Source organism: Ictalurus punctatus, chromosome 14 (assembly GCF_001660625.3).
Source record: "Ictalurus punctatus breed USDA103 chromosome 14, Coco_2.0, whole genome shotgun sequence".
NCBI classification, from domain to species: domain Eukaryota; kingdom Metazoa; phylum Chordata; class Actinopteri; order Siluriformes; family Ictaluridae; genus Ictalurus; species Ictalurus punctatus.
The window spans coordinates 26,796,286-26,940,464 of NC_030429.2; the positions used below are offsets into that span (position 1 = coordinate 26,796,286).

Consider the following 144,179-nt stretch of genomic DNA (forward strand, 5'->3'; position numbering starts at 1 on the left):
AATCCCAATCAATAATCAATGTATATAAGATATAAGAGAGTTTTCATGTATATTAATCAAAGAAACCAGGACACGCTGGTGTAACTCCAGCTTGTGAGGAACCACTGAGTACACATTCCTCATTTCTTCCCAGCTCGTTAAGCTGTTATCTGTCGTGTATCAGCGTGTATCCACTATTATTGCCAAGATTTATGAGTGGGAAGTTAGAAAAATTCAGGATATGCACGTACTGATAAGGCCAACTGTATTAGAGAGGATACACCAATGATTCAGGGATATGTGTGGGAGTTACTTTGCAAAAAGTCCTCCTTCATACTCTTATCAAAACAGATGGATGGGTTGTAGAGAGTCTTTGATTTGGAGGGGTATAACACAGTGTGTTAAGATGGACTCGGGAGTGGCTTTGCAGGCCGGCTCAGCTCTTGTTACTATTGTGATAAAAGTCTAATGTGTTTTTGACATCAAAAACCTCAAGTCTCAGAAGTTTTTATTTTTGCTGAAGGAGATTCCACGACATCCGCATCATCATGGATGAAAAAAAATTGTTTTTACTTTGACCTGGGACTCACTCAAGCTGAAACGGCACTGTCTGTGAGTGACTGACGACTAGTGTCTGACACTCAAGAAGCTGTCAGGTCTATAGTATTTACAGTAATTACTGCATTTATGACGGCGATGATGAAGATGCCAATGTGCGTGCAACACCAGTCCCATTCGCAAGGTGCGAGATTTTCTCGTGATAAAATTGCGTCATGAGAAAACAGCTTTTTGTTATTTCAAGATCATGAGAAACAATTTATTATAACGCATGTCTTCTTAGGGCTTCCATACATGTCTACAGACGATGGTTGTTAAAGTTTACTAGCTCATCTGTACACACTTTAGAGACTATCAACTTGTACATTTTTAAATTTATTCTGATGGTCCAGTTTATATCTAATAATCATTAGATAATATACTGATTATTAACTCGTACTTCATCAAATTCACTTCATTTGGACTCTGTTAATACATTTTATACCACAGTGCTTTTAAATCATGGATTGCAATTGGTCAGGAGGTGTTGATTAATTTTACAACACAGTTTTCTGACATCTTCAGTACATGTAACACGACAGGCTGTGATTTCTTTTGGTGTTTATAGCTGCTATAGCGCACACTATAACGTACCCCAAATGTATGTGGACGCCTGACCATCATACCCATACAGTATGTGGTTCTTCTCCAAATTGTTACCGCAAAGTCTGAAGCACACAATTGTGTAGAATATCTCTGTACACTCAAGCATTATAATGTCTGGTCACTGGAATTAAGAGGCCCAAACCTGTTCCAACAAGACAATGCTCCTGTGCACAACGCGAGCTCCATGAGGTCTATGATGTGTGAAGGCTGGAAGAAGGTAGAAGAACTCGAGTGTCCTGTACAGAGCCCTGACCGCAACCCCTCTGAACACCTTTGGGATGAACTGGAACTGAAGCTTCCTCGATATCCCATCATCAGCACCCGACTTCAACCTCACTAACGCTCTTGTAGCTGAATGAACACAAATCCCAAAAGCCACACCCCAAAATCTAGTGGAAAGCCTTCCCAGAAGAGTGGAGGAGGTTATTATAAAGGCAAAGGGGGAATAATTCTGGAATGGGATGTTCAACAAGAACGTGTGTTTGTGATGGTCAGGTGTCCACAAACCTTTGGCCATATAGTGTAAAAGCAAGAGACACAACATAACAAAGCCATGAGATACTAAATTGAGGTCAAGAAATAGTGTGCACAAGATGCAATTGTATCATAATTTTTGAGTTGTCAGATGTTTTATTTAACTCAGTGCACACTTTTGTAAAGAAAACATACCCATAGTTTGAATGATAAGCTGACTGAACACTCATCTAATATGCTTACAGCTTACTTCTAATGATATTGTTAATTTTACCCATAAAAATGGGTCCATGAAATAAATGTCACTAATTAAGATGCATTAAGATTCATGTTGGGCCTGCATCAATGATTTTGATTATTTTTCTATAACAGCATGCCATGTAATGCTTACGAAATGTAGTTATGAGATAGATAAGTATTATTTCAAATGTTGTAGAGAACGAGTTGATCAGCTGCTTCATAAGAGTGTACAGATAGTTTGTACAGTTTTTAAAATGGATTATACACTTATACAAGTGGTAGCTGGAAATTTTATTACAAATATTATACAGTCCTAGAGCATCACAGAGATAGCATTGTCACGCCACAGCTCCAGGTTCAGTACTGACCTCAGCTTACTGTCTGTATGGTGTTTCTCACGTGTTTCCCCGTGTCTATATAGGTTCCTACCGGGTTCTCCAGTTTCCTCAGTTTCCTTCCAGTGTGTAAAACCATGCCAGTAAGTAGACCGGCTCTGGGAAATAACTGCACGTGTGAAACAGTGTGTGTAAATGTGTGTATGCATGGTGTCCTGTGATGGACTGGTCTCCACGGTCTATTCCTGCCTCATATTCAGTACTCTCAGGATAGACTCCTTCACTTCCTTCACAAGATGTATGTAAGAATGAACCCATATATATGTTATATATAAGTATATATATGTATATATAAGTGTATATATATGTTTTATATATATAAACGAGAAAAATAAATTAATTATTTAAATATTAATACATGTGAAGTGTCTGAAATGCAGTATATATAAATATAAATTTTTTATACAGTGAGTATTTCATACGTGAAGCTCATGTGACGTTCACCCACCTCCACCAGTGGGCGCTCTAACACACACTGTGCCGATCCATTGGCTGAGTCGGTTCAATTTAAATTTAACCCGCGTTTTTTTCCCTACCGCATCTCGTTAATAGCCGCTGGTCAAACAGTGCGTACTATCGTCCTCGTCAGTTTAATCTCCAGAAAGTACTTTTTAACACTTTAACTAACGGCTCAAAGGCACGGATGGGGAAATGAAGCCTCATAAAGCACTGAGCCCCCCCCCCGACAGCGCCATCTGGTGGTTAGTGAAAAAATAAAACAGCAAAAACCAAGCCCGTGGAAGAAGCTCCGTCAGATGAAGCAGCCACCAGACACTCCAGAGATAGTTTCCATGTCATGTGCACAAATAAAAGCCTTGTGTGTGTGTGTGTGTGTGTGTGTGTGTGTGTGTGTGTGTGTGTGTTGAATTTCTCCCTCTGATAAATGAATAATAATAATAATAATTCCTTACATTCATATAGCGCTTCTATTTCTAGAAACTGAACATTTTACTTTTTTTGGGGGGGGGGGGGGGGGGGGATCTCATCAACCACCACTAGTGTATAGCATCCACCTGAATGATGCGACGGCAGCTATAGTGCTCCAGAACGCCCACCACACACCAGCTATTCTTGTATCCATTAAAGTGTGGTAATAAATGACAGTATGATCTAATATAATTCACTATGATGTAATAGAAGAATAATGTACACATAACATGCAACAGAGTTGCATATGGCAAGTATTTTGCCTGAAATTATTTGTATTCTTCATATTACTTGTATGACTGGATATTTAAAAATGTAAATTGTTCTAGGAGACCTGGATCTCCGGAATTTGTAGTCTCAACCCTGCCGTTATTTCTTGCTTAATGTAAATACAAGCTGATATAATATGCTAAATTCATATATTATAATTGCCGTGAAATATGTTTTATGATTAAACTATGTAAAGAACCCCAACCTTGATAGCCTGGGGAAATACAATTGCGTCAGGATAAAAAGAGGTCCAAGAAGTAAAAAGGGAACAAGCCTGCCCCAGGGTATCCAGCGATATGGAGAAAAACGGACTAGAAAATCTTCAGCTAGGAAGGTTGATCCTGACGTCCTCCAACGGGACCTGCGAGGTTTACAGCTTGACATGCTTGATGTGAAGAGAACTGAGGAACTAATATTGGAAAGTAATCGATTAATGAAGAAATGTGATAGTATAAGGAGTGTCTTGAATAAAAAGGGGGCTGAAGCTACAATGTTAAAAGACCGAGCTAAATTTAGATGTGCAGAGAGCATTAGGCGGCTAAATCAGAGATATGGACAAAAATACACTGAGAAAATGAAACAAGAAGCACATGTCTGTCTTGAGAGGCCTAGACCCTCTACTTTTACCACACGGGTGGATACATTGGAAAGATTGATCAAAAGCACTGATATAAAATTGAAGCATGTCAGTGAACCATAAAAGAACATGCATTCTGTTTCTCAAACCACACAGCTTCCTGTTTTTCTCTTAAGAAAACAAGTTAGCATTCTTTACCAATATGTTGAACTTTATGCTGTACGGTTTTCTGAGAAATACCTGCTATATACTTGTTTTTCTCTTAAGAAAGCGCCATACGCTTTCTTAAGAGAAAAACAAAATAGAATATTTGTGAATTCTATTTTATCTCTAAGCAAGCAAGTTAGCACTCTGTTGACCTTTATGTTTTCTGCTGACAACGCTGTTACATTCTATTTCATTTCTAAGAAACCGAGCCAGTGCATCAAACCTCATCTTGTTTTTCTCTTAAGAAAGCGAGCTAGCGTCGTATACTTTTCTTAGAAATAACTGCTACACTTTTGTTTTTCTCTTAAAAAAGCGAGCTGGCGCACCAAGACCGCATGATATTTTGAGCATCAAGCTTAAACCCTAGCGCCTGAAACCACAATAGATGAAGGTATAAATACTTGGAGTAAGCCAGCATTAATTTGCCACTCCTCAGGTGAAGGTCTTGTCGTTTTAATTTCTTGAAAAAGGAAACCACTATTCAGATCCTGCGTGGTCTTAGGATTTTCTTTATTTTATTTTTCTTTATATTTTGAGTTAAAAGTAATTGTAATCCTTTTGTTCTTTACTTTAATAAACCGAAGCCTATACCAAGGACGATTCGTATATTTCACTGTAAAGAGTACGACTCCTTTTGTTATCATACGTCTTCAGAGAAGAAAAAGGACTTCAAAGGGTTCTCGAACCCAGAGGCAAAGGTAAGAGAAAATAATTCTACAGACTCTATCAGTTTTATGATAAGAGTAGCGGGCAGAACACAGAACACTGGGATAAGGAATTCCAGGGAAAATATTACAAAATGAATGAAAATCATTAATTTTGACATGGACAAAACGATCCATTCTTGTAAAGTGTGGGACTAAAATGTGAATAATCCAAAATCATGAATAAACTTGTTAGGGAAGAAACAGTCCTACTACCTTGCATGCGTGTAGGATTGTTCTTGGGCTGTGCATTCTCATGAAAAGCTCTGAAATGCCTCAGCATCAACGAAGTATTGTTTCCATACACACGCTCCTTGTCACACACCAAGCATCTCACCTTCTGAATAAAGTTATATGAAATTAAGATATTAAATATAATGATAAAACAAATGAATGAAAGCAAAGACATGGCAAAAATTGTGATACGTTAAAAAAAAAATCTTTGAAAACACCATACCATACCAACCATTGGAAGTTGTAAACTGAAAATGTTCCCAAGCAGAATGATGCCATTGTTATGCACTGTAAGTAAATAGTGAATGCTAAGTTTTTGTGAAAGTGTAACATTCACGTCTTCACCAAACACCAGCACAAACCCATTCACGCTCATACCAAGACAAAAGAAAAAGGAAAGGAGATGCCAGCGCAGAGCAGCAGGAAAAGCAAGGATGCAAAAAGCCCAGAAGACACTGGAAAACAGGACGGGACAAGAGTCCGCACCGGTGAAGAGATCCTTGGACTTCACCTGCACAGCATTCAAATGTGGATGATGAAGAGAGGAAAACTTCAGAGAGAGACTGATTAGGTAACTGATCAAATTAAAAAAGCATGGAGGGGAAGTGAAGCTATCATTGGGATCAACTTCTTTATGTAAATGGTAAATGGCGCACTTATATAACGCTTTTATCCAGAGCACTTTACACTGTGTCTCATTCACCCATTCACACACACACCAGTGGTAGCAGAGCTACCATGCAAGGTGCTAACTTGCCATCAGGAGCAACTTGGGGTTCAGTGTCTTGCCCAAGGACACTTCGGCATGTGGAGTCACGTGGGCCGGAAATCAAACCTCCAACCCTACGATAGTGGACAACCCGCTCTACCACCTGAACCAAAGCCACCTTCTTTATGTAATACTAATGAAGGGAGAAAATTTTTGTTTATTGAAGAACATAATTTAAAATGAAGAATTAGAGAGAACATGAAAAACAAGAACTACGTTGACATTTACAGCTCGAACAAGAAATGGGAAGTCTCAGTTCCCGAGACCGTTGTAGAGCAAAGCATGGCTGATTTTCGAAAGTTAACTGCAAGGTGAATGCACACATGCCAAGTGAGCATAAACTTATTATTGTTCTGCAAATGTACCGTCTAACCACAAAAATTCCCCTTGGGCCTCATATAGCAAAACGGCCAAAACGCGAAGGTTCTAGCTGTGTTCAACAATATATATATATATATACATGTGTTGCCAAACCTTGGGTGAAGATCATTCACCTAGACGGGACAGCCAGGCTCGGTACCTATATTGTTAAGTGCAAGCAAAAAATTAAAGCTAGTTATTTTTAAATAGAGAATTGATCTCTGTTTAATTCAGAATATTTTTTTTACTGTAGCAACTTTTATTCTTTAATAAAAGGAATACTTGAGAGAGGAGATTCGAGAAAAGACAAATTGTTGTTTACAGAGTGGGCATTATCAATGCCCTCTTAGGTCCCAATGGGACCTGTTTATCTTCTCGTGTGAAAGGTCTTCGTTATGGAACCTTATACAGTTTTGGGTCTTTTTATTTATTTATTTATTTTACGAACTCTTCAAGTGCGGTTAATTATTTATCATGCTGTACGTGCAAATAGACAACTGCTTAAATCCGTGGGCTGCGTCCCAAACCGCGTACCTACTGTCTATATAGTAGCCGAGATACATGTATTTCTCTTACTACAGGCCTATAGTAGGCAAGTATGTGGTTTGGGACTGTTGTTCCAATTTTTATCAGTTAATCAAACACTATCAGAACTTTTCATAGAATTAGGTATTTACATCAAATAGCCCAATGAAGAAGAAAGAAATACACAAAGAACCAGTGAGTGAGGAAAAGCAAAAGGGTCCAAGTTTATTGTTCCACCACACGAGATCCACACAGTTGAGAGGTGAGGTCACCACGTTGGCCTCTAGCAGGAGCTCTGCCGGTGAGACCTCCTCGTGGGTCTCAAGCTGGAGCTCTGAGGTCGCCGCATTGACCTCGGGCTGGAGCTCTGCAGGTGCTTTCTTATGTAGCCATCTGTGTTTACACCAGCTGCTCTTGAAGCATCAAGATCAGAGATCAGAAAAATGATTCCGGGATACCTAGTTTCATGCATGTAGGACACTGCAGCAGAGCCTCTTTCCATCAGCCCTCAGCCGTACAGGTCAGTGCCACCTCCACCACGTTGGCCGGAACCTGAAGCGAAGCTGCGGATTCTGCCACATCCATCCACTTGTAATAGAGGAGAAATGACGGGTCAGCCTGGGTCATCCCATTGACGTTCCACCCTAGTAAATCCAGGCCGTGTAACTGCCCTGGCTGCATAAACTCCTCCAGAAAAAGTTCCGCAAGCTGAGTGACATCATTGAGAATGGTGGAACCAGTCACAAGCCAGGCCGCAAAACACTCAGAACCCAAGCCACTGTTTCTTGTCAGGCTTGGGATACGCCAGGCTACAGAAGTAGACTCGGCAGTGGCACAGGAACATCATCGGGTAGCTCTCTAACCCATACGTCTCAGGTGAGAGTTTGGCAGCAGACCTCTGGGGAAACTGCACGGATAAGAATCATGGCCAGTAATCTGTATATTGACTGCCATGATGCTCTCCTCGTTCTCCTGCTGCTTCCATGTTTCAGCGGAGTATTCTGTCATGTCGCGAGACGTAAGATAGTAGAGTACGGAAGCAGGTGCAGGTAAACAGGTATTTATTTAAGGGCAGGCAGACAAATCCAAATCGTAATCAAAAAAACGTTGTCAAGACAAGCAAAAGGTCGGGCATAAATGGGGCATAAATGGGGCAAAGCAGGAATCAAAGTCGCGGTCACAGAAAACAGGGTCAAAACACAAAACAAGAAACATGAACTAATACTATGGACTGGGAGCGGAAAAACCAGCATGGACTAAATTAACTAATCTATAGTTTAAGCTAACTAAATCTATCAAGGACCATAACAATAACAACGTATCTAACTATACTATATCTACTATAATACTCCATGAGGTGTACAGGGACGCGAGATATATATATATATATATATTCCGAACATAATCAGCGCTAAGCACTGGCAGCTGAAAACAATAAAGCCACACCCCCGAACAACAACCAGTGACAAACCAGGGAGGACACAGAACAGAAACAAAACAAACGCACGTGTCCACAGTAAACAATGTCACAGTTGTCAACATCCGAAGAGCATGTGTTTGTGCACGTAGCTCGTGCATGCGTGTTCCCCCTCATCTCTCCAAGCACGCTGCCAGAAGGGGAGATCGTGACATAACCCCCCTACCCCAAGGGCGCTCCTCCCGGAGCACCACAAAACACTCCTCTCCATTGGCGTTCCTGGCCCCCTGGGCAAAATGTCCCCAACTGAACCAGGAGACTGCGCAGTGTCCTCAGTGGAACAGAAAAGCAGAGCAACGTCCTCAGCAGAACAGAAAAGCAGAGTGACATCCTCAGAGGAACAGGAAAGCAGAGCGATGTCCTCAGCAGAACAGAAAAGCAAACCAACATCATCAACAGACCAGAATTGCAAAGCAACGTCCTCAGCAGAACAGAAAAGCAGAGCGACATTCTCAGCGCAACAGGAAAGCAGAGCGATGTCCTCAGCGGAACAGGAAAGCAGAGCAATGTCCTCAGCGGAACAGGAAAGCAGAGCGACGTCCTCAGCGAAACAGGTAAGCAGAGCAACGTTCTCAGTGGACTCTGCAGGCTGAACTTGGTTGGCTGTGTCAACAGAATCGGGCCTGAGCAGGACTTGGTTGGTCGTATCTACAAAACAAAACAAACGCACGAGTCCACAGTAAACAATGTCATAGTTGTCAACATCCGAAGAGCATGCGCTCGCTGAGCACTCGTGCACGTAGCTCATGCATGCGCGCACCCCCTCATCTCTTCGAGCGCGCTGCCAGAAGGGGAGATCATGACAATCTTGTCCTTTTTTGGAAGTGTTTTCTCATATTTTACTCCTGTGTGTGTGTGTGTGTGTGTGTGTGTGTGTGTGTGTGTGTGTGTGTGTGTGTAATATAACTCCTAGCGTGGCTTCTGCTCTTTTCCTGTGTGAGTGAGTGTAACCTGACTCAGTGCATTGCATGCCTCAATGACAATATGTATGTGTTTGAGTGTTTTTAGTTAATATGAGCTCAATTTGAGGAACCAGATGAGAGGAACCAGACTCAAAAAGGGAACCCGTCCTCATCTGGGTGACACCGTATAGTGTAATTATAATTAATTCCCTTCTATAACTGTGTGCTACAAAATAAAACAAAAAGTGCAACTGTGTAATCAGAAAATTCACTACAGTCTGAACATGAAGTCTATTCTGCTGAAATCATGAACTGTCCACTGATGGAAACCCAAATGTCTGTTTGTGCAACTGTAGTCCAAAACCATCACCACAACCACAGTCCCAAGACACCACACCAGAACTGCCCGTATCAATTGCAGTCCAATGCCATCTCCACAGTTTCCAGGTGTCCCCAGCCTGTCCATGTTGGACCATCCTCAGAAGCCTCTCCAGTCTTCGCAGGTGTTGGTGTCATCTGGAATCTGAGCTGGAGTTGGCACATTCACTGATTACCAGGAACAGGAAACAGAAGCAGAAGGATTAGCGTAGCTGCTGTTGATTGCACTTCAGGCAGAGATGACCGTGTGCATTTGTTATCGTTTTATCAGACATGGCTGGAGTATGAAAGCATGGACTAGTTTTCCTGCATCAGAAACAGATAGCATGTTACTGCAGAATATTTTGCTCCTTCAACCTACATTGACCCTGCTAGCTCATGAATTCAAACTATAACATCAATTAAGCTATCTGACTTGCAATTAAAATAAATAAAACAGCCGAACTCACGAAGACTGGATTCAGATGAGGTAGGTTTATTTAGCAGTCAATCAAGACAGCAAAACAAACCACTGTACCGTGAACAGTGGGGGCCTAACACCGATCCTTGCAGGACACCATACTTTACTGCCGTCATGTTAGAAAGTTCATAATTTAAACAAACAAAATGGTAGTAGTCAGACAGGTAGGATCTAAACCATTTTAATGCCTGTCCCTGAATACACATGTAGTTTTGAAATCTATCTATGAGTATGTCATGTCAAGATCAAGTAGAACCAGCAGTTACACGCACCTTGGTCAGATAGAAGTAAGTTATTTGTAATTTTGACAAGTGCAGTCTCTGTGCCGTGACGGGGCCTGAAACCTGATTAAAATTTTTAGATACCATTAGTCTGCAAAAAGGAGCATAATTGAACAGACACAACTTTTTCTAATACTTTAGAAATAAATGGAAGGTTTGAGATTGGTCTGTAATTTGCTAGTTTACTAGGATCTAGGTGTGGTTTATTAATAAGAAGCTTAATAACCGCCAGCTTGAATGTTCATGGGATGTAACCTAGAGATAATAATATTGTTAATAAGAGTTAATAATATTAAAAAGAGGCTCTCCTACTCTAGGAAGCAGTTGGTACATCACGTACGAAGACGTGAGAGGGGTAGCATGTTTTTGATTTCCATTAAATTGAGAGTAGATGTTAACTTCATGATGATTTTAGGCTGGCGAACTTGGCTCTCGCCAAGATAAGCACCAACTATGACATAGCTTCACAGTAAATTAATGTGATCCATATGTGTCTCCATCCATTATTTCCATATAATGATATCCTTCTGTCTGGTGTTGATGGCTGAAGTGTAATGCTGGCTCCAGGGATCAGCTTACTTTTGCAAGATAAGAGAAACTAAGAGAGAAAGACACATTCCTGTGATCTGGGTTGTCGAGGAGACAAGAAAAAGGTCACAGTGTTCCTGAGAGAGAGAGAGAGAGAGAGAGAGAGAGAGAGAGAGAGAGAGAGAGAGAGAGGGAGAGAGAGAGAACTCACATAAACTCACAAGATAAAGTAAGAGAGCGTGCCCTATTAGCATTTATTACATATGATTATGTTGTGACAATATACAGAATATTTTAATCAAAGTATAATCCAATCATGTAAAATCAATGTATAAGTTATAAGAGGGTATTCATGTATACTAATCAAAGGAACCAGGACAAGTCCAGATTGTGAGTAACCACTGAGTACACATTCCTCATTCGTAGTTTGTATCTTTTTCTTCCTAGCTCGTTGACTTTTTACCTGTTATTCCTTAGCGTGTATCCATTATAATTTCCAAGCTTTATGAGTGGGAAGGATATGCACATACTGGATAAGGCCACCTGTGCTAGGGAGGATGCATCAATGATTGAAGGGTATGTGTGGGAGTTATGTTGCAAAAAGACCTCCTTTGTATCAAAACAGATGTTACTATTGTAATAAAGGTCTAATTTCTTTTTGCCATAAAAAACCTCGAGACTCAGAAGTTTTTATTTTTGCTGAGGAAGATTCCACAACAAACCCTACTGAATCTAGACTGGACACAACCGCTGCTGTGAACCTGATGGAGTATGCAATAATCATTCTCAAAATCAAACTCTGATCAAGAAAAATACACTATACCACCAATAGATGGCAACAAATCACCAGTAGAGACCAACAGGGACCATTACAGTTTCCATTAAAATCAGTACAATTCCCATTATAACCATTAAAACCAGTACAAATTCTGTGAGGGTTTCTGTTGTTGTTTTTTTCTCTCAGCAGGGTATGCTATTGTTAAACGGAGAGATGATTCTATTGTTTTTGAATGCTCGGTAGTTTTATAAAGTTACCTTCAAAACAAAACAGCCATGAAATATAAGTAATGTGGTTTAGTCAGAACTGTGCAAAGCGGGTTAACACTCCTGTGATCCTCCAAAATGATAATAATAACGGTTTTGTCTGTATTCAACTGAAAATATGCAGATTTATTTTTCCTGAGCGCATTCTGATTGGTTGTGACGTCGCGTGGTGGATGGGGATAAAGCAACGAGAGTGTGAGAGAGCGCGCGAGAGAGAGCGAGAGAGAGCGAGTTGGATTACACTGTTACCTAGACTGCAGGATAAAGCAGAGTTTGTAAGTAAGTCACACTTTATTTCATTTATTTATTTGTTTGTTTATTAATTAATTAATTGGTTTATGTATTCATTTATTTAAACGCGACTGCGCGAGCCCCGCGTGCTGCACGGTACTGTGCAGATGTGCAGATGTGGATGTGGAAGCGCACAGATATGCAGGTTGACTGAACACCGCGGCCGCTGGTGAAAGTACTGTATGACGCACTCGACTTCAGCACTGAAACGTCTCTCACCTGCAGAGTGTTTAGTGCGTGTGCGCGCGCGCACGCTCACACACACTCAGAATGAGCATTCTGATTACTTTCACACTGCAGAGATGCTTCACGCGCGAAATAACACACACCGGGACATTATTATTATTATTACTATTATTACTATTATTATTATTATTATTATTATTATTACTATTATTATTAATGGTTTAAATCAGCATTTAACCACATTAAGTGCATGCTCATGTAGAAAACGTTTGACTCAATAATTGCATTAATTATTAACTCATATGTAACCAAAGTGTAAGATTATGTCACAGTAATGTTCACAGTATATTAAAAGCATTTCTACTCCATCATTGAACATCAAACTGGTAATATATAAATATCAACTAATATCAACTTTTTTTTATATAGTAACAATAACTGGGTATGAAATATACTACTCTACATATATATTTTTGTAAAGTTTGATCTTTTGACATCTAAACTCAGCAAAAAAAATGAAACGTCCCTTTTTCAGGAGACTGTATTTTAAAGATCATTCTGTCAAATCCAAATAAGCGTTACAGATCTTTATTGGAAAGCGTTTAAACAGTGTTTTTCAATGTTCATGAATCATAAACAATTCTTGCACATGCACCTGTGGAACAGTCCTAAAGACACGAACAGTTTATAGGCGGGAGGTGATTACAGTCACAGCTACAATAAGTTAGGACACTAAAGAGATCTTTCTAGTGACTGTGGAAAACACCAGAAGAAAGATGTCTAGGGTTCCTGCTCTCCTGCGTGAACATGCAATAGACCTGCTGCAGGGAGGCATGAGGACTGCAGATGTGTTCAGAGCAATAAACTGTAATGTTTATAATGTAAGAGGCCTGAGACGGTGCTACAGGAAGACAGGAAGGACAGCTGATTGTCCTCGCAGACGTGATGGAGAACTTGCAAATGCCTTGATGGAAGAGTGGAGGAACATCTCACAGCAAGAACTGAGCAATCTGGAGCAGTCGATTAGATGCACTGTAGTAATTAAAGCAGCTGGAGAACACCAGATACTGACTGTTCCTTCTGATATCGACCCCCACTTTATTCAGGGACTCATTATTCCATTTCTGTTCCTCAAATGTCTGTGAATCTTCTTCAGTTTATGCCTGAGCTGTTAAATCTTTTTATATTAATACAGTTATACGCTAAGAAACGCTAATACAGAATACGCTAAGAAATTTGCTGGAAATAAAAGCAGTTCAATGTGAGAGGACATTTCTTTTTTTGCTGAGTTTATAATCCCTCGTCTCTGGAAGTTTTTGACTTGGAGAGATTTTCTACAACACGTCATGCTTTATGGTTACATGTAATGTTCTGGAACATCTGTGAAACAAGTTAGTTCATGTTTTCCTGTTCTCATGTTCGTGTTATAGCAGCTACAAACAGTCGTTCCCTCACCAGTCTCTTTTTTTCTCTGTCTTGAAGTTAATAAAACGCAGCATGTCATGTTACCGAGAAACCGCAAAGAAGCATAATCCTGACATGTTTGTATTACCAATTTTATCATGGTTTATCGTGAAACCGGTAACCATTTCATGGTACAGCCGGAACTACTATCTCAGCCAGACCGTTAGACAAAAATAATGCACACCTTTTGACCAACCAGATTAGAGAATTCAACTGCACCACTGTGTTAACATGGAACTTTCGGGTGTGTTCACTACTGTTACTTTACCTTTTTTAAGTAAACTGTCAGTGTTTGAGGTTTTATAGACATTTCTCAGAAGTCTGTGTGTGATGTGCAATTTCCTCTGTGGTGATGCAGCTGTGTATGGTAAGAGGAAGAGAGACCTGCTCACCCTCATGTTTTCTGTCTTGCTTCAAATGAACTCGAAATCAGTGACATTTAATGTTTTATTTTGCGGTCTGTTTTTGGTATCTTATAAACTCTTTGGTTTATATTTGTGATGAGTGGGCTTGAGAACAGTTTTCCACACAGAGCTAAATTGACTGCATATATTTCATTATATTAAAAATTCTTTGATGAAAGCTTAAGGTTGATATTTGTTTCTACGACAAGTTAACACCCATATATATTTATTTCTCAATCAAAATATAATTTTAATAAGTAGTTTTTACCTAAAAAACAAATTTTTTCCCAACATGTTTAGAAGTCAGGTGAAGCAGTGAGTTGCTTCTGTTTATTTGGGAAGTTTAAATCGTAGTCATGGAAACTTGGCAGTAATGAAAAACACAACAACAACAAACAGTACAATGACAAACTCGCTTACTGGTGACTGTCATCTTGTCAGTCAGCTCGCCTCACTTTCACAGAACTAAAAGTACACAGACTTACGCAGGACTATATGAAGTGCACATGTGCAAACAGCGCAAGACAGTATAATAATTACTAAAACAAAACAATAGGCACAGTAAAAGACAGTGCAACACCAACCAGCACACAGTTCTAGTCTGGAATAAAGATATTACAATATAAAAATAAATGTTGTAGATGTAAATATAAAATACAACATTAGCAGCAAAAATGCTGGTGGTCAGTGCAGTATTTTGTTCACGGTGCTGTGGCAGCAATTTAAGAAAGAAATGTGCAAAAATTGGAGACATAGCAGAATGGTGTTCAGATGACTATGAGTGTGTGTGTGTGTGTGTGTGTGTGTGTGTGATTGTGTGAGTCTAAGTTGGTGTCAGTCCAGTCTAGTGGGTCCAGTGGGTATTGTGGATTCTGTTACACAGGCTGGCTGTGAGGGCCCAAATACTTCAATACCTTTTGCCAGATGGCAGGAGGGTAAAGAATGTGTGTGAGGGGTGTGTGTGGTCATCCACAATGCTGGTGGCTTAGTGGATGCAGCGTGTGGTGTAAATGTCTGTGATTGAGGGAAGAGTGACCCCAATGATCTTCTCAGCTGTTCTCACTATCTGCTTCAGGGTCTTGCGATCAAAAATGGTTCAATTTCCAAATCAGACAGTGATGCAGCTGCTCAGGATGCTCTCGAAACATCCGTCTGTAGAATGTGGTGAGGATGTTGTGCATTGTGCATGTTTCTAAAGGAATTCTGGCCACTCCCACCTGCTCAAACATTTTTGGACCATATTCAGAGTAGAGTTGAGGATGCTAAGTGAGCATTTAATACCAAAATTACTATTCAGACCTCAGACCTAACTACAGATGTAAGTGAGTGTTGGATACTTTTTAACTATTTAAAAGTGTTACAAGTTTGCAATCTAATTATCTTGTCTGGGGTGCTTTTAGGTAGAAAGGAATCAAATAACTTCAGACAGTCTTGAATCCTTTTAATAACAAAAGATTTTGGGCTCAAGTACAATCAGCAACAAAGTACAGAATGGCAAGAGCACTCTTACCTCTCTGTCTCCTGCTCTTATAGTCTCAGCCCACTCCCCTGTGCATGAGTAACTCTAATGCTTCTTTGTGTGTCGCAAATTTTAGTTATCCCCCCAGGTCCCCAGCCTGTCTGGATGTTCACAGTTATTATTCTATGGAGTTATTTTAAACTGAATGTCTCTGGCATGGGGAAGTGGAAAGTGGAAGTACAGGAATAGATACAAGAGTTCTCTTCACGTTCTCTCTGGTCTATTACCTGCTTCTGTTTTCTGGGTTTTAAAGGTCTGGGGCATTCGTTTCCAGTCTGCTCTTTTCATACCCAAATAGTTTTGTGGGTGTTCAGGCTAATGCATTGTCTAATCACGGTCATGTAGACAGGGTAGCAAGAGGCACTGTGAGTATCCATCAACACATTCACTCTCTAATCCCATGTCAGATCGACCGTGGATTTTGGACCGTGCTGTCAAATTTGCACTAATAAATGCTAGGTCTCTGTCCAAGAAAACTTTTATTTTAAATGACTTTTTTACTACTCATGCTCTGGATTTTTTATTTGTGGTGTAGACCTGGCTCAGCCCTGGTGGTTTTACAGCTCTAAAGGAACTTACTCCTCCAGACTGCCTGTTTCGTAATTCTCCAAGGACTGTAGGTCATGGTGGTGGAATAGCAACAATTTTCAAGAACTGTTTTAAGTGTATACACGTGCCTGTTTATATCGTTCCAAGCTTTGAGGTGCAGCTCTTCAAGGTTGATCTCACTACCTCCTTGCTTTGCGCCCTGGTTTACAGACCACATAACTTCAATAAGGATTTCATTTGAGAATTTTCTGACTTTTTGGCCTCCCTGATGTCACACTATGATAAACTTCTGTGTCATATCACAGCAAACCGGCAACTCCATTTAACAGGAGGCACCACAAACTACAAACACACGCTTGCCCTCTCCAGAGGTCTAAATACACACACCTGCACCCAATCTCACACACATCACAAACGCAGCATATAAGAGACTTTGTGAACATTTAGACTTTGCGAAGTAAACGTTCAGCTGACCACTCTCTGTTGTTGTCCAAGCCTTGTTTTCATGGTATGCCATTCTGAGTTTTGACTTCTGTTTACTCCATTGACTTCGATTCTCTGCCCTGCCTAGTTTTGCATGTTTGCCTGATTGCCTGACCTCTGCCTGTTTTTTGACTACAGATTTCTGCCTTACCCTTAGACTTGTTGTTATTAAATCTGCCTAACCTGCACTTGCTTCCATCGCAGCCTCCATTTCGTGACAGATTACTTCACCTCCTCATGGAAGCAGCAGGTAAGCCGGAGTGGCATCAAGCCGTTGACGCCCACGGAAGGCTGATGAGTGAACACCACCAGCAGCTAGCATACTTGACTGAGCAGGTCACTCACCTTTCTCAGCCCATGCCGGTAGTCATGCAAACTCATGCTCAGTTTCATCCGATACCGGCACTGGAGATGTATCCCAGGGATCCAGCACGATGTAAAGGTTTCCTCCTACAATGCTCCTTGTTCTTTGCTAGCTATCCAGACATGCCGGAGACACTTAAGATAACTCATTTTCTGGAGCTCTTAACCGGGAAGGCTCTCCTCCCATACAGCTGTATGGGAGCAGAGCGGCGATTCCATCTTTCCTTTGGAACAGTTTATGGGGTGTTTCAGGCACATCTTTGATTACTCTTCCGATGGCAGGGAGACAGGAGAGGAGCTTATAACCATGAATCAAGTTTCACGTTGTGCTGCTAAATATGCACTCGAATTCCGGACCACAAGGAGTGAGTGGAACGAACCAGCTCTAAAGACTGTGTTTCACCAGGGACTTAACCTGGAAGTAGTGATGGAGCTGGCCTGTTGCGATGAGCAACTCACCCTCGACTCTCTCATTGACCTTGCTAAACGACTGGATCAACTTCTGCAGAGCCGCCGTCCAGTGAGTAGCGAGAGAAATGTTGCAATGCAAAGTGCCACCGCAGAGCCCATGCAGCTGGGGCGTGCGCGGGCTCAGCGAGGAGGAGAGAGAGAGGCGTTTTCAAGAGTTTTGCTGTTTTTACTGTGGAGAGGAGAAGCATCTCTTCCGACAGTGCCCTCTCAAGTCTCGTCATTACATCGGGGATAGCGAGGATGCTAAAGCCCACCACCAAAGGGTGAGTTCATCCCAGTTACCACAGATAATCTCTCAGCCTGCATTCATGCTACCTGTCATAGATACTCAGGGATGTCTTGTGATCTAGAAGCATTGATTGACTCCGGAGCGGCGGGGAATTTCATCGATCAGGACACTGTTCACCAGTACAACATCCCCGTTTGTCCATTACTACAGCCATGAAAGATCCAAGCCATTGATGGAGCCCCAATTGGGAAGGGGTACATATCACATTGCACAGAACCACTCATCCTTCAAACCAACGCTCTTCACAAAGAAACCATTATTTTCTACCTCACAGTATCTGCCAGACATCCCATCATCCTAGGTCTCCCCTGGTTAGAACAGCATAATCCACACATTTCATGGACTACAAACAAATCACACACTGCTCTACCCACTGCCTTGTACACTATCCACCGACACCAGTAGTTCTGCTGGCGGCCACATCCCTCGAAAGCTCTGATCAACCCACTCCAGTTCAGATTCCACCTGAATATCAGACCCTCTTGGAAGTTTTCAGCAAGGAGAAGGGCAGCAGACTACCCCCACATTGACCATACGACTGTGCTATTGAGCTGCTCCCCGGAGCTACTCCACCTCGAGGGTGGATGTATCCCTTATCACAGACAAATCAACAAGCTATGGAGGAATACATTCAAGAGACACTCCAGCAGGACTACATCAGACCCTATACATCCCCTGCGTCAGCAGGTTTCTTCTTTGTGGAGAAAAAGGGAGGTGGTCTCAGGTCATGTATCGATTACCGGGGCCTCAATCAATGTTCTGTTAAGTATTGCTACCCTCTACCGCTGGTCCCAGTAGCCCTAGAACAACTCCGATCAGCTACCATCTTCACCAAACTGGTCCTTTGCAGTGCACACAACCTGGTTCATATCTGAGAAGGAGATGAGTGGAAGACGGGTTTCAGTACCACCTCAGGCCACTATGAGTACTTGGTGCCCCCTCAGCATTCCAGTGCTTGATTAATGGCATCCTAAGGGACATGCTGGGTCGCAACGTAATCATCTACAGTGAGGGAAAAATTATTTGATCCCCTGCTGATTTTGTACGTTTGCCCACTGACAAAGAAATGATCAGTTTATAATTTTAATGGTAGATTTATTTGAACAGTGAGAGACAGAATAACAACAAGAAAATCCAGAAAAACATATGTCAAAAATGTTATAAATTGATTTGCATTTTAATGAGGGAAATAAGTATTTGACCCCCTCTCAATCAGAAAGATTTCTGGCTCCCAGGTGTCTTTTATACAGGTAATGAGCTGAGATTAGGAGCACACTCTTAAAGGGAGTTCTCCTAATCTCAGCTTGTTACCTGTATAAAAGTCACCTGTCCATAGAAGCAATCAATCAGTCAGATTCCAAACTCTCCACCATGGCCAAGACCAAAGAGCTCTCCAAGTATGTCAGGGACAAGATTGTAGACCTACACAAGTCTGGAATGGGCTTGGACCATTGCCAAGCAACTTGGTGAGAAGGTGACAACAGTTGGTGCGATTATTCGCAAATGGAAGAAACACAAAAGAACTGTCAATCTCCCTCGGCCTGGGGCTCCATGCAAGATCTCACCTCGTAGAGTTGCAACGATCATGAGAACAGTGAGGAATCAGCCCAGAACTACACGGGAAGATCTTGTCAATGATCTCAAGACAGCTGGAACCATAGTCACCAAGAAAACAATTGGTAACACACTACGCCGTGAAGGACTGAAATCCTGCAGCGCCCGCAAGGTCCCCCTGCTCAAGAAAACACATATACATGCCCGTCTGAAGTTTGCCAATGAACATCTGAATGATTCAGAGGACAACTGGGTGAAAGTGTTGTGGTCAGATGAAACCAAAATGGAGCTCTTTGGCATCAACTCAACTCGCCGTGTTTGGAGGAGGAGGAATGCTGCCTATGACCCCAAGAGCACCATCCCCAGCATCAAACATGGAGGTGGAAACATTATGCTTTGGGGGTGTTTTTCTGCTAAGGGGACAGGACAACTTCACCGCATCAAAGGGACGATGGACGGGGCCATGTACCGTCAAATCTTGGGTGAGAACGTCCTTCCCTCAGCCAGGGCATTGAAAATGGGTCGTGGATGGGTATTCCAACATGACAATGACCCAAAACACACGGCCAAGGCAACAAAGGAGTGGCTCAAGAAGAAGCACATTAAGGTCCTGGAGTGGCCTAGCCAGTCTCCAGACCTTAATGCCATAGAAAATCTGTGGAGGGAGCTGAAGGTTCGAGTTGCCAAACGTCAGCCTCGAAACCTTAATGACTTGGAGAAGATCTGCAAAGAGGAGTGGGACAAAATCCCTCCTGAGATGTGTGCAAACCTGGTGGCCAACTACAAGAAACGTCTGACCTCTGTGATTGCCAACAAGGGTTTTGCCATCAAGTACTAAGTCATGTTTTGCAGAGGGGTCAAATACTTATTTCCCTCATTAAAATGCAAATCAATTTATAACATTTTTGACGTGTGTTTTTATGGATTTTCTTGTTGTTATTCTGTCTCTCACTGTTCAAATAAATCTACCATTAAAATTATAGAATGATAATTTCTTTGTCAGTGGGCAAATGTACAAAATCAGCAGGGGCTCAAATACTTTTTTCCCTCACTGTACATCAACAACATTTTGATATATTCAAGTTCCCCTGGAGAACATGTCTGCCATGTCTAAGTCCTGCAAAGACTCCTTAAGCACTCCTTAAGTAAAAATTCCACCGGCACAATATCTTATTCCTGGGCTACATCATCATCCCTGAGGGGGTCACCATGGACCAATGTAAGGTACAGGCAGTTGTGGAGTGGTCCACTCCATGAACAGTAAATGAGTTAAAACGATTTCTAGGCTTTACCAACTTCTACCAATGTTTTATCAGGGGTTTCAGCTCTATCTCACACCATTTAAAGTCCCTGCTGATGGGCAAGCCAAAAAAAAATTGTCCTGGAATACAAGCGCCCAAACAGCACTAATCAACTCAAGGAAGCCTTCACCACAGCCCCAATCACTAAGCACCCAGACCCATCCAAGCCCTTCATTGTAGAGGTTGATTCATCTGAGACAGGTGTAGGAGCTATCCTCTCTCTGCAGCTTGGAGATAAGCCCAAGCTTCACCCTGTGGCCTTTCCCAGACGTTGTCACCGGCAGAATGTAACTATGATGTGGGAAACAGAGAACTCATGGCAGTGAAATTTGCCCTGGAGGAATGACGGAATTCTCTGGAGAGAGCAACACACCCCTTCATTATATTCACTGACCACAAGAACCTTGAGTATGTATGTACTGCGAAGCGTCGGTCACCTCGTCAAGCACGCTGGTCATTATTCTTCTCACGTTTTCAGTTCACCTTGTCTTACAGGCCAGGTTAAAAGAATACTAAGGCCAATGCTGTCTCCTGTCTAGACAGCACTGAGGTTCAAGAAAGCCACAAGGAATTCATTCTCCCGCCTTCCTGTATAGTAAGCTCCCTGGAGTGGGAGTTGGACCAAACCTTAGCATGCATACCAAGATCACAAATTCCAGCAGCATGCCCCCCAGGAAAACAGTTTGTGCCAGAACAGCACAGACAAGAGCTCATTTCCTGGGCCCATACGGCGGTCGCCACAGGTCACCTAGGTGCACACCGCACTTACCATCTGTTGCGGGAGAAGTACTGGTGGCCTAATCTGTTAAGGGATGTGCACCGCATAGTGTCTTCCTGCTTGATGTGTGCCCAATGTAAGGTTCCACGAACACTACCGGCCAGCAAGCTCAATCCCCTATCTATACCTGAATGTCCCTGGTCCCACCTTTCCATTGATTTCATCACTGACCTACCAGAATCCCAAGGAAACACAATTATCTTAGTGACTGTGGACCGGTTTCATTCAGGTACTTCGGAATCACAGAAGATATCGTCAGTGATAGGGGACCACAGTTTATGTCATTGGCCTGGTCCAGTTTCATGGAGAAGATGGGGACCACCATCACTCTCACCTCAGGCTACCACCCACAAGTGAATGGTCAAGTGGAATGAGCTAACCAGGAGATTGGACATTTTCTCCAGACATTCTGTGCGTCAAACCCCGAGGACTGGTGCAGATTCTCCTCAGGGCTGAATACGCCCAGAATTCTCTACGTCACTCAGCCACAGGTCTCACCCCATTCCAGTGTGTTTTAGGCTACCAGCCTCCTCTGTTTCCATGGAATGCCAACTCCACTGAATCCCCAGCCAATGGTTCCAGAGGAGCGAACAAGTACAAACCAGCGACTTGTGAAAACCTCACACACCTACAAGTGAAAGGCTTATCGTCGTTGCAGTGAGCACCCCCAGTACCAGCCAGATGACAGAGTCTGGCTTTCCACAAAGGACCTCAAACAACCACATGCTTGCAGATAGCTCACTGCAAGATACATCAAGCAAATCAATGAAGTCACCTACAAATTGGAGTTACCTTGTCAGAGCCGCATAGTGCCATTGTTCCACGTTTCACAACTCAAGCCTGTTATCCCTGGACCACTATCCATGGCTGTGCCCCTCGATGCCCTTCCTGTCCCACTGGAGATCGAAAGCCAACCTGCATACCTCATAAAGGACATACTAAACTCATGGCGCAGGTAAGCTTGAATACTTAATCAAATGGGAGGGATATGGGCCAGAGGAATGATGCTGGGTTCCCACTCAAGACATCTTGGACCCACAGCTATGTAGAGACTTTCATGCACTACACCCAGAATGTCCAGGACCCCAACCCTGAAGCAGACCCAGAAAGGACTCTGCTCCTGAAGTGAGCCATTCGGGGGGGCTCTGTCATATCACAGCAAACCATGAACTCCATTTCCAATCTCTAACACGTGTGTGTGTAGAGGAAGGGACAAAGGACAAGGGGCCTGCTGACAGTGCACTGATAGGAAAGTAATGGAGCACATTATAAGATGCCTTATAAGATAATAATATGCACACACAGGCAAAATGAACACACAGAAACTAGTTTACAGTAAGATTTGTGCATTGACAAGAAGACGTACAAAAGAACATTACTTTTTTATAGGGGATTTTTTTTTAACCTTCCAGGGGATCTGGATGGCCTGAATACATTTAGATGCAGAATGGTACATGGCAGTCTGTGTAACCCTAGATACTTTAAAGCATGTTTGAGTAGATGCATCAGTTCTTTCCTTCTTTATGGGAGGCCCATTCAGGGGATGCCCAGAGTTCCTCTTGGAAGGACCAAGACTGATGATCTTTGATCGTATATCTAGCCATAGAAAAACACATGAAACATGAAAACTGTTAAGAGCATGAGTCTGAATCAGGAAAACAACAAGCAAATAACCCAGAAAAACAAGAGGCAAAATGTAGGTACAAAGGTTAAAAAACTTGGAATGTTCACTCACCCATGACAGGAGATAAGTCTATTGCTCATCCATGGTGAAGGTGGCTTTGAAGTAGATAATGAGGTGAAAACTCAGGAAAATATAAACCTTTCAGTATAAATCATGCAAATAATGACATGAAAAACAAACCAAGGAAAAGATAATATGCACATTTAGAGCTGTGCTAAATGGGTAAACCTAAGGTCTATTGGAGATAATGGGAAATTACGCAACTGGGATACGTGTGGAAGATTGTGTTTGTATGTGTAAAAAGGGGAAAGGTGTGATTGGTTAAAGTTGGATAAGGTGCCATGCATGAAATGTATATAGGGACATTGTAACCAACGGAACGTCAGTTCAAGTTTCATGTTCATGATTCTTGTGCTCCTGGTACCAGTTGCTTTGTTTGCTGTGAGTTCGGCTGTTTTATTTATCTTAAGTGCAAGTCAGATTGTTTAATTGATTTTATAGTTTGAAGTTGTGAGCTAGCAGGGTCAGTGTAGGTTGGAGAAGCAAAATATCCTGCACAAACTGAAAATTACACCATTAGGAATGCAGGACTGAAGGTTCAGAAAAGCTAAGCTTCCTGCAAAACTATCATCATAGCATTGTCAAGATGGCTGTGGCTACTTTAATGCCATTTAGCTTTTTCAGGAAGATGTTTAAGTCTCATACCCCCAGTACCAGGACTTTGAGACAGCAAACAAGGAAAACAATAAAATGCATGACTTACATTGCATCCAACAAGCCAACTCCGTTTGCCATAACAAGTACAGGAGAAACCCGGGTGTAAGCTCATCCGCTATCACTTGACTGCTGATGAATTTGTAAATTGAGTCAATCTGGTCCAAGCTCCTTTATACTTTTGTCTTCATTTGTACACCTTGTGAGAGGGTTTTATGTAAAGATAAAACCAAATTTTCTTTCATCTGCAAGAAATGTTGAACCTACTTCTACATTATTATCTGGGAAAGAGAGTCGTTGTCATTTCACAGCAAACCAGTGACTCCATTTCCCAGAATGCACCGCAAACTACAAACATGTCTGACCACGACTACAACTCCCAAACAAACAGACAGACACATTCAACTTCTCTGGAAAACTAATTAGACACACCTGTTCCAAATCAAAGTCACAGCACATTTTAAAAGAGACTGCTGATGCAATACACATTTGCGAAGTAAATGCTCAGTTGCTTTAGTCTCTGTTGTTACCAAGGTGTTCTATTGTGTTGATTATACTGGTTTTGATTATGCTTTGCCCTTAACTCTGAAAGTGTGAGTTCCATCAGCACACCATCTCGTTCCTGGGTTACATCATCAGTTCTGAGGGAGTCACGATGGACCAAAACAAGGTGAGAGCAGTGGTGGAATGACATACTCCTCGAACCATGAAGGATTGGCAACGATTTCTGGGCTTTGCCAACTTCTACAGGCGCTTTATAAGAGGTTTCAGCTTCATAGCACATCCCTTAATGTTCCTGCTGAGAGGAAAGCTTAAGCGTCTGACCTGGAACCCAGTTGCTGAAAGGGTGCTAACTCAACTCAAAGAAGCATTCACCACAGCTCCCATCCTCAAGCACCCTGATCCTTCCAAGCCTTTTATCATAGAGGTAGACAGGAGTGGGAGCCACTCCTCTCACAGAGGTTCAGAGATATTCTAAGGCTTCATCCCGTTGCCTTTTTTTTATCAAAGAAATTGTCTCCAGCAGAACAAAACTATGATGTGGGCAACAGGGAACTCTTTGAACTCTCATTGGCTGAAAGGAGCAACAACGATTAGAGCTCATCTCCTGGACCCACACTGTGATAGCCCCGGGCCACCCTGGTACCCAACGCACCTACCATCTGTTGCAGGAAAAGTACTGGTGGCCCAACCTACTTAGAGGCGTGCTCAACGTGTGCCCAGTCAAAGCTTCTTTGGACACTACCAGCCAGCAAACTGAAACCTCTACCCATACTGGAACGCCCCTGGTCACAGATCTCCATCAACTTCATCACAGACCTACCAGAATCCCAAGGGAATATGTCCCTCGTAGTGGTCAGTGACCAATTCTCCAAATCACTACATCTGATTCCATTACACCCCATCATCCCTCACAACAGCCGAGCTGCTCTTCTAACATGTCTTCAGATACCTCTGGAGTCCCAGAGGAGATTGTCAGTTCTATTGTGTTGATTTATACTGGTTTTGACTCTGCTTTGCACTTGACTCCAATGAGCCTTACCTGCTCTAGTCGGTTTGCCTGAACGTTTGACCTGTGCCTGTCTTCGTTTTTGATTTTTGCCTTGCCTTTTGGACTTTAATCTCTCAGTAAAGGGTCAGGAAACCAACCTCTTTCAGCTCAAGTCTACCTCTCAATGTTTTTGAAAAATTCAGCTAGAATGGGCATGGATGGCTGTGCGAAGAAGAGAGGGGGAGGGGAGTGGATGTGGCAGGGTGAGTGGGTGTGGCAGGGTGAGTGGGTGTGGCAGGGGAGGGGGTGTGGCAGAGGGAGGGAGTGTGGGCATGGCATGGAAAGGCAGGAGAGAAAGAGGGGGAGGTGAGCCTTCAGAACACTCACAAAAAAGATGGATAGTGACAAAAAGTTTGCAGATGATGGAGAGGACTTGTCTCCTCCTGAATCCACAGGGCTAAATGGAGACACAGTAGATAGCAGTGCAGGTCCTCTGCCCTATCTGTTTAAACCATTAGCCCCTGGCGTGACTATGGAGGGAAACATAAAATAAAACTGGAGGCAACGCCTGCTCGTAGGCAGTGTCTGAATGGTAATTGGCTAATAGGCTCAAGCTTTTCACAAATAAAAAGGTGAAGGTTCTTCCCTTCAACACGGACTCTCATTGCATAGTTTTGCATGCAACGGCCTGCGGAGCTTTAAGTGGTTTAATTAGCTCAAAAGGCAAGTAAAACTGTCGGTTAAAAATTAGACACATACCTCATTTGAAGGGATAGCAAAGTCCTCAGGACTGAGTACCGCATTATTGTGTAGACGCAAACTGCTTTCATGCACAAGTCCAAAGCCCACCTTTCTCCAATTCTTATAACTCTCCAGAATAAACACACTCGAACTCTTACACCACTGAAACAAATACCTGCGACCCATTTGAACGCCTCTCTCATCTACATCTGTAGGAATGCACCATGTGCTGTCATGTATAATTAAGAGACAGCATCTTCTCATAGGATAAGAACACGCAGGCTCATAAATAATTATGAGACACCGACATGTCATCGAATTACCATAGTGCATTGCCAGGTAACTGCCTGTGACGTGTGACAGGACGTGATTTTAAACCTGGAAGACGAAAATAGCGGAAAGAAGCTCAAAATTAACCAGTTTTCTCCTACAATTAAAATTAACGGATGCTAAGATTGTCTTTTATGATGTGCGATACGAACACCTCTGTTAAAAATCTCAGAAAATGTAGTTTAGTGTTTCATGACTCTTTAAAGCAGCAATACTTGTATTTGCTTCCATCTCCGGTTCCATTACATGACAGTCGTTGAGTACTCTCCAAACACATGAGGTAAATAAAACATAAAAACAATACTGATTCGCTAATAACAAAAGTAGGAGTGTCTGGGGTGCAATGAGATGCATCCTGAGGACAATCTAAAACAAGCCAATTAGAGAGCAGCCTCAAGTCAAAGAGAGTCTGAATCTGAACAGTTGAATCTGTGGGACTGACAGTGATAACTATGAACTCTGTGTGGCTAAAAAGAAGTATCGGATGTTTCAGTCTGGCAGTGTTAACTATTTACAATATGTGCTATGTGTGGGACAGTTTAAAAAATTTGTGTGGGCTTGTACAACCTTTCATGATATGAGAATTAAGTTAGTGCCATCTTCGGCCGTGATCAGTTTTTAATAACCAATAAAAAAGTATTCAGTAGGCTACAAAGATGGCCAAAGAAGGAAGGTTCAGTGATAAAATTTTACGTGATACTGGCCTGAGAATTAAATTCCTGGACCCACGCTGCTGTTACCCTCTCAGTACCGAGCTCGGGTAGAAGTCACACAGACACAGAGTTCAGTGAAAGCTTCTTAGTTTAATGCTGCCATAGGCAGAATATATCTACAGAAAAAGAGGATGGGTGGGGTCTGAGAGTTAGAACATTGCTTGACCTAACTAGAAACAGAAAGCTTATCATGTCAGAATAAGTACAGGGACAGAAACTTCTGTGTAATCAGATAAGAAGATGTAGTGCTTGGGGATGGCAGAGGTGATAAAAGCACTCATGCATAAGGTGCCTATAGGAGAGGAAAACAACCATATACAGTGGGGGAAATAAGTATTGAATGTGATAATACTTGTGGATAACAGCCCAAATGGTGCTTACTGGAAGATTCAGAAGTTTTGAAATACGTCTGTATACGATTCCATCAATATGTTTTGCAACAATAAGATTGTGAAGGTCTTGGGAGAGCTCTTTGCTTTTACCAATCATGAGATTTTTCTTGTGTGACACCTTGGTAACAAAAAGCCTTTTTATAGACCATCAATTTACTAACCCAGCTGATATCAATTTATAAATATTTTAGAATTACTTACAGATTTCAGCTCATTCCTTGCCTTACCTTGCCTTGGAGAACTGCTTTTTCTTAACGTGTTCAATACTTTTCTCAACATGTCATTCCACTTTATTACACATAACTTTATTTATAGCCTTTATGTTGTGAATTCTTTATATTTCCGGATTTCTTGAGTTAATACTGATGTCTGGTGAAAATTTCATCCCTTCTCCTGCACAGGCTATCATGGGGAAGAAAGAGAGAGAGAGAGAAGAAAACATGTCTAAGTTATATGGAACTTATTCAGGAAAAGGTAAACATTTCTTTCCTCAGGCATCAGTTAATACTGACAATATGGCCCATGAGGCTTGTCATTTGAAATGTTACTTTTATTACTGGTAATAAAAGGTAAGGGTTATTGGTATAATCATTATTGGCAGGCATATAAAACTGGCATTCATTTTACGACTAAAAAAATGGCATTCATTTAATTTATTTCATGGGTTTCTTTAAAAAAAAAGTGGATAAATAAAATGCCAAATATAATAAGTAAATTGCTTGAATTATTTGCTTGGTATATAAGTAATAAAAGTGTTTATTATTATGTATTTTGTGAATATGTTCTATTTGCTCACTATATTTATTTCTTTTTCTTTCAGATTAGTCAGTACCTACCTCATCATCAGAGGAGCAGAAAAGAATAAGATCATCTGTTAAAATGCAAACGAGCACATGGACTCCACCTGTCAGACAGAACAGTCTGCCTAGTCCACACGAGACACTCTCTAGCATGCAGTTTGGCCCAACACTGCAGATGGGATATTACGGGTTGCAGCAAGACAGCTTTGATCAGCAATCTCTCAGATTAAGCAATCCCCATGCTTTCACCCAGCCTGTATCAAGTTCAGCTAATTTGCAATCAAATCAGACTCAACAGATGTGGAGCAGTGGATCCCAGAGTCAGTTCCCTTACATATATCCAGCTTCTGGCAGACATCCTGCACCAATTATTGTACACCATGCATCTTTGCAATCTAAACAAGTAGGAACCCTTGTTGTAAACTTCAACCATGATCCTCAGGTCATAAATACCACTATTCAGAGGAATTATAAGGATCCGCACTCCATGCAAAATATCAATTGTACTGCTACTGCTCCTCACTTCTCCGTTCTGTCTGTTCCTAGCAATGCAAATGGTGTACTTGATAATAGTTATTGTAGGAATGGTTCAATTCCACCTTGGCAACACCCTTTATATAGACAACACCATGGAGTAGAGACTACATGCAAACCTGAAGCTCAGTCACAGCAGGCAGCTTTAACTGCTTGGATTAGTCATGCAGCACAAACAATTAACATGAATCAAGGACAAATGAGTGTAGTAGGTCAACACAGTGAGACACCTAGCTCTGTTGCACACTTTCCTGCTACATCTCATATACCAGTGGATTCATTGCTGCCTTCACAGATTAGAACTTCCAGCAGTCCCATGAGTCAGAACCAGGTTCAAAATGCATTATGCCGACCTTCATCACGTGGAAAATATGTCGGTTATATCGAGTTAAATCATAGTTCTAGCCAAAATCCACCCCCCCAGTATAGAGCCAGGGTGAATTCTGCCAATCAGAACCAGTCTAACCGAAGGCTAAACCAAGTTTCCCCCAGTTTAACTCAAGACAAAATCCAGTCCCAGACCACACCTATTTCTGGCCATCACAGACAGACAAACTTTGCAACATTTTCTGCTATTCAGCGCAGTACACAGCCACAAGTCCTACAATCAAACAACACAGCGAGTGGGCTGACTACAACCTCCCAGGACCTAACCTCTTTTAGCACTTCAACCAGTCAAACGTCATCTCCCACTACAGGATCAAGATCTACTAACTACTCTCATAGTCTTCTATTCCATCTGTTACAACAAGAGGACAACAAGAAGTTAACTGGTCTGACTTCATTCAGTAACTCTTTTGGGTCGCAGTTTGCTAAGAGCAAAAGTGGATCCCAGCAGTTTACACATGACAATACAGCTTGTTACATGATCACCGGGGAAAACTACACTCAAGGCAGGGTAAGGCAAGGCAAGGAGTTCCAGGAACCTGGTAAAGAAATAGGTATTTCAAGGGGGAATGAAATTGGAACTGGTAGTCATCTGGCAGAACCACAAAAGTTAAGTGAGAATGAGACGGCTAATTGGAAAAAGAGAAATGAAGAGGTGCAGTCCTCTATAGATCCAATTGATTCCATAAAGCTGGTAATATCACAGCCCAGAATGGTTCGACAAGTCAACAAGGCAGTAGCTGTGGTTCCACCTATTTCTCATCAGGCTTCCAGTCATGTACAGCAGAATGTTACCACAAGCACTTGTGACAGCCTCCCCTTGAACACCAATACTGTCAAGAATCTTTTTGAGGAGTGTGAAAACATGGAGAAGGAGACAAATGTACGAAATGTGACCTTTAAGCTCAATGAGGATCTGCCTCATGTACCTTGTTCACCAAGTTCTTCACCAAGACTGGGATCAGCAATTGACACCTCAGTTGACGTCTCTGAAACGCCTACATCTGTAAACGATCCAACATCTGGCTCACAAAGCTGTGATATATCTCGGTGTAAAAATGGCTCTGTAGCTACAACCCAAATGTCAAACAAATGTCAAGATGCTGTCCAAGTTGTTGACTCGACATCAGAAAGTTCAGTAGAACAAAATGATGTAGAAGACCCATTTGATTTGTCCACAGTTCCTGTGGTTAATTATACTTTGAAGGAATTGAAGGATTTAGTGAACTCTTTAGACATCATTCCAGCATTGAGAGCCAAATCGCCAACAGATGTTTTGAAGTGCATTCTAGATCTCTATTATGATGGGAAGAAGCAAAACCAGAAAAAAATAGAATCATTAAAAGGGCTTTTCAAAACGTCATCTGAATTGTGCATAAAAGAAATGCATGCTGTGGTTCTTCAGTACCTGTTACCTAAACACTTAAAAATGCTGGAAAATTGTTCCCAAATCCTGATAAATGAAACCACCTTACCACCTGAGGACTTTAGATCTTCCTGGTTGAATGTGGATGGACATCCAGCTGATGTGGAAAAAGTTCTTGCAGAACCCATTTCAGAATATAACCTCACATGGTGCAAGAAAGTTTCACAGTCAGTATCTGAAAATGTTGTGAATATTGTAGATAGTCTAGCCCAGATCAATACAGATAACCCTGAAGATCTGGGTGTGCATGCTCATAAAAGCATACCCAAGACCACAACAGATAACATTCCTGAATACATCGGTCACTCAGATCCTGAACATTCTGCAGCGATATTTGCAACAAATGATTTCAAGACAGACATGATGATCCTTGAGAAAGGTCTTATAAGTAGAACCCCCAATAAACTCTCTTGGATGCAACTATATGATGAAGTAGATATGGTAAAAGAGAACAAGCGAGTATTCACTGCACCATCACTTACAAGCAGTTCTGATAAATGTGTAACAAATAATATTGATCCATTTGAGGAGACATATGCTTCTGATGATTCAGATTCCACCAATGACTTGCCTGAAATTATACTTCTCTCATCTGAGGATGCTAGAAAAATCTTCAGTGAGTGTTTTGAGTCTCATCGGACAAGCCAGGAGGAAGGGAAGGATTTGGTCACACTTTGTGTCAAAAACCACTCAGACTCGAGTAAAGTGAAGTCACTCAATGATTTCAAATTCACTTGTCCTCATGTGACTAGCTTAGTCTGTGGCAGTGACTTCTTCTGCCCCAGTTGCTGGAATGAGACACCATTACTTGATATTGACCAAGATGAGACTCTGCTTACCCTGGAGGAGGGGGAACTTAATACAGACTACCAGAGACAAAGGCATAGACCACACTCTGGAACCCAAATTGACTACCCAAGTGCACCCGTACACCTAGAGAGTAGCAGCAAAATCAAGTCTGTCATATCCACCGAAATATATGATGGATTTGATGTGACGAGAGATCCTAATCCTGTTTCTCAGAGAAAAAGTTCTAGTCCACCACCTGCTCAAGAACCAAAACCTGGAATAGCAGGCACCAAGAACAGCAGTATCACCAACCCAGTTTCAGAGGATCTCAAAAAAATTATATCTTCAGCTAGGACAAAGCCAGAACACATGAAAAATGAAGATGCAGTCTCTCCATCAGGGACCAAAATATTAACAGGAATGGTTTCTCCATCAAGGAATTTGTCTCGGAAAAATGTAAAATCCCCCAAGACTGATGCAGTTCCTGATACAGATGACATCCTATTCAGACCTGATTTTGTAATAAAAAATTCTAGCACCCATAAAAAACATCAAAGTGAACACAGGTCTACATCTAGGGATGATGGCCAGTCCAGGTGTGAAAGCAAAGAAAGTGGTAACTTTCCTATCAAGAAGAAGCTTTCCCCCAAAACTAAACTAGGTACTCCTTCTCAACTGCCAAACTTCAGTGGGACATCCAAATGCAAGAAGGCAGTACCGCATAAGCAAAAGAGACCAATCATCAAGGGAAAAGGACATGATGGACAAAGCAAACAAACAAAGAAACTGAGATTAGAATTGTATGGGTCCAACAGAAGCAACTCAGTCTGCCACGATGAAGGAAAGTCACCCTCAATTCCTGCTTACCTCTCAATTTCTCCCAGTCCAAATACTGGAAAGAGCTACACAGATGAGCCTTCAGCTAAACAAAAGGTCTACAGCCAGTGGAGTACCACATTCATACATCCACAAAATAACTCCTCTTCATATAAGAAAAGCCAAAAGCACATGGAGGATCTGCTAAAGTCAAAAACACAGGTACTGAAAATAACTCTGGAAGAAAGAATCATGGCTACTTGATGTAAGCAATCAATTAAATGGTCCTAAAGCACAAAGAAGCTGAAGAAGATGATGGCTGTGATGCCACTGAAGAGAGCAAAAAGTTGAAGCACACCACTGCTGCTGATAATTTGAGTGGAAGAATAAACTGAATGTTAAGTGGATTCATTGGACTTCATTTATCAATCTTTTAGTAAAGTTGTTTGTAAATGTTTCTGTAAACTAAACTGAACAAAAAATTCTGCTGGATTTTCTTTGTTCTTGTGTGTGTGTTTGGTGATGAATGCCAATCACCTGTAAATTATTGAAAATTATTTTGACTGACTGCTATCCCAATAAAAATATTTAATAATATATAATAGTCCGTTATTTATGGGCCACCATTTTGAAATTTCGCTGTAAATGAATGAGTCGTTTTATTTGTCTTAATTTATTGGTTTGAGTTGGCTCGCTTTCTTTATTATTTATATTCTTTATTTCATGCCAATAATATGAAGCAACTAGTTTTCACAACATTTTCTTGATATTACTCTTAGTCCCTGATCTAGTGAACTAGCTTGAGGATGTGTTTTTGATAGAGACTCCAAGCGCTTCTATAAGTCGTTCTGGATAAGAACATCTGCTAAATGCTATTAAATGTAATTAAACAGTTCAAGCTTCCCAATGTATTCCAGATATAAACGTGCAGTAGTTCATGAAAGTCAGTCAAGGTGAGTTTTACATAAGTTAGTCTTCTTATGTGTAAATTTACCCACACTCAGGAGCAAGAGTAGGCTGGCGTTTTTCCAAATGTACAGGATTTTCATGAATACCAAATTTCTAATGGAAGCACTTGCACTGAGGATTTACACATAAATCTGTGTGTATCCAGCTTGATAAATGAGGCCCACTGTTTGTATACCAGGCAATAATCTTGCTACTACAACGCAAAGCTAAATCGAATGAACCAATTTAAACACATCTTGTGTTTGTTTTAGACTCTAGCGTTGGACCAATTCTAAACGGAGTCGGTGAGATGGATGGAACATGTTTTTGTGGTCGTTCTGGGTTTAGAACCTCTTGAATGATAATCAAATATAACTAAGCAACAGTTTGTGGTAGAAGATTGCTGACAGGAAACCACAGCCTTGCAGGAAGTGTACATGTGCAAAAGGTACACAAATGCAGAACAGACATTTGTTGGTAACATGAAATGATATATTAACCAGAAGGATAGGAAGCATTTGGTAATTTGTTAGGCTGAGAATACATTGATGCTGAACACTAGAAAAAAAGCAGACCTTTAACTAACTGAAGATAAATATAATTTAGTATTACGTTTAGTATTTTTAATAAATAACTAACCAAACACTAGACACAGTGGTAATAGTAATGGTGTAGATGACTTGAAGCAAACTGTAGAAGCATTCCTCTACGGTACCTCCCTCGGTTGATTTGTATTTTTTCTTTTTTATATAGGCTACAGTGATGCTTGAAAGTTTTGGAACCCTTTAGAATTTTCTCTGTTTCTGCATAAATATCACCTAAAACAGCAGAAAGGCCTAATGTAGATAAAGAGACCCAATTAAACAAATGAGACAAAAATATTATACTTGGTCATTTAAGATAAGATAATACTTTATTAATGTCCAGACAGAGAAATTTGGGTGTTACAGCAGCAGCAAGACAGGTGAAGAAAATACAGATAGTCAGGAGAAAAATATAGGGATATCTAAAGAAAACAGTGGATACATATAGAAATATATATATAAACATAAGAGCAAACTATATATATATATATACAGTGAGGGAAAAAAGTATTTGATACCCCTGCTGATTTTGTACGTTTGCCCACTGACAAAGAAATGATCAGTCTATAATTTTAATGGTAGTTGTATTTGAACAGTGAGAGACAGAATAACAACAAAAAAATCCAGAAAAACGCATGTCAAAAATTTTATAAATTAATTTGCATTTTAATGAGGGAAAAAAGTATTTGACCCCCTCTCAATCAGAAAGATTAAACTCTCTTAAAGGGAGTGCTCCTAATATCAGTTTGTTACCTGTATAAAAGACACCTGTCCACAGAAGCAATCAATCAATCAGATTCCAAACTCTCCACCATGGCCAAGACCAAAGAGCTCTCCAAGGATGTCAGGGACAAGACTGTAGACCTACACAAGTCTGGAATGGGCTACAAGACCATTGCCAAGCAGCTTGGTGAGAAGGGGACAACAGTTGGTGCGATTATTCGCAAATGGAAGAAGCACAAAAGAACTGTCAATCTCCCTCGGCCTGGGGCTCCGTGCAAGATCTCACCTCGTGGAGTTGCATTGATCATGAGAACAGTGAGGAATCAGCCCAGAACTACACGGGAGGATCTTGTCAATGATCTCAAGGCAGCTGGGACCATAGTCACCAAGAAAACAATTGGTAACACATTACGCCGTGAAGGACTGAAATCCTTCAGCGCGCGCAAGGTCCGCTGCTCAAGAAAGCACATATACATGCCCGTCTGAAGTTTGCCAGTGAACATCTGAATGATTCAGAGGACAACTGGGTGAAAGTGTTGAGGTCAGATGAGACCAAAATGGAGCTCTTTGGCATCAACTCAACTCGCCGTGTTTGGAGGAGGAGGAATGCTGCCTATGACCCCTGGAACACCATCCCCACCGTCAAACATGGAGGTGGAAACATTATGCTTTGGAGTTTTTTTTCTGCTAAGGGGACAGTACAACTTCACCGCATCAAAGGGACGATGGACGGGGCCATGTACCGTCAAATCTTGGGTGAAAACCTCCTTCCCTCAGACAGGGCATTGAAAATGGGTCGTGGATGGATATTCCAGCATGACAATGACCCAAAACACATGGCCAAGGCAATAAAGGAGTGGCTCAAGAAGAAGCACATTAAGGTCCTGGAGTGACCTAGGCAGTCTCCAGACCTAAATCCCATAGAAAATCTGTGGAGAGAGCTGAAGGTTCGAGTTGCCAAACGTCAGCCTCGAAACCTTAATGACTTGGAGAAGATCTGCAAAGAGGAGTGGGACAAAATCCCTCCTGAGATGTGTGCAAACCTGGTGGCCAACTACAAGAAACGTCTGACCTCTGTGATTGCCAACAAGGGTTTTTAAACCAAGTACTAAGTCATGTTTTGCAGAGGGGTCAAATACTTATTTCCCTCATTAAAATGCAAATCAATTTATAACATTTTTGACGTGCGTTTTTCTGGATTTTTTTGTTGTTATTCTGTCTCTCACTGTTCAAATAAATCTACCATTAAAATTATAGACGGATCATTTCTTTGTCAGTGGGCAAACGTACAAAATCAGCAGGGGATCAAATACTTTTTTCCCTCACTGTATATATATATATGAACAATATAAACAACAACAACAATGTACAGTCACAATATACATATAGCCCATAAAAATCTAGCATATGTACAGTATGCACAATACAATATACTTATAGTAGCTATACAGTGTAACCAGTACTCATATAACAGTACCTTTGAATAGTGATATGTAAACAATATAAATAGTATAATACGGTACCCATATTACAACCCCAATTCCAAAAAAAGTTGGGACGCTGTGTAAAATGTAAATGTCAAATTTGGATTCGGCTGATAGCAGAATAGATTTTCACTTTGGCTCAGTCCATTTTATATGAGCTTTGGCCCAGAGACGACAGTAATGTTTCTGGATCATATTCATGTATGATAGAGCTTCAACCAGCATTTGTGGACAGCATGGCGAACTGTGTTCACAGACAGTGAGTTCTGGAGGTGTTTCTGAGCCCATGCAGTGATTTCCATTACAGAATCATGCCTGATTTTAATGCAGTGCCACTTAAGAGCCCAAAGATCACGGCCATGAAGTATTGATTTTCACCCTTGTCCCTTGCGCATAGAGATTTCTCCAGATTCTCAGAATCTTTTGATGATATTATGTACTGTAGATAATGAGATATTAATAGTCTTTTATGTTGAGGAACATTATTCTGAAATTGTTCCACAAATTGTAGATGCAGTTTTTCACAGATTGGTGATCCTCTGCCCATCTTTGCTTCTGAAAGACTTTTCCAGCCTTTGGTTGCCCCATCCCAATTTTTTTGAGACGTGCCGCAGCCATCAAATTCAAAATTTGCTTCTTTTTTTTCTTAAAATGGTATATTTACTCAGTTTAAACATTTGATATATTTTCTATGTTCTATTATGAATAACATATGGGTTTATGAGATTTGCAAATCATTGCATTCTGTTTTTATTTACATTTATTTATTGGAATTGGGGTTGTACAACAATATATTACAGCATATGTGTAGTGTAGTAAAGTCAAGGATTAGGTGTTGTACAGTCTGATGGCTGTTGGCACAAAGGAACATCTGAAGCATTCCGTCTTGCACCTGGAGGGATGAGCCTGTGGATGAAGGTGCTCTCCATCTGCCACAGCTTAACCTACAGTGGGTGAGAGGGGTTTCCCCAGAGTGGATCTGATTTTCTCTCGTTCTCTTCTCCACCACTGTCTCCAGAGTGTCCAGTTTTTGACCAACACCAGAACTGGCCTTCTTCACCAGTTTATTGAGTCTGTCAGCCTCCCCAGCATTAATTCCACCTCCCCAGCATGTCACAGCAAAGAACAGGGTGCTGGCTACCACAGAACATCTGCAGTAGCTTGCTGCTCACATCAAAGGACCTGAGCCTCCTTAGAAAAAACAGTCTGCTCTGTCCCTTCCAATAGAGAGCTTCACTGTTTATCGACCAGTCCAGTTTGTTGTTAATGTGCACTCCCAGGAACTTGTACGAGTCCACCATCTCTGTTTTCTCCCCCAAATAGGTGTTGGGGGCTTTCTCTTCCAGTGGAAGTCCACTACCAGCTCTTTCATCTTGCTGATGTTGAGCTGAAGGTAGTTATCCTCAGACCATCTGACGAAGCTCCACCACACCTCTGTACTCCTCCTCCTTATCCTCACTGATGCAGCCGACAATGGAGGAGTCATCAGAGAACTTCTGGAAGTGGCATGTTCCAGAGTTGAAGCTAAAGACAGAGGTGTAGATGGTGAAGAGAAAAGGTGAAAATACAGCTCCTTGAGGTGTACCAGTGTTGCACATCACCACATCTGATAGACTGCCCTGCAGTTGGACGTACTATGGTCTGCTGGTGAGACAGTCAGTGATCCAGGCTACCATGTCATGGTCTATCTGCATGGCGGAGAGCTTTGCTGCAAGCTAGGGGGATTGGATGGTGTTAAATGCACTGGAAAAGTTGAAAAACATGACCCTCACTGTGCTTCCCAGCCTCTCCAGGTGTGAGTAGGCCCTATGCAGCAGGTAGATGATGGCATCATCCACACTGATTTTGGCCTGGTACGCTAACTGCAGCAGATCACGGGAGTCACTCACAATCAGCTTCATGTGCTGCAGGATCAGTCTCTCAAAGGTCTTCATGACATGTGAGGTCAGCACCACAGGTCTGTAGTCATCTAAGGTACTAGGACAACCCTTCTGGGGCACTGGAACAATGCAGGAGGTCTTCCACAGTTGGGGCACCTTTTCAGTCTTGGGGAAAGATTTAAAAGGTGTTGAAACACAACTGCAAGCTGTGTAGCACATGCTTTGAGCAGCCTGGGGTTAATGTTACATTTACATTTACATTTATTCACTTAGCAGACACTTTTATCCAAAGCGACTTACAAATGAGAAAGATGTCTAATGTTGTCTGGGCCCATAGATCTGTTGATTCAGAGCTTGGATAGCTTCCATCTCACCTGACTAGATGTTATGAATGAGGTGGTGGAGGGAGAGGAGGAGAGGTTAGTTGAGGTGCCTGTAGCTGCGATGTTTCCTGTATTGACCTCAGTATCAGGAGTGTAAGATTGTCCTTTTGAGCTCTCAGTGGTGGGGGCTGTTGAAAAACCTGGATTAGCTCATTTGTACATTCCAGGCCCCCCTTCACGGCTGGACTAGATTTTTTAAGATCAGTTCATCCACTCTCATACCTCTTTGGCACGATTTCTTTCCAGTTTGCTCTCTAGCCTCTCCTGGTAGCTGTTTTTGGCTTTCCTCCATTCCCTCCTCAGCTCCTTTTGGACCTACCTGAACTCCTCATTGTCTCCTGCAATGAATGTTCTCTTTTTTCTGTTTAGGGGGACTTTAATGTCTTTGTTGATCCATGGCTTGTTATTTGAAAAACAGCTGACCTTCTTTGTGGGTACAACGCTGTCCTCACAGAAACATATGTAATCCGTAATACAATGGGAGAGTCCCTCAATGTCCTCTAGGAAAAGGTCCCAGTCTGTGGTCTGGAAACAGTCCTGCAGGGCCTTTTCGGCCTCACTGGACCACACGTTTACAGACTTGGTGTTGACCGGCTGCTGGCTGACTACAGGCTTGTACACAGGTACAAGGTAGATCAGGTTGTGGTCTGATCTGCCCAGACAGGGGAGGGCAGTGGAGTTGTATTCCCCCTTCACATTGGCATACAGCAGGTCCAAGATTTTATGCTCTCTTGTTTTGAATTTTAACTACTGTGTTAGCGTTTTAGAGAGGAAGACATGGTTGAAGTTCCTGTTGATTATCATAAGTGTGCTGGAGTGTTGTCGCTAAAGTTTCGCAGAGGTGGTGTGGATGATGTCACAAGTGCATGCCGCCACTGCGGATGGTGGAATGTACACAGTCATAACAATGGCATGAGAGAACTTCCTGGGCAAAGAGTATGGTCTCAGCCCAACAGCCAGTAGCTCTAGATCTGGAGTACAGATGCTCTCTTTCAGCGTTATGTGTCCAGTATTACACAATTTTGAGTTAACAAAAACGGCTATACCTGCTCCCTTCTTATTACTGCTCTGTTTTCTGCTCGCACTAGTGTGAAGCCAGCTATCTCAACCAAAGAAACAGGAATGTTCCATGTTAGCCATTTTTCCGTGAAACACAACAAATTGACCTCCCCGTACTCATCCTGGCTGTTCACATCCAACTTGTTGGTCAGCGATCTTCCATCCCCCATAACAAATGATGGAAGGCAAGGCTTGAGTTTCCTGTTTCTCTCCTGCTTCTCCCTAACCTTCACACCTGCTCTCCTCCCTCGCCTGTGCCTCCATAGCGCCACTTATATGTCCACTGGCAAAACCGTTGCTCTAGTCTGGTACATCAGGAGCTGCTCCCTTGCATAGATGAGCACTGGACGAATAATCATGGTGGGTCCAAAAAGATACGACAAAAATACGATAAAAATGAAAAAAATTCAGCCACACATATGGACAAAAAAAGTGAAATAAAAGTCTAGTGTAAAACCAGAATGATAGAAAGTCAAAAAGAGGTGAAAAAAGTTAAAAGAGTTAAAAGCTGCAAGAGTTGCTGTGACCAGCTGCCGTTTGCATCGGCACATTTTTGTAAATATTTGATTATATCTTTTAATGTGACAGCACTGAAGAAATGACACTTTGCTACAGTGTAAAGTAGTGAGTGTACAGCTTGTGTAACAGTGTAAATTTGCTGTCCCCTCAAAATAACTCAACACACAGCCATTAATGTCTAAACCACTGGCAACAAAAGTTAGTACACCCCTAAGTGAAAATGTCCAAATTGGACATTTTCATGATACTACCTCCACCATGTTTTACAGATGAGATAAGGTTCTTATGCTGGAATGCAGTGTTTTCCTTTCTCCAAACATAACGCTTCTCATTGAAACCAAAAAGTTCTATTTTGGTTTAATCCTTACACAAAACATTTTTCCAATAGCCTTCTGGTTTGTCCACATGATCTTTAGCAAACTGCAGATGGGCAGCAATGATATTTTGGAGAGCAGTGTCTTTCTCCTTGTAACCCTGCCATGCACACCACTGTTGTTCCATGTTCTCCTGATGGTGGACTTATGAACTTTAACATTATCATATGTGAGAGAGGACTTTAGTTGCTTAGAAGTTACCCTCGGATCCTTTGTGACCTCACAGACTATTACACATCTTGTAATCTTGGAGTGATCTTTGTTGGTCTCCACTCATGTGGAAGGGAACAACGGTCTTGAATTTCCTCCATTTGTACACAATCTTGCTGACTGTGGATTGGTGGAGTCCAAACTCTTTAGAGATGGTTTTGTAAACTTTTCCAGCCTGATGAGCTTCAACAACTCTTTTTCTGAGGTCGTCAAAAATCTCCTTTGCCATGATGTACTTCCACAAATGTGTTGTGAAGATCAGACTCTGATAGATCCCTGTTCTTTAAAATAAAACAGAGTGCTCACTCACACCTGATCGTCATCCCACTGATTGAAATCACCTGACTCTAATTTCACCTTCTAATTAACTGCTAATCCTAGAGGTTCACATACTTTTGCCACTCACAGATATATAATATTGGATCATTTTCCTCAATAAATAAATGACCAAGTATAATATTTTTGCTTCATTTGTTTAACTGGGTTCTCTTTATCTACTCTTAGAGCTTGTGTGAAAAATTCTAAAAGGTTCACAAATTTTCAAGCACTACTGTATATGAAGAGAAGAATAGTCAGAGAAGAAAAATGAATTAAAAAAGAGAAACATCTACACCTTAGAGTTTTTCCATGATTACTGCATATTCTGTTTTGACTTAAATATACATCATTCACAGTACATGGTGAGATCTGGAATTAAATAAAGACTCAAATATCAAAATGTGTATACAAATATTTTAAACAAAGGGTTATGAAATACTCATTACATTTACAAAATTACCTTTTGGCTTTTTTTTTTTTTTTTGGCATATTTGGAAAATTCAGTGAAAATTCACTCCATTCACTTGTTCATCTGTTTTTTTTGTTTTTTTTCATGAGCCAGAATTACAACTTTCTTCTTCCTCTCATGATGCATTGAATGCCAGAGTGGAGAATGAGCTTTCACATGATTTCATGGGAAAATGTCATAATATTCAAGATTTTTGGAAACTCGTTACCATGGTACCCTACAGAGTTGAATAGGATTTCTGAAAAATATATCCCACTGGCCTTACGTATACTGTATACGCACGTGTGTGTGTGTGTGTGTGTGTGTGTGTGTGTGTGTGTGTGTGTGTGTGTGTGTGTGTTTGTGTGTGTGTTCTACAATAAGTCCTAACTGCTACAGAACATGGAAGTGAAAATCTCACTCAATTAACAAACCTTATATGATCATACACAGCGTTAATGCACGTTTATAATATGTACACATACAGTATCTCACAAAAGTGAGTATAGCCCTCACATTTTTGTAAATATTTGATGATATCTTTTCATGTGACAACACTGAAGAAATGACACTTTGCTACAATGTAAAGTAGTGAGTGTACAGCTTGTGTAACAGTGTAAATTTGCCGTCCCCTCAAAATAACTCACTACTATGTACTACTATGCACTATGTACACTCACTACTTTACATTGTAGCAAAGTGTCATTTCTTCAGTGTTGTCACATGAAAAGATATCATCAAATATTTACAAAAATATGAGGGGTGTACTCACTTTTGTGAGATACTGTATCTGCAAGTTATATTTACTAAAAAATGAACACCCACAGGCAGGGAGAGTCCCAAAGGGCATAGACAGGGGCAGGGTGGCCATTTTAAAAGTGAGAAGGGGAAACCACACCCCAAATCCACACACTAATTCACACAAGGATCACATTCAACAAAGTACCATGCTTAAGAATCCAACACACTTTAAAGAAACATGGAGAACGTTTCCTTCCCCTGAATGTATGAATTTAGCTCATAACGACTAGCCTGGCCTGTAAAAATACACAAGAACATCATCACTTATTAAGCGTAGCTATGTTTGTATGATATAAGAATACGAGTCTGTAAATGCACATCGAATTAAATTTGTTTATACTTTCTTCATTTATTTCTACTCGTCTTGAATATATTTCACCTATTGTAAAGTTTTACACTTGGACCAGGTGCTAGCATGGAGAGGTCTGCTTAGTAGTTTGTTTGTAAGAAATATGTAAACATCCTTTGCTTTTTCCTGAGGTACATGGCTGGTATTTATTGACAGAAAAGTAATGAGAATATATAAGTACATTTGTAGTTTAATATTATCATTTATTAACTCTAGCTAATAAAGGAGCTGCCTTACAGTACGGTGTTAAGCTAGTAGCAATCAGTGTATTGATGTGTGATATGCACCAAACATATCGTGTGGTGGAAAGTCTCCTCAGACAAGGGTAAAAAACAAGAACCTCTCAAAGTCAAGGGGTCTCAGATGCCAAAAAATCAGACTTTAGGGATAAAGCAAGAAAAAAGCAGAGACGCTCTGCAGATCTTCTGACAACACAATCATGGTTCAGGTTTTCATACAATCCCAATACAATGATCTCATTAGGTGGGGTTTTTCCATTTTTCTTTTAATCACGCCCCTGACGTCTGGCCACAGTTATTTCACCATCCCTTTGCAAGCACAGAGAGTTTAAAAAAAAACCAAACAAACATGTTTTTATACTGATTAACATTATATTTTCATTCGTGAACTTTTAACAATACACTTTAAGAAATCACAAACATCAAACTCTTAAAAAGACACAGAACACAGACTCAGTGTTCCCTGACAGGAACGGAGGGTGAGTCCTCGCTGAGAACTGGCAGAGTGCGCTTGGAAGAAAAAGATAGTTTATAAGTGAGGAATGTGTGTTCAGTGATTTTCCACACATCAGAGTCACACCAGCTTGTCTTAGTGTCTTTGATTATATTACTCGATTATACATGATTGGATCACACTTTAATACTTTAATACTATAATCCCAAGGTAGTCGCACTTTTATACCTGAACACCTGAATCAAATTTGACATGTTCATACCATCTTGTTAAGTCCAGTCTGCAAACTAATTTAACCCTTTAACATCCTCACTAAGAAAAAAAAGGCTATGGAAAATTGTTGAAAATGGAAATTTCTTTTGGGCAATAACAACAACAACAACCAAAGTTTATTTTTTTTAACAGACCCCATAGATTTTTTTAAAATATAGGTCATAACTCATGTATAAATACATTTACTATATACGAAAAACTTTTAGAAAAAGTCCAATAAAATATAGAGATAGATGTTTGGAGTGACTTTCTTGTTCCTGTATGGAGGCAAACTGGCACACAGCAACATTTAGTGAATGTTTTTAACATACCATACCTAAACCCAGTGGTAGAGATGGCTCAGTCAGGCTGAGGTAAGTTCAACACATTTTTCAATAAGACGTCGTGACATAAAAAAATACGTTCTACCAAACGGTTGAGAAGAAGGGTTAAGTAAGTTCACTCCCGTAAAACTCTGACTTCATGTCATGTATTCGTTCTGATTCGGTCTCAGGTCCGCCGATCAGTCAGTCCAAAACAAATGCATGTTGTTGTTTTTTTGTGATTGTCAGTCACAGACTAAGTTGCATGTGCAACATGAAAAATATGTGCGGTGAACTTTCCTGTGAATGAGATCAGCTTCTTTACTTGCTCCCCTGTTTGTTGGGAGGAGGAGGGGTTATCTTGTGTCTTCTGCAGATGTTGATATTTAGCTAGGTCTATCACACAATGTCAGGGTCAAAGCTTACTATCCATAATAAAAAATATAATGGATATGTTGTGTGTGGTTTCTTTCTGCTGAAGTTAACCTAAGAATTTGCCACAGAGGGCGGTTAACAGCTACAGTATGTAAACATGTGTAAAGGAATCTCTAAAATGGACTCAGGGACAGTTTTTTATTTTATTCATTGTATTTGAACAGCGGCTTGTGTATGAAATGTGTTGTATAAATAACACACGCCAACACACAACAACAATTTCCGCAAAGTGGAAGTCACTCAAATTAATGAATCAATTAATACCTGTTTGTAGCTGGGACATGCTGCGTAGCGAGATAAACATGATGTGGATATGGAATAGACAAATCCTAATCAGTGTCATAGGAAGTAGACCACCTGGAGTTTTGATCATTCCCACCCTGCATGAGCTAGACCATCCTGAATCCAGAAAAAGCACAACCAATCAAATATTATTGTAAAATCAGCGATGGTTGTGATAAACAATATGTCACATCCTGTGTAGGTGATGAATATAAAAGTGTCGCAGTTGTCTTAATGAGGGCGTTGAAAGTTCAGAAACAATTTACTTCCTGTTCTCACTGACATTACAGCAGCTCTAAACAGTCAGTCCCTCACCAACCTTTATTTATTCTTTCTCTTAAAGTTAAAATTCAACAGTGCTATGGTATAAAACTGGATAGTTTGCAGATAAAAGATATGAAATAGGAAATGAAATGTAATGGTATTTATTTACACTTTGTATAGGCCTTTTCCACACAACGTAGCTGATGAGGACATTACCGATCATGTGACTAGTCTCTGCTGCCAAAGCTCTAATTTTGGGGCTCCAAAGTGGAACAACTGGAGGTTTCATCTAGTCTCTGGGATACATTTGGATGATGTGGCCAAGCAGATGAGGAAAGACGAGGTTGGAAAGGAACATGATGTTCTTTTGATCACATTACTGAGCTGGAATGCCTTTTAACCCAGGCCATGCATGATAAAGGCTTATCTCAAAACAACTTGCACGAGTTAAAACTCCCTCCTGATGCTGCAGTCATAGCAAGCTTGTCTTTTCAAGGCCAAGGAGAGCCTCGTATCTCTTCAGTGTTATACAGCGTTAGACTGCTGTGTAAGAAAATGTCTGCTGTCTAACCTTCACATTCCTCATGAAAACGTTTGTATTGTATTAACTCTCAAAAAGAACTTACAGGCATTTTAAACAAACACTCCTTTTTTTGCTCTTTCAAATTTGTTGTAACTACTGTACTTTTTTTTTTTTTTACGATTAAGTAATTATTCATCAATTCATTCAAGCAATTTTTCTGAACATTTCATATAAAATGACTTTTAAAAAATAAAGATCCCAGCAGCCAGGTTGGAGAAGAGACCATGCTTTTGTTCACGAGACAATTCAGAGAATTGAAGTTTTATACGCATCAGTTAGTGTTCGACAACTTCATCAATTCTACTGCTGTGTTTAGATGGAAAACATATTGCAAAGGCGGTGTGTATGCATGTAAATATTGTCGTAGTGCTAGCATCATACATTGCATATATAACACATAGATAACACACATAACACATGTTGGCTAGAAGCAGAAAAAGTGCTCCATGTATCATCTATTTAAATTAGCTAGTGACCTTGAATATTTTTTTCGGATTTATTGAGTACATTTAACAGTTAAACTAGATAGCTAGTTTCCATTTTCTTTTTACAATTTTTTTTAGGTTAACTGGTGTTTCCTAAAACAATAAATGTCCAGTTCATTCCACTGTTACAGGTAAGAAAACGGAACTTTTGATGAAATATTCCACCAAGATTGTGCAAGGTTCTAAGGGTACACATAGTACTAGATTACACTCCTGTTTCAATGGGGAAAGTGCTTCCTGAAATACGATATGGTGCGATTAAATACGAGCAGAGGATGCTCATTTAGAGAGTCTCAGTGCTCTAGGTTAAGATGATGATGCTCTGTCTTAATGAAGTACTGTCATTGATAAATCACTAGATTTGTAATATACTTCACAATGAGTGTCTGAAGCATTTATTTATTTATTAATCAATACAATCCCTAAAGTATTTAATCTATGTATATGTGCGTAATTTATTAGGGAAAACGCAGGATAGCTCGTGTCTGATCATTATTAAACTTCAAATGCGTACTCTAGGCATAGTGTCGGTCATGATGGTCAGCAATAAACAATGGCTGAGCACTAGAGCAGTTAAGGAAAAGTTGCAAGGTTGTTATAGTGCTTGGACCTCTTGCTGCTTTTAGCTTTATTTTGTAATCACAATTGGCAATTTCGGTTTAAGGCAATTCTATTTTTTGTCTGTTTTTTTATTTCCAAATTGTCATTTAAAAAATTTAATATTTCACAAAGTTTTCTCACTTGTTGGAAGGTCACGTCACCGGGTTCGTTTGATCATTCCCAAATTTCAAAGCAGACTTTCGAGGTTTTAATGCATAATATTGAAATAAATATGGTTAAAATAAATAGGGGGCACTAATGCCAAAAAAAGAAAAGTATTTATTTATTCTAGTAACGTAGTGCTTGTGATCTCTGCATTCAGCTGCATTTTCATAAAGATCATTCTCTGCATGATCTTTAGTTTTACATGATTTTTTTTTTTTAAATTGACGAGCTATATTTTCTAGCACCAAGTCCTTGGTATTTTTATATTTTGTAGAATCAGATTGTCTCCTGCGGGAACTTCTGATTGTTCCAAGACTAAAAGACATACGCAATACAGTGTTTATAAGGAATACGGGACATTTACAGCATTTCACACGATTTGCAGTAGTGCTTTAACCCTTACCCATTATTTTGCAGGTACATTTCCAGGTGTACTGTACAATCCTGCATTTTCTTTATAACTCCTGACAAGCTATATTTGATATATTTTGATTGATTATATTTTCAGCATCACCAGATTTCCACTAAAGTAATCTTTCTCCTCGTTTTACTTACATAAAATAAATGATTAATAAATTGGCAAAATACACAATTTGTTTGTTTATTTATTTATTTTTTTCCCCAAAACTGAGTATACACAACGCCCTTATAGAAGTACAAATACTTGCGGAAGCACAAGTCCAAATACAAGCAGAGACTTTCAGATGAAAGCAGATTTCTTATGCATATAACAGTGGAATCAAACATGCATTTCTCAGACATAAATATAGATCCCATAATGCACTGCAACCACCATAATGCAGTCAAACGTGCCACCTGTGCAGTAAAGAGTGGATTAAAGCATTTAGGTAGCACCATTTCAGATAAAGCATGCTGTTCAGGATGATCGAAGCCACGTTTCACACCCGACCCAATCAAACCCAATCAACAGAGCTTAGACTGCTCCTTTCTAAACAATGCGTTTAAACACAACACAGCAAAGTCATCGTTTTGTTGAGTAGGAAACTTGAAATGAGCTACACAAACGGCTTTTAAAACTGTTTTACAATGGATTTCGAAAGAAAGGGGGGAAAAAAAAGCTGGTTTTACTTATGCTTTGCTTTTAAAGTTCCAGTTGAGAAGTTCAACTTGAAATCAACATATGAAACATTATTCACGTTAACATGGATGGCAATGGAGTGCAAATGAGACATGATCACTGTCTTAAAGGAATATTCTGCTCAAATACACCAAATACAGTCACACACCAAGGCGTGTTTAGTGTCTGAGGCTGGCTCCTTTCGTTTATTACAGGAGTAACAAGGATAATGTAGCTAGTCAAGCGTTGAGGCTAGTCACACATCAACCTCAAAAGATGCCATTCGTCGTAATACTTTAAACATAAGCGGTTTAGTATAAAAATAATAATTCATATTTGGAGTGCATTATTAGCATCCAAATTTTAATGCATTTAAACTGTAGGTCACACCCCGTACCTGAACCTGAACCTGACCTCAAACAAAATAAACCAATGTTCCTTTCTCAGGCTTACTGGTGTGTTTATGTAGATTGAGCATACGGAGAAGGGGTTAAAGCTCGAGTGTCTACGCAGTCGGCTGGAGTAACTTGTGCAGGTCATGGAGGGCACTCTCAATCATCACGGCTAGTTTCTCAGCGTTGGTCTCATCGCAGCAGTTGAAGGCGGTGATGGAGAAGTGAACATGATCCGGCTGGGGGTTGTAACACACGGCATAACCGTCCGGAACCAGGGGCCCGAAACTCATCACGCTGTCCGTGTTCGTCGGAACCTGGGAATATGCGAGTACATATTCACTTTAGTATAATAATAACAACTTCTGTTGTCATTTTAGTTATTATAATAAACTGCATTTTATGCTTTTGACACTAGGAAGAAAGGAAACACACCTGTGCCTCTGAGTATCAGCTCAAATCTTAGCACTTGTGTGCAAAAGCTACCAAAGGCGTACAAATCTACGATATTATGTAGATTATGTTATATATTTCTATGAATTCTGGCTATCATCAGTTAAATCTGTTCCACTATTAATAAAGAGACGGAACCACTGTTTTTCGGAAACGCATCGGATATAGATCGGATCCAGGTTATTCCTATTCTGCCTGGATTTTCCTCTACTCTAGATTTTTTTGTAATCGGGCCAAGACCACCTCGTTCAGGTGTTATGGTGTGAATCTGCAGTTCGATGTGTGTGTGTGTGTGTGTGTGTGTGTGTGTGTGTGTGTGTGTGTGTGTGCGCGCGTGTGTGCGCGTGTGTGTGTGAGAGAGAGAGAGAGACCTGTCCGGTGCGGAGTTTCCAGTGCGTGGCGAGTCCATAAGCTGTGTCCATGAACATTCTGGGCACACTCAGTCCCTCCTCGATGGCCTGCAGCTTCAGACCCAGCAGGTGGCGATCGATAGCCTGGCCTTTCAGTGCCTGATGCACAGACACACACACACACACACACACACACACACACACACACACACACACACAGAGAAAAAATAGTGTTGATATTCATTAAATATCAGTAAAGGTACATTGCTTTCTTTTAATATTATATTCTGCAGTCTAGTCGAAATGTGGGCGGAGTCACACCTGATCTGTCAGCTGACTGTAAGCCTCCACAGCTTCCCGCAACAGCTCGACCTTCACTTCCCCCTGAAACACACACACAGTGAATGTTATCTCTACGTTAATGTTCTCTCTTCTCGTCTCTCATTGGTTCGTGTGACTCACAGAGAGGGCGGGGTCATCAAAGGCCTGGACAAATCTCAGCGTCTGATTGGTCGGGGAGCGGATGTAGTCTGTGCGTCCTCCCCGGAACATTCGGAGTGATGCAATATCGCAGGCGGGACACACTTCCCCATGCACTCTGAACACACAATTTACAATTTAATTTAGCTGCTATTTATAGTTTGTGCACAATTTAAAATTTTTATGCTAATATTATTTATCTTAATCCACTATTAATTTTTTTTTACACTAATTACACTCATCAGCTATTGACATGTTTTATGCTACTTGCATTTCTATAGTAATTGACATTGTTAATACTAATTACAGATTTTATACTAATTACATGTAATACTTACATTTAGCCACTAATGACATTTTTACAGTAATTATAGGGTATATTAAAAAGCATAGTCAAATACTATAGAATATATTCTAATTATCCTAGATTGTAAATGCGTACTGATTTAGAAAATTCTGAGTGTGGTATTCTGTGTCTCTCTGTGCTTCTCTGCACAGCACTTAAATAAATCAGCATATGGACATGTGAGTAAGGAGAGAGAACAGGGGCTGGAGGATTTGAGGATTTTTGGGGCCTCAGGGTAATGAAGGAGATTTCTGGGGCCTCAGGGTAATGGAGAGAGAAACCATTAAGGCCATAGGAGTGAACTTTGTAACCTTTTTTTTTTTTATTTTTTTATTTTTTTATTTTTAAAGAGTGAGCTGTGGGGTTTTCTGGATAAAAAGCACAATAACGTTTACATTTCTCAAACGATCTCAGTGCTTTATATTCTCCCTCAGCTTCTCTCTTATTTCACTGTCTGTATTTATTTACCTTAATTAACTGTTTATTTTGTTTATTTACTTTTTTTAAGTACATTTTTCAATCATCCTTTTGGTTTCTCTCTTTTAGTCTCAACATCTTTCTCTTTTCTGCTCTCTTTCTCCTCCTTGTACACTTCTTACTCTTTCTACAGTAGTTCTTTTTCTTTACTGCTCTCTTTCTCTCTCTCTCTATTTTTTCCACCCAGTCTCTTGGTTTCTCTGACTTTTGTTTGTTTGTTGTTTCTTTCTCCCTCGTCCTTAGCTCCATGTCAGCACAGTATATTATTATTGATATTATATATTACATAGGCTCTGACGCGTGTAAAGCATCAGCAGATGCTCAGGTGATGGAACGAGAGGGCTGGGGTGTGTTTGGAGAGCGCAGGAGGATGAAATTTAAAATGTTGATTTACACCGCACCCTGCTGGTCACTTCACCGTACTACAGCACCAGAGGATTGTAATGATCGAAGATTTATATCGGTCATACACAATTATATACAGTATATAACTTGGTTCGAAATTTTTTAAAAATGATGATCAGTAAGATATTAAAAACACGTTTCCATCTCAACGTTGGAAATTCACCTCCAACTTCAGTTTAATGAATAAGATTATAATAAAGAAAATGAAACAAAACTAGTTGTTTTTTGTCCATTTTTGTCTGCCCGAATGTCCCGAGTAGACTCTCTGATTCTAACAGACTGTTAGATCTCTTTTTCCATGTCTTACACATTGCTTAATGAAGGAATTATTTGGCATAGAGGCGTCCATTTAATCCTGGTGAAGAGATCCCTGACTTGAACAAAAACCATAAAAACAAAAAAAAATTACTAAATCCCTTCACAATTTAGCAACAAGGAATGTATTTTCCATCATTTGGTTTGATTATAAATCAGCCCTGCGCAATAGTTTTATATTTTGATTTGTGTTCAATTCGTAAAATGTATTATTTATTTTAATAATGATTTTTTGGGGGGGTATTTTTATTGACAGGAATTTATACATTTGTTACATTTCCATTTTGTAAGAAAAGGTTTGTGACCGTGTTGGAGTTACCAGGGTTTGTGCACTGATTACTGATATAATGTGATCTGATCTTTATCTGAGTCAGAATTATAGACAAACACAGTTTGATTAAACTAATAACACACATGTAGTAGTAGTTTTCAGGAGTTTATCGAGCATACTGAGTAATAATTCACAGTGCAGGCTGGAAAAAGTAAGTGAACCCCTGCACTAACAACTTCTCCAAAAGCTAACCGGAGTCAGGTGTTTAAATTGAGGAGATGAGATTGGAGGTGTGGGGTGTACAGGTGCTTTACCCTTTAAATAAAGACACAAATTCCAGTTACTGACAAATCTGTTCTTATTGAGAACAGCTGGTTAGTGTGAACCATGTCTCCATCCCATCAACGTTCACAGCACTGTAAAAGACACATTATAGAGACGCAAAGCTGGAAAAGGCTGAAAAGCATTTCTAAACACCTGGGTGGTCATCAATCCACAATAAGACAAAATGTCAAGTATAAATGGAGGAAATTCAGGACTGTTGCGACTCTCCCTATGAACTGGCATCCCGCAAAAATCACACCAAGAGCACCCTGGGCAATCCTAATGGAGATTAAAAAGAATCCAAGGGTAACAACAAAAGACCTGCAGAAAATTCAGAACTTTGAAAGTTCATGTGTCCACTATCAGGAAAACACTGAACAATAATGGTGTTAATGGAAGGAAACCACAAAGGAAACCACTGCTGTCCAAAAATAACATTGCGGCACGTCTTAATTTAGCCAAAAACCACCTGGACGTTCCACAACGCTTTTGTTCTGTGGATAGGCGACTATGTTTGGAGGTAAAAAGGCACTGCACAGTAACACCAAAACCTCACCCCATCTGTGAAGCATCTTGTGGGGTGCATCGTGGTTTGGAGCTGCTCTGCTGCCTGGACGGCGTGCGGTCACTGAGGGAACAATGTTTTCAAAACTGTATCGAGACATTTTACAGAAGAATGTCAGAGCATGACCTCAAGCTTCACACAGGCTGGGCGATGGAACAAAACAATGACCTAAATCAACTACAGACTGGCTGAAAAAGAGTGAAAATTATGCTTTGGTCCTGCACTTAACTCAACTGAAACAGTTTTGTACGGAAACGGACCAAAACTCCTCCTCGTCGTTGTGCCAGTCTTATAAGCAGCTACAGGAAGCAATCTGTGGAGGTTGTTGCTGCTAAAAGAGGATCTACAAGTTACTCAATCCAAGGGTTCGCTTACTTTTTCTCCAGCCGGCACTGTGACTGATAACTCACTGAAGACTTGAGAAGTTCTTGAAAACCTACTGTTTGTTTGTTATTAGTTTAATCAGATCGTGTTTGTCTATAATTGTGACACAGATGAAGATCAGATCAGGGTTTATAAATAAGCGATGCCAAAACCCTGGGAACTCCACAGGGTTCACAAACCTTCTCCTGCAACTGTAATTGAAATAGGGGCCTATTTATTGACTGATAAATACATTAAAGAGAAGGGTTAAAGTCCCTGCGAAGTGCCGTGTTGCCTTGAAACGTGCAGCGTTATTCGATGTGTTTAAGTAATTTCCACTGAAACAGGAAGTCCGGTCGGGACATTTAGAGTGGCTCCTCCCCCTTTTTAAATAGCCAATAGTGTTTAGCTTATCTCAAGTCATGTTAGAAAAGGTTTTTTATTTTTGATTAAATGTAATAATTTAATAATTGTCACATAACATACTTACTCGTGCCAGAGGTGACGCCCCTACAGTGTAAAGGGGAGGAACAGACGTCAAGGCCAACTGAAGGTAGCCAACAAACCCTGTGGTGAACACCCCAAAATACCCAGCACAAATACCTCCTTCTTCAAAGTGACTGAATTCAAGCCATTTCCTTCTTAACCCACTTCCAGTTGGAAAACGGAACAAAACTCACTCCTTCAAACAGTCACAGACACATTCACAGCCCGTGCTTGCTGAGATGATTTCTCTCGCTCAACACCACCAACGTCGGCAAGGTGATGCTTATGATGCTCGAGGCGGGACACTTCAGATTCTACAGAGCGTCTGGTTGGACATAAAATCCGATCAACAAAACCGCTGATCAGAGACTGTCAATTTTGAACGCGTACATCTTCTAAATGCGAATTTTGTCATTGTTTTGGAGCGTACTAGCTTATAGAGAACCTTAAGGCTGACATATTCATACTAAAAGCCACAAGACTTCTGTCTGGATTTCATGGGGACTTTTAAAGATGTTTCCGTGTTCTGCCGGGAACATCTACTTGTCACAGTATAATCTAATTACCTATAAAGAAAAGTAAATAAAAACGAAACCGTAAATACGCTGAGACCTGTGGTTTCATAGTTCATAACCTTTCGGCATTAGAGTATAGTTTAAATGAATGTACAGTTTAGACTCGTAGTTGCTGGAACAGTAGCAGCACAGACTCTGCTTTAGTGACCAGAAGGTTATGAGTATAAATCTCCGAGTTCTGTAAATTAAATAAAAGGATTTTGTTCACCTGTAGTATGCGAGCTGGATGGCCATCTGGATGAAGGAGTTGGGGCTTAAACCCAGCTGTTTGGGAAATTCCTTCCCGAAGTGCTGGAAGTTAAAGCAGCTGATGTCCAGATCGTTGATGAGGCTGGATGGGGAGAGAGAGAGAGAAAGGAAAACAGATACAGAGAGTTTTGGGTTTAATAATACAGCCAAAATTATGCCTTAAATAATAAATATGTATTTCTATAAAAGTACTACACACACATGGAGATGTGTCTCTGTCTTAAGCTAAAAAAATTCCTTTTCTTATTTTAACGATATTTTGATGATGTTTACTATTTAAAGAAACCCTGACTGTTTTTAGGGGATGGCCATCTGATAGTGCTGAATGACTCCAAAAATATTTTCAGTTCATGCGTACAGAACAGGCACATCAGGACGAGCAGCGACACCCCGTGTGTGCTTTAGACAGCAACTGCACGCTGCTGTGAGAAAAGAACGTTGTGCCGGTCCACCACTGAAGTAAGCGCTCCCTCCTTTTGTACGATGGACCTCCCTGGTACCAGAAGTGGTTCCGCTGGAGTCCACATCACAGTTAAACTGGAGCAGTGTGTAAATGTACAGCGAGGTCATAGTGATACTCACATGTTGAGGTTCTGCTTGGCCATCTCGAGGTCCCACTTGATGGCGCGGTCGATGTAGAAGTAAAGCTTCTTCGGCATGGGCAGAGGAACGAGAGGAGCTCGGACTGTCTCGGGCTTCTTACTGAAATTATAATGATTGGTCTAGGATTCAACTGATTAGTTTACAAATTAGTCTGTGATTAAATCGGATTAGTGTAGAGTTGAACCTGTAGCATCAGTATGGGCTTGATCTAGTTTATCTGTTTCTCTCTATTGAAAGACAGAAGAAATAACAGTAAAGAGTGTGTACGTACCAATACTGCAGGATGTGGTCCAGCAGGGTGGCGATTGGAAGCCCTTCAGCTGTGGCCTGTTCATAGAGGAGACCCCATGACCCATCCTCACTCACCACAAACTAGAGAGAGAGAGAGAGAGAGAGAGAGAGAGAGAGAGAGAGAGAGAGAGAGAGAGAGAGAGAGAGTATAATGATTAGTCATTAAAAAAAAAAAAAAAAAAAAAAAAAAGTTTCTTATAGCAAAAATTTCTTCGTGTCAATGGGCTCTGTAGCTCCGCCCACCTGTAACGTCTTATCGAACCAGCGGTTCCCACTGTTTGAGTAAGTCCCGCCTCCATGAAGGATCTGAGCCGCCATTCTGCTCGAGTACCTGCCATGGAAAGGAGTCAAATATTAATGAATCATGAAAATAATGTTTAAATTATTTTATAGAAAACAAACAAACAGTGAATCAAGTGATTCAGTGAGTCGATCAAATGATTCGCTTAAATGCTCTACAGATGGATATCTGAGGAAAATCCATTAGCAAACTCAAAGAGAAGTAGATAAAAAAGATAGTGTGTGTGTGTGTGAGAGAGAGAGACTGAGAGATGGAGAGAGAGGGAGAGAGAAAGATGGAGAAACAATTCATACTTCTCATCGCAGATGGTCATGACAGGCGAGTCGAGACACAGTGTGAACAGACCTTTCTCTATGAGCCTCACCGACTCCTTATTGATCTTATCTAAGAGACAGGGCAAGGACACAGAGAGAGGAATGTAGTGCACTAGTAAGGAACAAAATGGCTCCCTACAGCACATGTAGTGCACTAGACAGGGTGCAGCAGCTGCAGTGTTATTTTATGATGTAATGCAGTAAAACAGGAATGTTCACAGCTTTCTTCACATGTACTCAGTCAATGTTTACTGTATGAAATAGAAGTGTCTGTGTGTGTGTGTGTTTTTTACCCTGCAGTAGGCGTGTGTAAGCCTGGCCCCACGTGTGTCTGTGGTCACTGGTCAGGATGCCCATCGGCTCTTTATCGGTTTTCCAGGACTGAGCTCGGATCCGGCACAGCTGAGAGTGAATCTGACTCTGAGTGAGGGGGGTGCCATCACTATTGTACACGTCCAGCTGGAAAAACTACAAACACACACACATACACACTTTCACCAGATTCACAGTGAAATAGAAGACTTCAGATTGTAGCAGATGCTAATTTCAGGGCCAAATGCTATGTTATAAGAATGGAAGGTTTTTCTTTACAGCTCCAAAACAAAGAAACACTCACATTATTCACCGACTATAGAAATAAAATAAAACCATCAGGAATATCAACGTTAATAAATATCAATGTTATTAAATATTAAAAAGATACAGTGTGCCTAAAATTACCCTCTAGTTACTCTTCTCAACCTGCAACTTTTATCTACACTTTCTGTACAGTCGTTTAACTTCGAGTCTGATTCTGACGTTAATTCAGATTTCCTGGTGTGAAAATGTTTGTGTATAAACAAGATCTGATGAAATGAACCAAATGAATGGCCTTTTTTTTTTTCTTATCAGAAAATGCAAAAAAAACAAACAAACGGCTCGTGTTTGTGTCTCACCTGGTAGTTTCGCACCACGGTGATGTGGGCGGGGCCACGGCGTGGGCGGCCATAGTGAATCATGTTATCGTGCTTCGGGCCGGGAACACGACACGACGAGAAGAGTAGAGGAAACAGCTCCATACACAACGGCCTGCCACGCATATACTCTACAGGTAACCTCCCACTGAGAGAGAGAGAGAGAGAGAGAGAGAGAAAGAGAGAGAGAAGAGTGGGTGATTACAACTTAGAAATTGAAAAAGAAGACATACTTAAACCTATAAACCCAAAGAATTAATCCTCTGTAAACACTGTGACTTCCTGTAGAAACAGACACACATATCACTCTGATGTTTCTAAAACAGAACCACCTCAGACAGGAATATTACTGTACATTCACAGCCACCATCCCAAACCTCTCCTCTGTGTTTTAGAGGAACCTGAAGGAAATACACAGCTGCAGATATATATATATATATATATATATATATATATATAAAACACTAATGTAATATACATTAATGTCTATTCATGTTTGTGTTTATTTTACTCATTACTGTTTTCTCTTTCTTTATTTGCTGTTATTGTTTGTCTGTATAACTTCTATATTAATTTGCTTTGGCAACATTTTTGAAACAGTCATGCCAATAAAGCACACTGAACTGTGTGTGTGTGTGTGTGAGAGAGAGAGAGACTGATACAGAGAGAGACAGATATATGTGTATAAATATATGAGAGAGAGACAGATATATGTATATATGAGAGTGAGAGAGAGAGATAGAGAGAGAGACAGATATACAGAGAGAGTTTGTGTTTAAACTCATGATCATGGAATTAAAACAGTGTTTATTCGGTTAAAAAAAAATCAAACCTGTCCACTTTATTCTTGAAGTCGAGCACTGCGGAGATGAGCTTCGCTGCAAACCTGCACACAGACACAGAGTGTAGTGCTTAAATACATTACCCAATCAGAGCACAGATCCCATCCTGACTGTCAGGTTATCCAATCAGAGCGCAGATCCCATACCTCCGTCACGTTACCGAATCACAGCGCAGATCCCATCCTGACCGTCACGTTACCCAATCAGAGCACAGATCCCATTCTGACTGTCAGGTTATCCAATCAGAGCGCAGATCCCATACCTCCATCACGTTACCCAATCAGAGCGCAGATCCCATCCTGACCGTCACGTTACCCAATCAGAGCGTAGTTCCCATCCTGACCATCACGTTACCCAATCAGAGCGCAGGTCCCATTAATAACGGACTGTTATTAATGTTCAGTCCGTACAGGAGTGTTTTTGTGAATGTTGCGGCCAAAAATGTGACTTTTCTGCGGCTTTTTTCAAAATTTGCGATGCAACTTGCAGTTTTTGGTGTTTTTTTTGCAGAAAACTACCTGGATTGGTGAAATTTCACTTGCATGGACGTTCACAGTGATGTTCATTGGTAAACGACACCTTTCAGTTGTACTCATGTTCGACGCACGTGAATCGAATAGGGCTTTGGTTATAGGCGTGTTGTGATGACATCACATGATGCGTCTTGGAGAAAATCTGCGGTAATTTTGAAAAAAAAAAGAAAAATCGCACGCTCCTCCGAATATTGCTGCATTTGCTTGATTTTGCATTAAGTTCTGCGATCGTGAAATCCTACCGGGACTGATTATTAAAGTAACACTGTATGTCCCTCTGGTCTGACCTTTAACCTGATTATGTAGAAGAAAAACGAGTGTTCAGTTAAATCAGTCCGACTGTTTTTTCTGTCTGACTATTTTCACATCGCATCCATGTCTCCAGGCTTGAGACAGCTCACTGCGGGATGAACTGTACGACTTCACGACTGTGTTTTTCCCACCTCTACTGTAGCCAATACAATTTCTAGGACTACTGACATTTTGTTGCAAGAAGTAATAATGCGTGTGCGTGCTTTTATTTGCGTGTGTGTGTGTGTGTGTGTGTGCGCATCTGTATTTAGACTCACAGTAGCTGTCCTCTCCAGTCACTGAAGTCGCGTCGGGGCAGTGAGATGGCCGGGTTGGAGTGAACAGCCAGGGGCTGACGACTCTCCAGATATGCCCATTGAACCCACCAATCTGTTATCTACATACACACACACACACACACACACACACACACACTATTAACACACACACACACAGTAACTTTACATTTCGTTGCACTTAATCACACCACCTTGTCATGGAGTATTTAACTCCTTAGTTATTAAACTAACGATTGTTGCACCGTGATTTTAGAAAAGGCCTCAGACTCCTCAGAGAGTCTCACACACGAGAGTGACGATATTCCTGCTTTACCCAGTTGTGTGTGTGTTTGGCACGTTTCTCCAGTCCTCTCTGCAGTCTCTCTCCGAGTCCCCCCGCACTGCCGAATCGCTGCACCGTCTTACGCGTGTGCTGCAGCTCGTCCAGGGGTAAGAGCGGCTCCAGGGCCAGCAGGTAGCGCTGCAGCGTATGAGCTAACAGAGGAACCGGCTGAGGAGGAGGAAGATCAGACGAATGATGTACTCGTCTCACCGGGACCTGCGCACACGGGAAGTAATACAGCAGGGTCATGTGACCGTACGACACACAAGTGTGCAGAACTTATAAGCCATTTCACAATACACAGATCATGAGAAGTGCTGGACGATACGATGATTAAGATGTTGATGCCGTTACGATACACGTACCGTGGCAGGGCTTTTATAACATGTAACTGATGGAATGTTAAAAGAACCCATTTTACACCTGTATTTTCAAGCTCTCACGTTCTCAATGGGAGACGGGTCAGGACTGCAGCAGGCCACGTTAGCACCTGCACTCTCTGCTTACGCAACCATGCGCTTGTAATCCGGGCAGAATGTGGTTTGTCCTGCTCTGGATGGCAGCGTATGCTGCTCCAAAATATGTACATATCTTTCTGCATTAATGCTGCCCGCACAGATGTGCAGGTTACCCATGCCATGTGCAGAGACACGCCCCCATAACATGACAGACACTGGCTTTTGAACCTGATGCTGAGAACAGCTTGGATGGTTCTTTTCCTCTTTGGCCCGGAGAACACGACAGCTGTTTTGACCAAAAACTATCTGAAACGCTGGATCGTCGGACCACAAAACGCGATTCCACTGTGCTACTGTCCATCTCAGATGAGACCGAGCCCAGAGAAGTGGGCGGACCTTCTGGACAGTGTTGATGTACGGCTTCTGCTTTGCATAGTAAAGCCTTAACTTGCATCTGTGGATGCAGCGGCGAATGGTGTCGACTGACAAAGGTTTACCGCAGTATTCCCGAGCCCATGTCAGGATCTCCATTGCAGACTCGTGACGGTTTTTAAGACAGTGACGTCTGAGGGATCGGAGATCATGCGCATTCAGAAGTGGTTTTTGGCCTCGCCTTTTACACACTGAGATTTGACCGGATTCCTCAAATCTTTTAATTATACTGTGCACTGTAGAAGGTGAAATGCCCAAAATCCCAAAATGTGTCTTTGGGGAATGTTCATGTGTTGGAATGTGTTGGATTATTTCCTGAAGCATCTGTTGGCAGATCGGTGAGCCTCGACCCATCGTTACTTTTGAAGGACTAGACCTTTCCTGGAAGCTCCTTATATACACGATGATTGCCTAATCATAGTATATAAGGAGCTTCCAAAAAGGCTCCAAAAAAGGAGCCTCCAGATGCCTCGCCTGTTTCACATCACCTTTTTATTTCAACTTGTTACATCGCTATTTCAAAATAAACGTTTGAAAAAAAACCTCAGCAGTTGATTAAGTAAAACATTAAATACCTCGCCTTTATACGTGGTTGTTTTTTTTGTATACAAGTCAAAGTACATTTACAAACCACTCCTCTTTGTTTTTATTTGCACTTTCCATACTTCCAAACTTTTTCAGAACTGGGGCTGTATTTATTTCATTTTAAAAAAGTACAGTACATTTTCATGGTACAGTCAGAACTGTTTCTTTTTGTAATAAAGTTCAGCGATATTTCACTTTGAGCGTTATGTTTAAATTCAGTATTAATTTTAAAAACTAATTGGTTGATTACTCGGTTAATGGCAGGTAGCTTGTAGTTTTTATTGTTTACTTCTTTTTATTTTTTGTCTTAGGCTAAGACCTTTACTGAGAGAAGCACACAAGAGTTCCAACACACATGTATACTAGTGCAAAAGACAAATAAAGATCTTGAATATTGAATGTATCGTGATACACACCGATAACTCTATTGCAATAATGATGTTCCTACTTCTTCTTCCCATTAACATATTTATTTACATTTGCGTACATTTAATCTGGGACTAAACGCTTCTTTAATGCTGTTGTCTGTGGAAAATGCACGTCCTACAAATCGTTTACGTGGACGAACACAAGACTTTCACTCATTTTCCTGGAAGTGATGAAGTTAAAACGAGAACATCTCCAAAACATCTCCTCGATAGTGTAGATGCTGCGGTCACACTGGTGTCCATCACACTAAGGGGAGCTCTGAAACGTCAGGTCTGATTATAGGGGAAAGTACTTCGACGAAACTTTAAATCTTAAAAAGATTCATCTTAAAACTCAATATAAAAACATCCCAAATTAGTGCACCTTTAACTAAAGGAACGTTTTTCAAAATAAGTGCATACTTAAACAAAACTTGACAAACAGTGAAAATATAACAAAACCTGAGATTATTAAATACACTTATTGAGTAGATTATGTATTTTAGGAAATTGTACACAGAAATGTGTATCTAGGCCTACATATTTCTTCACTATGATTGACTGTACCACAATGACTAAACTGCATTAATTTTTAAATTAAGATCCTAAATTAATCACATGCATGCACACTGAGCTCAATTTAACACATGCATTATATTTAAAAAAGCAAGTTTTGTCAAATAAAATGAAATGTTACTTACTCTCGAGCGCAAAGCGAAGTTCGCTCGTGATAAAGTCTCTAAAATCATGACTGCAGCACCGGCACACGACACAAACCACTAAATTAATAAAGCAGTTAATTAGAGGACATTAATGTGTAAACAGATGTTACAGAATGGCGGAGCAGGGAAACGCATTATCTCCATGCGACTATTATTATAGTGAAAAGGAAAAAAAAGGAAAATCAGTTATGCGCTAACTGTGAAAAACAGTGCGCTAGATCAACTTCCGGTCACTGAAGCTGATTACAACTCGGTCTTGTTTTGTTTGGGATTCTTTTGTTTTGTTTTGCAAAGTCCGAGTTCGTGCCCCTCTGCACGTCCGGGAAATAGCAGGAAGAGACCTGAGCACGCGCGCAGTGTTTGCGACTCACGCCTAACAAGCCGGAAGTGCCTGGCCTTGCAATCGCTAACTGCTGAGACACGTCAACGCGCCCGCCATTTTAGAAAGGTCCATATTCGATCATAATGATTCATGTAAACGCAGCTATTGTTGAGGTGCGGGTCCAATCTTATAAAATCGGCTACGACTCGCATCATGGTCAACGATTTTGCATAAAGTTTGGTTTATTCCAGATGGCACACATTGCTAAATATTGTAGGTGATGTAAATGTAAACATATACGTATAGTATAAATTCTGATTGAGTCTTATTCTCTGGAAACTAAATAGATATTGTTGGATAGAAATGACAGTAAGACGGTGCCAGAACCCGACAGGCAGATTTTAATTCACAGGAATCAACAATATCAACATGAAATCACAGATCAGAACAATATCAGGATCAAAAGCTGATAATGTGATGTCAGGTAAAGCTAACATGATATGGGCCGAAGCTAGCAGCTCTCACAAGTTACTTCAGTGTAGTAACTCTCAATTACAAATCAACATGGAAACCAAATTTCCGCAAAGAACTGAGGTCAACTTCAGGATAGATAAAAAATAAGATGTAAAATGCACTAATGTGGCATTAAAAAACAACAACAACAAAAAACATACCGCTCAGCAGTAAACTAGTTAGCTTGTGGTGAGTTTAACAAAGTGGAGGTATCTTTTAGCTTCCAGATTTGTTAGCATAGGGGGAAATCTATTTTTATTTATTATACTTAGAGCAGAAACTTTCTCCGTCTACGTACGAGTTCAGCTTGTGGTGTCACTAAATAAACTTGGCTTTGGAGCACATCACACATCATCTGATATGCAGATTATTAAAGTATAACGTGGTGCCTGGAACGTTTGAGCTATAAACCCAGCTGCAGCTAGCTGAGTTAGCTAATATTAGTGATGAACAAATCAAGGTTGTTCACCGTAACGTTATATTCTGACAGGTTTTTCTGGCTGACAGTATTGAAAATATTTATGAAACGTAATCAATATGTGTAACTAACATTTGGATATGTTAATGAAGTGTATTCAATATGCATTACCAACATTTAGAATTATTACTTAAGCATCATCGAATAATCAATATTGGTTAAAAAGCATAATCTATATGTATAATCAATAGTTAGAAGCATAAGTTAAATCAATAGAACAATGTTTGATCAAGTTATATTCTAAGTGTGTATTGAGCTGGATGAACTCCGGTGTCTTACTGTACACTAGTTGTTCTTTCTGTACCAGCCTGTATCCTCCTCCACAGAAGCAGATATAACTTTGAGGCCGATACCAATTAATGAGCTCGGGTAAGGCTTGGGGAAAAAGGCGAGTGTGGATCAAGGTCAGGACACACAAGCCTGTGTGAAACATTTTTTTTAAAAAAAGAAGAAACCATGACCGCATGAAATCGTTTTGAGAAAAACCACTAACTGCGCATGCTCCACAAATTTAAGATAGCACATAGACATGAATATTTAATTGTGGCAAAGAAGATTGGTCTGTTTTAATGAGGAAAGGCAAAACCCCGCCTAAGATGGATACACTGTGGAGGAAGGTATATAAAGTGCTGTGTGTGTTTGCATAATTCAGACTTTCTGCAGACTGTCACACTTTATTGGTTTTCAATAAAGTTTATTTACTTTTTGACATCTACTAAACTCTCTGTCTGTTAAGTTTTTGACTTAGGCTAAGACTGTTGGTTTATCCACGACAACAGTAAATAATTCAGTGAGAAAATGAGGATATAAATCAAGACTCTGATAGTGAAATGTAACTAATGTGAGCTAGTAGTTTAAGTCGTTACAACAATAAAAATGTTTTGGAAAATGTTTTGCTACCCTTTAAGCTGGAATTAGAATTTTTCAGAGATGTAAATAGTGAGCGTATTAGCACAAGGAACTTCCTTGGATAGAGGTAAGATGGTAAAAGGTGTGGAACGCAGATGGTCTAACCAACCATCATGAGTAGACACATGTGGAAAGTTTCACCTCAGCATGGAAAACCATTTTCTTTAACAAACACCTTATAATAAAAGAAGATGATCAGAGACAAAAGAGTGTGGTTTCCAGAACAAAACTACAGCAAACTCAGCACTCAGTGTGTGTGAAAACCCACAGAATAACCACGACTAAAGCACTCACTCAGCTCAAGTGTCACGTAATGGAGTTGAGGACAGATGCAAATTCAGATAAGAGTTTTTATTAAAGGAGATATATGCAGACAAATCCAAATCAGTAATCTAAAGCGTGGTCCAAAAACATGCAAAATGTCAGGCGATCGGCAAACAGGAATAAATAGGGCAAGGCTAGAATCAGAATCGAGAAACGAGGTCAATAACATGAATCAAAACGAGAAGCGAGAAACAAAGAACAATCGCTTGGTAATGAGGTGAACTCAATGCTACACAAAGTATACAGAGACATGAGGGGTTTAAATGACAAACGTAATCATGGGTTAAACACGGACAACTGAAAACAATGATAACACACATTTGGAAAACAACCAATAACTAAACAGCTGCGGAGACAGAACATAACCATAACCATAACAAAAGCACATGTCCAACATAAACAAAGTCACTGTCATTGAAGACTGAAAAGCGTGCGTTCGCTAAGCGCTCATGCATCTGGCTCGTGCATGAGCATGCACTTCAGTTTTCTGAGCACACTGCAGTACTGCAGTGCTGACTCAAGGGGAAATCATGACAGAACCCCTTCCCCCCAGAATACACTCCCCTCCCCGGGTGGTCCTGGCCCTTTGGGCAAAATGTCTTCATCTGAACCGGGAGACTGAGCGGCATCCTCAGCGGAGCCGGAAGGCACAGCGATGTCCTCAGCAAAGCAGGAAAGCAGAGCGATGTCCTCAGCGGAGCATGGAGGCGGAGCAACATCCTTAGCGGAGCACAGAGGTGGAGCGACGTCCTCATAGAATCTTGAAGTAGTGGCATCCACGGCAGCATTGGGAAGCAAAACGGAGCTCTTGGCTGCAATGGGAATTGGAGGAATTTCCTCGGTTGAACAAGGTGGCTGAGTGGCATCCTCAGCAGTATGGGGATGCTGAGTGATGTCCTCAGTCACGCAGAGAGTCTGAGCGTCATTCTCCATCGACTTTGCAGACTGAACTTGGTTGGCTGTGCCAGCAGACTCAGGTGTACGCAGAGCTTGGTTGGCTGTGTCGTCAGTCTCAGGCATGAGGACAACTCAGTTGATCGTGTCGTCAGTTTCAGGCATGAGAAGAACTTGGTTAGTCATGACGTCTGCTTCAGGCATGAGCAGAACTTGGTCGTCCTTGACAGCAGACTCGGGCATGAGCAGAACTTGGTAGTCCTTGTCAGCAGACTCGGGAGTAAGCAGAACTTGGTTGTCCGTGTCAGCAGACTCGGGTGTGAGCAGAACTTGGTCGGCTGTGTCAGCAGACTCGGGCATGAGCAGAACTTGGTCGTCCTTGTCAGCAGACTCGGGCATGATCTGAACTTGGTTGTTCGTGACGTTGGCTTCAGGCGTGAGCAGGACCTGGTTGGTCATGACATTGGTTTCAGGCATGAGAGGCACTTGGGTGGTCGTCTCAACAGACTCTGGCATGAACATAACTTGGTTGGTCGTGATGTTGGTTTCAGATTGGAATGTGGCGTGGTGGGTCACATCAATCATCTCAGACTGGAACGTGGCGTGGGAGGTAGTCTCTTTGACCTCTGACAGGAACTTGGCATGAGAGGCCGGCTCTTCGACCTCGGACAGGAACTTGGCTCGAAAGGCCGTCTCTTCGTCCTCGGACAAGAACTTGGCGTGAGAGGCCGTCTCTTCGATCTCGGACAGGAACTTGGTGTGAGAAGCCGTCTCTTCAACCTCTGACAGGAACTTGGCTTGAGAGGTCGTCTCTTCGACCGATGACAGGAACTTGGCTTGAGCAGAGCTTGGGTTGGCTGTCTCTTTGACCTCGCTGAGAGGTTGCCTATTCGGCCTCGGATATGAACATGGCTTGGGAGGTCACCTCGTTGACCTCTAGCAGGAACTTGACTTTATGCTGGAGCTCTGGAGATGAGACAAACTTGTGAGTCTCAGGCTGAAATTCTGGGAATGAGACTGCCTCGTCGGTCTCATGCTGGAGCTCTGGGGATGAGACTGCCTGATGGGTCTCATGCTGAAGCTCTGGGGATGAGACCACCTCATGTGTTTCCTACTGGAGCTCTGTGATGAGACTGCCTCATGCGTCTCATGTTGGAGCTCGGCAGGTTAGACCACCTCTGCGATCTCTAGCTGGATCTCTGGAGCTGAGGTCGCTATGTTGACCTCCGGATGAAGCTCAGCAGGTGAGACCACCTCATGGATATCGAGCTGGAGCACCGGAGCAGAGGTCGCTACATTGACCTCCGGCTGGAGCTCAGCAGGTGAGACCACCTCGTGGGTCTCGAGCTGGAGCACCAGAGCAGAGGTCGCTACATTGACCTCCGGCTGGAGCACAGCAGGTGAGACCACCTCGTGGGTCTCAGGCTCAAGCTCTGGAGATGAGGTCGCCACGTTGACCTCAGGCTGGAGCTCAGCAGGCGCTCTCTTGTGGAGCCATTTGTGAGTACGGCAGCTGTTCTTGAAACATCGCAGAGAGCAGAAATATGATCCATGGATCCCAAGTTTCCTGCATGTGGGACACTGTAGCTGAGCTTCTTTACTGCAGCCCTCGGTCTCGCAGGTCGGCATCACCTGTGGGGATTTGTGTTCATTCAGCTACAAGAGCATTAGTGAGGTCAGGCACTGATGTTGGGCGTGGAGGCCTGGGGTGCAGTTGGAGTTCTGTGTGGTAACAGTTTGGGAAAGAACCACATATAGTGGTTGTGATGGCCAGTATGTCCTCATATTTTTGGCCTCATACTGCAGTATATAACCTGGTGTTATTTCTGCTGCTCATTTTATAGAAGGTCTAGAAGTGTCATATAAAAAAGCCTCCAGATGGAAATCTAATCCTTTGAGGAAATCTGCAGAGAGATTAAAGCTGCCGTTCATCCCATAAACACAGAACTTACTGATCTCACATAAAAGATCACATCAGGAAAAAAATCACCTTGAAATATGAAGTCCACTGTTTGAAAGTCTACTGTTCTTGGCTGACTTCATGGTATCAGTTGTTACATGGTTGTTGTTGTTGTTGTTGTTGTTTTTTTGAGTGTATGTGTGAAAATTTTGCTTCATGTGTGATTTAGAAACTTTAGGAAGTGAGTTTCATTCACCCGTCTTTCAAAACACACATTGCAACATAGCGTTGATGAAAGTGATGTTTGGTTATGTTGTGAATAGAGACATCTTGACTTCCTGTTTGGTTCAGTGAACGTGCGTCACAGGCAGAGAGCAGTATCATTGTGGAACAAGAAATTGACCAGAAGAAAGAACACAGCAGCTTCTGCTGTTTACACCCCATTTCATGTTGGCCTACTTCATGTTTTTGCCAGGTTTCATTTGGTGCATTGATAGGAAACACAAACCAGTGTGAGCTTGATTACACTTAAACACAGGGATTATTCTTTTCTCCTCGGTGTGAGACAGAAGACGGTGTGATGAAGCTCTGTATGTTTCTCTCTCTCCTGCTCGGACAGTGTATGCTCTCTGCTCAGTCTGGTAAGTGGATTGGGTGTTCAATATCGATATACACGAGGAATTAATCAGGAATTTCATCATGTGAAATTTATAAAGTGTATGTGTTAGTGTTTTTTGACACATGTTCTTTCACACATTTTTACATGTGGACTTTTCACATTTAATGTTACCTAGATATATACTGTATTATTATGTTAATTTTTCCTGCATAACTGCATGTAAAATGTATAGTCCATGATAGTACATGTTACCACATACAATTTATTTAACAGAACCTTTTATACCTTGTGACTTACACGTAACGGAAGTCCAATCTAATGTGGTAACTTTGCCAGTTAACTCCAAAGTTGCACAAGTAAAAAGTTCGCCCTACGGTACCATCTAGAGATTGAATAGTGACACCTGAATCCAACGAAGTCATAGTGATCCACGTCCGAGAGACAAAGGAGTAAAAACGGCCATGAGAAAATGGGTGAGAGGGGTAGCAGATCCATAGAAGACTGTCTCTCCAGGAAAGCTCTTATTCAAGGAGTTATATCAACAGAATCATCAACTCACATCAAATCATAAAATTGTTCTGGACACTTATTTATAATTGTACTGTGTTGTTTGTGACCTGAATGAATCATGTGAAAAATGGATGGTGTAGACAAATCACGTTTGTTTTGATGAATAGTTGTAATAGCTGTTTTTGTTGTTTGTTTGTTTTTTGCTATATCACACAACAGGGAAACAACAGGTTTTCTTCATATTTTACAGCCTTATTTGATCAGAGAATCACAGAAGGCAGTAACGTCACCATTCATTGTGAAAACGAGGGCCGAGTGACGTGGAGTAAACGAGCCGATGGAAAGAGAGAGATCATCCTCAAGGCCCCAAGTGAAGAAGACCCCGTCCAATCCAAACCTGGTCCAGAGCCCAGATACAGTTTATTAAATAATTTATCCCTCGTAATAAAGGAAGCGTGGGTGTCAGACTCGGGGATTTACTTCTGTAACGTTACTCCTGTGGTGAATCTGACAGTCACTGCATTAAACGGTGGGTGTCTAAAATTATCCTCCGTTTTATCTTTATGCTTTTGTTAAAGAACATGTAATTTCTATCACCATGAGAAAGTGACAGAAATCAGGCCTCCATTAGTATTACTAGAATTTTTTTATGTGAATGTTTACAGATGGCTAAATTTACATCTGTTAAAGAAATGATTATTCTTGCTATCTTACGTATTCATATGCTGTACATTTCCATTTAGGCGTGTGTGCACACATCCAGCACCTTTTGACAATTTTAGAAAATATGAATAAAAATAGAAAATTATAGACACCCCCCCCCCCGCAAATATTAGCTACGAAATGTTGAAATAAGTTTTTAACACTTGGCTGAGACTTGTACAGAGGACGATCAACATAAACGGATAAAAAGAAATGTTTTGTTCATACTTTACAGCCTTATTTGATCAGAGAATCACAGAAGGCAGTAACGTCACCATTCAATGTGAAAACGAGGGCCGAGTGACGTGGAGTAAACGAGTTGATGGAAAGAGAGAGATCATCCTCAAGGCTCCAAGTGAAGAAGAACCCGTCCAATCGAAACCTGGTCCAGAGCCCAGATACAGTTTATTAACTAATTTATCCCTCGTAATAAAGGAAGCGTGGGTGTCAGACTCGGGGATTTACTTCTGTAACGTTACTCCTGTGGTGAATCTGACAGTCACTGCATTAAACGGTGGGTGTCTAAAATTATCCTCCGTTTTATCTTTATGCTTTTGTTAAAGTGACAGAAATCAGGCCTCCATTAGTATTACTATAATTTTTTATGAGAATGTTTACAGATGGCTAAATTTACATCTGATAAAGAAATGATTATTCTTGCTATGTTGTGTATTCATATGCTGTACATTTCCATTTAGGCGTGTGTGCACACATCCAGCACCTTTTGACAATTCTAGAAAATATTAATAAAAATAGAAAACTATAGAAAATAGTTGATTAATGCTGTGAGCACAGAAGATATCCCTGAGCATTCCACTATGATTGGTAAAATGAAGGCTTGAGGAGAGAATATCTGGGATGGACTCATCCTTTCCGAGCGGGCTTTGGAGCCCGCACGCTCTCCGGTTCCTGACGAGACTTGAGAAGGCACTGCTCATCAACTCAAGTTGATGAGCGAGTCGAGAGTAAATTTTTCATCACAGCAGGCTAGCTCCGTTACCACTTCTGGGTTTAGTCTGTTGCGAAACACAATTTTCAGCGCTAGTTGGTTCCACTCACTCTTTGCGGCGATGGTCCGTTATTTGAGGGCATATTCTGCTACGCGGCATAAACCCTGAGATATGGTCAGGAGCTCCTCTCCCATTTCCTTGATGTCAGGAGAGTGATTAAAGACATGTGTTACAAAACGTATCGGGACTGGAGGCGGATGCAGGTGCAGGTCAAAGTCTTTATTAATTAGCAGACAAACAAAACACAGGGAGCGCAGTCTCTACTGACTATACTAAACTCAGGACATCTAGCTACGACCGCTAGCATGCTACACGTTAGCACATACCGTCATACTTCCTCGACATGACAAATGTAAACCAAATAATACTGCGCGAAGTGCGTAGTCACGGAGGGTTTTAAATAGTCAATAATCAAACCAAAACATGGACACCTGGGGCAAATCAGAGACACGATCAGACTTAAATCAATGTCAAAGCAGGAAGCAAACGAAAACAAGAGTCACGTGACCAGTCAGAAGACGTGCCGCAGTGCCATCTGCTGGCCGTGGCGTAACAACCCTGTAAACTGTTCGTAAGAGGATGGGTTCGCCACCTCGTTCCCATACTGCCGTGGTCCAGGTGAGAGCATTGCAGGTTAATAGTTCCATGAAGTAGGTGATTTTGTGTGCTTCTGGCATGCCTGCATAGCTGGCAAAGAACAACAAGCATTGCAGGAGAAAACCTTTGCTTCATGCTGGATCACCTGCATATTTCTCTGGTGTATTTCTCTGGTAATGGAGGAAACAACAGGGTGTGAGTCTGTTGGTGGTGTTCTCCCATAAGCCATCCGTAGTTGATATGAGCTGTGTTGAGAGCTTGTTGCCACTCCAGCATACCTGCTGTGTCCATATTACGGTGAAGTATTCTGTCATGTAATGAAGGCACAGACAGAAGCAAATGCAGGGATGAATGAATGAATAAATGAGTGAACGCCTTTTACTGTCACTATACACATGTACAATGAAATTAAGAGCCACTCCTTTTTGTTCCGTGCCAACATATACAAAAAATTAAACAAGATAAAATAAAATAAATAAATATAACAACACGAAATAAGTAAATAATAAATAAATAAATAGTGCCGGGGGGTACTATAAAATGCACAGTTCTGAGACACTATATACCTATACTATGAAATCAGTACATGTATGTGTTTAGAATGGTTATAGCTTTTGGGAAAAACTATTCTTAAATCTATTAGTCCTTATTCTGATGCACCTGTAACGTCTCCCTGAGGGCAACAGATTAAACAGATCAGAGCCAGGGAGAGACCTGTATTGGGTGAGTCCAGATTGTACTGCCTGAGAACCCTCAGGAAGTGTAGCCGTGTTTGAGCCTTCTTATTAACCGCTGTGATGTTGTCTGTCCAGGAGATGTCAGCAGAGATAAGAAACCGGAAGGTGTGGACCCTCTCCACACACTCACCATTGATGGAAAGGGGGGCTAGCTCAGTGTTGTGCTTCCTGAAGTCTACAATGATCTCCTTGGTTTTCTTAGTGTTTAGAGCCAGATTGGTAAAGATGTGGGCAAGCTGGTGGGCACATGATCTGAGCACCTTACCAGGTACTCCGTCAGGGCCAGCAGCCTTCCTGGGGTTCACTGCCAGAAACATCCGTCTAACATCGTGTTCCCTCACAGTAAATAGAGTGGTGCAGAAACCAGGAGGGGATGGAGGCAGGGCTGGACTGGTGCGGGAGCCAGATGAGGGTGGAGGCAAGGCTGGAGCAGATGAGTGCTGTTGTTGTGATGTTTAAAAGCGAGCAAAGAAGCAATTTAGCTCTTCTGCCAGCATCGCACTCAGGTCTCCTGTTGTTGCATAGCGGCCTCTGTAGTTCGTGATGTCTTGTACGCCCTGCCACACCTCCCGTTTGTTTTTACTAGACAGGTGGGACTCTATGCTCCTCTTATGGTCTGCCTTAGCTTCCTTAATACCACCTTTCAAGTTGGCATGAGCGGCTCTATACAGAGCTCTATTACCAGACCTGAAGGCAGCGTCGTGGGATCTGAGGAGTGTGCGGACCTGTTTGGTCATCCAAGGTTCCTGGTTTGGGAAAACCTGAATGTTTTTTTCCACAGTCACATTTCCGATACAGAACTTGATATAGTCCAGTACCGTTCCTGTTAATGTTTCTAGCTCCTGATGTTCAAATAAATCCCAGTGTGTCTGTCTGAAGCAGTCCTGTAGGTTGGAGAATGCATCATCAGGCCAGGTGGTAACAGTCTTTATGGTGGTCGTGACACTGCGTCTGAGGGGGGTGTAGGCAGGGGAGAGCAGGAGGGAGAGATGGTCTGATTGGCCGAGGTGGGGGAGAGGTATGGCTCTATACGCATGCTTAATGTTGGAGTAAACATGATCCAGAGTGTTCTCCCCTCTAGTAAAACACTTAACATGTTGATAGAATTTGGGAGTACAGTCTTCAAGTTCGCCTTATTAAAGTCTCCTGCAATTATGGGAACACCGTCGGGGTAAGCTCGCTGCTGTTCGTTTATGGTGTTCAACAGGAGAGAGAGCGCCATGTTCACATTGGCGTCTGGTGGAATATACACAGCCGTGATAATCACTACTGTTAGCTCTCTCGGTAGAAAAAAGGGCCGACATCTTACAGACATGTAGTCGAGGTCAGGGGAACAATGTTTATCTATCATCGTTCCGTTATTACACTAGTTCTCATGCACATACATACAGAGCCCCCCCCCCCCCCCCCCCCCCCCCGCTTTTACCGGAGTCCTCAGTCCTGTCCCAGCAGAGCAGAGTACGACCTGCTAGCTGCATGCTAGCATCGGGTATCATGAAGCCAGGTTTCAGTAATAATCAAAACACAACAATCACGAACGTAGCGATTTCCAGCTAGCTGTAATTCCAAATCATTGATTTTATGCACTAGGGATCTGGCATTGGAGAGAAACAGGCTCGGTAAAGGTGGCTTGTGTGGTTGTTTTCTTAGCCTTAACATGACACCGGACCTGCATCCCCGCTTCTGCTTCCTCTCCCTCCTCCGTCTGTGCCACCTCCTGGACCCAACAACAATCCACGGAGAGCCCGGCAATCTCGCTATGTCGACTGGGATGTTGTGCGTGTGATGAAAGACTCTCAAATAGGTATTCGGTGTTGGTCCCCAATATCCATAAGGTTCTGGCTTGTATAGCGAATGTTCGCAGAACCGAAAATACACAAACAAGTAATAAAGAAATAGTACAAAAACAACAAAAAAGAGCACCGAAAAGGAGAGCCGTGAGCCGCTGCGACTGTGCGCGCCGCCATTTTGTCATTAAAAAAAAAAAAAGGTTGGCAGTTTAATAAAATAATATGTGTCCAGGTGTGTATTTGGGAAGTGTAGTTGTCGCCGGCCATGTTTGAAGTTCGTGGTGCGTTCTGGGAAATGGAGTTGCTGGTTCTGGACAAAAATAGTTTGCTTCTTCTTCTCATCACTGTAATACTTTATCTCAGCTAGTGTTCATGTAGTTTAAATAATCTCTCTCTCTCTCTCTTTCCTTCTCTCTAGGTGGAGTGAGTGGTGTTGAGCAAGTGCTATTTGTCAGTCTGGCTGCTCTGTTTTTGTTCCTCACTACAATAGTGTGATCCACCATCAACCTCAGCATGCATTAGAGGAAGTCAGACAATCTGTTACCAGCCAGTATTCACTAATCACAGTAATAAAAAAGTAGTTTCATAATTACAGTATATGTTCTGTTGTGGAGGATGAATATGAAGCACTGCTTCTAGACCCTGATCAAATAAACAATCTTTTTTTTTCTTATTTTATTCCTGTTATTTCATTAATTTATTAACAAACTGTTGGGGTTTGATCGTGAAATACAGCGATACTCTACACACAGAAACCCAACAGTGGACTTCAGTAATTATATTACAGATTATATGATGCAACTAAAAACAGTCATTTGTTTATACCGATTGAAAATGTCCGATAAGTCAGAAGATATACATTCTACTGGCAGAGTGGAGTGCCAGCGTACTGCTGGAAAGACTTAAAAACGAATAACATTAACTATAAAGAGCATTGTGAGTGGACAGATCTGAGAGAAGCTGCAGCATAAACATGTCAATGAACACTTTTGTTTTGGACATTTAAAAAAAAAGACTCGTGATCAACAGATTGTTTATCCTTCAATCATGTTCAGTGAGATTAATATTAATCTACAGCTGTGGTCTTAAAACATACACTCACATAGACTCGCAATCTTCATTACTTCCTCCTTCACACAGATTTTCATGCGGTCATAAACATTTCTTATACGTCTCGTTCTCACAGCTCCTCGAGTCGTATCGTTATCAGTTTCTCCTCGGTGTGAGACAGGACACTGTGATGAAGTTGTATTTTTCTCTCTCCTGCTTGGGCATTGTGTGCCTTCTGCTCAGTCTGATTAGAAATGTGAAAGAAGAGTTTGAATTTGTTATAACATCAGTGTGATTCATAACTTATGTAAAGATGCACTCTCTTGTTTGAGGGCTTGCACACATTACAGAAGAAAATATATATTCATTTACACCACAGTGCTGTTGAATTTGGGATTGTGATTCATTTTCTATAACAGCAGCGCTGACAGTGGTGCAGCTGCAAACAACAGGTTTATATTTACATGCTCTCCATCTCCTCCTGGTTCCTGCACCACTCTATTTACTGTGAGGGAACACGATGTTAGACGGATGTTTCTAGCAGTGAACCCCAGGAAGGCTGCTGGCCCTGACGGAGTACCTGGTAAGGTGCTCAGATCGTGTGCCCACCAGCTTGCCCACATCTTTACCAGAATCTTCAATCTCTCCCTGGCCCAAGCAGTCATCCCGCCCTGCCTAAAATCAGCCACAATCATTCTAGTGCCAAAGAAGTCTCCCACCACTAGCCTAAATGATCATCATCCTGTGGCCCTCACTCCAGTTATAATGAAGTACTTTGAGAGATTGGTTCTTCAGCACATCAAGGACTACCTCCCCCCAGACTTCGATCCTTATCAGTTTGCATATCGCGCAAACAGATCCACAGAGGATCTGTTTGCTCCACCATGGCCAAGACCAAAGAGCTCTCCAAGGATGTCAGGGACAAGACTGTAGACCTACACTATTCTGGAATGGGCTACAAGACCATTGCCAAGCAGTTGGTGCGATTATTCTCAAATGGAAGAAACACAAAAGAACTGTCAATCTCCCTCGGCCTGGGGCTCCATGCAAGATCTCACCTCGTGGAATTGCAACGATCATGAGAACAGTGGGGAATCAGCCCAGAACTACACGGGAGGATCTTGTCAATGATCTTAAGACAGCTGGGACCATAGTCACCAAGAAAACAATTGGTAACACACTACACCATGAAGGACTGAAATCCTGCAGCGCCCACAAGGTCCGCTGCTCAAGAAAGCACATATACATGCCCGTCTGAAGTTTGCCACTGAACATCTGAATGATTCAGAGGACAACTGGGTAAAAGTGTTGAGGTCAGATGAGACCAAAATGGAGCTCTTTGGCATCAACTCAACTCGCCGTGTTTGGAGGAGGAGGAATGCTGCCTATGACCCCTGGAACACCATCCCCACCGTCAAACATGGAGGTGGAAACATTATGCTTTGGGGGTGTTTTTCTGCTAAGGGGACAGGACAACTTCACCACATCAAAGGGAATCTAGTCAGGATAGGCTTGAGTAAACAAATAGGTTTTAAGCCTGGACTTAAACACTGAGACTGTGTCTGAGTCCCGAACACTAATAGGAAGACTGTTCCATAACTGTGGGGCTCTATAAGAGAAAGCTCTTCCCCCTGCTGTAGCCTTCACTATTCCAGGTACCAACAAATAGCCTGCATCTTTTGATCTAAGTAGGCGTGGCAGATCATAGAAAACCAAAAGGTCGCTTAGATACTGTGGTGCACGACCGTTTAGTGCTTTATAGGTTAATAAAAGTATTTTATACTTAATGCGAGATTTTACTGTGAGCCAATGCAGTATTGATAATATCGGTGTGATATGGTCGTATCTTCTAGTTCTAGTTAGGACTCTAGCAGCTGCATTCTGGACTAACTGGAGCTTATTTATATTCCTACTGGAACATCCAGACAGTAAGGCATTACAGTAATCTAATCTAGAGGTGACAAATACATGAACTAGTATTTCCGCATCATGTAGTGACAATATGTTTCTTATCTTAGAAATATTTCTGAGATGAAAGAAAGCTATCCTAGTAATATTATCTACATGAGCATCAAATGATAGACTGGAGTCAATAATTACTCCAAGGTCTTTTACTGCTGTACATGATGAAACAGAAAGAACATCCAGAGTAACTGTGAGATCAGAAAGATTATTTCTAGCTACACGTGGGCCTAATAAAAGTATTTCTGTTTTATCAGAAATAAGTAGAAGGAAGTTAGTTAACATCCAATGTCTAATGTCCTTTACACAATCCTCAACTTTACTAAGCTTCTGTCTGTCCTCTGGCTTCGCTGAAACATACAGCTGTGTATCATCAGCATAACAGTGGAAGCTAATTCTGTGTTTACGAATAATTTGACCTAGGGGTAGCATATATAAAGTAAAGAGCAGTGGGCCTTAAAGCAGAACCCTGTGGAACTCCAAAAGTAACCTCAGTACGCATGGAGAAATCACCATTTACATCTACGACCTGATAATGATCGGTCAGATAAGACCTGAGCAAGGAGAGGACTGTTCCCTTAATGTCAACAACATTTTCTAATCTATCAAGGAGAATAGTGTGATCTATAGTATCAAAAGCTGCACTAAGGTCGAGTAACACAAGCAGCGAGACACAACCCTGATCGTAGGTCAGTAGAAGGTCATTTACTACTTTAACTGACGCTGTCTCTGTGCTGTGATGAGGTCTAAATCCTGACTGATACATTTCATGAATGTTATTCCTATCTAAGTACGGGCATAACTGCTTTGCTACAACCTTTTCTCAAATCTTAGAGATGAAGGGGAGATTTGATATTGGTCTATAGCTGGACAATTGAGACAGGTCAAGATCAATTTTTTTAATCAAGGGTTTAATAACTGATAATTTAAGTGATTTAGGTACATAGCCAGTGCTTAGGGAAGAATTGATTATATTTAGAAGTGGTTCAGTTACTCCTGGACAAATCTGTTTAAACAAACATGTAGGTACGGGATCTAGTATGCAAGTTGATGAATTGGCTGAAGAGATTAATGTAGCTAGTTCGGTCTCTCTAAGCGGAGCAAAACACTCTAAACATTGATCTGATATTGCTACATTGTCATGTAATGGGTTTGTTACAGTACTGTCCGGTTTTAATTTAATGGCCTGTATTTCACGTCTAATATTTTCAACCTTATCAATGAAAAATGTCATGAAATCTTCACTGCTATGTAATGATTGAGTGTTCCTCTCTGTAGTGGTTTTATTCCTAGTTAATTTTGCTACTGTGTTGAAAAGGAATCTAGAATTGTTTTTGTTGTTTCCTATTAAGGTGGAGAAATAGATTTTTCTAGCATCGCCAAGAGATTTCCTATATTTCAGGAGGCTCTCCTTCCATGCTGTTTGAAATATCACCTCTTTGGTTTGACGCCATTTACGTTCTAATTGTCGAGTTGTCTGTTTTAAGGTTCGCGTTTGATCGTTATACCAGGGTGCTAATTTTTTTTCTCTAATTATTTTCCTTTTGAGTGGAGCCACTCTATCTAGCGTGTAGCGGAGTGTTGACTCCAAGCTTTCAGTCGCCTGATCGAGTTCTATGGGATCTGACAGTGATCCAAATCTAATTGATGTTTCTGCGAAGTTATTTATGAAGCTCGGTGTAGTAGCTGATGTGTAGGTACGTTTTACGCGGTAGCAAGGCGAGGTGGAAATATTATGATCAATTCGTATTATGAACGAGATAAGATAATGGTCTGAGACAACTTCAGACTGCGGAAAAATTATAATATTTTCTATACTTCTATAGTCCGTATGTTAGTATGAGGTCAAGAGTGTGACCACCATTATGAGTAGGCCTGACTACATTCTGATTAATCCCTACTGAATCTAAGATGGACACAACCGCTAATCTTAGAGGGTCTTCCAGGTTATCAAAATGAATATTAAAGTCTCCGACGATTAATGCTTTATCTACAGACACAACCAGGTTTGAGACAAAGTCTGCAAATTCACTAAGAAATTCAGTATATGGCCCTGGGGGTCTGTAAATAATAATTAGAGGAATTGACTTATTTTTTATGGCTACATAACTTATACTGGTATAAAGAATTTCAAAAGAATTAAATTTATGCTTAGGTTTTTGTATGACGACTAGATTTTGACTATGGATGAGACCAACACCTCCTCCTCTACCAGTTGAACGAGGCAGATGTACATAACTGTATCCCGGAGGACTGGCTTCATTTAATGCTATGTACTCGTTTGGTTTAATCCAAGTTTCTGTTAAACACATTAAATTACATTCCTGATCAGTAATGATGTCGTTAACAATAAGAGCCTTAGACGCAAGAGATCTAATGTTTAATAGTCCTAGCTTCAGTTCAAAAGTGCTGTCTGTGCATTCAATATGATTTAATTTTATGTTAATTAGGTTACGAAGATAGACTTTCCGAGATTTTCTATATATTTGTATAGCTCAGGGAACAGACACAGTCTCTATAGTATGTATTACCGGTGCCGGATTTTTAATTGAACATTGATTATACTGAATGTTGTTATTATTGGAAGATGTACTTACGGTAGACAGTCACTTGGAGTGTAGCGCCTTGGAGATGTTGTCAGACAGCAGTTCCGCTCCAAGGCTGCTGGGGTGCAGGCCATCAGGACGAAACAACCTAGGACGCTCCCAGAACAGATTCCAGTTATTGACAAACACCAGATTCTGCTCATTACACCAAGAGACTAACCAATCATTTAATGCTAGAAGTCTACTGAACTTTTCTGCTCCACGTCTGTATGTGGGAAGAGGTCCAGAGACGATGATCTTCGTGGTGGGTGATCTGCCTCGTACCGTCTCGATCAGGCTGGAGAAGTCCCTCTTCAGAACCTCCGTCTGCCGCAGCCTGGTGTCGTTCGTCCCCGCGTGCAGCACAACCGCTCCGATGCGCTCGTCCTTCTTCAGGATCCCGGATACCTGCGCAGCGACATCAAGGACACAAGCACCAGAAAAACAGTGTGTGCGCACCTTACCTTTAGATGAGGCTACACAGACGTTCCGCACAACGGAGTCCCCGACGATCACAGCATTGGGTCTGGTCTGACGGAGAGGGGCGAAGCGGTTCCTGGTTGGAATCTCGAACACCGGAGGTGGAGAGGGTCCAGCCCGCGCCTTCCGCCGCTGGTTCACCCAAGGCCCGAGGTGTGTTGGCGCCGGCGTGATGGAGACCACGGCTGGGAAAGTCCTAGGTGCACGGTCCCTGCACAGAGAAACACACGGCGTAGAGGGGCTGGGAGTGGAAATACCACCCTGTGTGCTTACCTTGGATATGTGGGCAGAGGCACAAGATTTTTCCAGCGCAGTTTGTCGCTCTAGCAGCTGGGCCTGCTTGTCGAGTAGGCCGCGGATCTGCTTCTCCACATCCTCCAGTTCCAGCCGCACCATGAGAAGCTCGAGCGAGTCCTCATTTGCACTCAAAACCGGAGAGACAGCAGACATATTTGTTTTTTAAACAGAACAGCGGTAAATGAGAAATGTGAAACGTAAACAAGGCTAGCGGTAGGTGATGCTAGCGGGCTACGGGCTACAAGCTAGTCGCAAGCTAGTCGCGGATGTTTGTAAAAAACAGATCAAATTTAGCAACAGCGCAACGTTACGATTGTTTTATCTAAAGTAGTGTCAGTTATATTTGTATAACGTAAGGTAAATAATTTTAAAGCATAGAGATTAGAAGAAATTAATGTAATAGCGTTAGCTCGAAGGGCGATGCTTCCTGCTTGATGCTGCTTCCTCAGTGACATTTCAGGCTACCAGGTTCAGGTTATGAGTACCATAGATTTCATTTGGGATTTTTAGGCTACTTGCTTAGATCATAACAAGTCAGAACTGCTCTTATTAAGAGCATGTAAAATCTGACTGGCAAAAATTCACTTGTGTCACAGATCAGATCCTACTCACCCTGCAACCGACATTACACCTCCTCCGAGCACTAATTAACACACATTTACAAATACCACAAAATTTCACTCAGTCAGAAGTAAGGCCTGCATCTGCACCTGCAAATACAGTTGAGGATAAATGTTAACATACAACTAAGCTCACCTAAAAGTGCTTACCATTAGAGTCTGTGCCCTTTCGCCCATGATACCACCCTGAGATCATGCAAGAGCTCAGAATGAAAATTGTGGAACTCCAATTCTTCCTTAGGAGAAATTTCAAAACAACTGTGGGTACCACAAGCATTTGTAGAATTTTTTTTTTATTCAAATATAAAATTACTTGGGACCATACGGATATGGCATCATTCTGGAAGGAAGCAAAAATTAACTCACAGGGATGACTGAACCTTGGTCTGAAAGATTCAACTGACACTGAGAACAAAAGAGAAACTGGTGAAGGAAATTGAGGCATTGGGTACCAGAGTATGTGTAAATCATCAACTCATCAATTCACCAAGAGAGTCCTACATGGCTAAGGCCTGACAGCTGTCATGCAAGGAAGAAGCCCCAACTCCAAGACTGACATAAAAAATCCAGACTGAAGGTGTGTTCTCTGATGACGCAAAAATGAAACTCTTTGGCCAGAATGATAAGCACTATGTCCATCTTCTATACTGCTTATTGTTCCTTCAGGATCACAAGGAAACCTGGAGCGTTGGGCAAAAGGCAGGGTACACCATTCATACACTACAGACACGCCAATCAGCATACCATGCATGTCTTTGGACTGCAGGAGGAAACCAGAGTACCCGGAAGAAACCCCCACAGCACGGGGGCACACACAGGGCCACAGTGGGAATCGAACCCCCAACCCTGGAGGTGCGAGGCAAACATGCTAACCACTAAGCCACTGTGCACCCCTAAGCACTATGTATGGAGGGAAAAAGATGAGGCTTTTAAACTTACGAGCGCCATCCAACTGTGAAGCATGAGGGTGCCAGCATCATACTGCAGGGGTGGGTTACGGTAAAAGTGACTGGTGCATCAGGAGGAAAGAGGATTATAACAAATTACACAGGAAATGGATGGTAACATGAAATGTGTGGAGTTGTGAAAAATTAAGTTTGAATGTTTGCCTAAGTGTACAGTACATAAAGTTTTGGCATCAACTGTAGTTTAAATGTTGTGTATTGCAAGATTTTTCTTGAGTAGAAACCTCATAGATGGGTTTCTCCAATAGCATCCAAACCACTGCCTTTAAACACGAGCACTTGCCTTTTATTTAAAATGCAGACTGAAGCTTTTTTTCCCTTGCTGTCAAATGTAATATGTGTCTATAGTACTATATGTAATTATCACATTAATCACTGCAAGTTTGGTTTAATAGAACAAATGGATTCCACACTTGATTCAGCACATCCTGTTAAAATTAACTTCCATTATTCCATGAGTAGAGTATAAGAGTATTCTGAGTAATATATAAAGTATTTGTTTGGAGGAAGAGGATTAGAAGCAGAAGAGAGTAAGTTTCCACAAAAAAAAAAACATGCCTGATGTCAAGTCAGTGCCAGAAATGGCATTCAACTACACTAACAAGGGTACAACATGGCCGCTACGGACTACAACACCCATCTCCAACAGAGACCGTCATGTTCGAGTTCACCATATTACTGATTACACACACCTGTTCACAATTACAGACCACAGTATATAAGGACTCTCAATCCATGCTCACTTTGCAAAGCCTTTGTATGGTTATAGTCTTCCTGGTTATGGCTCTTGTTCGGGGTGCGCCATGTTTTTGCCTTAGCCTTGCCTAGTTCATGTTGCCTAGTTTGCTAATCACCTGGGCCAAGTCATTCAAAAGGTTTAATCTGGATCAGAGTGATCCATTTTTGAAAATCCCATGTTTTGCTATCCAGGATCAAGTAATCCATCTTATGTTTGTGATGGTTTTTGAAAGAAAAATTGCATCCCAAACACAGGAATCCCAATTCTCAATTCTGTGGATATTTTCGATGACATTGGGTCACATAGAGATTTCAGTTAAGTGCAGGACTATTTAATACTAGAATTGTTTGTTTAGACATCAGACGTACCTATATACGTATAGACATACCTATAGACGTGAGTGAGGAGCAGTATTAGGTCCAGCTACACTGACTGACAGTTTGATATAACCACAGTATGTCAGACTGAAATGTATATTTTGGCTGTAAAAATTGAATTGTCATATTAAATACAGAAATATGAAAACATTTCTTAATTAATTACTATTATCGTTTATTCAAAGCCAATGACATGTGCACACATTTTCATGACCTCGATTTGGTATCTCATGTTGTGTCTCTTGCTTTTACACTATATGGCCAAAAGTTTGTGGACACCTGACCAATCACACCCACATGTGATTGTTGAACATCCCATTCCAGATTTATTCCTCCTGTGTTGTTAAAATAACCTCCTCCACTCTTCTGGGAAGGCTTTCCACTAGATTTTGGGGCGCAGCTACTCACCAAACCTACTCACTTCTTCTGCCCAAATTTTCTATTCCAGACTGTTTGGGCAATAGATTTGTGTTTAAAGGAGGTGTTCTAGATACTATTGAAAAACTCTGTCTTGTGCGCTTCTACTTTAATTGTTGAGCTAATTTGTTGCATGTGCAGCTTTTTTATGTAATTGAGGGGTCTTTTATGATCCTTGTCATCAAACATCATTTAGCCAGTTTTATGCAGAAGCACCAACATTTTTAAATTATGAATTTTATTTAATGTGACATTAAGAGAACTGAAAATTTAGAGATTTGAGAAAACTGCACATAGTTGCTCGTTGATTGGATTCACTCACCCAGTACTTAATAATCTGGCATCCCAGTGTAGGCACCTTATCATATTGCATCCTTATACTGTTTGCATCTATTTTAAATATGCTGAAGATAAAATACTAGTATGTTATTTTAAAACAAAAACTCTACAATCCATCTAATTTAGTTATACCCACAAAGATAAATTGTTTCTCCAGAACTTGAAGTAGAAGGCCTGAAATCGTTGTATTTAATGAGCATTTTATTCAACCTCCTCAGCCCAGTTCACTTTAAGAGTCCCAATAAATCTTAAAAAGAAATAAAGCTTAGTGTTCACTTTTAAAAATGTCATCAAGTTTATTCCATGTATAGAATTTTCTTGTGAATTTAAGAAGTAGGGTCATTTGGAGAAGTTTCCATGCCTGACTATGTGTTCTGGACAGACGAGAACAGAACCCAGTGATCATACACTCTCGCTTATGTGACCCAGCCGGGGTTGATCCGACCCTGGCTTGTGTCCCAGTAGCACCTGCCCATGGCTTGCTCCTCTTAATCCAACGCCATATAGAGGTATATATAAAAAAAAGTCGTCTCATGCAGCTAACTGTAGAATTAGCTGCATTTTAACCTAACAAAGTATACAGTATTTAGCTGCTTTCTTTATTATCTGCATTGCTGTTTTTTCCACCATTCAGCTTGTCAACATCCCAATAGCAGGCACCAGTACACTAATCTATGGAACCCCCTACGTTTAACGCTTCTCACTCATTTGTGAAAGTGCAGCTACGTGACTGTTGCAGTAACAAACATGAGCAAAAGCTTGAGCTGGAACAACATTTGTCTTAGAGCTCCTTGGTTCCTATGTTCCTTGGTTCCTAAATAAATGCATTAAAGTAACAAAAGTTGAAAAGGTTTTGTAGCATAATCCTCTCTCTCTCTCCCTGTCAATACAAAATAACAATAAATATACAATAAATACTGGTACAACAATATAACATACAAAACAATCTCAAAACAGTCAAATGAACTTGTTCAATTTCTTTCTAGAAATCCATATATTATATTATTCTGAGTACTTTACAAAGAGAAATAATAATTTTTTTTAAAATAATGAAGATTTATAGTGTAATGATTAAATAAAAATAAGTGAGATAGAAATAAATCTCATTAATGCCAAAGTAAATGCTAAAGGACGATGTAATTGCTTTTCAAAGAGTCCTGAAAAGCAAGGGTAAACAGAAATATTATATATATATATATATATATATATATATATATATATATATATATATATATATAGATAGATAGATAGATAGATAGATAGATATAGATATATATTTGCAGACAGATATATTTGGAGTTGCACGTCTATTCATTTATACAAGCCGACCTGTAATTTAAAAATGTATTAACTAGTCATCTTTCCCATCCATCTTCTATACCACTTATCCTTTTTATGGTCACGGGGAACCTGGAGCCTGTCCCAGGGAGCATGGGGCACAAGGTGGGGTACACCCTGGACAGGGTGCCAATCCATCACAGGAAACAATCTCATACACACTCACACACCCATTCATACACTACGGACACTTTGGACACGCTAATCAGCCTACCATGCATGTCTTTGGACTGGGGGAGGAAACCGGAGTACCCGGAGGAAACCCCTGCAGCACGGGGAGAACATGCAAACTCTGCACACACATGGTCTTGGCGGGACTGGAGGTGTGAGGCAAACGTGCTAACCACTACGCCACTGTGCGCCCCTGTCATCTTTCCCAGTACACTTAAAAAAGCAGTCAAAATGTGTGTTTCAGATTTTAAGAAGCCAAGGAATAGAGCTATGTTGAGGCTCTGCTGTTAATTGTAGATACTGTGAAAATGTCCAATAGTAGTTACTACAAGCCATTTCAATATTTTTATTTGCAGGCTGAATGATGTAAGGGGACAGCCAACTCGCCTTGTGCCAACACCAGAGGGTGGCAGAGATTAACCAGAGACGTTGGGTGCGTCTCAACCAGCTCCACAGTTCAGTAGGTAGTGAATCAGTATATAGTGTACATGAGTTGGGGAACTGGTAAGGACCCTGGCTCACTGCACACTGGGATACTGATAAATGAATTTCAGTTTGACTTGACTACGTATCCGTGCTGTAAAATGTCACCACAAATGAAAAACAAAATATTTAAGTTTTATGTCATATAAATTTGTTAGTTTAATCACACGTATTTCTGTCGTAATATGCCAAGCAGGATTGTAGGCAAGCTTATGGATTTAAAAAAAAAAAAAAATAATTAAACACTTAAAAGTCATTATACTCAAACAAACCGCATATAGAATGCAAATAAAGTTAAAAATCGCTAACGTAAGTCATCATTTAACAGCTACAACAACAATAATCAGCTGCTTACATTTGTAGACGTTGTTGGCTGAGAGGCTTCAGAAAACATGATATAATTTCCAGTAAGGGAACATAGTGAACATCAATGCTCCCTGGTTTTTGTAGTGCATTGTGGGATTTTTTAGAGAGCGAACGATCCAGTGCACTGGAAGAATTTTGCAATTGATACAACGCTTAAAATGGCTGCCTCGCTGATCAGCGCTCTGACTACTGAACTAGGGAGCTGGTTGAAACATATCCATTGACACACCAGCTCCAGAGATTAGTCACTGATTAATCATTATCAGTGGCAATTACCCCATCTGTGCCTGGCTTTATTCCTTGGCTTCATCAAATCTGAAACACACATTCTGACTGCTTTTTTACCATGTGCATGGATTTCTTTACTGTCTGCTTCACTGGTTTGTCCACTACCCCGACTAATCAACATCCTCACAGTAGGGACTAGTGAATGTATGTTATGGTAGTGCCAGAAAGTTCAGAACTACACTACCCATCAGCATGTCACATGCCTCACTAATTACTCTCACCTGTGTCTCGTTATGCCTTGTTAGCACCACTATTTAAGTTCTAATGTTCAGTGTCTTACTGTCAAGCTTTTGTTGTAGTTGTTATATGTGTGTGCGCGCGCATGCCGCATTACTGCTTACAGTCTGTATGCGTCTTCACTCTTTTGTTTATTTTGACTTTATTTTCTCCAAAAAATTCCAATTCCTGACAGTAGTATGGTCAAGTTTGCAAATGGATTCATCAATTTTAACTTAAGACAAAAGCCTTCATTTGTTGCATATGCATTACAGTTCAGTGAAATTCATTTCTTCACATATCCTAACTTATTAGGAATTTGGGGTCAGAGCACACAGTCAGTCATGGTACGGTGCCTCTGATGCAGATAGGCTAAAGGGTCTTGCTCAAGGGGCCAATAGAGAGCAGGGGTAAGCTGTTATACAGAGGAAGTTTTAGTAGTCTAACCTTGACAAGGGACTGCCCAAGCACCTGACTGGCTTCTACAGAGAGGAAAGGTTGGATCCTTTGTCACAAAAGAGAAATGTGCATGACCAAGTCAGGGTAACAACATGAATAAATAATAAAGCTGGTTGTCCAAAACCACACAAAGGATTTGTTCACTGTCATATGGTGTGATTTGGACGTTTTCCATGTCAAGGGAATCTCAGCTCAGTCCTGCTGGGATTTAGCATCAGGTGATGAGCTGCCATCCATTGTGAGATGCCTGAGAGACATGCTAATATCCAAGCATGAACAGGACTGTCCAGGGGGAGAATGTGTTTTGTGTCATCAGCATAGCAGTGATATAAATAGCCATGTGAGGATATGACTTTGTAGAGACGGGTAAATAAAAGTGAAAAAGAAGAAAGCCAAACATCAAGCCTCGTGGGATCCGAGTGGAGCAGATGTGGACTCCTTCAATGCCACTTTCCAGCTAGAAAGCAGACCACTGCCATACTGGGCCACTGACTCCAATTCCCAACACCAAGTCATCAGCAGTCAGGGAGGAGGAGAAGAAAGAGAGAACAAGAATAGTGCTAGAGAAAGGCCAAAATCAGAAAACCTGTTCTTGAAAGGCAAATGTCAAAAAGCGTCTTTGCTTTAGGGAAATGAGGACATAAAAATATGCATCACACACATCCATTGATGGCTGCACAGAATAAATAAGATCTGATAGCCTTAAAATGCAAACCACTAGGGCTTTTAGAAACTAGAATCAGACAGAATAGACTGTTTTTCTTCTGAACACGGGGGAATCCTGAATCTGAACACCACGTTCTGGACCTTGGGGTCTGCTCTCATGGAACAGAGCTTAGTGGAGTCATATACTAACCAGACAATGCACCTAAAACTTCTTTGGCTACAGATCTCAGAGCCATGCTAAAATATTTTGTGTGAAATTTTTTTTTTTTCCTTGTGGCCACATGAAACTATATTTTCATGGCGTCTCTAGTACTACATAATATGTAAATATGTAAACTATCAACTATCCACAGCTCAGTAAGTTGTACTTCTCTCTCAGATCATTAGTGAGTTAGTGTGGTGTGTTTTCTCTCGTCCACAGTGTGTGTCATTGTGCTGTATCACTTCCTCTCCCTCAGCACCTGCAGTTGCTCCCAGCTGCTGCTTCTCTGTGCACTCTCACTGACCGAGGTTTTTGTACGGCGCTCTAACACTGTGTGAACACTGAGACACCTCTAATCTGAAGGTCACTAAGACAGTAGTAATCTCCTGCATCTTCAGCCTGGACTCCACTGATGGTCAGAGTGAAGTCAGTGTCAGATCCACTGCCGCTGAAACGAGCTGGAGTGCCTGAGAATAATTTATTAACGTGGTTGATCAGAAGTTTAGGAGTTTCTCCAGATTTCTGCAGATACCAGTGTAGAAAGGTACCACTATGCACTCTGAGATTGGTTCTACAGTTGATGGTGACTGTTTGTCCTGGATCAGCAGTTTGCACTGAAGGAGTCTGAGTCACAATCACCTGACCTCTGGATCCTAATGAGAAACATAGATTGTGTTTATTTGCTGTAAAGTGGTGTAGAATTAGTATGAGATGAAGTGCGTGAGGCTGTGAGTTGATGTTAAACTCTCACCTTGAGTCCAGAGGGCCAGTGTGCAGATGAAGACGCTGATCAAAGTCATGGTTGCTGCGGGTGAAGTTATGGAGCTGCAGCTCTCAGTCATGAAGTGTTAAAGTCACAGGGCTATAAACACTCGCAGAGCACTGAAGCATGGACTGCTGATGCAAAGTGTGTGTGTGTGTGTGTGTGTGTGTGTGTGTGTGTGTGTGTGTGTGTGTGTGTGTGTGTGTGTGTACTGCAGTGTGACGGAGGTTTTTGTACGATGGTTTCAGTAGATTGTATCACTGTGGTGGACTTTTGGTGGAGGCTCCAAACTTATTGTGAAAAGTAAGTGTGTTTTCTTCTTTTAAGATAAAATAACTTGAAATTAGACCTACAGAATAGTTTTTAACACATGAAGCTCTAATGAGTCATTCATGTCAGTACTATAAAGAATTTATTCTATGAACATTCAGTAAATGTGTAATTAATTTACAGTAAAGATTCAGTCTTTTTAAAAGTACGTGTTACGGTCTCACTAAACCAACTCAGTGTTTCCTACATGAAGTATTGTTTAAGTGGAAAATCAGGAGAAAAGTGCTGGCTGTTAGTTTTGAAAAGTGATTATTTCTGGAAGCAGCTACATTTGTATTTGCTGCAGTCAGTTGTGCTGAAAGAAATAGCAATATCTTTATAAATATTTTTATAATAGATTTTAATGTTCACAGATAAACTACAGTTTGGGATTCACTTATTTATTAATTCAGTATGTTAGGATTCTCAAATTGAATTGTTTCACTGTTAAGGGTGAGGGACAGCTCAGGATGTTTCTGTTGTTTCTGTCGTTTGAGGTCTAATTGTGATCAATCTTGTTCATTGCGAGTTAACAAATGAAGTTCTAGATCCATGATGTAAAGACTAACTAGGAAATGTTCTCCTTCTACTGGAACGTGTTCGTGCTGCTGCAGAGATTCCAGTTTTGCTTCTGTTTGAGTTCACAGAATTTACACAATATTTCTAAATGTGTGTGTGTTTGTTGTCTCCAGCGGGTCGCACAGCTCCCTCCGTGTCTCTGCTCCCTCCGTCTCCTCTGCAGCTGTGTGAGGGATCGGCCTCGCTGCTCTGCCTGCTGTCGGGCTACTCTCCACAGGGGGCGCTGGTGAGCTGGACAGTGGATGGCTCAGAGGTGAAGGACGGGGTTCTGACCAGCGCAGAAGAACAGAAGAAGGACGGGTACACACGCAGCAGCACCCTGACCCTCAGCAAAGAAGTCTGGGAAAAGGGGGAGGAGTTTGTCTGTAGGGTCTCCCATGACTCCGGCTATCATCCGGTCACGTTCAGAAAGAGTCAGTGTGAAGTCTAACAGCTCCAAGATAGAATTCAACACTGAGCTGCTTCTGATCCATCTACAACAGAGTTTCAATTCTACACAACGCTGACATTTCTGTCTTTACTCTCTTCACTGTCCTGTTGCTCTTCCTGTAGTTTTTGCTGAAATAAAGCTGAGTTTTGGACCTTGTGTTCTTTTATTAGAGTTAATAGTGATGATCAGTGTGATGAGAGAGTGTGTTTACCTGTAGATTCAGTGCTGTGTGTTGTGCTTCAGTGAGTTTGACTGAAGGAAGTTGAACATCTGGTGAAGTTTCTGCTCTATTCTGGGAGAAAGAAACACATTTAGCCTGGTTAATGTAAATCTCAGATACACCTCACTGCGCTCTCTCTCTCTCTCTCTCTCTCTCTCTCTCTCTCTCTCTCTCTCTCTCTCTCTCTCTCTCTCTCTCTCTCTCTCTCTCTGAAAGCTAACAACGAGCCATAGTTACAGATCTAAACTGTCATAGCCCTTGTCTCCTCATGCCATTTTAATCTGCTTTCAGAACTGGTCCTGGCGCTGAGAGTACTGAATTTGAATACCAAATTTTTTTCAGGTGTCAGTTAATCCAATATATATATATATATATATATATATATATATATATATATATATATATATATATATATATATATATATATATATATATATATTATGCTATTTATAATATAAAACACAGTATTTGTAGAAATTTTTAAAAGGCAAATCTCAAAAATCATGTTTGTTTTGGGGAACTGAGAACATAAAAATATGCATCACACACATCCATTGATGGCTACACAGAATAAATAAGATCTGATAGCCTTAAAATGCAAAACACTAGGGCTTTTAGAATCTAGAATCAGACAGAAAGGACTGTCTTTCTTCTGAAAACGGAGGAATCCTGAATCTGAACACCACGTTCTGAACCTTGGGGTTTCAATCTCATCTCTGTCCAAGAGCAAATAAACTTCATGGAACAGAGCAGCAAACTTAATGGAGTCATATATTTACCAGACAATACCCACAAAACAGCAGAACTGAAGTTTTTACCATTATCCTCTGCTCAGGTGTAGATAATTATGGTGATGAAAGCAGCTGCATGGTTAAGGCCTGAGAGCAGAACTCCATTTAAGGCTTGCATTAGGTTAGGTTGATGGGACTTATGTGGACAAAGAAGTACCTAGCCGTCTTGTTTTGAGGTTGTCACATGGCTAGTCCATTTGGCTGTGTTGATTTTTGAAAACGTGTGCTTTTCTCTCTGTGGCTTCTATGGCCACATTAAACTATACTGCATTCACAATTTGTGTACAAAAAAATTTTTTTCCTGGCCTCTGTAGAGGTAAGTTGTACTTCTCTCCCAGATCATTAGTGAGTTAGTGTGGTGTGTTTTCTCTTGTCCACAGTGTGTGTCATTGTGCTGTATCACATCCTCCCTCGCAGCACCTGCAGTCGCTCCCAGCTGCAGCAGTGCTTCTCTGTGCACTCTCACTGACCGAGGTGTTTGTACAGCGCTCTAGCACTGTGTGAACACATCACCACTATGGAGACTCAGACAGTAGTAATCTAATGCATCTTCTGTACCAGATACAAAGTGTCGCTGCTCTGCTTGCTGTCTGGCTACTCTCCACAGAGTATTGTTGAAGAAGTTGAAGAAGAAGTTCACCCTGACCCTCAGCAGAGACCTCTGGGAAAAGGGGGAGGGGTTTATTTGTCTAGTCTCCCATGATGCTATCAATTATCATCAATTGTATAGTCTTGCTCAGAAAGATGTGAAGGCTAGTTGATCTAAGATATAGTAACACTGAGCTGCTTATGATTCATCTACAATAGCGTTTCAGTTCTACACAATGCTGACATTTCTGTCTTTACTCTGTTCATTGTCCTGTTGCTCTTCCTGTAGTTTTTAGTTTTTATTTTAGTTAGTTTAGTTTTTGAAATAAAGCTGAATTTTGTACATTAGAGTTCATAGTAATGATCAGTGTGTTCAGTGAGTTTGACTGAAGTTGTTCAGTGGGAGAAATGAAACTATTCAGTCCGGTTAATGCAAATATCATATCTGCAAATACTGTACACCTCATTGCTCTCACAGCAGTAACTGGCTGCTTGTGTTCATGACCTGAAAAGTACATTTCCCAACTGTGTGATTTTTCTGACAGGTCATTTCAAACACAGTAACATAAGACATGATCTACCTAAATACCATCAGCTGATCAGCTGCCCCACTCAGGAGGAAAACCTTTGACCATTTCTAGACCACCATTAAAGGGACATTCTGTTGTTTTTCTCTTGGTAACTCAGGAAACTCTATGATCATACTTGTACCTACATACAAAAGGAAACTGGACTCCACTGACTGGGAGGCAATGGAAAGCAGGTGTAACAGTATTGATGAGTATACTGATGCAGTTACATCCTACATCTCTGTTCATCCCCAAGAATTCCATTGTGAGGTACAATAACGACAAGACAGGGTTTTGGCCATTTTATAGGAAAATGCATCCAAATTAATTGGGAGGAACTTGACAACGGAGAAATGCATCTGAATGAATCAGGAGGAACTTCATCATGCAGCGAGACAACGATCCAAAACACACTTCCACCTCAACACAGGACTTCATCAGGGGGAAACTGGAAGGGTTTAGACTGGACAAGTCAATCACCAGACTTTCACCCAACTGATCAGCATCTCACCTCCTGAAGAGGAGACTGAAGGGAGAAACCCCCCGAAACACACAACTACTGAAAGAGACTGCGGTAAAAAACCTGGAGAAGCTTCACAACAGAAGAAACCAACAGTTTGGTGTCAGTGAGTCGCAGGATTGATGCAGTTACTGCAAGCGAGGGAAATGCAACCGAATATTAAGTGTTATTTACTTTCATTAACTTCAAGACTTACCTGTTCCTATACTTTTGCTCACCAAAAAATTGGGTGGTCTGATACAAAAGGTTTATGTTTTATGTTGTTTAACACGTCTAGATGTAAACACCAGGAAATAAAAGCTGAAATCCTAAACTCTCTTCTCATCTCCATCTCTTGCTCTCAAACCCAAATGTCTCTGGTGTACAGCACAAACACATGATCTGGCCTCGCTGTGGATTCTCACACATCTCCTGATAAATGTGTTCTGTTAAATGAGAATGAGTAATCACATGGAAAATAACGGCTGCCACAGTTGAGTCCTTGAGCAAGACTGTTAACCTTCTCTTGTCAGTCACTAGTGATAAAAAAATAAATAAAAATCAGCTGGACGAGCAAAATGTAAACATAAAAAAAAAATCTTGTGAATTTTTTTTTTTTTATAAAAATGACGTAGAAAAATTAATCATGTTAAAAAAATCATGTGAAAATAAATTACATGCAAACAACACATCATAAAACTGACATGTGAAAATGTGTGAAACAAATGAATGGGCTGCTTTTCTGCTGGCAAATTAAAACGTCAATGATTACATTCCAAACCATTCACAAGGTCACGGACTTGTCTTATCCAAACACTAACAGTACCGGTGACTGTGAGAACTATCTCCACATCTGCCCCTGTGAACATCATGGGAAGTTATGGGAGATAACACAGGTGAAAAGTGTGGGAAAGATCTCAGTATATAAATGAAGTCCACTTCATTTCAATAAGTAAGCATTAAGCTCGTTCAAAACAGTAAGAGTCCACTTTAAAGGCTCAGCATGCTCCCTGTCTGGTGTTTCAGTGTGCTTCCCCTGAGTGCTGTTCTTGGGTTACCGCTCCACACTGGTGATAAACGGAACAGCACAAGGTAAGACTGTGATGATTGTGTGCAAGATTGTGATGATTGTGTGTAAGTCTGTGATGATTGTGTGTAAGACTGTGATAATTGTGTGTAAGATTGTGATGATTGTGTGTAAGTCTGTGATGATTGTGTGTAAGACTGTGATGATTGTGTGTAAGATTGTGATGATTGTGTGTAAGTCTGTGATGATTGTGTGTAAGACTGTGATGATTGTGTGTAAGACTGTGATGATTGTGTGTAAGTCTGTGATGATTGTGTGTAAGACTGTGATGATTGTGTGTAAGACTGTGATGATTGTGTGTAAGATTGTGATGATTGTGTGTAAGTCTGTGATGATTGTGTGTAAGACTGCGATGATTGTGTGTAAGATTGTGATGATTGTGTGTAAGTCTGTGATGATTGTGTGTAAGATTGTGATGATTGTGTGTAAGTCTGTGATGACTGTGTGTAAGTCTGTGATGATTGTGTGTAAGTCTGTGATGATTGTGTGTAAGTCTGTGATGATTGTGTGTAAGTCTGTGATGATTGTGTGTAAGACTGTGATGATTGTGTGTAAGACTGTGATGATTGTGTGTAAGTCTGTGATGATTGTGTGCAAGATTGTGATGATTGTGTGTAAGACTGCGATGATTGTGTGTAAGTCTGCGATGATTGTGTGTAAGTCTGCGATGATTGTGTGTAAGATTGTGATGATTGTGTGTAAGTCTGTGATGATTGTGTGTAAGACTGTGATGATTGTGTGTAAGACTGCGATGATTGTGTGTAAGTCTGCGATGATTGTGTGTAAGTCTGCGATGATTGTGTGTAAGATTGCGATGATTGTGTGTAAGTCTGTGATGATTGTGTGTAAGACTGCGATGATTGAGTGTAAGACTGCGATGATTGTGTGTAAGTCTGTGATGATTGTGTGTAAGTCTGTGATGATTGTGTGTAAGACTGTGATGATTGTGTGTAAGTCTGTGATGATTGTGTGTAAGACTGTGATGATTGTGTGTAAGACTGTGATGATTGTGTGTAAGAGTGTGATGATTGTGTGTAAGATTGTGATGATTGTGTGTAAGTCTGTGATGATTGTGTGTAAGACTGTGCTACGATGAGCCATATTTGAAAGATTTTACTGAGTACTGCAACTTAAACTTTGGGATGTTTAAAAGCAGGACACAAAAGGTAGAAGACTTAAGAGGGTTTTCTTTTCTCCAGTGAACATGACTCCCTGTCTGATCACCCAAAGAACTCCACGTCTGTAACGTAGGTTCACTTCTGTCATTTCTGTCACATGAAATAAAATGAATGTTTGGGCATAAACTAGAACTGCAGTGAAATCCCAACAGGTATTTAGAAATTATTAAAACTTCCATTTGATCAAACTCTATGTGAATTTCTATTTGTATTTGTGTTTTGAGTGCATGAATGTTTACTGTAATTATCTAAAGTCCTACTATGCAGTGTCACCAAGAAGAGGACAGTTTCCATATCGAGTCAAGGTTTCTTCCTCATGTTGTCTCAGGAATTTTTTTTTCTTCTTCATTAGGCATGTAAATCTATATGTGGATTTCTGTAAAGCCGCTTTGTGACGATGTGCTTTGTTAAAAGTGCTACATCAATAACACTATTGCACTATATTGATTTTAAAAAATCTCAATTTTTACTTGGATTATACTCTTCATCCAAGAATAAATTAACATATACGTACATTGCTGCATTTTTACTGCTGTTTATAGCAGTTTATAAATGCTTTTATTTAAATGCAGACATTTTTAATTAACTATCCTACTGTGTTATGTCAGATTTCTGTAAAGGGGTCATATGATGATTTTAAAAGTTGGTTATTTTGTTTATTGGGTGTAATAGAATAGGTTAACATGCTTTAATGTAAAAAAAAAAAAAAAAAAACCATTATTTTTAACATACTGTACATTATGGCAGTATCTCGATTCCCAGTCGGTCTTAAAGGCTCTGATTGAGTTCCAGGTTCTCCAAATCCCTCTTTCCAAAAAGCCCAGCGTGCTCTGATTGGCCAGCTGATCCGTTGCGTTGTGATTGGCCAAAAACCTCAAGTGTGTGTTGGAAATGTAACACCACTTACCATAATGGAGAGCTTCAGCTTCCAAGGCTTCTAAAGCAATTATAAACACAGTTAATAATGTTGTGGGTTTTACCGTATCAGTTTGAACCCGAGTCAGATTCAGAAATGCGGACGATCGAGCAGATCAGTCAGAACCAACTTTTCTCAAGCACGACTTGAGCAGAACGTTTCACAGAGGTAAGATTTTATTTTCTAACTCTCTTACCTTTCAGATACGATTTTAACTGAATTTAGACATACAAATTATGTCTAATTTGTCTTCTTCACTGTAACAACTTTATGTCCTGAAGTGACAGCATAAAATACCGTTTCAAAAATGGTTCTAAACTAACACATACTGCATCTATGTTAGTCAAATTGTGATCTCGGGACTGGGACCGAGGCGTTTTAGGCGGGTCTGGATCAGTGCTCTCTGTTAGATAGAATAAATCCCTCTGCAGGAGACTATGAGCTTTGCAACTTTGCAGATCTTTCACATGCAGATACATTACACACTAAAGGAAAAGGAAAACATTAAAAAGCATCATGTGACCCCTTTAAAACCAAACACAGAAGTGATATCAGGGAAGCCAATACATGAGCTCAAGGAATAATTTTACATCATAACAATACATATTCTAAATACAATTAAGTGCAGAAATCACCAATTAATTAAACTGGCATTTTTGGTTTTGCATCATATTACACTGTTGGAACACGTTTTTATGGCATTGAGACTGAAAAGTGCATAATTAATGATATGAATGGACAGACTAACACATTCACTGCTTTTTTTTCCCCACACAGTGACTTCAATCAAACCCTGCACATCCCAAGGTCCAGGTGAGTCTTCTGTGCAGTGTGAATCCTTTCAGCAAGAAATATCTCAGAGTGTCATTTGAGATATATGTATATTAAATAAGTAGTCATTTCCGTCAAGAATCCGCTCAGTACACAGCTTGTCATGTTAATCAGAAACTGCAAAACATAAACTCTTCTGTCCTGAAGAATACTTTAACTTACAGCTTCCCTTTTATATAAATGGTAACAATAAACGAATAAATAAATTTCTCCTTACAGGAAACTTCACCATATCGGTAATTACGCACATTTGAAAAAATAAAGTCCATGTGAATGAGCTGTTACTACAGTATAATGTAGAAACAACACATTAATATAAAGCTGTGATGTGCAGCTGCACTACTGGCAGAGCTGCTGTTATAGAGAATTAATCAACACCTTCTGACCAATCACAATCCAACAGCACTGTGGGGGAATTCCACAACTATTAACATGTGCATTAATGGTTAAGGTTAATAAAGGCATTAAGTCACATTCACCACACACAATAATAGCTTTAACTGTAATTCAGAATGGTTCAATATTCAAATTAAGCCGCTTGTTCACTGTAATTTTTTCTTTTACTAGTCTTGACAGACTATCCGTTCAGTGTTTCTCAGTAATTGCTCCTATTTTATATTTTATTATCATATATGTACTTTTTTAACCACTGTAGAGTCTGTGTCCATTTCACTGATTTATCACAGTATATATAATGTCTAATGCGATGGATCTGACTCTCTGATGTTAAATATGAACTTTATTGCACTGTATACTGTTGTATACATGAAGGAATATTGACAAGCATCATTTTGTCCCTCTTGTGTCTGTCCAAGTGTTCTAAGACATTATATAATACATTGGTTACCTACAATGAACATACATCGGCACAATGATGGCCTGCGTCCTGGTAACGAAGAAAGTGTTGATACCTGGAGCCCTCATTCTCCCGGAAAGTAACGAGAGGTGAAAAGGAGAGGAACAGAGTCCTTAACCATTTCATACTGCAACATTTAGCACTGTGATTGAGGGTTTAATTGTATTATTCTGAATGATATCAATCTGTGATGTGGAAATGATTTTCCTTGTACGACTACTTAATTTCTTCCAACAACAATTTAAAAAAAGTTACAAATAGGGTAACATTTTGGTTTTTGTGTATAATTATATGCTGCAACTTCCCTATTTCATCAAGTTTAAAAAGCTATAATGATTTGCATAGCATCATGAAGCTTGGGTGTGGAATAAAGTACACCAAACTAACATCATCTACTGCATTAACATTTACTGCATCAATTAGCATTAACAAACCATGCATTTCAGTAGTAATGCACCATGACTCATGTTGACAAAATAAATAACACTTGTATAAATCGATGTTTCGTTAATAATAAATCACATATAATGTAAGCCTGGATTATGATATTTCATTTCATGAGTAAAAAAATCCACAACAACTTGAATGAATGCCCTAATTATTATGTTTGCAATGTTTAACTGGAAAGACTCATTATTAAGGTAGAATTAAAGTCTCCTAGAGGCCTCAGATACATAATAATCTAATGCAGTCATAACTGCAGCAATCATGAAGTATGTATTATGATAACAATAAAATATAGAAATACAAAAAAGTAAGATATGTTCAGATAGGACGGTCACTTAAGCATGGTGAAGGAGGAAAAGGAGTCATTGGAGACTGTATAAAAACTTCTAACTAAAGAGACAATAATATCAAAGCCTGATAGATAGATAGATACATACATACATACATACATACATACATAGGGCGTGTGTGTGTGTATATATATATATACAACACACTTGGCTGGGTGTTCAGGGAATGTGCTGATCAGCTTGCAGATGTCCTCACAGACATCTTCAACCCTTCCCTGGGCCAAGCAGTCATCCCTGACCACCATCATCCCTCTGCCGAAGAAATCAGCTGTGTCCTGCCTGAATGACTCCCGGCCTGTTACACTCACACCTATCAACATGAAGTGATTCAAGGGGCTAGTCACGAAACACATAAAGAGTGGTCTTCGCACCACACTTGCCCCATTTCACTACACCTACCATCCCAACCACTCAACTGAGGATGCCATATCTGCTGCAAAGTACAGTTCAAATCACATCATCAAGTTTCCTGATCACACTTCAGTCGTGGGCCTCATCAGCATCAGTGATGAGTCAGCATACAGAGAGGAGGTGAACCTTAATGTTGAAAAGAGTAAAGAGATGATTGTGGACTTCAGGAGGACCCAAGTGGACCACTCACCACTGCACATCAATGGAACAACTGTGGAGAGATTCAAAAGCTCCAGCTTTCTTGGTGTGCACATGATGGAGGACCTCTCCTGGACACTCAACCCCACCTGCCTACCCAAGAAGGCAAAGACGTGCCTCCAATTCCTGCAGAGGCTGAAGAGAGCCAATCTCCCCCCTCCTATCTTCACTTTCTTTTACAGAGGAACCATAGAAAATGTCCTGATCAGTTGTCTCACCGTGTGGTACGGGAAATGCACAGCCTCCAATCTCGAGACCCTACAGCAGAATGTGAGAACAGCTGAAAAGATCATCTGAGTCTCTCTACCCACCATTGACACCTCCTTCAACATCTGCTGCATACACAAAGCCACCAGTATTGCGGACGACCCCTCTCACCCCTCCTACGGACTCTTCACCCGTCTTCCATCTGGCAGAAGGTACAGAAGCATATGTACCACCACCAGCAGACGCCGCAACAATTTCTTTCCTGAGGCAGTCAGATTACTCAACACCCTACTGCCTCCCAGTGCTCAGCTGGGCTAGCCACACCTAACCCTGTAAGACTAAGTACCACAAAACTGCACCAGTCACTTTTATATTATGGATCTCGTTTTTTCTGCCAATATTGCAGCTATACTAGTGCATCTAAATTACACAATAGCTTACAGTTTACAGCCATGTTCTGTGTATTTATTGTCCTGTTCTGTGTATTCATCCTGCACTGTGGTGTGTTTGCACTTTATCTAGACCTGCGTACTGTTCTGTGTTGCACCATGGTCCTGAAGAAATGACATTTCATTCAAATGTATCCAAGCTATAGAGAGGAATGTCAATAAAACCCCACTTGATATGATACTCTCCACACCACCTTCTGTTGCACTGCTACAACTATAAATATATATCCTGTGGGCTGAGATACATGTAGATGAACCACAAAGATGAGGCACTTCCTGTCAGTGACCAGTTAAATGTGTGTTAAAAGTAAAGTCACGTTTTAACTGAATATTTTCTGTACACACCGCATAGACTGAGACATTTTAATTACAAGGATCTGTGTGAAAATTCTAAAGATACTGAGAAAATTCTGACTCAATAAAGCCAAAGCAGATGCAAACGTTCAGCTTCTATAGTTTGGTGTATAACTTTCTGCATATGTTCAATTTAATGTACATAGGATATTTAGGCTAATAAAATGAACATTTAAAAAAAAAAATAATAATAATAATTTGATCATTTTAAGGCCTTGGTAGTGTGTCAACTTCACCCAGTATGTAAAAGGAACAGTCCAATATTTGTGACATCCTTAGTGATTCTGGTTACACTGAATTATCTGTTTGGTTGTTTCTTTTTCAGGCTGTGTTCCAATTTGTACAACACCTCTGGCCACACCCACACCAACTGGAGCCATGAGTACAAAGGACACGTGTAAGAAGCTTTTAGAGTAAATGCTTTAATATTGTTTATAGTATTGTTAATGTTGTTTATAGAGTTCCACCACTGAATTCACAATAGTCAACTGTATCAAGGAACATAAATGCACAATAGTTATGTTAGTGGAAATACTGTGTATACTTTTCGGTATTGTTTTATGAAAATGTGTTTGGTTGTTTTTTAAAGTAGAGATTTCAATGTATATTATTAACAGCAACACTCAGTTTTGGTCAACACCAGATTTCTTCATCTTACAGCCGGCCTATATAATATATATATATATATCAAAAGATGAAAAGATGGATATGAGAGAACAGAGCAGAATTTCAGCTTGTACTTCCTCATATGTACATACAAGTGTGTTTAACAACTTAAAACATAGCACATTTGGTGGCAGACCACCCAATTTTAGGTCATCAAAAGTATAGGAACAGATAGTCAAAGTAAATTAAAGTAAATAATGCTTAATATTTGGTTTGCATATTTCTTGCTTGCAATAATTGCATCAAGCCAGCAACCCAGTTTTATGCTGCTTTTCCAGGTTTTTACTGCAGCTTCTTTCAGTTATTCTTTCTCCCTTCACTCTTCTCAGGGGGTTTCTCCCTTCAGTCTCCTCTTCAGGAGGTGAGATGCTGATCAGTTGGGTGAAGGTCTGGTGATGGACTTGTCCAGTCTAAAACCTTCCACTTTCCCCCTGATGAAGTCCTGTGTTGAGGTGGAAGTGTGTTTTGGATCGTTGTCTTGCTGCATGATGAAGTTCCTCCTGATTCATTTAGATGCATTTCTCTGTAAATTGGGGATAGAATGTTACTGTAGACTTCTGAATTCATTCTGCTGCTACCATCACGAGTTCATCATCAATAAAGATCAGTGAGAATGTTCCAGAAGCATCCATGCAAGCCCAAGCCATGACGCTACCTCCACCATGTTTCACAGATGAGCTCGTATGTGTTGGATCATGAGCAGATCCTTTCTTTCTATACAGTTTGGCCTTTCCATCACTTTGGTAGAGGTTCGTCTTGGTTCTAGAGCTTTTGTAACTCATCTCTGTATTTCTTTGTGAATTCCAATCTGGACTTCTAATTTTTATTGCTTAGTGGTTTGCATCTTGTGGTTTGGCCTCTATAATTCTGCTCTTGAAGTATTCTTCGAAAGGTGGATTGTGATACCTTCATCCCTACTCTGTGGACGATGTTGGTGATGTCACTGACTGTTGTTCTTAGGTTTTTCTTCACAGCTCTCACAATGTTCTATCATCAACTGCTGTTGTTTTCCTTGGCTGACCCGTTTAGTGTCTGGTTGTTAGAATCCTAGTGGTTTCCTTCTTTTTCAGGACATTCCAAATCGCTATATTGTCTATGCCTAACATTTGTGCAGTGGCTCTGATAGATTTTCCCTCTTTTCCCAGCTTCAAAATGGATTGCTTTTCTCCCATAGACAGCTCTCTGGTCTGCATGTTGGTTTATCCTTTTTAACAACAAATGCAGTCTTCACAGGCAAAAACTAGGCCTCAGACCAAAAATAGACATTCAGAGCTGTTAATACTTTAAACAATCAATTTAACAGTACACACCTGGGGAGCAAGAAACGCCTATCAGTCAACATGATCCCATATTTTTGCTCACTTTAAAAAATGGGTGGGTTCAAGCAAAAGGTGCCATGTCTTAAATGGTTTAACTCATCTAGGTGATGAAATTAAATGAGATGAAAACTAAAATCTTGATCTGTTGTATCATGTTAATTTTTTGACCTCGAACCCAAATGTCTTCAATGTATAGTGAACAAAAAAAACAGAATTAACCTTGCTGTTCCAATTCTTTCAGAGGAGACTGCATATATACTCTTCACACCATCTTCTGTTGCACTGGTACAACTAAAAATATATATCCTGTGTGCTGAGATCCGTTTTAATCAGATTCCCAACCTGAGACATGTAGGTGAACCGAAAAGATGAGATAGTTCCTGTCAGTGACCAGTTAAATGGGTGTTAAAAATAAGAAAGTCTCATTGGTTCTATCAGAGGATGGAGCTGAATCTGTTCATCGTCCTGATGCTCTACTGGAACCTGCACACCACTTACGGTAGTAAGTATATTTACATTTATATTTATTCATTTAGTAGAAGCTACATCTTATCCAAGGTGACTTACAAATGAGGAAATACAAGCAAAGTCTGTAGCCTGTAGACATTTAATATGCTGTAATTAAAGTTGTTTTCATATCTTTTAGGTTGATCAGCCTGGAATAAAGTGGTCTGTTTAAATGCTGGGAGTTGAGAATACTTAATGTACATAATGTGCGTGTGCTAATGGCCACACCATTTACACAGCAATATTAAAATCTCACTGCGGTTTAAGCCAAGCATGAAGTTAAAATATAGATAATTCAATGTTTTTTCTTATAATAACACAAATGTGATATTTTCACGTAATTATCTCGTAATGCAGCACTTTCAGGTAATAGCACTATCTTTTGTACCCTAATATAATATTTATGGTAATATTTTTCTTGTAATAATGTGATATTTTCTCATTATAAGGCAATATTTTCACACAATAACATAGTGTTATTTCCTTATAATAATCTATTTTCTCGTAATAACATTATTTTCACATAATAATGCAATGAAAGTATTTCTCAGAGTAGTGTGATATTATTCCATTTATTCTTAATAATTTTATATTATTTAAATTTGATCATAATAACTGTTAGAGATCAAAAGAATCTCAGATCATGTCCTTCAGTCCTCCGTCAGCCTTTTCAGCCTTTTTACTTCTCTTAACTCTTAGCTCTGTGCTGCTATGAGCTAGAAAGTGTGATTGACCGCAGAGTGTTCAGGCACCTGGAGAGTCTAAATGAACACACACTGACGCGTGCTGTTCACAGAGACTTCCAGTCTATTTCATCTAGAACAGGAGTGTTTATACACATAGCTAACAGCATTGCGTGGGTGGGTTTCTATTTGTGCAGGTGCTAGACCGATTCAAACAAAGCACACGGCACATAAAAATAAGTCACAAGAATAAGTCTTTTCAAGGTATACAAAATACATGTGTCAGCTATAATAAAGGATGGCAGTTGATCAGCTTATCAGAAGAGGTAATTAAGTGAATACATTCATCATAGGTATTTGACAGCAGTTCATAATATAAGAAAATACATGACATAAGAGAATTTCCTTTCAATAACAAAACGTTTTTGTTATTAATCTTAAATCGCAATAACAAGATACCGACGGATTTTGTTTTGCCTGGTTACAAACTGTCGACACTGGAGACTCCTTCCAGAAACATAAAAAAAAACGTCTTCTTACGGAAAACTCCGCCATGCCAACAGTTACAGATGTTTTTACATCTGTTTATGTGAAGCGGCCGCCGTACGTGTCCCCGTGAATGAGCGGTTACTATAGAAACGATAGCATATTAGAACGATAACGAATGAGCGCATTAATATAAACCTGTGATTTCAGAGCTGCTCTCTTGTTTTCTTCCTGACAGAGACATACCATGTGGAGGTTACAGAGCAAAACATTGCTGTCCTAAAGTGTGGCGAACAGACCAAAGGTAACGTGACCTGGAGCAGAGACGTCGACGGAAACAGGGTGGATATTCTCACCATATAAGGTGGAAAAGTGATCAAACACATCAGAGACCCACAAAGACGTTACAACATAGCAACAAGTCTAATCCTGATCATATCGAGAGTCTCGCATTCGGACGCTGGTCGATATCACTGCATGAGGAGCACAGTGGAGCTCAATGTGATAGCGAAAAGTATGTGTGGGAGATTCACTTTAACTGAATACAAACTGAATTACAAGGGTCTGTGTGACAATTTTGTAATCTTAAGATAAAATTCTGACTCTTATTAAAATCAAAGCAGATACAAACTTTCAGCTTCAAGACTTTGGTGTAAAATTTTTCACTTTTGTAAGATATAATCTTACTTAGGATATTTAAGTTAATAAAAATAATTGTTTAAATTTTTTTTCATATAATATAATTTGAAGGCTTTGGTAGTGTGTCAGCTTCACCCATGATGTGAAAGGAACAGTTCACCCTGAAACACATTAAATATGTCGATATTGCAATATTTGTGGCATCCTTAGTGATTCTGATAAAATTTAATTGTTTGTTTGCGTATTAGGCTGTGTTCCAATTTGTACAACACCTCTGGCCACGCCCAAACAAGAGTTTCACAGCTGAATTCACAATAGTCCAATGTATCAGGGAAGTTAAAAGCAGAATAGTTAAAGGCACAATATTTATGCTAAAATAAAGGGCAAAAGAACAATCCACTAACTTACAGATGTCGACAAAGAAAAGCTAAAATATCCCACTGTGCCTCGTGTTTTCTGGTATTTTACTGTAACATGCTCATTGAACAATAGTTCAACATATGGTGTAAATAGTGTATCTTGACTAAGATCACACATCATTGTATCTTTCTCGGTCTTCTTCCTTTCTGTAGGTGGAGTGAGTGTGTGTGAGACACTGCTGATGATGGCTGGTGTTGCTGTAGCTCTGTTGGTCTTGGCTGCAGTAGCTGCAGGAAGACTGATCCACCTCCGCGCCTGGCAGGCGGGTCAGACTGCAGGAAGAGACTCGGTCTGGCTCGGCTTGGATTAGAAAAATATTCCTTTACGCTGCATTAACAGCAGCTCTTGTTCTAATCATGTCTGGAGACTCTTCAACTGTCTGTCATTAGTTATGGATCGCTAAACATTTCTGAACAGAGCATTTGTTCTGGTTTAACAGTTAGTGTCTGGCATAAGTATTTTAAAAAATGGGATTAAAAACTTTTAACAAATAAAAAGTATAAAAGTTGAAAGTGCAAAAGTATTCACCCCTTGATGCAGTGAAACTCCGAAAAACTGTGATGTGCTCCAGATCCACTGTGATCCTGATCAGGATATAGCGCTTACTGAAGATAAATGAATGAATGAACATCATATCATATCTGTTTACAGATCATACAATATAACGGGACAAACGTATGTGCACCGCTGATCATCACACCCATATGTGGTTCTTCACCAAATCATACTTCTTAGACATGCCAATGGGTTTTGCATAGTGTAGGTCTGTTTTCTAAACCAAGCAGTTTTGTGTTTAAGTGATATTTTATCCATAAAACTACATAAAACTACATTTAGGTGATGTTATTTAGTGTAATTTATTAACATACTAATATTTTAAATATTAAAAGTATTTGAAAACATTTGGGTGTATTATCCCATAACAAAGAATCACTGACAATAACAACTGCAAATTGCAAATATACGATAAATGCGAATATCTGCAAATAATTTGCCAATTTAAAAAGAAATTATCCGTTGTTTTATTTATTTATTTATTTATTGTAATACAAAACAGCATTGTGTACACTGATATAATTTTGCTGAACATGTATGCATATGCGTAGGTTGGCATGCTTGCCTCACACCACCAGGGTACGGGGTTCGAGTCCCACCGGGGCTGCTTGTGGGATTAAAGTGTTAAACACACGGTGTGTGTGGAGCTTGCATGTTCTCGCCGGGCTGCGTGGGTTTACTCCGGTTTCCTCCAAAGACATGCATGGTAGGCTGATTGGCTAGTGTCTAAAGTGTCCGTAGTGTATGAATGGGTGTGTGAGTGTGCCCTGTGATGGATTGGCACCCTGTACCCTGCCTTGTGCCTGATGCTTCCTGGGATAGTCTCCAGGTTTCCCGGTGACCCTGAAAAAGATTAAGCGGTAGAAGATGGATGCGTACTAAAAGTTATATATATTTTTTGCAATCATTTTGAAGAAATAAAATTACACTTTATACTCCAGGTCGGTAGATGGCGGTATTGCACGTTAAACGGAACCGCACGGCGTCAAAACACACAGAAGAAGGAAACCACGGAACAACAACAGCAATCGAAGAAGAAGAAAAAGAGGAAGAGGAAGAGGACGACGTACAAAAAATGGAGACGACAGACATCGCTTTAACTATACAGTAGCAAGAATAGCAATTATCTAGCTGGCAAATCTGCCTAGTATCTTAGCATTAACTAAATTAATTATCGAGGTGGATATTTAACACTTCAATCCCACAAGCAGGCGCTCTTATTCGTACATTTTGTGGGTGAGTTGTTTTTTTCTTCTCACTTCAGTGAGCTGAGTGTCAGATGGCTCTTTCCTCCCTACACAAGCGCACTAGGTAGGGGGTGAAATAACGACTCGCACTGTAGTGCACTTATCTATACAATAAGGAGCCAATTGGGATTCAGCCCAGGTTTGGTTCGCGATAGCTGGGCACTGAAGGTAGACAAGACTCTGATATCGTTTTGCTGTCTAGCTGCAGAGACAGAGATCATTTAAATATGCATTTCAGTTCATACATATTCAACGTTAATATGCAAATTAGGTAGCTGGATGTCACACAGGAAACCCTGCTGCAGATATTCTTCACGTCACTGTTTTCCTGAAGAGCTCATTAATGCACACTGTAAAATGTGTGTGTGTGTTTCCCCTCCTGCAGGAGTCATGGATAAGACACTGAGCAGTAGTGCGCCGGTCGTCCAGGTGTGTTTCCCCAACGTGCGAGCACAGGTGCTGGACAACCTGAACCGTCAGCGAGAGGAAGGACGACTGTGTGATCTGTCCATCCAGGTTCAGGGACAGGTGTTCAGGGCACATCGCTGCGTACTGGCGGCTTCCTCGCCCTACTTTCACGACCAGGTATGTAAAACAAATTTAAAAAACAACAACATCCTTCCAGGACCAGGATTAAGTTTAATCTCATCCTGCTCACTAGGCTTTAATCTGGACCGGGCGATACGACAAAAATATCAGATCACAATACTTGAGGACATTTTTACGATACACAATGTGTATCACGATGCATCGTTTAGATATCAAACAGTCATTTGGTATCTAATTTTTAAACCGAGTTTGACGATACTTTAATCCCTACAAAGATAAAGAAGATGAATTTTTTTTTAAAAAACTGTCAAATCAACAGCATCCATTCAGTACCATTTAATTTGTAATGATTAAAAAGGTTTGAAGAAAAATCACCATACCAACGATATCTCAGAAAAATGTATCACGTAATCATTTATCACAATATCGCTATTATATCGATATATCGCCCAGCCCTAGCGTTGTGTTTTGAAAATGATTCAAATGTTAACTGTGGAGCTTGGAAACTGACAGAAGGATTTGATCACTGTAACAATAAATGTCACTTCACTTTTACCACGTAGTTTAAAGAGATTTATATCCTCCACTACAAATGAGTTTTAGTTTAATATTTTTTTAAACTCCTTTTCTTTTGGGTGTGGCCGTTTGCATAAATGATCGACAGTGGTGTCTCCACGGCGATGTAAACAACTCGACGACTGTGCTTGGGATGAAAGCTCGAACGATCCTGTACATGTTTTCATTTTTACAAAACTACAACATGGTTTAATTCACATTCCATCCTCAGCTTGAATAAACACGTGACGTGGGAGTGAATACTTCTGCCGTCAAGTTTTTGTAAATCATCTTTACAAACGACGTTGATGTTTGTCCCCTTCGATGTCGTGGACCATTTGTGTAGACGCGTGACACAAAAGCCCAATTAATTCAGGTTTATTTCCTGGTTGTAAAGTCTGTGCGGGGGTGAAAATTTATACTTATGTTTCCAGAGAAACCAGACGCCTTTCAATCAGCTGAAGTGTGTGTGTGTGTGTGAATCCGGAACGTTCTCTGCGTGTTCCCTCAGGTGCTGCTGAAGAACGTGAGCACGGTGTCTCTGCCGTCCGTCATGGACCCTCTGGCCTTCGAGAGCGTCCTCAACTCGGCCTACACGGGCCAGCTGAGCATCGTGCGTGATGACATCGTCAACTACGTCACAGTGGCCAGCTTTCTGCAGATGTGGCACATTGTGGACAAGTGCACGGATATCCTCAAGAGGTCACGACCTTTGACCCAGGCCAGCCCAGGCGTAGAGCCTGGCAACTCCAGGCACCAAAGTCCCAGCAGCTCAGACTGCCTGACTGAATCCGAGGAGCAGAAGAAGCCCCTCGGAGGAGAATGCGCTGCTCTTCCGCCTCTGGCCACCTGGAGGAGGCCGCAGCAGGTGCCCCAGCAGGGTAAATGGGGAAAATCCAGGCTGTTTCTGCCTCCCCAGCACAGAGCCGATTCTCCCCCGGCTGGAGAAGTAGAGCGGGCATGTAGCCCAGAGGCTACGAATGAGAGACGCAACTGGATGCGCTCTCGCCTCCGGGAGAACAGGGAGGTAGACGAGGAGGAGAGGAGGCGAGGGGAGAGGTGGATGGAGGCAGATGAAGGTGTAGGGGAGGAGTCAGAGGAGGAGGAGCGACGGGCCGGTGAGTGGAGCGTCTGCATCACTGCTGTTTAACTTTAACTCCTGTCCACCAGGGGGAGCTCGCGCTCTCTCTCTCTCTCACTCTCTGTCTTTGTGCTTTTTTTCTCCCTCAAAGCGGATCAGACATTTTCTGCACCGCGAGAGTGTGTGTGTTCGTTGTTGTGTATGTGTTTTTACCGTCTCTTCTGCTCTTCTCCTTCAGGAGGCTGTGGCTCAGGGGCAACTCTTAAAAAGGAGGGGGAGAATGGGGGAGAGGGAGAGGGTGCAGAGAGGGACAAAGATCAGGAGGAAGGGTTTCTGCCAGCAGCTCAGGATGCACAGGAAGTGCTCGTCGCTGATCACTGTCCTCTTTCTGCTCGCGCTCAGTGGCAGCCGGCAGCTGATTGGTCGGCGGGTCCGTGCGCTCAGCCAGGCGGGAAGTTAATCGAGGATGCCGAGAAGGACGTAGAAGAAGTGGACTTCGGACGTTTCGCAGAGGGAGGATTCGAGGGAGAGACGTACGATGAGATTGAGGATGGCACAGGACAGGTTTCCCAGAGGCCTTTGCTTCCTGTGTCACCCGGCAATGCTGGGGGTGGAGTGGACTTTGTGTTAGGGCCTTCAGAGCTTCACTGGCCGTCAGGTGCTCTCTCATCCCTCTCCGTCCCTCCTTCCTCCTCTCCTGTGCCCTCCTCCTCGTCTCCGCCGTCCCTCACACCCTACGCAGGCAAAGTGCACTTCTGCCACTGCGGTAAAGCCTTCACGCTGAAGAGCATGCGAGACCGTCACGTCAAGATGCAGCACCTGAACTTGCGGCCCTTCATCTGTCCCGTCTGTGCCAAGAGTTTCAAGATGAAGCACCACCTGACCAAGCACGTGAAGACGCACGGCGCCCTGCGGCCTTATGAGTGCAACGTCTGTGGCAAGAAGATCATCTGGAGGGACAGTTTCCTCAAACACCAGGTGCGCTGCCAGCACCTCGCCAACAGACCGGCCTGCACCGACACCAACGAGGCAGAGTCGGGGCAGGACGAGGCAGAGATGGAGTATGAGGGTTACCCAGGTGAGGGACAGGTAAAGATGGAGCATGAGGGAGCGCCGTTGGAGCACGTTCTGAAGGAGGAAGATGGAGGCAGCTACACTTGATAAGCAGATCATATCAATCAAGTTTTATAATCCTGTAGATGTGAAGAAACATCTTCATGCCTTGATCCACCACAGCAAGACAACATCAGCTGCTCATCTTCAAATCTGCATCATTGTTTGGTTGATTTTTATCTTGACTGGAGAAGATACAGTTCCTTAAGGAACCCATAGATTCTGTGGTACTGCATGGTGATTACTCGCACTTGGTATCAGTATTATAATTAAACGCTGGTTCAGTGATGTAGCTCACAGATGTCAGTACCACAACCTTGAATTATAGATAAATGTTTCTTTATTTTGCATCTTTATCAATCACTTCCATTGAGGTCCAGTACCAGATAACCAAAACTTTATTTTATAACTGGAGACATAAACTTAATTTATTCTGCAGTTTAGGCTTTTCAATTCACACCGAGTGCAACATGCGTCATCAGGGTTCTTAAGCAAATCTGAAAAAGCTCGGGAATTTAGATTGAAGTATTGCCAGACCTGAAAAAGTGTGAACAATGTTCAGGAAAAAAGTATCCATTATTCTGAGATGTTTCCTGATTTGCTGCCGTTTTGTTTTTCACATTTCACATGAATTACTTTTTAAAATGTTGGCTACCTAGGTTTTTTTTTTTCTCGTGTTATTTTTTTTCTTTCCATCATGTGGAGTGTCATTTCTGTGCTTTCTCACCATGAGTGAGTTAACATAGCATGAAAATGATCAGGTATTAGGCCATCTGGTTAATGTACGTAAATGTGTTCCCACTGTAAACGATTAAATCAAATTGATTCGCCTGACAAAATAAGCTCGATATGGGCGTGTCCACAGCGAAGGCAGGAAAACGTTCTTTTTTCAGTTGCCCAGTAACAGTAAAGTAGAAAATCTACATAAATTACTGTTGTAAAATGTCAAAATGTAGAATAATTGCTCAAGTTTTGAGATTCATTAAAGCTCAATAATGAACTCCATGTTAGGGTTTTTAAGTAAGCCGTTTGAAAATATTACTGTGTCTACGTAAGCAGACCTGCCGTCCTTTTACCCATTTCAAATAGCGACTCCGCATTTTAACAGCAGTGTATGCTAGTACGAGTCATTGCTCAAAAAACACGCCGAAAGAACTGTCTTCTTTTTTTTTTGCCAATAAAAGAGCAGATGATCAACATATGAATCAGGAAGGTGTTTTGAACACTCCGATAGTGACAGTGTAAGCCCCGCCCCTTCCCCTCCCCCCCGGTCACACATTAGTAATGTTTCAGTCAGTGCTCATCTGCACATCACAGAAAGTTTTCATAATGTGATAAAATCTATCAATGTATTGCTGACTTAGTGAACATTAGGCAAGTGTATATTGTGTATATTTAACATCAGTTAATTATATTTATTAGGGCTGTCACCGACAACTTTTGCCACAGTAAGACGACCCCCACCCTTGGTGAGACCATGCGTTATTCCTTTTGGCACGTCTGTATAAGCTTTGTTAAATGCCTTTGGGATACCTAACACAACACACGCTCTTTACTACTTCTTATGACTGGATTTTAACAATTTTCACCTCTAGCCTGTAATAAGCAGATTTCAGGATTGTGAGTCCAGGAGTCACCGATCCCAACTGGGCAACTCTTGAACCCTTGAAACCTCGAGACATCTTTAAGAGTTTGCATCGTTGACAGTCTCGTTTTGTGAAAGCAGCTGCTTAGACACCAATGATTTTAGTAGCTCACAAATGTCATAATGTTAGCAGGAAAACACAGAATAGAGTTGTAGTGTTGCAAAGTGAGTAAAGATGGCCAGTTTGGGATGTGACTTAGATGAGGAAACCAAGAGGAACGACATACTGTACTGTATGCTGAGGAGTATCACTATATAACTGTTTAACTGATGGGTTCTTCACAGTGCAACTCTGAGAATTATTTTCACGGTACTTTTAAAGTGTTGACTTTTTATGTTTTGCAGCGCTGGACAGGATTTGAGATTTTTCATGAAGACCTACGACCTGAAGAAAATCGGAACCACGCATCGGTGTAAAAGAATTAAGTGTGTTAACTTTTAATATCTTCATATGAGGGTCAAGACCCTGTCTGTGTGTTAGAGTCTGTGTTTAGTTGATGTAAAATGTGTCTCCGAACCTCAGCACATGAACTATTACTTAATTATACACACGTTCTCATGTTGAAGGTCCAGCATCTGTATGATACAAAGTGTAAATAAAGACGTATGCGAAGACACCAGATCTGACCTGATGTCACAGGTTCAGTCAGCAGTTTTCTACTTTACCTTCCCAATCCAGATATAGTTCTGAAATTTCACCTTGTTCGTCATGTTACACTTTAGCACCGTTTTGAGATTTTACAGTCGTATCCAGTGCACTGCAACCTGTCGGTGTCTAAAGGTGCGAGGACAGGAGAAAACGAGGGCAAGAGTATTTGACAAAAAATGAGACTATGATAACATGACGTTATTTATTAATGACTTGTTGCCGGATCACCTGTCACTGAGCATAACGAGTTTCTCTGTACACATGAATGCTTGATTGCACACAGAATAAACATCAACATTTTTATCCAAGGGTTTTATTTGTATTAATACCACAGCACTGTTGAATTCTGTTTTCTAATTGGTCAGAAGGCAATGACTGATTTCCTTGAAGTTTATATTAATGTATTTGTTCTAATGTTTCTATAGTAACAGCTCGTTCACAGGGACTTGGAAGGCAGATGCTCCACATAAATGGATTTATTTATTTATTTTTAAATAAAAAAAGCTGTTTGTTTTCTGTAAAGAGACATTAACATTTATGGAAGGAGTCTCCAGTGTCAGCACTTTGTAACAGTCAAGGGTGAAACTGTAACCTTTCCAACAACTTTAGGACTGAAGTTTATAGTTTGTGGTTGGTACTCGGTAACATGATAAACTTTTTATTATTATTATTAACATGGAGGAATGGAAACTCTGGTGAGGGAAGGACGACGTATACCTGCACTAATGTAAGTGAGAACAGGAACTAACATTTTGCAAATGTTCCACAAGTTAAATATAAATGGAAATGACTAAAAAATGGTGTCATTTAATAAATAAGCAAAATTGTCAGCTTTCTATGGTATAAAAGGAATAAAACAATTCAAGGCATGCTGTTATAGGAAGTTAGCAGTTATTCACATGGACTGTTTTATTCCTTAAATAACTGATGCTTTTATGCTTTTAAAAGATCATTAATACAAGTATGAATTAAAATACTTTATTATTAGCAAAGACAAACCCAATCTGCCAATAAATAACACAAAAGGCATATTAAACCTAGTATTTTTTGCATCTTTACTCTTTAGTCCTACTCCAAGACAAATAAATAAAAAAAAGCCAAATTATGTTGTTTTATTGTGGTCAGCGATCACTGTAGTAACAGTTCGTGCCGCTAGAGGGAGGTACAAAGACTACTCTTCTGTGGAAAACTTTCTTCTTCTCACTTCATCCTATCACAGGCTGTTTAAATCTTAACCTTCTCACGCCACACTTGTTATTAAAGATTTATTGGCTAAAATGTTTTATTTTGCCCCCCCCCCCCCCCCCCCACAATGTTTGAGTGTTATTATGATTAATGTGTGGATTAATGCAGTATATTGCAAGCAATGTTATATTCGTTTAAGGTAGCTAATGGCGCAACGCTAGCTAGAAACTGGTCATAGCTAGCTCTGACCAGAGCGTCACCATGGTAACCACTGAGGGGACTGACTCGAGTTCGTTAGCTTACACGTTTTCTCAGTATGTCTCATAATTATTACTCATATAAACCGAATAAACTTATTAATATGTTAGGTTGGATGGCTACATATTCTGTATTTAAAGTAAAGTTAGCATATTGTGTTGAGCTAGCTAACTAGCTAGTTGTAGGCTAGTTGAAATGACATTGCTAGGTATGATATATATTTTATACAGTTCTATACAGCAAACGTGAATTGATGTTACAAATCTGTAGCAGTTTTATTTATTTTCTAGTGGGGTTTAAATGATTTGATGTTATGCTGCGATCGCTATTATTTACAGAACATGAATTGCACTCTACGTTAGTCCTAATAATAATTACTTAAACAAGGACATGTACAGTATTGCATTGATGCTGATACGGGCCGGATCATGGATCATGGAGGTAAGACAGAAACAAAACTAATCTAACCAAACCAAACTCTCGCCTACTTATACTATTTTTTTGAACGTGTTTTTTTCTCCCAGAATAGAGCAGCACTTTTACCAGATGTTCAACTTCCTTCAGTCAAACTCACTGAAGCACAACACACAGCACTGAATCTACAGCTAAACACACTCTCTCATCACACTGATCATCACTATTAACTCTAATAAAAGAACACAAGGTCCAAAACTCAGCTTTATTTCAGCAAAAACTACAGGAAGAGCAACAGGACAGTGAAGAGAGTAAAGACAGAAATGTCAGCGTTGTGTAGAATTGAAACTCTTGTAGATGGATCAGAAGCAGCTCAGTGTTGAATTCTATCTTGGAGCTGTTAGACTTCACACTGACTCTTTCTGAACGTGACCGGATGATAGCCGCAGTCATGGGAGACCGTACAGACAAACTGCTCCCCATTTTCCCAGAGGTCTTTGCTGAGGGTCAGGGTGCTGCTGCGGCTGTAACGGCCGTTCTTCTGTTCTTCTGCGCTGGTCAGAACCCTGTCCTTCACCTCTGAGCCGTCCACTGTCCAGCTCACCAGCGCCCCCTGTGGAGAGTAGCCAGACAGCAGGCAGAGCAGCGAGGCCGATCCCTCAGACAGCTGCAGAGGAGACGGAGGGAGCAGAGACACGGAGGGCTTCACCGTGGGACCGGCTGGAGAAGATATACCCCCGAAACCCCCCCCCCCCCCCCCCCCCCCCCCCCACACACACACACATATCATATAAATGTTGTTCAAACACAAATGGAGAACTGGTTTTCTAGTCAATTAACTGGTCAATTCAAATTATTAGAGAACATTTCTGTAACTTTGTGGAAATTTGACTTCATGCTCTGAGTTTCACGCAATGCGTTATAACTTAACATGTCGGTTTTAGTACAAATCATCATTTTATCATCATAGACAACAAATCATACACCTTCAAATTATGCAGTGGAGAAACATCAATATATTTGATTTTATATTCATGAAGATAAAATATAGAATATGAATAAAGACACATGGTGTTAAACCATCTGCTGTATCACGGTGATATTATTTAACATGATCCACCTTCTTTCTGATTTAGTGTTCATCAAACAACTGAAACATCTAAAAACTTTCCTCAAAATTGAACACTGGAATTGTTTCACCGACCAATAATAAAGCACTACAAGCACATACCTCACTGTAGTTTATCTGGGAAAAATACATTTTTACAATAATTGTAATTACTTTATACGTCAATTTTTCAGCAAGTATAAACCCAGAAATAATTACTGTTTAACACAAACATGCAGTTTTGTCTAGATGCGGATCTGAAAAACACTGAATTGCATTAAAGATACCTTATGTAAACTCTTCAATGCTTTACATAGAGACCTTGCATATTAATTGAATGTCAGATGTAAGTGTATAATTATTTCATTCTGTATTTAACATTATAGCATTAATAATTATACATTTATTGAATTAATAAGTACATTTATATTTGATCCATTCTGGTAATAAAATGTATTCCATATCAGATCATATCAGCCCACAATAAAAATAAATTATGCATAATTTATAAACATAAATAATTTGTTTGGTTTAAGTATTTTTTTTTATGTAATTAGTAATGAACTTAATGGATTTTGTATTAAAAATAAACAGAAAACACACTTACTTTTAATAACAAGTTTTGTGCCTCCACCAAAAGTGTACCACAGTGATACATTCTAATGAAACCATCGTACAAAAACCTCCATCACACTGCGGTGCACACACACACACACACACACACACACACACACACACACACACACACACACACACACACAAGGTTCCACTTTGCATTGGCAGTCCATGCTTCAGTGCACTGCAAGTGTTTATAGCCCTGTGACTTTGTGCTGCTGCTCAGCAACTTCACCCGCAGCAACCATGACTTTGATCTGCGTCTTCATCTGCACACTGGCCCTCTGGACTCAAGGTGAGAGTTTAACATCAACTCACAGCCTCACACACTTCATCTCATACTAATTCTACACCACTTTACAGCAAATAAACACAATCTATGTTTCTCTTCAGGATCCAGAGGTCAGGGGACTGTGACTCAGACTCCCTCAGTGCAAACTGTTTCCAGGAAACACAGTCACCATCAACTGTAGAACCAGTCTGAAAGTGGATAGTGGTAGCAGTCTATTCTGGTACCTGCAGAAACCTGGAGAAGCTCCTAAACTCCTGATATATGAGGCCACAAAATTACACTCAGATATTCCAACTCGTTTTAACGGCAGTGGAACTGACACTGACTTCACTCTGACCATCAGTGAAGTCCAAACTGAAGATGCAGGTGATTACTACTGTACGGGGGAGCACTGGATCAGTGGTAGCTGGGAGTAACACAGCGTTAGAGCGCCGTACAAAAACCTCGATCAGTGAGAGTGCACAGAGAAGCACTGCTGCAGCTGGGAGCGACTGCAGGTGCTGAGGGGGAGGAAGTTTTACACACACTGTGGACGAGAGAAAACACACCACACAAACTCACTAATGCACTCACACACACACTAATCTAAACCATATAAAGTCCTATATGTACACAATCTTGACTGTTTCCATATCAGAGGAGTTAGAAACAGCTTGTCTATAACCCACTCCTGAAACATGATCTGCTAACAGTCCATTTCTAACAGCCATTCTGGGATTTTTATGTTAATCTGGGTATCATCTATCATGTGGAATGCTAACCAAAACAATGATGTTTTATATCTTCTCACATCTCAAGTTTAATAATTGTATTGTAACAACCCGCTATCTTGGGATGAGAAGTTTTTGTGTGCTGTGACATATTTTGTGTGCAGGTCCGAACTCCCTCCCAGAGTTTCCAGCCTGCCCTAGCCTGCCTTGCTCCCCCCTCCCAGGATGACATCACTAAATGGCGGCCATATTTAAAGAGGAAGAGGAGTGAGAATGGTGTGGGATGTTGGAGGTGGTTACGTGGTGGTTACGTGGTGGTTACGTGGTGGTTACGTGGTGGTTACGTGGTGGTTACGTGGTGGTTACGTGGTGGTTACGTGGTGGTTACGTGGTGGTTAGAGATTGTGTTTGCTATTTTCTAACTGCTGTTCTGATTTTTGACTTTTGCCTGGTTTTTGGACTTTGAGTTTTTGAGTTTGGTTGTCCCTGTATCTGTTATTGTGCATTCTCTTCACTTTTGTATATATGTTCACTTGGTCCACTGGCAGTAGGGGTGTGGCTCACATTTCTTTTGGGAGAGGGTTCCTTTTGTCTCTGTTTCTTAACTTAGGTAGTTAGGGAAGTATCCTTGTATTTTCTTTCTTTTCCTTTTAGGTAAGCTAGCTACCTAAACAATAGAATTCTTTTGTTTATTATTTTGGCCTTGGCCCACCCTGAGAGTTACACTTGGTTTGGTTAATTTGTACAGTTATATGTATATAATTGTCTGTTACAATATACCACAACCTTTTTCACACAACCTTGTTTGTGTTGTTATTCCAGGATTCCCTCATATATAAAAGTCAATCCAATTGAATCCCAAGCTGGTTTGGCTGTGCGGTCTAACATAGACTGGGCTGTAACAGTATCAAAAGCACAACTCACGTCTAAGCTATACCCAGTAACTCATGGCCCGGCCCAGTCACTGCCCTTCCAATTCATCCACGTTAATCTCCTGTTGTTGGATGATGTTCCTTCAGCCACCGTTAACTATAATGATGCAATGAGAAACTCAGAAAGACATTTCAGTCTAATTCACAGCTAAAATGATCTCTCTTAGTGACTAGTCCTGATCTTAAACATTACCAACACTGTACTGGACTGTAAATCCTAAAATCCCTGACTCACACAGTGAGAGTGCTGTTCTGTTCTGAAGCAGAATATGTTCACCCAGGAAGGTGAAATATGGATTATTATTTTAATACTGGTTATTAATTTCAATACCATGTTGACCTCCAACTGGAGCTCTGTGGGTGAGACCACCTCGAGGGTCTCTGGCTGGAGCTCTGGAGATGAGGTCGCTACGTTAACCTCTGTCTGAAGCTCAGCAGAGGAGACCACACAGTGGGTCTTAGGCAGGAGCTTTGGGGAGGAGGTCACCCAGTTTGCCTGCTCACAATTGGTGGTGAACGGAAGAAAATATTCAGGGTAGCCAAAAAACCCATCATACGGATCTAGGAGATCTACGAAAGTCCACTGAGGAAACTGGATCAAATCCAAAACTGGGACAGTTTGCTTGGTTTCCTTAGCATGATGTCTCCTCCGTCTTCCTGCTGCATCCATGGTAAGGCGAAATATTCTGTCACGTATTCCACGTAATGAAGACTAGGACGGATGCAAGTGCAGATAAGAGCTTTTAATAAAGAGAGACAAGTAGACAAATCCAAATCATAAGACAGCTGAGAACAATGATGACACACATACGGGAAACAACCAATGACAATACAGGTGCAGAGACAGGGCATAAACCATAACAAAAGCAAGTGTCGAAAGTAAACAAAGTCAATGTCACTGAAGACCCAAAAGCATGCATTTGCTAAGGGCTTGCGCTAGCTCACGCTTTGGGTTTCCGAGCACGCTGCATGCAACAGCACTAGCTCGAGGGGAAATCGTGACACTGGAACTAGGACTGGGAAATGAACAGGAAGTAAGGAAAAAGGTATTCAGAATAAACCCGATAAAAGGACAAGGAATGATTAGGATTTAGTGATGAGACACAATTAGGATCTAGACATGAAGAATGAACAGGGTGTGGAACTCACTGAAGGGAAATTGTAATGCTACAGCAAACAAAGTCATTCTCTATAATTTGGGTTAAATAGTTTGGATGAAACCACATATGGGTGTGATGGTCAGGTGTCCATATACTTTGGGCCATATAGTGTATATAAGGTATTTCTACTTAAATTTACTCAGAATATTAGCTATTATAGGTTGGATAAAAGAAAAAAAATACTTATTGTCATCTGCTAATTATTAAAGATTTAACATTCACCACTAGGGTGCAGTGTGACAACCTAAAAATATTCAATGCTGAACTCAGGGAGAAATACCATGTGACTGCAGCCGGCTCCAGGACTTGTTTGGATTATTTAAATATAATTTCACAAAGCTAAGAATCACCACATAGCCTGTAGCCTGTAATCCAGATTGAAAATATCATTCGGATATAATTGACTTAAACCGATTTGTAACTGTGTTTTTACAAGGGATTTGAGATTGTCAGGTAAAATTTTATGACTGCCTGTGTCAGTTATTTTTTAAGTCAGAATAAGGTACAGGATATGGGTTATGACTATTGCACACTATGAAACTGTGACTATGTCACACAGAGAGTGAAGGGGCTTGAACTTACATCTTGGAGGACTGAAACAATCAATAAATAAGTAAAGGTAATAAAGTACTTTAAACACTTAGCTGCACAACAACAAACAGTATTAGTGTCTAAGTGCAAAGAGAGAGAAAGAGAGAGAGAGAGAGAGAGAGAGAGAGAGAGAGAGAGAGAGAGAGAGAGAGAAGTGATTTGCATTAACAGGAATGAATAGTTTAATTTCTCCCAGAATAGAGCGGAAACTTCACCAGATGTTCAACTTCCTTCAGTCAAACTCACTGAAGCACAACACACAGCACTGAATCTACAGCTAAACACACTCTCTCATCACACTGATAATGACTATTAACTCTAATAAAAGAACACAAGGTCCAAAACTCAGCTTTATTTCAGCAAAAACTACAGGAAGAGCAACAGGACAGTGAAGAGAGTAAAGACAGAAATGTCAGCATTGTGTAGAATTGAAACTCTATTGTAGATGGATCAGAAGCAGCTCAGTGTTAGACTCTATCTTGGAGCTGTTAGACTTCACACTGACTCTTTCTGAACGTGACCGGATGGTTAACGTTGTCATGGGAGACCCTACAGACAAACTCCTCCTCCTTTTCCCAGAGTGCTTTGCTGAGGGTCAGGGTGCTGCTGCGGCTGTAACGGCCGTTCTTCTGTTCTTCTGCGCTGGTCAGAACCCCGTCCTTCACCTCTGAGCCATCCACTGTCCAGCTCACCACCGCCCCCTGTGGAGAGTAGCCAGACAGCAGGCAGAGCAGCGAGGCCGATCCCTCAGACAGCTGCAGAGGGGACGGAGGGAGCAGAGACACGGAGGGAGCTGTGCGACCCGCTGGAGACAACAAACACACACACATTTAGAAATATTGTGTAAATTCTGTGAACTCAAACAGAAGCAAAACTGGAATCTCTGCAGCAGCACGAACACGTTCCAGTAGAAGGAGAACATTTCCTAGTTAGTCTTTACATCATGGATCTAGAACTTTATTCAACTTTATTCTGGTGTTCAGCTTTAGCTCTAGGCAATGTCATTGTATTAAAATAAAATACTAAATAAATTAATGATGTACACCTCCACTGTAATTAATCTGGGGGAAAAAACACTTTAACCTATCAGCACAACAAATATTAATGTTATTAGAGTTATAATCGAGAAATATTCCGTTTTTAACACAGCAGCTTTCGTCTGGATTTTATATCAGCAACAAGAACAACTTTACAATGTATGAAACACTGACCTGGGTTAGTTTCTGTATGTTTACTGAATGTTCATACACATTTATTATGGATCCTTTATGATGATGAAACAATTTAAAATCCTCAACTGACAAACTTTTCACTTCATTTAATCATACAGTTTATCTGAAGTTTGTTCGTGTATAAAGTAACTGATGAAGAGAATAAACTTTTACTTACTTTTCATAACGAGTTTGGAGCCTCCACCAAAAGTCGTCCACAGTGATATATTCTAATGAAACCATCGTACAAAAACCTCCGTCACACTGCAGTACACACACACACACACACACACACACACACACACACACACACACACACACACACACACACACACACACTCTCACACACACTTTGCATCAGCAGTCCATGCTTCAGTGCTCTGCGAGTGTTTATAGCCCTGTGACTTTAACACTTCATGACTGAGAGCTGCAGCTCCATAACTTCACCCGCAGCAACCATGACTTTGATCAGCGTCTTCATCTGCACACTGGCCCTCTGGACTCAAGGTGAGAGTTGAACATCAACTCACAGCCTCACACACTTCATCTCATACTAATTCTACACCACTTTACAACAAATAAACACAATCTATGTTTCTCTTCAGGATCCAGAGGTCAGGTGACTGTGACTCAGACTCCTTCAGTGGAAACTGTTGTTCCAGGAAACACAGTCACCATCAACTGTAGATTCAGCACTGCTGTTTGGCATGACTGTGGGCCAACTGGTGTATCATATGACTGTCTAGCCTGGTACCTTCAGAAACCTGGAGAAGCTCCTAAACTCCTAGTGCACTATGTGAGTCACCTGTTCTCAGGCACTCCAGCTCGTTTCAGCGGCGGTGGATCTAAGACTGACTTCACTCTGACCATCAGTGGAGTCCAGGCTGAAGATGCAGGAGATTACTACTGTCAGAGTTCACATAAGATCAGTGGTAGCTATGTGTTCACACAGTGTTAGAGCGCCGTACAAAAACCTCGGTCAGTGAGAGTGCACAGAGAAGCTCTGCTGCAGCTGGGAGCGACTGCAGGTGCTGAGGGGGAGGAAGTGATACAGCACAATGACACACACTGTGGATGAGAGAAAACACACACACACTAACTCACTAATGCACACACACATCTGTGAGAGGAGTCCACCTTCCTCAGCTGTGGATCAGTTTTAACTGATCATATTAGTGATAGCGGATATGAGACAATTTCATGTTAAACTCAATGAAGTCCAGCTTGAAGATGCAGGAGATCAGTACAGTGAGCACACACACACACACACACACACACACACTAATCTAAACTACATAAAGTCCTATATGTACACAATCTTGATTGTTTCCATATCAGAGGAGTTAGAAACAGCTTGTCTATAACCCACTCCTGAAACATGATCTGCTAACAGTCCATTTCTAACAGCCATTCTGGGATTTTTATGTTAATCTGGGTATCATCTATCATGTGGAATGCTAACCAAAACAATGATGTTTTATATCTTCTCACATCTCAAGTTTAATAATTGTATCAGAAGCACATGTAACATCTAAGCTATACCCAGTAACTCATGGCCCGGCCCAGTCACTGCCCTTCCAATTCATCCACGTTAATCTCCTGTTGCTGGATGATGTTCCTTCAGCCACCGTTAACTATAATGATGCAATGAGGAACTCAGAAAGACATTTCAGTCTAATTCACAGCTAAAATGATCTCTCTTAGTGACTAGCACTGATCTTAAACATTACCAACACTGTACTGGACTGTAAATCCTAAAATCCCTGACTCACGCAGTGAGAGTGCTGTTCTGTTCTGAAACAGAATATATTCACCCAGGAAGGTGAAATATGGATTATTATTTTAATACTGGTTATTAATTTCAATATGTATATTTATTTAGTCCTGTGAATTCCAGAGCTATGTATCACTGATAAAAGGTGTGCATGTTAATTCAAAGTGAAAGCCATGAATAATGCTACGTTGCTATAGTGATCATTGTGCAGCAGGTAAACCGCATTGGAGACAAACATGACTATTACATTTGTCACGCACACAGACAGTTTGTCTACTTTGTTGTCAGGTTGTCTTCATAAAATCTGTTATTTTGATCTAAATATCATTTTTTAAATCTTCCCTTAAGTAAGATGTCATATATGTTATGTTAAAAGTGCATTTTATCGTGCCGGAGTGCTCAAGGTTAATATTAAAGAAGACGTCTGTCATAAAACTAGAATTTATTATATCATTTGGTATGGTATGTAGTATTCTGTTGCATGGGACTGCATCACTTACTGTCCATGGTTTAAAAGAATTCATGATTTTATTATGTTTTTCACCCAGACGCTACAATACCCAGAATGCAACATAACATTCAAGCATTGGGAGTCCCTACTGTGATCGACCAATCAGGACCTCCAACTGAGACACGTGACTCTGACATCTCATATGACGTCATTCCAGGAAGTACGACACTGTAAATGTAGCAGGTCTTTGATGATGTTTAAATGCAAACCAGATTTTCTTTTCTAAAATCTCACATTGTGCATATTGCAGCTCAGTGTCAGGGTCTTGGTAATGTTCTTATAGCCTAGGCCATCTTTATGTAGAGCAACAATTCTTTTTTTCAGATCCTCAGAGAGTTCTTTGCCATGAGGTGCCATGTTGAACTTCCAGTGACCAGTATGAGGGAGTGTGAGAGCGATGACACCAAATTTAACACACCCGCTCCCCATTCACACCTGAGACCTTGTAACACTAACAAGTCACATGACACCGGGGAGGGACAATGGCTAATTGGGCCTGTCACGAGTTCCCCTTGTGGAGCATGTGAGCACGCGTGCACGAGCAGGTGCGCGAGAACCTGCTTTTCCGTTGTGGAAAATCATGACATTTCGACACGTGCATTTGTTATGGTTCTGTCATGTCTCCTCCCCGTTCTGTCATTGGTTGTTGTTTCATGTGTGTCTGAATCGCCCTCAGCCGTCAGCCATTACGACGCTGATTATGTTTGTATATATACCGCGCGCCTCCCAGCACAGGGCGCGGAATATTGAATTATAGTATCTTAGTTTAGAGTCCTTACGGTAGATAACCATAGTCATAGTCATAGTCACAGTTCATGTCATGTTTCATGGTTCATGTTTAGGTTCGTTAGTTTAGTTCACGCTGGTTTCTCCGCTACCAGTCCCACGCTACAGTTCATGTTTCTTGTTTTGTTTCTCGACCCTGAATTTCCGTGACCGCGATTTTGATTCCTGCCTCGCCCCTTTATGCCTGTTTGCCGATCGCCTGAACTTTGCATGTTACTGGATTACGTTTGTGGATCACGTTTTGGATTTGTCTGCCTGTCTCTCTCTTAAATAAAACTGTTCATACTGCAATTGCATCCTGCCTCATCTCCGTTACGTCAAGATACGTGACAGGACCCAATTTGGATATTTTCACTTAGGGGTGTACTCACTTTTTTTGCCAGCGGTTTAGACACTAATGGCTGTGTGTTGAGTTATTTTGAGGGGACAGCAAATTCACACTGTTACACAAGCTGTACACTCACTACTTTACATTGTAGCAAAGTGTCATTTCTTCAGTGTTGTCACATGAAAAGTTATAATCAAATATTTACAAAAATGTGAGGGGTGTACTCACTTTTGTGACATACTGTACATATAATTCTCCACCGACTAAATGGTGTGATCACTGAACACGACCTCCGGCGCCAACTCGCCACAATGCACATGCCACCAGCGCCGCTCTAACACTATAAATAAACAAATTAGCCTTGAGATGTTCACCTCATTACACCGTGAGCAATGCCTGAACAGAAATGGGAACCAGAAATGCCAGGGGAGCGAAGAACTCGGATTCACCAAGACACCCATGCCCCTACCAAATAAGGGTCCTTAAATAATCGGGTAGCTCTCACCTTATTGGTCTGCCGAAGCCATACCCCGAGCAGAGCCAAATCACTTACCCTGCCACAGTAGCATAGGCTGTTTCATTCCCGGCCCACATGACTCCACATATCGAAGTGTCCTTGGGCAAGACACTGAAACCCAAGTTGCTCCCGATGGCAAGTCAGTGCCTTGCATGGCAGCTCTGCTACCATTGGTGTGTGAATGTGTGTGTGAATGGGTGAATGAGACACAGTGTAAGGCGCTTTGGATAAAAGCGCTATATAAGTACAGACCATTTACCATTTAGAGAGAGAGAGAGAGAGAGAGAGAGAGAGAGGTGATTTGCATTAACAGGACTGAATAGTTTCATTTCTCCCAGAATAGAGCAGAATCTTCACCAGATGTTCAACTTCCTTCAGTCAAACTCACTGAAGCACAACACACAGCACTGAATCTACAGCTAATCCCACACTCTCATCACACTGATCATCACTATTAACTCTAATAAAAGAACACACAACGTCCAAAACTCAACTTTATTTCAGCAAAAACTACAGGAAGAGCAACAGGACAGTGAAGAGAGTAAAGACAGAAATGTCAGCGTTGTGTAGAATTGAAACTCTATTGTAGATGGATCAGAAGGAGCTCAGTGTTAGACTCTATCTTGGAACACACACACACACACACTTTGCATCAGCAGTCCATGCTTCAGTGCTCTGCGAGTGTTTATAGCCCTGTGACTTTAACACTTCATGACTGAGAGCTGCAGCTCCATAACTTCACCCACAGCAACCATGACTTTGATCCGCGTCTTCATCTGCACACTGGCCCTCTGGACTCAAGGTGAGAGTTGAACATCAACTCACAGCCTCACACACTTCATCTCATACTAATTCTACACCACTTTACAACAAATAAACACAATCTATGTTTCTCTTCAGGATCCAGAGGTCAGGTGACTGTGACTCAGACTCCTTCAGTGCAAACTGTTGTTCCAGGAAACACAGTCACCATCAACTGTAGATTCAGCACTGCTGTTTATCATGACTGTGGGCCAACTGGTGTATCATATGACTGTCTAGCCTGGTACCTTCAGAAACCTGGAGAAGCTCCTAAACTCCTAGTGCACTATGTGAGTCACCTGTTCTCAGGCACTCCAACTCGTTTCAGCGGCAGTGGATCTAAGACTGACTTCACTCTGACCATCAGTGGAGTCCAGGCTGAAGATGCAGGAGATTACTACTGTCAGAGTTACCATAGTGGTGATGTGTTCACACAGCGTTAGAGCGCCGTACAAAAACCTCGGTCAGTGAAAGTGCACAGAGAAGCTCTGCTGCAGCTGGGAGCGACTGCAGGTGCTGAGGGGGAGGAAGTGATACAGCACAATGACACACACTGTGGACGAGAGAAAGCACACACACACTAACTCACCAATGCACACACACATCTGTGAGAGGAGTCCACCTTCCTCAGCTGTGGATCAGTTTTAACTGATCATATTAGTGATAGTGGATATGAGATAGAATTTCATCTTAAACTCAATGAAGTCCAGCTTGAAGATGCAGGAGATCAGTACAGTGAGCACACACACACACACACACATACACACTAATCTAAACCACATAAAGTCCTACACGTACACAATCTTGACTGTTTCCATATCAGAGGAGTTAGAAACAGCTTGTCTATAACCCACTCCTGAAACATGATCTGCTAACAGTCCATTTCTAACAGCCATTCTGGGATTTTTATGTTAATCTGGGTATCATCTATCATGTGGAATGCTAACCAAAACAATGATGTTTTATATCTTCTCACATCTCAAGTTTAATAATTGTATCAGAAGCACATGTAACGTCTAAGCTATACCCAGTAACTCATGGCCCGGCCCAGTCACTGCCCTTCCAATTCATCCACGTTAATCTCCTGTTGTTGGATGATGTTCCTTCAGCCACCGTTAACTATAATGATGCAATGAGGAACTCAGAAAGACATTTCAGTCTAATTCACAGCTAAAATGATCTCTCTTAGTGACTAGTCCTGATCTTAAACATTACCAACACTGTACTGGACTGTAAATCCTAAAATCCCTGACTCACAGTGAGAGTGCTGTTCTGTTCTGAAATGGAACATATTCGCCCAGGAAGGTGAAATATGGATTATTATTTTAATACTGGTTATTAATTTCAATATGTATATTTCTTTAGTACTGTGAATTCCAGAGCTATGTATCACTGATAAAAGGTGTGCATGTTAATTCAAAGTCAAAACCATGAATAATGCTACGTTGCTATAGTGATCATTGTGCAGCAGGTAAACCGCATTGGAGACAAACATGACTATTACATTTATCACACACACCGACAGTTTGTCTACTTTGTTATCAGGTTGTCTTCATAAAATCTGTTATTTTGATCTAAATATCATTTTTTAAATCTTCCCTTAAGTAAGATGTCATATGTGTTATGTTAAAAGTGTATTTTATTGTGCCGGAGTGCTCAAGGTTAATATTAAAGAAGACGTCTGAAATAAAACTAGAATTTATTATATCATTTGGTATGGTATGTAGTATTCTGTTGCATGGGACTGCATCACTTACTGTCCATGGTTTAACAGAATTCATGATTTTATTATGTTTTTCACCCAAACGCTACAATACCCAGAATGCAACATGACATTCAAGCATTGGGAGTCCCTACTGTGATCAACCAATCAGGACCTCCAACTGAGACACGTGACTCCGACATCTTATATGACGTCATTCCAGGAAGTACGACACTGTAAATGTAGCAGGTCTTTGATGATGTTTAAATGCAAACCAGATTTTCTTTTCTAAAATCTCACATTGTGCATATTATCAAACCAGATAGGTTTTCAAGCCAACAGAAGACGTTTTTTTAACAGGCAGTGTGGAGGGATAATTCAGGTTCGACTTGCGCTGTCAATAGTTTGTGGATAAAGCACATATGAGTGTGATGGTCAGGCGTGCACATACTTTGGGCCATACAGCGTATCTTTCTGTACAGCATGCACCCACAAACATGTACGTAAATCCTGACACACATGCATGCATGCACCAGTGTGCCATAACATGTATTTCTCTTTGCTTAGCAGTGATGGAAGGTTTTCATCGTGAGTGAATATGAGTGTGCTTATGCATTTGAAAACCTCTCAATCTTCCTGCATTTTGTAAAATCATTCACCTCTTGTTCTTTCTTTTCCTCAAACTGTGTCTGAAACTAATTCTAGCTTATTCTAATCCAGAGAAAAGTCCACTGAGCAAATCTACGATGCAGGCACAGTCAATACTCTGTTACCTCTCAAGTGTTTGAAATACTTGTAGCCTGCAATACCATAGCCTGCAAAACAGAAAAGCTCAGGACAAAACCAGAAACCAGCTGTAACTAGGACTTAAGCAATCATGGATACATAAACAGGAACTACAGTATCTCACAAAAGTGAGTACACCCCACATATTTTTGTAAATATTTGATTATATCTTTTCATGTGACAACACTGAAGAAATGACACTTTGCTACAATGTAAAGTAGTGAGTGTACAGCTTGTGTAACAGTGTAAATTAGCTGTCGCCTCAAAATAACTCAACACACAGCCATTAATGTCTAAACCGCTGGCAACAAAAGTGAGTACACCCCTAAGTGAAAATGTCCAAATTGGGCCCAAAGTGTCAATATTTTGTTTGGCCACCATTATTTTCCAGCACTGCCTTAACCCTCTTGGGCATGGAGTTCACCAGAGCTTCACAGGTTCCACTGGAGTCCTCTTCCACTCCTCCATGATGACATCACGTAGCTGGTGGATGTTAGAGACCTTGTGCTCCTCCACCTTCCGTTTGAGGATGCCCCACAGATTCTCAATAGGGTTTAGGTCTGGAGACATGCTTGGCCAGTCCATCACCTTCACCCTCAGCTTCTTTAGCAAGGCAGTGGTTGTTGTCATGCTGGAATACTGCCCTACGGCCCAGTCTCTGAAGGGAGGGATCATCCTCTGCTTCAGTATGTCACAGTACATGTTGGCATTCATGGTTCCCTCAGTGAAGTGTGGCTCCCCAGTGCCAGCAGCACTCATGCAGCCCCAGACCATGACACTCCCACCACCATGCTTGACTGTAGGCAAGACACACTTGTCTTTGTACTCCTCGCCTTGTTGCCGCCACACACGCTTGACACCATCTGAACCAAATAAGTTTATATTGGTCTCATCAGACCACAGGACATGGTTCCAGTAATCCATGTCCTTAGTCTGCTTGTCTTCAGCAAACTGTGGGCTTTCTTGTGCATCATCTTTAAAAGAGGCTTCCTTCTGGGACGACAGTCATGCAGACCGATTTGATGCAGTGTGCGGCGTATGGTCTGAGCACTGACCGGCTGACCCCCCACACCTTCAACCTCTGCAGCAATGCTGGCAGCACTCATACGTCAATTTCCCAAAGACAACCTCTGGATATGACGCTGAGCACGTGCACTCAACTTCTTTGGTTCACCATGGCGAGGCCTGTTTTGAGTGGAACCTGTCCTGTTAAACCGCTGTATGGTCTTGGCCACCATGCTGCAGCTCAGTGTCAGAGTCTTGGCAATCTTCTTATAGCCTAGGCCATCTTTATGTAGAGCAGCAACTCTTTTTTTCAGATCCTCAGAGAGTTCTTTGCCATGAGGTGCCATGTTGAACTTCCAGTGACCAGTATGAGGGAGTGTGAGAGCGATGACACCAAATTTAACACACCCGCTTCCCATTCACACTTGAGACCTTGTAACACTAACAAGTCACATGACACCGGGGAAGGAAAATGGCTAATTGGGCCCAATTTGGACATTTTCACTTAGGGGTGTACTCACTTTTGTTGCCAGCAGTTTCTACATTAATGTCTGTGTGTTGAGTTATTTTGAGGGGACAGCAAATTTACACCTTTACACAAGCTGTACACTCACTACTTTACATTGTAGCAAAGTGTCATTTCTTCAGTGTTGTCACATGAAAAGATATAATCAAATTTATTTACAAAAATGTGAGGGGTGTACTCACTTTTGTGAGATACTGTACATATAATTCTCCACCGACTAAATGGTGTGATCACTGGACGCGACCTCCGGCACCAACTCGCCACAATGCATGCACCACCATCGCTGCTCTAACACTATAAATAAACAAATTAGCCTTGAGATGTTCACCTCATTACGCCGTGAGCAAAGCCTGAACAGAAATGGGAAATGGAAATGCCAGGGGAGCGAGGAACTCAGATTCACCAAGACACCTATGCCCCTACCAAATAAGGGTCCTTAAATAATCGGGTAGCTCCCACCTTATTGGTCTGCTGAAGCCATACCCCGGGCAGAGCCAATAGGATAGCCAAATCACTTACACTGCCACAGTAGCATAGGCGGTTTCATTCCCGGCCCACACTCCACATGCCAAAGTGTCCTCAGGCAAGACACTGAACCCCAAGTTGCTCCCGATGGCAAGTTAGTGCCTTGCATGGCAGCTCTGCTACCATTGGTGTGTGAGTGTGTGTGTGTGAATGGGTGAATGAGACACAGTGTAAGGATAAAAGCTTTGGATAAAAGCGCTATATAAGTGCACCATTTACCATTTAGACAGAGAGAGAGAGAGAGAGAGAGAGAGAGAGAGCAGTGATTTGCATTAACAGGACTGAATAGTTTCATTTCTCCCAGAATAGAGCAGAAACTTCACCAGATGTTCAACTTCCTTCAGTCAAACTCACTGAAGCACAACACACAGCACTGAATCTACAGCTAATCCCACACTCTCATCACACTGATCATCACTATTAACTCTAATAAAAGAACACACAAGGTCCAAAACTCAGCTTTATTTCAGCAAAAACTACAGGAAGAGCAACAGGACAGTGAAGAGAGTAAAGACAGAAATGTCAGCGTTGTGTAGAATTGAAACTCTATTGTAGATGGATCAGAAGCAGCTCAGTGTTAGACTCTATCTTGGAGCTGTTAGACTTCACACTGACTCTTTCTGAACGTGACCGGATGATAGCCGCAGTCATGGGAGACTGTACAGACAAACTCCTCCCCCTTTTCCCAGAGGTCTTTGCTGAGGGTCAGGGTGCTGCTGCGTGTGTACCCGTCCTTCTTCTGTTCTTCTGAGCTGGTCAGAACCCCGTCCTTCACCTCTGAGCCATCCACTGTCCAGCTCACCAGCGCCCCCTGTGGAGAGTAGCCAGACAGCAGGCAGAGCAGCGAGGCCGATCCCTCAGACAGCTGCAGAGGAGACGGAGGGAGCAGAGACACGGAGGGCTTCACCGTGGGACCGGCTGGAGAGGAGAAACAAAACCCGAGAAAATGAATTATTTATAACTTTATACAGTGACAAAAGGAGTTACAGCTTAGTTAACTTTAAATGCACACCATAATCCGTTTTCTGTCCGATTTTGTGTTTCACCCACTACTATTCAGTAACTGCATCTAAAACCGTGTTCCAATACTGAAACATTCAGTATAACAGTTTATTCTGGAAACACTCTAAACTCCAACAGAGACAAAACTGGAATCTCTGCAGCAGCACAAACACGTTCCAGTAGAAAGAGTATCAGCACAACAAATATTAAGGTTATTAGAGCTATACTAGAGAACAACTTTACAATGTATGAAACACTGACCTGGGTTAGTTTCTGTATGTTTACTGAATGTTCATACACATTTATTATGGATCCTTTATGATGCTGAAACAATTTAAAATCCTCAACTGACAAACATTTCACTTCATTTAATCATGCAGTTTATCTGAAGTTTGTTCGTGTATAAAGTAACTGATGAAGAGAATAAACTTTTACTTACTTTTCACAACGAGTTTGGAGCCTCCACCAAAAGTCCTCCACAGTGATATATTCTAATGAAACCATCGTACAAAAACCTCCGTCACACTGTAGTGCACACACACACACACACACACACAAACACACACACACAAACATACACACTCACACACACACACACACACACTTTGCATCAGCAGTCCATGCTTCAGTGCTCTGCGAGTGTTTATAGCCCTGTGACTTTAACACTTCATGACTGAGAGCTGCAGCTCCATAACTTCACCCACAGCAACCATGACTTTGATCCGCGTCTTCATCTGCACACTGGCCCTCTGGACTCAAGGTGAGAGTTTAACATCAACTCACAGCCTCACACACTTCATCTCATACTAATTCTACACCACTTTACAACAAATAAACACAATCTATGTTTCTCTTCAGGATCCAGAGGTCAGGTGACTGTGACTCAGACTCCTTCAGTGGAAACTGTTGTTCCAGGAAACACAGTCACCATCAACTGTAGATTCAGCACTGCTGTTTATCATGACTGTGGGCCAACTGGTGTATCATATGACTGTCTAGCCTGGTACCTTCAGAAACCTGGAGAAGCTCCTAAACTCCTAGTGCACTATGTGAGTCACCTGTTCTCAGGCACTCCAGCTCGTTTCAGCGGCAGTGGATCTAAGACTGACTTCACTCTGACCATCAGTGGAGTCCAGGCTGAAGATGCAGGAGATTACTACTGTCAGAGTTACCATAGTGGTGGAGTGTTCACACAGTGTTAGAGCGCCGTACAAAAACCTCGGTCAGTGAAAGTGCACAGAGAAGCTCTGCTGCAGCTGGGAGCGACTGCAGGTGCTGAGAGGGAGGATGTGATACAGCACAATGACACACAATGTGGATGAGAGAAAACACACACACACTAACTCACTAATGCACACACACACACACACATCTGTCAGAGGAGTCCACTTTATTCATCTGTCAGTACAGTCAACACACACACACACACACACACACACACACACACAAAACATCATCAAGTACACATCACTACAGTGTCCTTTTCTCTCTTTGGTGATTTTTTTTCCTCACTGTGACACAGGTACGTGTTTTCATCAGGAGGTGGATTATTTCACTCGCTACATTCCTGAGAAAAAAAGGGTTCCTCACTGGTTCTTTGGCTCAGAGGTTCACCCACAGGAACAATCAAGAACACTTGAGACAAACATATGAGACATGAGACAAGCCAAGCATACTCAGCAAATTCAACTCTGTAAAGATGCTGTTATTACTGTATATTGTAAGAGGCATCAACATGGCCCCGGCCTACCACCAGATGGAGACAGAGAGCTGCCTCTTCGTAATTAGTGGCACCCAGCTCCACCTGTGACTGGTCTATTTATGGGCTGCTTACAAGTCGCTCAACACACTTGAGTTCTTGAGTTCACCGTGCATGCGCATGTTTGTAGCTGTATATTGAAACCTGGAGCTGAACTTTAGGCCATTCCTTTGCGCTGAGTTGACTTCACCATATCACCCTAATCACCGTCTTGAGTCTTTTATTTCCTGTTTAGTTCTCTGTAGTGAGCAGTCAGTGGTTTCTCCCCTGACAGTCAAGTTTATTCCTTTAGTTTATCCTTGTCTTTGTTATCATTCTCAGTATCTCAACTCCTGATTTAGGAGAGTGCTTTTTCAGCTTGTTACTTTTCTCCATAACCAGTGTAGAGTGTGTTGGCCTGAGATTATTACTTATTTCCCTTTTTGGAAGTTTCTGTTCCTCCCCATTATATGTTCTGTACTTGGGTTTGAACTCTTGGGTATTGATTGTGGTTTGCTCAGTTTACTCAGCTCTTTTGTATACTGAGGCCTGAGTTTCAAGATGGCATGGGGTGAGTCACAACAACATCCTCTACCATAAAAGTAGTGTTATATTATATTCAACTCATTTACCATCTTTAGGCATCTTTCCCCACTTATGTTTGGGTACAGTGAGAAGGGAAATAAGTATCCAGACACTTTTGTTTTTGCTATTTAATACATTTCCAATACTTACATCACCTTCATATTTACACGATACTATGTTTTGACTTTGTACTTAATATAAGAACTCATGAGCTTTTTTTCCCCCTAAATCATGTGTTTAAAAAATTAAATTGATGAAGGGGGAAAAAGAAAAACATTTTCAGACACCACAAATTAACCACATTGATACTTTATTTAAAGCAGTTATTGGCAGTTTCAGCTTCAAAACATCTACAATAACAAATAATTTGCTTTTTGCAGCATTTCGGCTATCATTCTTGCCACATCGTTTACAATTCCCCAATGTTACGAGGTCTCACAATATCTAAGTTTTCACAGGGATTCCAGTCAGGAGATGAAAGGCCTTCAGCTATAACATGATTTATGGTTTTCCTCCAAATAATAATTAAAACAAACACAAGATCAGAAGCAATAAAATGTATTATTATTATTGTATTATGTATTATTGTCCAAAGCAGATCATGTTAAAAATAAGATCTGGTAATGCTAATCAAACCATACACCCCTTAACCCACCAAACCAAAACTGACTCGCTCAACCCGAGTCTTCATCAGAATCAGAACCCGACTACATTTGGGAGGGCTCCATGTCCCAGCAAACACAACAGAAGTTTTCTTGAGAAAATTATTCTACCTGCACATATAGCACACAAAAATAACGGATCAGTCCTGGGAAGAAAAACAATCCTTCCCTATAAGGAATTGCTGGTACAGTCTACCTGGGAGGGAAATAAATGAATACTCCAGTTAGAGAGCAGAGGTGACAAAGTTAGTAATCTACAGCCAATCCTACAGTGCTACAATACAAGAGAAGAAATTCACTTTCTCCAAAGCAGCACAATTTTACTTTATTCATAGTTCAGTGCAAATTTATTCACATTCATAATCACTCATTAGAAGTCTTATAATTTTGAGACGGCAAATGGGCTGCCCCCTGCTGGTAGTGGCTGAAACACACAACAATGACCTCTCGTACACAGACAGCTGCCATTAAATCAGCGCGCACACACTTACCAGGACTAGGAGGGTGTGGGGTGTGTTGTGTTCACACACGAGTTTCAGTTCTTTTATTGCCTCTAGAGCTGGATTCAGTGATACAGTAAAATGTACCACACTCTAATTATAACTGGACAGGAAAGACCTACACACTTTCAAACACCTGAAGTGACTTTAGAGTTAATTCAGTCAACTGTATAATTAATACATGAATTAAAATTAAAATAACTGTTAAATAGAAAAACCTTTCAGTGTCCAAAGTAACCAGTACTTACTGGGTCCTGGGGGAAATGTGTCATTGTGACCAACATAATTTTCAAACGGATGAAATAACTATTTTAATAAAATCTTTATTGACTTTGACACTTGGAAGAACACTAACAGCTTAAATATAAAATATAACCGTGGAGCTGAAACTCAGTGAGGAGCAGTGAGGTGTATCTGAGATTTACATTAACCAGGCTGAATGTGTTTCTATCTCCCAGAATAGAGCAGAAACTTCACCAGATGTTCAACTTCCTTCAGTCAAACTCACTGAAGCACAACACACAGCACTGAATCTACAGCTAAACACACTCTCTCATCACACTGATCATCACTATTAACTCTAATAAAAGAACACACAACGTCCAAAAGCTTTATTTCAGCAAAAACTACAGGAAGAGCAACAGGACAGTGAAGAGAGTAAAGACAGAAATGTCAGCGTTGTGTAGAATTGAAACTCTATTGTAGATGGATCAGAAGCAGCTCAGTGTTAGACTCTATCTGAAGTTCAGCTTGAAGATGCAGGATATCAGTACAGCCAGCACACACACACACTGATCTGAGAACAGTGGCACACAGCTGACAGTCCTTTTCTCTCCTTGTGGAGTTTTTCCTCACTGTCGTATAGGTATGTGTTTTCATCACTAAGTGGATTATCTCACACGCTATACTCCTGAGATAAAAAGGGTTCCTCAGTGGTTTTTTGGTTGGGTATTAGGTTCTAAAGAGGCTCGAGCAGAGGAACAAGCAAGAAAGTTTAAGCGAAAGCAGCAGCAGCCACCAATCTTATTCAGCAGATTCCACTCGGTAAAGGCGCTGTTCAGTAACACACACTGATTATGTTCTGTTCACACACATTATGGCTCTAGTCAAGACCACCACTATCGAGTCCAAGACCAGGACTTGAGCAGAGATTCAGTCACGTATGATTCTTAAGCGGGTCGAGACCAAGTCAAGGCCAAGGTTAACATATTAGTGATAGCGGAAATGGGACAGAATTTCCTCTTAAACTCACTGGAGTCCACCATTATCTGTTCACACAGTGTTTGAGTGCCAGATATTACCCAGCAACCAAGTATAGGCCTGACCGGCTAACTATCAGAACCCTTGCATTGTGGGTGAAATAGATCTGTTTATACAGGAAGCACTGCAAAAAACACATTTTAGAGAGGTGTAAATGAGATGTGTAAAAATAAATCAGGGGAATGGTAAATGAAATTGTATAAAATAAATGACGTAAAGAATAATGAACGACGAAAATCTGAAATGCAACGAGGAGTTTTTGTTTACGTCGACAACGCTCTCTTCCATTACACGACGTGTTAGTATGTCCCAGTACTTGTATACTTATTTTACTACACACTCAAAAGTATGTACTTTATCTTCACAAAAAGAATACATACGTTTAGCACATAGAGTAAGTATGCCAGGGATTGTTATTGAATGTCTGTTTTTCAGTCCACACTACAACACGAAAACAGCGTTTTCAAATCCACCCGGTTGGGAACGTTCACACAAAGCTGAGTTTGCGCTGGACAACAACCGAAACACAACAACCAGCAGTCTCAGCATGAATGGAAAACAAAATGTAGAGGGAAAAGATGCATTTTCAAATTTATTGCCGTGGATTAATCTTCTCACTTCCACCATCCACTCATCATCACCTATTATTTTTAAAGTCTTTATTCAATTCCCTGTTTCATTAAATTCTAATAGTTTAATTTCTTATATTTTTCTCATTCATATTTATTGTGTACTTACAGTCACAGTGTCAATATCACCGTTTCACGTCGTGTGTATCCTCATGTATATGTGACAAAAGTAATCTCTCAATCATGAATGTGGATCTCAAACAGAAACCGTTCTAGTGCACGTACCACACAAACAACACCAAGACGAACGACGTGTTCTCTACGTTCACTTTATATAGCGATAAAAAAACAGAAACATGGAGGGAATGACTTGGAGACATTTGTGACAGAATGAAACTACAGTCAAGCACAAATAAAACTCAACAAAGTAATAAAAATAAGACAACAGACTACATGTAGGCATGTGCCGAATATAAACTCTACGATTTATGATATCGTGGACACTTCGTCAGTTAGCTAGCCAACATAACGGGTAGCATATGGAACATGCTAGCTCAGTTAGCGAAAGCTCAGTTGGCTAAAATACAATCTCTAAAGTAGTGTAGTTAAATACAGTCTTGTGACAGTTTTGTCAACCAGAATAAAGGCTTCGACAGTTATCGTCATGATTACGCATCCACACAAACAGAAAAAGAGAGAAGGTGCCAATATTTAAGCGTCCACAATAACCATATATGAATATTGTTAAACGGTTTAGAATTGATTCTCGGCACATGCGTGAAAACACAACAGACGGTTCAGGTACTGCGAAGGACTTTTACAAAAAGAGGAAGTGACACGGACATCAAAGTGGCTGAAAAAAAATAAAGCGCGTGCCTTCCTGTGAGCATCACTAACGCATTCCAGCTCTAAAAGTGGAAAAAGTTTGTAAACTATAACGCCAGACTTTCTCCAGTCAAAGTGCTGATGTAGACTCCTGTTACAACATGCTCGTTAAGTCTTACTGCATCTGCTGGCTTGATCCGGACAACACGCATAACCCAAATACTCCAGAATGAACAGCTGGACGTGATAAATATCCATATTAGACACCTAGAGAGCTCATTCTACTCAGTGACTCGAAGCTAAAATTGTGGATATGTTTTCCAGCACAAAACACCAGATTAACATGAAGGAGATGCTTCACATGCAGGTATGTTATCTCCGAGTCCCAGATGTTACACTTCTTAACGTTACATGAAAGAAACTTTACATACATTATTTTCCTAGATTAGACTCGATAAAGTTAATTTGGTGGAAAGTCACTGTTGAACAAGGATCAGTAGCCCAGGCCCCCGGGGTTTACAAGTTAAAAAAAATTAAAAATCAGAAAAAGAAAACAAAAATCTTTATTAAAAAAAGACCTGCTTTTGGAAAACGATGTAAATCAAAGCAAATTTGTACGTTACACTTACATGGTTGCGGTAGTGCGCACTTTGTCGCCTATCTAGGGCACTAATATGGACATCTATGGTTAATACGAGCCAGCAAGACTTTCCACTTTTCAGAAAGCAACACAGAACATTGCTGTCAAAAAAAACAACAACTTTAAATTGTGCATTATTTGGATATTAATCAAAAAAAGCAACTGCAAATGTGTGTGTGGTTTCAGATGACAGTAAATGGGTCCCTCGATCGGGAGGACGTTATGATGTCCAGTGCTGTCGGTGCGTTCGGGACGTGAAAGGGCTCGGTCTTTTAGTGCACTTCTCTTACAAAAGCCTCCAATTCTCATTCGCTCGCTCACTCACTCACTCACTCTCACTCTCAGCTGTAATCATCATGGACACATTTACACATCTATTTATCTTCCCCTGAGTCTTGAAAGAATTCAGTCTCTCGCTGCGTCTCACTCGTACTCGGCGATGATGACCATCATCCCGACGCCGAACAGCATGGCAGCGACCTCCATCACCGACTGACCCGCGCTCGAGCGGCCACTCAACAGCTCCGGCAGCACTGTCACCGTGGCGATGTAAACGAAGCCGCCGGCCGTGAAGGGCAGGATCCAGGCGGTGGCGGCCGCACCCACGCCCTCGGCCAATAGGGAGCAGGCGGTGCCGGCTAACGCGCCGATGGCGGTGAGGAGCTGGAGACACATGGCCTAGGGAAAAAAATGGGTGGAAAATAATGAAAGAGGTCACATGACCACAATACAGCCATTGGATTTTATAGCATCGTGGTCCAAAAATCAAGTGTATATACATTTGATAATTTTTATATTATGTAATCTGTTTCCTGCTCCTGTGGGGTTCTACAACCCCAGTTCCGAAAAAGTTGGAAAATGCTAATAAAAAACACAGAGGAGTGACTTGTAAATGTACTTTGACTTGTATTTAAACAAAAAAAGTATAAAGACGAGGGATTTGATGTTTTACTGAATCAACTGCATAATTGTTTTTTTTTTTTTTTTTTTTTTTGAAGATTAACGTTAATTTTTGATCCCTCAGACATAACGGTCTTAAAAACCATCATGAGTCTGTAATGGAGATGGCTCGGGAATACTTTGGTAAACCTATGTCAGTCGACACCATTCACCGCTGCATTCACCGCTGCACAGATGCAGGTTGATGCTTTACTATGCAAAGCAGAAGCCGTACATCAACTCTGTCCAGTGTTCTCCGGGCCAAAGAGGAAAAGGACCGTCCGAGCTGTTATCAGCGTCAGGTCCAAAAGACAGCGTTTGTCATGGTATGGGGGCGTGTCAGTGCCCATGGCAGGTGTAACTTGCACATCTGTGAGGGCAGCATTAATGCAGAAAGATATGTACACATTTTGGAGCAGCATACGCTGCCATCCAGAGCAGGACAAACCACATTCTGCCTGGATTAAAAGCGCATGGCTGTGTAAACAGAGAGTGCAGATTCTATCATGGCCTGCTGCAGTCCTGACCTGTCTCCCATTGAGAACACGTGGTGCACTATGGAGCGCAAAATAAAGCGACGATGACTCGTACAGTTGTGCAGTTGAAGAAATGTATAATGGATGAAGGGGGAAAATTCTGCTTGCTAAACTTAACCATCTGGTGTCCTCACTCAGAGTCCAAACGCATAATAAGTGTTATTAAAATAAAAGCTGATGTTACACAGTGATAAACAGTCGACTGTCCCAAATTTTTGTCTCAATGTGTCTAGCCTGGTTAAATAAATCAATCAATAAATAAACAAATAGAACAAAAATTAATAATAACAATAATTGTGTTATTAATATTAACTCTGTAGCTGACTAATCAGAACACTGAATCGGCACACCTTCTTCTTGGTGCATCCTGACTGGACGAGGATGGCGAAGTCTCCGATCTCATGTGGCACCTCATGCAGGAGGATGGTGATGGTGGTTACCACGCCAACGGCAGGACTGACCAGGAATGAGGCACCGATGGCCAGACCGTCCGTGAAGTTGTGGGTGAAATCAGCGGCCAGGTTCAGGTAACCCGATACTTTAATGTCTACAGAGATAGAGCGAGAGAGGGGAGAAAGAGAGAGGGAGGGAGAAGGTGAGAGAGAGAGAGAGAGAGAGAGAGAGAAAGGGGAGAAAGAGAGAGGGAGGGAGAAGGTGAGAGAGAGAGATTCTATGTTCATAATCTGAAGAACTTGATGACGTATCGAAATATTGCAAAACATCAACAGCAACAGCATCTCTTACCCGAGCTCTCTTCTTTCACTTTCTTCACCTTCTTGTCCTTTTTCTGATCTTTCTTCCCTCCTTCCTTCTTCTTCTCCTCCTCCTCCCCGTCGCTGTCCTTACATTTCGGAGCAGCTGTGAAGATACAACATTCAGACACGTTCTGGAAATGTCTGCACTGCCAAAGGAACGTTATTTTCCCGGGCGACTTTTACCGTGCGAGTGAGCGTGCGAGTGCGAATGAGAGTGTCCTCCCTTTAGCAGACGCACAAACTTCTCCACCACCAGGAACGCCACGATGCCGCCAAGAACCCACAGACCCACAGACATCATGTGATCGTGTGCCACACCTGCACACACACAAACACACTTAGAGATGATCTCCTTCTCCATCAGTATTGTTTATTATTTCCCATATATCAGTGCAGTAATGTACCATGAGAATGGCCATGTGACTCCTCGGCGGCAGCTGATTGGCCCTCGTTTCCATGGTGAGAGTGAGGCGCTGGATTGGAGGAAAGACGGAAAAAACAATCCGAGTGAGATTAATCTCACTAGTGTGTGTGTGTGTGTGTGTGTGTGTGTGTGTGTACACTAGGGTTGCTGCTTAAATTAAGAAATTTATTTTGAAAAATATTTTTTTAAACCCTTGTTTGTATTAGTTTTACATGTGGAGGTGGGATGTTATCATCATAACTGTAGTATATGTACTAATAGACAGATAGATAGATATATAGATATCCCTTGTAAGTGGACATGTTGATAAAGATTGTGTTATTCTGTGTGAAAAGAGATTTTGTGGTTTTTCCCCTCAGTATAAAGACCCTCCAGGAAGCGCTCGTTCTTTTCTAGCATCCCCAAACAGAGTTTAAAAAGCACAAAGCAATAAAATATAGACGCCGTTTAGAAGGACGTATCAGAGAAGCGATGCTTCTGGGTGTTTTATGCAAGTTATTAGTTTAGTAGCACAGGTCCAGACTGTATACTGTATGTGTTATGGTCACGTGACCTACCCTACTAATGACGGTCTACACAACGCCTCCTACAACAAACACTTATAATGAAGGACTAAACAATTAGTCTGTATTAAAGTGAGGTGAACTTTTATGTGATTAATACAGTGGTTACTTATCCCCTGTGAATCGAACAGAATTACTACAGACACACAGTACAGAAATCTAATCCTGCAGGAAGAAGAATAATCCGCAGATTTGATTTGGTTTTTGTTCCCCATCAACATTTGTCCCCCCCCGTGTACTAACCCAGCGCGTGAGGAATGAGGTGCAAGAAGGCGTCCCCCAGCAGCCCTCCCGAAGCAAAGCTCAGCAGGATCTTCAGTAGGTTCTGGTGCTGATCCGAGTTCGACTGCACTGGGATGAGGAAGAGGATGAGGAAGGGCGCAGCACTGATCAGCAACGTCGCTCCCACTGCCTACAAAATAAAACCGAACAACTTGCATGACTTCAAGTGACTGGCTGACGAGGTCATATTAAACAGAAGTGTGTGTGTGTGTGTGTGTGTGGGGGGGGGGGGGGGGGGCTTTCACTTTATGGATTATTCATGAAAAACACAAATCATTTAGACTGAAGCAAAGCTATTAAAAAAATTCCAGACATGTTAATTAGTTCAAATGTGAAACAGTTAAGAGGTACACGATTGTCTTTCCACTATTTCTGCGTCATTGTGTACACAGTGGCATTAAACCTGCCTCTCTGCTGACCTCTGGTGGCTGATCCTTCTTACTGCAACACGTGGTCCTTTCACTTAGTACATTATTTCAATTACTTATTCCATCACTACACACGAATTACTGAGTGAATTATGGATGCTGATTGGTCAGAAGGTGTTGATTAATTTTCTATAACAGCAGCTCTGACTGTAGTGCAGGTTTATATTCATGCGCTCATTCTAATATGTTACTGTTTCTATAGTAACGGCTCAATCACAGGGACGTGTACAGTGGACGCTCCACATAAACATATTTAAAAACTGTGTAATCGAGTCTCCAGTGTGAGTGAAATCTGATATCACAGTATTTACCTGCATCCACAACTGTACTGAGTCCCGGCTCTCAGCCTGCGACTCGTGCTTCATGCGTTCTTTGCCAGGGCTGTGCATGGGTTTGTGGGTGTGCCCGTGGGCATGTCCATGATTGTGGGTGTGCCCACGGTCATGTCCATGATCGTGGGCGTGCCCGTGGTCTTGTCCGTGATCGTGGGCGTGCCCGTGGTCATGTCCGTGATCGTGGGCATGCCCGTGGTCATGTCCGTGATCGTGGGCATGCCCGTGGTCTTGGTCGTGGTCATGTCCATGATCATCATGCCCGTGGTCATGGCCATCATCATGCCCGTGGTCATGGCCATCATCATGCCCGTGGTCATGCAGAAGCTCCTCCTCAGGAGGCAGATTGGCCTCAGCACTCCATTTGCTTGCACCATGAAACAGCTTTACGTCGTCATGATGATGCCCGTGGTGGTGCCCGTGGTGGTGCCCGTGGTGGTGCCCGTGGTGGTGTCCGTGGTGGTGCCCATGGTGGTGCCCGTGGTGGTGGTCATGGTGGTGCCCGTGGTGGTGCCCGTGCTCACATGACAGCACTGCTAAACCAAACACCAGCAGCAGCACACATAGGGCCCTCATCTCACCTGGAGGGAAACGAAAACACACCATTTACTCTCCAACCCTGATCAGGATGTGTACGGACACCTAGTGTGACTAGCGCTGAGCTAACAGAGTGGGTAAATACTGCTGTGTTTAATTAAGCGAGGTGTGGAACTATAAACTTACCACAAAGTGGAGTTACTTTAGGTGGGAAAAATCATGCACTGAATACGTTTATAAATCAACAACAAAACACAGGGTATTTAATATCGCTGAGGAGTCGTCATGCCCCTGGTTACCACCTGACCAATCAGGATGCAGCTCACAAAGCAAGCCAGAGCTTTCGAGATGGAGGGAGGGTGGATGGTGTAGTGCCAGTGGGCAGACGTGTCAGTGAACACGAACAGCTTTACAATCGTGTACAGTTGTGTAACTGTTGATATTGGGAGGTTTTCTTGACATAAGGAGATGTTTGTTTATAATTTACAGAAGGCAAACTGTTGTGATGTAAGAGGAATAAAATACTAATAATAATAATAAATTGTGGGATGGTAATAGTAATGCTGATTATATGTATATTCTGGTTCTAGTTAGTAAGTGGTACAGTTTATCACCCCACAGTTCCTGCCTTTCGATATAATGCCCTTTCCTTATTTCATACCATAGGTAGTGTCCTTATATAGGGCACGAATCTGAAATCTCATGCACTCCATAATGAGTAAAGGCAAATTATTTCAACCACAACACATCAAGTCAGGAAATTAACCCCAAATAACTTCCTGTTGTATATACTGTATAGTGCACTAGATTGGGTGAAACCCTATCTAGGGTACTTAATGTATAAAGCAGATCTCCATTTGGGATACAGCCTTTGTTAGAGAGCTTCTTTTAAAAAAAACAAAAACATTTTCTATTTGTTTCACTCATTCATTCATTCATTCATTCCTTTTAGGCTAATCTGCACTCTATAGCAAGATTAAAGTGCCTTTTTTACACGGCATATCTGTTAATAACGATTAGAAATACATGAATGTGTTTATAAACAGATGTATAAACACTGCTCATGAGTAAACAGTGGAAAACCAGTGCAAGTAAACTAGCCGGCCAGCTAGTGTAGCTAGTGTAGCTACGTGTCGCACAATACAACAGATATGCTTTATTTATTTTTACTGTATAATATTAAATAATATAATATACTCACCGCCTGCGTGAAGCGTGCAGCGCCTATAAATCTATACTTCTGAATGAATATAATTTAAACTGTTTCCTCAGAGGCTGCAAGTCATCAGCTGCTCTCTGCTTTTCTATCTAACCGACGTGGCGTTCAGTCCAGTCCAAATCTCGCGAGAACTCGGACCACGTGATTTCAGAGCGCCACAATATGGCGGTGCTCTTTGAAAGTATATCTCAGAGGTCTGTCTGCTATACGGTCTGCTTTTCCCATTTTTAGCTCTGAGTCATAAAACATAGTTAAGTCATTAACTATATGAACCACACACACTGGAACAAACATAACGTTAATGTTTAATATATTTATGTTTGAACATATGATTTAAGTATGAATGTATCATTAGTACATTTTCCAAACTTCATGTTTTTGGTTGGAAGATCAAGAACACTTTTGGTCTCTATGTGTGCTATGTATGGTTTTTCTAGTTTTACCACCCTGCTGAAAACAAACAAACAATTGAAACCATCACAGAATTTCTAATGGTTTCCACTAGAAATACCATTACAAACCATCAGCTAGCCATTAAAACCATTACCATTACTGGTCCTTAATGGTATCCACTAGACATATGCCACTAATAGAAGGCAACAAATTAACAGTAGATACCCACAGGGACCATTACAATATCCATTCAAATAATACAATTCCCATTATATGCCAGAGCCTTATATAAATGTAACTGTAACTAAATATAATTATAACCATTACAAATTCTGTGAGGGTTTCCATTGTTTTGTTCAGCAGGGCATTAAAGCATGTATGCTCCTGGAACACCAGCTCACACTAGATCAAAGACTTTCTGGTACTAAATTTATCCTCGTGGCTAAAAGATGTGAAGCAGAAACTTCCCAGACACGTAAAGTCAACACAGTTAAGGTCAGTGCAGCCAGTAGTGTGATACTCCTCGTGTCCACCAGAGAGCGCAATGCCCAGAATTGTACTTCATGTACCATGATGACTAATTTGATCACCTTAGTCATTATTACTCATCACATACTGGACTATATAACTTGTCTATAATATCACATCAAACCAAAGCCGGATTGCCTCGGCTCTCATGGCTTTCGGGAATGATCCCACTTGCTTTTGTCTTCCTGAGCTCTGCTGCAAACCACAGATGGAATATTTTAGTATATTGGCTTTGAATTTAAGACCGTCATTGTTGTTTCTTTCAACTTTCCCCCTGTTTAAAAAAATGCAAAAAAACAAGCAAACAAACAAAAAACAAAAAAACAACCCAACATCTGGAATGATGTTAATATATCACTTGATATCTCATTTAGCCTGTATAGTCTTCGAAGCAGATCAGAGGAGGTGTATAGGGTGTGCATTGGTTTATAAATTAGTTATAAACAAGCTATTAATACCATTTCCCCATTTTCTGAACATCTATCTTTTTATCTAAAAACAGTTTAAACATTAAAACTAAAATGAACTATACACATAGCTAGTATTGGTACAAACACAAGCAGGCTATACTATAAAGTTATAAAGTTATATTTCAAAAGTTACATAGGAAAAAACTAACGTTTTGACATTTATATTTCAGTTTTCTAAATTATAAATAATTACATTTAACTTTATTCATTTAGCAGAAACTTTTATCCAAAGCGACTTGCAAATGAGGAACACAGCAACCCTGACTAAGATAAAGAAACTACTGAAGATGAATGAATGAATGATTATTACACAACTTCAGATATCATCTCAATAATAATAATCATATAAAATAGAGATTGTAAAAAACTGTAGTGGTGATAAATCTCTCTCTTTCTCACTTAAACCCCATCTTATACCCGCTGTCCAGCTAGTCCGTTACTGACCCTCCGCCTCTGTCTCAGTCACCCCTCTTCAAGTTCAGCCCACTACCCCTCTTCACACACACACACAGACACACACACACACACACACACACACACACACACACACACACACACACACACGCGCACACACGCACACACGCACACACACACACACCTCCTATGACCCTTAAGCCGCGGGCGGGAAGAGTGCCTTTTGTCTCTATGATAAGTAGGCCAATTCAATATCGCTCGATTCCATTACAGACATCTGCATATCGAGCATCTGCTCCCCAAATCACATTTGTCTGACTCT

At 41.1% G+C, this 144,179-nt stretch overlaps 5 protein-coding genes, 2 long non-coding RNA genes and 6 gene segments (V, D, J or C); 8 read left to right on the forward strand and 5 right to left on the reverse strand.

Moving 5' to 3' along the window:
• The first annotated feature begins 12,101 nt into the window (after window positions 1-12,101).
• LOC108274789 (uncharacterized) lies at window positions 12,102-33,010 on the forward strand. Of its 2 annotated transcripts, none has more exons than XM_053685827.1 (3): window positions 12,102-12,209; window positions 28,054-28,126; window positions 28,473-33,010. In XM_053685827.1, exon 3 carries the CDS (start codon window positions 28,532-28,534, stop codon window positions 32,666-32,668), a length of 4,137 nt encoding a protein of 1,378 aa, XP_053541802.1. In that variant the 5' UTR covers window positions 12,102-12,209; window positions 28,054-28,126; window positions 28,473-28,531; the 3' UTR covers window positions 32,669-33,010. The 2 variants fall into 2 exon arrangements, with proteins under 2 accessions (XP_053541802.1, XP_017340635.1); XM_017485146.3 differs by having other exon boundaries at window positions 12,119-12,213.
• A 14,148-nt stretch (window positions 33,011-47,158) lies between these two features.
• cratb (carnitine O-acetyltransferase b) lies at window positions 47,159-61,399 on the reverse strand. The gene is made up of 15 exons (XM_017485192.3): window positions 61,028-61,399; window positions 58,436-58,660; window positions 58,102-58,220; window positions 56,990-57,043; window positions 56,140-56,305; window positions 55,498-55,672; window positions 55,184-55,274; window positions 54,833-54,920; window positions 54,570-54,670; window positions 54,278-54,397; window positions 53,655-53,777; window positions 49,302-49,437; window positions 49,161-49,223; window positions 48,861-48,998; window positions 47,159-48,353 (listed from the first exon to the last, which is right to left on the reverse strand). Exons 1-15 carry the CDS (start codon window positions 61,073-61,075, stop codon window positions 48,150-48,152), a joined length of 1,851 nt encoding a protein of 616 aa, XP_017340681.1. The 5' UTR covers window positions 61,076-61,399; the 3' UTR covers window positions 47,159-48,149.
• Window positions 61,400-66,726: 5,327 nt separating this feature from the next.
• On the forward strand, window positions 66,727-73,026 carry LOC108274856 (roundabout homolog 2). The gene is made up of 4 exons (XM_017485293.3): window positions 66,727-67,029; window positions 67,768-68,046; window positions 68,455-68,733; window positions 72,772-73,026. The coding sequence occupies exons 1-4, from the start codon at window positions 66,969-66,971 to the stop codon at window positions 72,846-72,848; spliced, it is 696 nt and encodes a 231-aa protein (XP_017340782.1). The 5' UTR covers window positions 66,727-66,968; the 3' UTR covers window positions 72,849-73,026.
• A 13,995-nt stretch (window positions 73,027-87,021) lies between these two features.
• Window positions 87,022-88,605, forward strand: LOC124628914 (uncharacterized). Its single transcript, XR_008397863.1, has 2 exons — window positions 87,022-87,439; window positions 88,138-88,605. It is a non-coding gene; the product is annotated as an uncharacterized LOC124628914 (long non-coding RNA).
• A 15,473-nt stretch (window positions 88,606-104,078) lies between these two features.
• zbtb22a (zinc finger and BTB domain containing 22a) lies at window positions 104,079-110,822 on the forward strand. Its single transcript, XM_017485195.3, has 4 exons — window positions 104,079-104,916; window positions 105,313-105,512; window positions 106,543-107,149; window positions 107,351-110,822. Exons 2-4 carry the CDS (start codon window positions 105,318-105,320, stop codon window positions 108,271-108,273), a joined length of 1,725 nt encoding a protein of 574 aa, XP_017340684.1. The 5' UTR covers window positions 104,079-104,916; window positions 105,313-105,317; the 3' UTR covers window positions 108,274-110,822.
• Window positions 110,823-111,813: 991 nt separating this feature from the next.
• Window positions 111,814-113,090, forward strand: LOC128634931 (uncharacterized). Its single transcript, XR_008397864.1, has 2 exons — window positions 111,814-112,403; window positions 112,487-113,090. It is a non-coding gene; the product is annotated as an uncharacterized LOC128634931 (long non-coding RNA).
• LOC108274893 (Ig kappa chain C region, B allele-like) lies at window positions 112,628-123,125 on the reverse strand. The segment is given in 2 exon segments: window positions 112,628-113,096; window positions 122,948-123,125. Coding segments are annotated over 2 exon segments (438 nt in total).
• On the reverse strand, window positions 118,122-119,728 carry LOC128634930 (Ig kappa chain C region, B allele-like). The segment is given in 2 exon segments: window positions 118,122-118,589; window positions 119,174-119,728. Coding segments are annotated over 2 exon segments (324 nt in total).
• Window positions 119,417-121,014, forward strand: LOC108274873 (immunoglobulin kappa variable 6-21-like). The segment is given in 2 exon segments: window positions 119,417-119,502; window positions 119,601-121,014. Coding segments are annotated over 2 exon segments (402 nt in total).
• A 491-nt stretch (window positions 123,126-123,616) lies between the features above and the next one.
• On the forward strand, window positions 123,617-125,385 carry LOC108274875 (immunoglobulin kappa variable 6-21-like). The segment is given in 2 exon segments: window positions 123,617-123,713; window positions 123,812-125,385. Coding segments are annotated over 2 exon segments (435 nt in total).
• Window positions 125,386-128,854: 3,469 nt separating this feature from the next.
• LOC124628913 (immunoglobulin kappa constant-like) lies at window positions 128,855-129,762 on the reverse strand. The segment is given in 2 exon segments: window positions 128,855-129,174; window positions 129,705-129,762. Coding segments are annotated over 2 exon segments (378 nt in total).
• A 165-nt stretch (window positions 129,763-129,927) lies between these two features.
• On the forward strand, window positions 129,928-132,124 carry LOC108274874 (immunoglobulin kappa variable 6-21-like). The segment is given in 2 exon segments: window positions 129,928-130,018; window positions 130,117-132,124. Coding segments are annotated over 2 exon segments (435 nt in total).
• Window positions 132,125-134,885: 2,761 nt separating this feature from the next.
• slc39a7 (solute carrier family 39 member 7) lies at window positions 134,886-142,185 on the reverse strand. Of its 2 annotated transcripts, XM_053685828.1 has the most exons (9): window positions 142,035-142,185; window positions 140,751-140,877; window positions 140,276-140,714; window positions 139,498-139,666; window positions 138,672-138,740; window positions 138,451-138,585; window positions 138,257-138,370; window positions 137,863-138,059; window positions 134,886-136,715 (listed from the first exon to the last, which is right to left on the reverse strand). In XM_053685828.1, the coding sequence occupies exons 2-9, from the start codon at window positions 140,870-140,872 to the stop codon at window positions 136,461-136,463; spliced, it is 1,500 nt and encodes a 499-aa protein (XP_053541803.1). In that variant the 5' UTR covers window positions 140,873-140,877; window positions 142,035-142,185; the 3' UTR covers window positions 134,886-136,460. The 2 variants fall into 2 exon arrangements, with proteins under 2 accessions (XP_053541803.1, XP_017340695.2); XM_017485206.3 differs by having other exon boundaries at window positions 140,276-140,877.
• Between the last annotated feature and the right edge of the window lie 1,994 nt (window positions 142,186-144,179).

Coding starts and splice junctions, on each gene's coding strand:
- slc39a7 (XM_017485206.3), bottom strand. CDS start 140,872: ATGAGGGCCCTATGTGTGCTGCTGCTGGTGTTTGGTTTAGCAGTGCTG. Junction 138,741..139,497: donor CCTCATTCCTCACGCGCTGG/GTTAGTACACGG, acceptor CCTCCAATCCAG/CGCCTCACTCTCACCATGGA. Junction 136,716..137,862: donor CAGGATGCACCAAGAAGAAG/GTGTGCCGATTC, acceptor TTTTTTCCCTAG/GCCATGTGTCTCCAGCTCCT.
- cratb (XM_017485192.3), bottom strand. CDS start 61,075: ATGATTTTAGAGACTTTATCACGAGCGAACTTCGCTTTGCGCTCGAGA. Junction 58,221..58,435: donor CCAAACACACACACAACTGG/GTAAAGCAGGAA, acceptor GTGTGTATGTAG/ATAACAGATTGGTGGGTTCA. Junction 49,224..49,301: donor TTGATGACCCCGCCCTCTCT/GTGAGTCACACG, acceptor TGTGTGTTTCAG/GGGGAAGTGAAGGTCGAGCT.
- LOC108274856 (XM_017485293.3), top strand. CDS start 66,969: ATGAAGCTCTGTATGTTTCTCTCTCTCCTGCTCGGACAGTGTATGCTC. Junction 67,030..67,767: donor TATGCTCTCTGCTCAGTCTG/GTAAGTGGATTG, acceptor CATATTTTACAG/CCTTATTTGATCAGAGAATC. Junction 68,047..68,454: donor GACAGTCACTGCATTAAACG/GTGGGTGTCTAA, acceptor CATACTTTACAG/CCTTATTTGATCAGAGAATC.
- zbtb22a (XM_017485195.3), top strand. CDS start 105,318: ATGGATAAGACACTGAGCAGTAGTGCGCCGGTCGTCCAGGTGTGTTTC. Junction 105,513..106,542: donor CGCCCTACTTTCACGACCAG/GTATGTAAAACA, acceptor GTGTTCCCTCAG/GTGCTGCTGAAGAACGTGAG. Junction 107,150..107,350: donor GGAGGAGGAGCGACGGGCCG/GTGAGTGGAGCG, acceptor CTTCTCCTTCAG/GAGGCTGTGGCTCAGGGGCA.
- LOC108274789 (XM_053685827.1), top strand. CDS start 28,532: ATGCAAACGAGCACATGGACTCCACCTGTCAGACAGAACAGTCTGCCT.